Source organism: Malaya genurostris, chromosome 2, assembly GCF_030247185.1.
Source record: "Malaya genurostris strain Urasoe2022 chromosome 2, Malgen_1.1, whole genome shotgun sequence".
Taxonomy (NCBI): Eukaryota; Metazoa; Arthropoda; class Insecta; order Diptera; family Culicidae; genus Malaya; species Malaya genurostris.
The window spans coordinates 33,240,317-33,374,913 of NC_080571.1; the positions used below are offsets into that span (position 1 = coordinate 33,240,317).

At 38.1% G+C, this 134,597-nt stretch overlaps 11 protein-coding genes across 11 annotated transcripts; 5 read left to right on the plus strand and 6 right to left on the minus strand.

The window, feature by feature from the left end:
- Positions 1–4,463: 4,463 nt before the first annotated feature.
- On the plus strand, positions 4,464–18,701 carry LOC131430818 (cytosolic carboxypeptidase 6). The gene is made up of 6 exons (XM_058596030.1): positions 4,464–4,619; positions 4,703–4,768; positions 12,416–12,909; positions 12,972–13,340; positions 13,398–13,713; positions 18,112–18,701. Exons 1-6 carry the CDS (start codon positions 4,559–4,561, stop codon positions 18,699–18,701), a joined length of 1,896 nt encoding a protein of 631 aa, XP_058452013.1. The 5' UTR covers positions 4,464–4,558.
- LOC131430819 (NADH-cytochrome b5 reductase-like) lies at positions 18,689–19,797 on the minus strand. The gene has a single exon (XM_058596031.1). The coding sequence runs from the start codon at positions 19,742–19,744 to the stop codon at positions 18,725–18,727; it is 1,020 nt and encodes a 339-aa protein (XP_058452014.1). The 5' UTR covers positions 19,745–19,797; the 3' UTR covers positions 18,689–18,724.
- Positions 19,798–20,335: 538 nt separating this feature from the next.
- On the plus strand, positions 20,336–20,805 carry LOC131432298 (uncharacterized). The gene is made up of 2 exons (XM_058598494.1): positions 20,336–20,613; positions 20,677–20,805. Exons 1-2 carry the CDS (start codon positions 20,457–20,459, stop codon positions 20,751–20,753), a joined length of 234 nt encoding a protein of 77 aa, XP_058454477.1. The 5' UTR covers positions 20,336–20,456; the 3' UTR covers positions 20,754–20,805.
- Positions 20,762–21,793, minus strand: LOC131432297 (RNA transcription, translation and transport factor protein). The gene is made up of 3 exons (XM_058598492.1): positions 21,632–21,793; positions 21,246–21,578; positions 20,762–21,192 (listed from the first exon to the last, which is right to left on the minus strand). The coding sequence occupies exons 1-3, from the start codon at positions 21,690–21,692 to the stop codon at positions 20,834–20,836; spliced, it is 753 nt and encodes a 250-aa protein (XP_058454475.1). The 5' UTR covers positions 21,693–21,793; the 3' UTR covers positions 20,762–20,833.
- A 2,564-nt stretch (positions 21,794–24,357) lies between these two features.
- On the minus strand, positions 24,358–28,404 carry LOC131428577 (uncharacterized protein K02A2.6-like). The gene has a single exon (XM_058592623.1). It carries the CDS (start codon positions 28,402–28,404, stop codon positions 24,358–24,360), a length of 4,047 nt encoding a protein of 1,348 aa, XP_058448606.1.
- Positions 28,405–32,457: 4,053 nt separating this feature from the next.
- On the plus strand, positions 32,458–50,069 carry LOC131426884 (uncharacterized). Its single transcript, XM_058589635.1, has 2 exons — positions 32,458–33,093; positions 49,499–50,069. The coding sequence occupies exons 1-2, from the start codon at positions 32,547–32,549 to the stop codon at positions 49,720–49,722; spliced, it is 771 nt and encodes a 256-aa protein (XP_058445618.1). The 5' UTR covers positions 32,458–32,546; the 3' UTR covers positions 49,723–50,069.
- On the minus strand, positions 49,942–80,712 carry LOC131426883 (TATA-binding protein-associated factor 172). The gene is made up of 6 exons (XM_058589634.1): positions 80,108–80,712; positions 61,785–61,853; positions 56,876–61,711; positions 51,115–51,255; positions 50,797–51,040; positions 49,942–50,731 (listed from the first exon to the last, which is right to left on the minus strand). Exons 2-6 carry the CDS (start codon positions 61,793–61,795, stop codon positions 50,249–50,251), a joined length of 5,715 nt encoding a protein of 1,904 aa, XP_058445617.1. The 5' UTR covers positions 61,796–61,853; positions 80,108–80,712; the 3' UTR covers positions 49,942–50,248.
- A 2,959-nt stretch (positions 80,713–83,671) lies between these two features.
- On the minus strand, positions 83,672–85,741 carry LOC131431612 (arrestin domain-containing protein 3-like). The gene is made up of 2 exons (XM_058597430.1): positions 85,580–85,741; positions 83,672–84,887 (listed from the first exon to the last, which is right to left on the minus strand). Exons 1-2 carry the CDS (start codon positions 85,713–85,715, stop codon positions 83,869–83,871), a joined length of 1,155 nt encoding a protein of 384 aa, XP_058453413.1. The 5' UTR covers positions 85,716–85,741; the 3' UTR covers positions 83,672–83,868.
- Positions 85,742–86,207: 466 nt separating this feature from the next.
- LOC131431103 (arrestin domain-containing protein 17-like) lies at positions 86,208–92,755 on the plus strand. The gene is made up of 2 exons (XM_058596602.1): positions 86,208–86,399; positions 91,611–92,755. The coding sequence occupies exons 1-2, from the start codon at positions 86,255–86,257 to the stop codon at positions 92,666–92,668; spliced, it is 1,203 nt and encodes a 400-aa protein (XP_058452585.1). The 5' UTR covers positions 86,208–86,254; the 3' UTR covers positions 92,669–92,755.
- A 1,907-nt stretch (positions 92,756–94,662) lies between these two features.
- On the minus strand, positions 94,663–99,418 carry LOC131432313 (uncharacterized). Its single transcript, XM_058598519.1, has 2 exons — positions 98,145–99,418; positions 94,663–95,202 (listed from the first exon to the last, which is right to left on the minus strand). The coding sequence occupies exons 1-2, from the start codon at positions 99,112–99,114 to the stop codon at positions 95,135–95,137; spliced, it is 1,038 nt and encodes a 345-aa protein (XP_058454502.1). The 5' UTR covers positions 99,115–99,418; the 3' UTR covers positions 94,663–95,134.
- Positions 99,419–115,992: 16,574 nt separating this feature from the next.
- On the plus strand, positions 115,993–117,468 carry LOC131433036 (uncharacterized). The gene is made up of 8 exons (XM_058599764.1): positions 115,993–116,067; positions 116,131–116,282; positions 116,362–116,468; positions 116,527–116,637; positions 116,798–116,894; positions 116,949–117,074; positions 117,132–117,261; positions 117,319–117,468. Exons 1-8 carry the CDS (start codon positions 116,016–116,018, stop codon positions 117,423–117,425), a joined length of 882 nt encoding a protein of 293 aa, XP_058455747.1. The 5' UTR covers positions 115,993–116,015; the 3' UTR covers positions 117,426–117,468.
- Positions 117,469–134,597: the final 17,129 nt, after the last annotated feature.

Here is a 134,597-nt window from a genome sequence, read left to right on the forward strand (position 1 = left end):
CGGTAGTTCCTCAGTTCGAAGTCGAGGGATCTTTTTTATTGTTTGTTCAGCTCGCTCAACCTTTTTTCAAGAACGGTACTAATAAGAAAGTTTCGTTACGAAACCTCAGTTCTACTTCGAGGGACCTTTTTTCCAGGCTTATGCCCCGTTTACATTTCTGCTGGCTGCCAGCATGCTGGTGTCAGTGTACTGCCCTCTTAGGAAAAAAACGTTCAACGGTGGTCCTTCGTTGGTCTAATACTTTGGATCATTGGACCACAGTTGAACGTTTTTTCCTAAGAGGGCAGTACACTGACACCAGCATGCTGGCAGCCAGCAGAAGTGTAAACGGGGCATTAAGCTTACTAAAGTAAGTTCTCGTTTAGTCTTTGAACAAACAATGCAGAATCATTGCATGGCTAGTACTATGGATCCTACTGACACTGAGAATCCTTCCAGGTCGGGGTTCGAACATACCACAACTGGCTTGTCAGACCAGCGTCCTATGCATTGAACCGCCAACCCGGGACATTTGAACAAACAAACCAACTATGAATAGAACAAACGAACGGCTCTGAAGAACTAGTTCTTTCAACAGAACTCTGCATCGCTGAACGGTTCTTTGAAATGAACTGTTTTGCCCATCTCTAAACGTGGCATTGTAGCCCTAATGGCTTCAGCGTTGCCAGGTCATTTTTCTAAAAATCTGTATCTGGTGCGAAAATCTATCGGTACCATATCTGTATCAGAATCTCTGCTACATAAGTACCAGTAAAATGTCACCGGAGCTTAGTTAAGTGAACAAAACAAAAGGTCTTTTGTTTTGTTCACTTAACAATTATCGAAAGAGAAAATAAACAAAGAGAATCTCTCATTGTCACATTCGTCGTTTTGAACATATTATACAGAATTCACAGATTTCTACATAGTTTTATGAATATTTCATAAAAATGGCAGATTTTCAAAATGTTTTTCGCAGATTTTCACAGATTATGAAACTATGCAACACAGATGGTACACAGATTTTCCAAGTTGAAACATAGATTTTAAATGGCAACTCTGATTCAATGACGACAGTCAATGCGAAATTGACATAAAATATTCGCTCGTCATCTAATAACCCGCGTATTTTCACTGACTGTTTTAGCTGTACATGTTTGCGAGAGCTCGCAGCATTTTTTTAACGAAAACAGGTGAGTTGGTTGATAAAATAAATGCTGGGGTATTTGGTTGATGCCAATACAACAATTAAAAGTGTTTAGATGAATCGTAAATCTTTTTTATTTGCTATCCGACATTATTTCCTTGTGCAAAAACAAAAATATCTACAGAAACTAAGGAGAAGAACGCACATTCTCACATACGCACTCTTAGAAAAAATGAAATTTACGCTTGACGTAAATTCAAGTATGCCGTAATTTCTTCGGTGATGACCAGGGTTTGGATGAATGAAGCAGTGAAGATGAATATACATGCTTCACGGTGTATGATATTCATGAATATACCTGCTTTATGAATCATGTCGCTTTTGAGGAAGTGTGAGCCTTGTTGCTTTATTGAAAAGGCTGTCCATGCACGAGAATAGAAGAGAGCGAACAATATTCACCCCTACTACTGTTTCTCCTTCTCTCGGTAAGAGAGAAGCTCTAGCCCCATAATTCACTGCAAGCAAATTAGCTTCACGGTGCAAGATAGTGATGAAGATTAAGGCCCTTATTACCGGTGTCACTACACGGTAAAAACCAAGTGAAGTGACTGTGACCCTTATTATGGGTATCACTTCACGGTGGAAATCAAAAGAAGTGAATTTAGGTCCTTATCACTGAAGTCGCTTCAGAGACAAAAGTAATTACTTGGATGAACTTGATGTCATTATGAACATCACGCCACCAAAATTTTGTTGAAAAAATTAGTTTTTTCCACCACAGCGATCACTTCACTATGCGTGATACTGGTAATAGGTAAAATCAAGTGAAGTGACATGTAAGTGAAGTGAATGTGAAAGTGGAAGTGAGAACGGTAAAAAGGGCCTAAATATTCAGTTTTCGCTAGCAGACTGATGACTGGCTCTTAACTGTCGCATGTTTCTTCGAGGTCCGAACGCAATTCACATTTATTTATACAAAATTACACATACAGGTGTGCACTGCCACCGCTGTTTTGCTGTAATGGGGACATGTGTTTCTTACAGCTCTCGAAGCTCATAGCAATACACAATGAAAATTCAATGGAAAAATGTTCAACGCGGAATACTGATTAAAAGACTTATTTTTTATCCTATCATGCACTACTACGATTAAACCGAATTAAACACTATTCAGCAGGAATTTGATTTACACAAGTAACAAGAGTGCAGGAGCTAGTTTCTCTCTAACAGCCAGCAAACGAAGCGTTTGTTTGTTTGCAGTATTTGGGGAGATCACCAGATCGTCATTGCGAATTGCTTCGCTCCTGTTACTTCTGTTTATAATATTCAAGTATAACTAAGAATTCTTACGCTCTACTAACTTGACACGAGTTGAATAAGTGATATGCAACAGTTTTCGTGGCATAAAGTCATCATTAACAGCCGTTCGCGTCGGAGAGCCAGTCATCAGCCTGTTAGCGAAAACTGAATATATAATCTTCATCACTTACTAGCCCCGTGAAGATCGTTAGCATGCAATGAATTGTTTGTGAGAAGAACGACGTTCAGGACCACGAGAGAGCAAACTATATTCACGGCTTCTGTGCTTCATGAAGACTCTAATACCAGCACACTATACCATCTGTGCATATGTGGAATATATTTGCTTCCACTAGCGTTTTGTTTGTGTGGTTCTTTTTGGCTGGAAAGGTGTCCTCTTTGTGAGCGGTGGAATTGTTCGCTCACAATGCAATGGAAACTATATATTCATTCACCGGTGAATGAATATTCCAAACCCTGGTGATGACACAAAATTACATCTACTAACATGTGAACATAAAATTTGCGTCTGTATTGATGTGAGTTTCAGCTAAAACAACTGTGAAGTTAATGATATGACTTATCTTTAAATGCTTTGTATTGTGAATGTAAGTGAATCGCGACGCTCCTTTTATGTGCATCTATAAAGATGTAACATTTTTTAAGTGTGCGGTTATAGGTATACTTATACTCTAATGTATGATCGAATACGATTGCCCATGCCAGATCGTGAATTTGAGTAGGTAGCAACTCAAAACATGAGCTATATTCAGCGTGTGTTAATCAGTCCTCACGGACTACTATGCATAGACATTGCTAAAACAGTACGAAAACCTTCATTCCAAACAGGACCCTCCCACACTGTAAAGCAGTTTAATTACAACAGCACGAACTTTCAAACTGTACACAAGCGAATCAGGTATCGTTAGAATCCCGCAAAGTTTAAAATTAATTTACCACAACAAGTTCTTCGACACATTCTTTATGGAATGGGGCTGTGTGGTACATGTTTGCCGATCAGCTTCTAAACGTTCCGACGCTTGAATGTTAACAATACACTCTAAAGTAATTCTAGTATAAAAAGGATTATTTGAAATTTTTAGTAAAGCATCCGTAGTAAAATTTTCACCAATATTCAGGTTTGTGAAACAAAATAAAACTGCACAATTGAGTGTAGACTTCTCGGTTAATTTTTCAAAAGGGCGTATAAGCAAGTGACAGTTTCTCTTTGTTTACTTTCTCTTTTATTAATTACCAAGCGGTTTCCACGTTTATCACTCAACTCTTTGCATGAAATGATACCCGAAACTTCCGACTTCCAAACAGAATAGTGATATCAAGGAACATCTTTTTAATCACATCACAATAATCGAAAGAGAGAGTGATTAAAGAGAAACTGTCACTTGCTTATACGCCCTAATGAAAAATCAACCGAGACTTGTGTTTATTCAGAACTTTTAGTACATAATAGTATGCCACAATAAATTAATCCAAACAAACAGACCCTTCCCTGTTAGAAAAACATCATTTAAAAGCAATTTATGGGTACATAGGGATGTTCATTTTTCATTTTCGAAAAAAAACACGATTTGAGCAATATACTTTTTGTTTCGTAATTCATAATTATGAGACTGAAATATTGATTTTAGGTAGTCTTATCATAGAAGAAAACAACGAGCGGTTTCAATGCATCCTCCAGAAAGTTTGGCACCCCCGTTATCCCTATCCCTATCAAAACAGAAATAGTTTTGCGGAAGGCAATTGATGCAGGTGAAAAGTTCGCACTTCTGTACCTACTTATTGGAATTTCTCAGGAAGCTTTCCAATTTGCTATGTACACTGCCAGGTGTCTGCCCGTTGCCTTGCACCTCTAGTTAACTACTGTTCGGTGGCGGTAGCCACAATTGAAATCACTTTTCTCGACATCTAATCAACCAGTTCTACATTGGAAATTCTGTTCTTCGGTGGCTAGTGGTTGTTCAAAGGTTATTTGGTTGGGATGTTTACTACGCAGGATTACTCGTCGTTAGACAAAGCTTGAGATAGAACCCAGATCTATTCGAGGTGCGATTCATTAGAGTATACCACTTCAAAACGTTTAGATATTTGAAAGTAACATTAATACATTGCAAAATGTTCAAAGAAGCATGTGATCCATTGAAACATACTAGTATGTACCAGAGAGCTGAAGAAGGTTGTTTATCACACGGCAGATTTGTTCACGTGCGAGTTTATCTAATTGGATATTTATTCTGTTGGTTTCATGGATTTTTACAGATAGCGAGGACAGTGATGGCGAAGGAGGACTTGGAAACGTTAGTCGGGTTATCATCCGACCTCCAGGTAAGTTTTGTGAGATCGGTTGAATACTTCCACTTATTGTTTCCATATGAACAACAACAACAACAATATGGATGACTAAGAAGTGACAATGAATTCTGAGTTTTATATAAACTTGAAATTTGGAACAATAGATGTGTACATGTACTAAAAACTGTGTGGTAATAGAAAGTGACTGATACGCAATGGAAACCTGGGGTGGCATTATGTATCTTGATTCGATTAAAATTTTATCGAATCGACCATCTCTCGTATTATGGTTCTCGATCGTTGAACTTCGTTCGAGTTCACAACCAAAGAGGCAAACGTTTCATTTCAAGATAAGTGTAAAATACAGTTTGGACATCTCTGAGATATTGAAGATACCTACATTTCGGATCATTTGGACCGTTACATTAGATGGCATGATTTTTCAATCGGGCATTTTCAACAACCAATTACTCTTAAACCGGGACTCCGATAGGCTTTTTATTTAAATCGAAGCTTGGAAGAGCTACGTGAAAAGCAAGTGTCTAAAACATAATCACATACACTTTCAGAAGCCTAGCAATTCCTGCGAACGACATCCGCTAGTTCCCGAGAACCTTTCAGTCATTAGATTCCGATTAATATACTGATCGTCGTGCAGAGGTTGAAAAGTGTATAATGAACTGGGAATTCCCCAAGGCAAACAAATCCAAATGCAGATGGAAATCAAGATAGTGCTCAATAGAGTATTTCTTCCAATCTGATAAACTCTGCTGATCACTCTGCCCAAACGACTTGACTTTAATAAGGAACATTCTAATGTACCACTAGAACTGCGAAAAACAATTTTCTCGTCCGTTATGAGAGCCGTTCAACCAAAACTGGTTAAGTTTTTTATTACACGGATACGAATCCATTACCGGTACCATGATTATTAAATCATGAACATCATGAAACAAGTCTTCTCATATGATCATCCCTTTTACTGATGTTTTTGAGCAATTTTTTTCATATCATGAGCAATAACTCATCTCCCATGAGTATGATGATATGATCTCATAAGAAAACATGTTTCATGATTTCTCAATCAATTTTATCCGTCTATGTTTATTCAAATTCCCACTCGACAGATTTCCTCCAGACGGCCAGCTATTTTTGCCGGAAATCTGTCAGAATTCCGGCAAGAGTCCGACAACAATGCAACTACCGTTTCCGGCAGAGAATTTCGCTTAGGTAGCTGTTAACGGTTTTGTTTCGGCCAGATTCTTGACAGACAATATTGGCAAAAATGTTTTGAAACGGTTCTACATTTTTAGCACCTTGATTTTTTTTATCAATAAAAAGTACATATGAAGGGCAATAAGTTATTGCCCTTCATATATACTTATGGAAAACGCTATTGTCAATAACATTGATTTCTCACTACCAAACATACCCATATTTCAATCTTATTTACCTCGTCTCAAGAATTGTTTTTTGTATGTACATGCGGGATTGGCGAATATCAAATGAAATCGAGCAAAAAAATTTAAAAAGAGCGAATTAAACAAGACGAGAGCGAGAGAATGACGCAATTTCGCTGGGCAATTTTGACAACAACCGGAATGCAGCCCCTTTTCTGCCTGTTTGCCAGAATCCCTCACAAGCGGGTTTTACTTTCGACTTCAGAACTATGGGATGATATGAACAAAAGTATGAAACAAAACATAAATAAGCACTTGATTTTCACTCTGCATTTGACAGATGGCTTAACCGATGCTTACAAACTGAAATGAAAGGTTTCTTTAAAGTTTTTAAATTTATTCCGCTTCTGATATCCGGTCCCGGAATTACAAGTCTTTAACATCAATAGTTTTTTTTCCGGATTCACAGGGTAAAATAGAGTACTATGCACAGGGTAGATTAAAATCTCGGAAATTATAAAAATTCCCACTGAGGTCTTTTTTACGCGATTTTTTTATGCTGTTTTTCCGAAGTTATGCATTTTTTTTTTACACGGATTTCCGAAGTTACGCGGATTTTCGAAGTTAATTGTTTATGATATTACACCATATCTGGACGTCTCATGCATTTCTAATATATTTGATATAAAAAAAATTTTTAGTTTTGCGTTTTTCTTTACGCAGATTTTTGAAGTAACGCAGTTTTTTTACGCGATACGTAACCCCCGCTTAAAAAGAGACCTCAGTGTACAAATATTAGGTTTTGTAAATTACCAAAATTGCCAGTAATTGACCATTTCGCCGAAATCAGCAAACTAATTATGTTATTTCACTGTTATATCGGTAAACAGGGGGTTGGGGTTTAAAGTGGAAACTAAATTTTTAGTCGATGTAATTTCTGAACTGTTTTTTGTTAAAATTAAATAAATAATATTCTAACCATCAATTCTTGACAGTATATTGGCTGTATAATCTTTCATAGATATTTGTGAATATAAACGGCATTATCATAAGACTTTATAAAGTACCCCGCCTTGCCCCTTCACGAGGCATGATGGGAGAATTTTTTTTTTCAAATCGTGCTGAACTTAACTAAGATATATTTCTCTAAATATTGAATGTTTTATTGAACCATTAACTCTGCAATTGTTATTCAGCATTATACGTATCTTTTTTCAGGATCTGGAACTACCGGATGATGAGTGTTGAAAACTAGTATTTCAAGCAGGTGTTTTCATAGATGACGTTAAATTTAAGTCTTCAAACTAAGTACAATCTTCTGGTTGACAAGTTCAAAGTACCCGTGGATCTTTTGGCAGTACAGAACAAGTTCTGAGCAAGCTTCTCGTTGCCAAACAGCTGACCTAAGACGGGCTTCGAATGCTATTCATGAACTATGTGAGCTGCAGTATATTGAAAGATGGCTTTTTGGTCAAGTATTACTTCACAAAATATTTAACAAAACCAGTTAAAGGCCGGTGTTTCAAGGAAATATCTCTTAATCTTCGGAACTAAATGAGAACAACAAGCTGTTTAGGAAGAATCTTTCTCTTTTATCAGAACATTTGGTTATTTGGGCTGTTAGTTAATCAAAACTTTGGCAATGCTGGTATACGAATTTTGTTCCCAATAGTACCAGAAGTTGTGCTCGGAAGCTACAAACGGAGCTCGCATCGTTTTCTCACAGTAATGCATATGCTCATTGAAAAAAAATTTTTACCGTTATGTGGATTAAAATAGTTAAATATTTCTAAATTATAGGATGAAACCGAAGACATATTAACAAAACATCCAGTAAAGTCTTTTCAACTTGAGTACCGCGTTTAGTCACAGTCAAGCAAATACAACAACGCGTTGATGATTCAGAGCAGTGTTTGACTATGTTTACAAGTAATAAATCAAATTTTTTGCGTCGATATATGACAATGTATAAGACATGGATCCATCACTTCACTCCGGAATCTGAACAATCAGCTGAGAAGGTAACAATAATAATGGTTAAACCTATTTTGAGACAAAAGACAAATTCGAATTCCGTTAGTATGATTGCATTGCTCTTGAAAGAGATTGATGAATAAAATCAATTTTTGGCAAAAAATTAGTATTTCGGCACCATAAACCTAGGGCCGGAATAACCGAAGTGAAATTTTTAGACGATTGATGGCTCGTTCTATAAGTAAGAATACTTAGGGGTTTCTTAGTAACTGATTGTGGTGAAACTAACTATCAAACAGTTTTTAAAAATTTACAGTAAGTGTCTTTTTATTAACCAAACGAAAAAAATCTTGAAAAGTTCATCGAATGGATTGAGGTACATTAGAGCCACATTAGTCCACTTGCTGCCAACACATTTCGTTCGAAGATAATTTCTGGTGGACTCGACGGACTGTGCAGTGTTTTGGAAGGCGCATAGGCATAATTCCGATCAACAACAGGTTGGAATTTTCTTCATTCGTTTCTGTGAAAAAAATCGAATCCCAAAATCAAACAAACACAAAAAAATTTACGAACAATCCTTTAGATCCATTTTGTTTACAGTTTACGGTAATTGTTTAACAGTTCAGCAATTACCGAACGATCGGTAAACAATTTAATTACCGAACTGAACACCGAACGTTCGGCTGTTGACAATTCGGTAAAAAATTATCGAATTCTGCGAAATTTTCTAACAATAATTTTGTGAGATAATATTATTAATGACAATAAAACAATGATAATAATAAAAATAAAAATAATAAATATAATATAGCATAACATAGTATAATACAATGCAATATATAATAAATAATATAAATAATAAACAGAATGATGTGTTTCGACACACCATGTAGAACAGGCTTCAATTATTAGTCATTTTGCACCTTCTCATTCTGCTACTATTGCATAAAGCGATAGCACCAAGGAGAGAGTCGCTTAACACAAACTATATTGTGCCTCTAAAAATACGTGATACACTGTGAGTCTAAGTGTGCCACGTTGTTCCCCATGAAACAGCTACTTGTCAAAACTGAACCCTTTGTATGCCGCAACTGTGCAACTGTATGAAAACGAAAGTGCCAATATTGATAAATGCGCCAACGCATTGTGTTAATGTGTGATTGGCACATTGTTCTGAGCGTCCTCCTCTTGGATAGCACCCAGTCGACACCGTTCTATTGACCAAATGCCATCATACACTCAAAATAATAATCATATTATAGTTACGTGAAAAGTTATGTGAATATTTTCCACCCTACTTTTCACGTAGGTTTTAATGGACTGGCATTTAAAAGCTGTTTAATGCATAATCCAGTAAAAGTTACGCGTTTCATAGGTAAAATGTAATGTACTGTTCATATCACATTTATCTATCAGTTCATATCAAATTTAGATACCAGAAAATTACTATTTTATATATTGGTTGAAGTCAAAAGGGAGATTCCAGATTTTTATATAAATTTATGAAATGAAAAATGCCATGAAATATAAAACATTTATTTCAGAAAATTGTCATATAATTCTAATGGCTTAAAAAGCAACTAATAACGTCGTGGTATCTCAAATCGACAAGCCTTCAGAAATCGTTTATGTTTTCACTGCCATCCAACCGAAGCCGAAGTCGAGATCCAAGAACTCCCACAACACTACCGATGCAGGTTGAAGTCGCATTACATGGTTCCAGTGTCTCTAGCTTCATACCGACGGCCTGTTTGAAGCATTCGGCAGGAGCGGGTAAACTTCCGGACTCACGCAGGCACTCGGTCCAGTTGAACACATGGAAACTTTCATACCGGAATTGTCCGGTCGATGAAGTAATAATTGTAATTAAATAACTTTTCTCGCAAATATTTACACTACTTACACTTCGAGGGCCACTGCTCACCATGTTCAAAATCGAGTTTCTCACACTGGAAATTCACGTAGATTGTTTGACGTTTGGTCAATTCACGTAAACCTTATGTGATGACTCTATTCATTTTAGGGGATGTTCGTATAACATTCATTTTCGTCACGTAAAATATTCAATTTGACATTTGAAACCATTCTACGTGATTTTTCAAGTGAATCGAACGTGAATTTTTATTTGAGTGTAGATAGGGGAGGCATGAGATAGGAACTTGTATGAAGTTAAAGACTGTCCCAAGAAGTATAGACGCTCTTCGATTTCGCTGTAAATAATTCACAAGTGTTAGATATTCAAATTTTATTCGATATACTGAATGTTAGACTACAACAACAGAATATTAGTCTCAACATTTGCTACTTAGCCATAGTAGACTAGCTGGCGCACCTTCTTGCGAACGTTCCTCATTAAATTCCGTACAGACTTCTTGGCGACAAGTTTTGACACTTTTTTCCAATCTTTTTCGAACTGTTGAATGGTTTCGGCTGCCGCGACATGTTTCCTAAGATGTGCCTTCGTTAATGCCCAAAATTCCTCAATTGGTCGAATGTCTTTTGGGACGAAAGTGACATTTTTGGTAGTATACCATTCTACCGATGATTTCGAGTAGTGGCAAGAATCAAGATTTGGCTAGAAGACAACAGGATCCTTGTGGCTTCGAATCATGGGTAGAAGTCGTTTTTGTAAACATTCCTTGATGTATATTTCGCTGTTCATTGAAGCAGTGGTGATGAAGGGTTTCGAAATCTTACCGCAGCTACAAATTGCTTGCCAGCCCATAGCTTTCTTACCAAATTTTTCGACTTCAATCGATGCCTCGGACTGGTTTAACACTTGCCCTTCTCGCACCGTATATTTTTGTAGTCCCGGCAAGGATTTGTAATCGAGTGCTCGATTACAAATCCTTGCCGATTTAATTGATTATCAATTAAATCCTACTGGAGTATTATTTCAAATGTAATATATATACTATCTTAATCAAAAAGTGCGAAGATACAGTTCGAGCGATCGAGTTAAAAATTTTCATTGTTCTTATGGGACCCAAAAGGAATACGAAAAGTTGTGTGGAACTGAAATCTAAATTTTGTCCCACCCTACTTCACATGCAGAAATTTTTCACAGTTTTTACGACTTTCTCCAGAATCACCTGCTACGTCAAATGAAACAACTCTAAAACTACTTACTTGACTATGAACAAAATTTATCCAGTATAAGAATGGGTAGAACTTAATCGATAATATCTCCTGTTGTACTTCAAGGCAGCTACATAATTTAACATCAGCAGTTTATGATCAAGTTTTGAGCAATATGGGATAACCACAAATAACTCAAAATTGAAGTTTTCTTAAATGTTTGGTATGAACAAGCATCAAGGTAAAATGCGGTGCCAAAATAATGCGCGCAAAATTCCAAACACATGAATTGAACGAATCATCGCACAAAGCGTATCGTAAAAAAAAATCGACACAAAGAAATACGGATTATTTGCATTGGTTGAGTTCTGCGGGCCTAAGACAAATTTTGTTCGCTAGTAAACGGTAGTAGACGGTCAGCTTAGTCATTCAATTCACGATCAAAATGCTCTTATAATTGATTTTCTCGCATATAGCGAAATTATTCATTCTTTGTTACAAATAAAAATCTTTGGCATGAGCTGTGTACCGCTCATTCGGTTCATAAGCGAGAAATGTGGATGCTGAGTGTGATACTTGTTCTGATCGACTGATCACCTATTCATCTATGTAATTCCTTGGAAACTATTTAATACTCAGATACATTGTAGTTCCCATAGAAAAAAAACGAGTAGTCAACATTTGGCTGTTCATAACAATACACTACAACTTTATGAGTTGACGAATTCGGTCAGTTATTATGAATCTAATGAAATGCTTTTTTTAATATTCTCATGAACTTCGCCATTCCAAATTCAAAATAGCCAAAACCGAGCAAATAATTTTTTTTTATTTTTAATTCAAGACTTTTGCTGTGATATCGTAACTATATATCTCAGATACAACAATTAACCAAATATATTTTGACATTTCCCAAAAAGATACCCTTGAAAATACAAAAAAACGAATTCATTTATTTTTTTTTTTATTTTTTTATACGTCGGTCTTCGCCATCCTACCATTTCACCTACAGTATAATGAAAAATGTGGTTATTCCAATTTTTTCGATAGATTCGACATAAATGTATTTCTATTATGTTTGTTTACCTTTTCTATTTTAAATAGGTGTAGAATTCGCCCAAACTAAAAAAATCGAAGTGTGGAAAAGCATGTCAGTTTTATTGAATACAAATAAAAATCATCCAGTTATGTATCTGACATTACCAACCCATCTTTTCATCTACAGGTCACAGCGGGAAGGCGAAACGCGGTCATCTCTGCTTCGATGCAGCCTTCGAAACCGGTAACCTGGGACGGGTCGATTTGGTGGGTGAATTCGAGTATGATCTCTTCCTGCGGCCTGACACCTGCAATCCCCGGTACCGTTTCTGGTTCAATTTCACCGTAGACAATGTGAAACAGGACCAACGGGTAATATTCAATATCGTCAACATCAACAAAAGCCGAACGCTGTTCAAGGACGGTATGACACCACTGGTCAAATCCACCAGCCGACCCAAGTGGCAACGTCTTCCGCGGTGTGAGGTGTTTTACTACAAATCTGCCGTCCATCAGAACCACTATGTTCTGAGCTTTGCATTCGGATTTGATAAGGAGGATGAAGTGTACCAGTTCGCATTGACGTATCCGTATTCGTACTCTAAGCTGCAAGCGTACCTAAGCGTGTTGGAGAGTAAATACCCAAACTCGTTTGAGAGAACGACGCTTGGGATGACAATTGTAAGATACTTTTTTCCTTGAACTTGAACTGTTACTGTTGGTTTTAATCTGATCATTTGTAGCAAAACCGCAAGCTGGAACTGGTCACTTTCGATGATGTTAAAAAGCCGGATAAGGTCGATCATAAAAACTTGATTCACATGGTGGTGGTTTTGGCAAGGATACACCCGGGAGAATCACCTGCTTCGTACGTAGTGCAAGGGCTTATCGAATACTTGGCTGCAGCCAGTCAACCCGTTTCGAAAGCTCTGCGTGAGAATGTAGTGTTCAAAATCGTACCGATGCTGAATCCGGATGGTGTGTTTCTTGGAAACAATCGATGCAACGTAATCGGTCATGATTTGAATCGAACGTGGAACAAATTGTCTCACTATACCCATCCGACACTGACGGCAGTTATGAAAATGATTAAGGAGTATGACAACTCGAGTGTAAGTTTCCTCTCCAGGATCCGTTCGTAGATGTAATAAATTAATTCATATTTCCAGTGTTATCAGGTTGATTTCGTGATCGACATTCACGCCCATTCGACCTTAACGGGAACATTCATCTACGGAAGTACGTATGACAACGTGTATCGCTATGAGCGCCACTTGGTATTCCCTAAGCTGTTTGCGTCAAAGTGTGAAGACTTCTGCCAGGAACACATGATGTTCAATGCCGACGACAGGAAGTCGGGAACCGCCCGAAGACACTTTGTCGATGCGTTGAGTGATACCGTTAACACCTACACATTGGAGGTGTCGATGTGCGGGTACTTTCTAAATGATACCAACATAATGACGCAGTATACCGAGGATGGATGTAAGTATAAGATTTTTTTTCAATATTAGCTGCGACAAAAGAGTAATTTTTGTTTCTATATTCATAGGGAGTTTTCCTAAATTATTTTGATTTTCATTATTAGGGTAAACAAGAAGAGTCACTTTCTTTAAGGGGTGGGTAGGGTCTAATACTTTTGAAACATCATTTATAGTATTTTCTTATGGTAAAGCATTTCAAGAATATACTGTGAAATATTCGGAACAAAATTGAGCAAGTTATGGGCCTTCATCTTTACTGGTCTCATACTGCTTCTATTGACTTAAAAACTTGACAAAACATTCTTGAAATGTTCTATTATGAAAAAAAAAACAAAAGAAAACATATGATTTAAGGGCTCCCTAGAGCAATAAATTGTTTCTTTCGATTTTATAGACAAAAAACTTTAAACACGTTTTTCTCGATAGCAAGTTTTGAAAGTCCGTGTCCATCGTCCTTCAAAAACTACTGCACCATATTTTTTCAAATTTCGCACACACTTTCTACATGTAAAATACCAGACCCCAACGTTTCCCATTTCGTTGTTTGTTGTTACTTTGGCGAGGTTTTACGGTTACAAAATGGTGAAGCCACCAAAAATTCAAAAAACCAAATAGAAACGTTGGGGTCTAGTCACATGAGCTCCAGAACATACGTTCAAATTTTTTTTGATGATTCTTCGTATTGATTTTTAAGAAGTTTTTACTTCCTTAGTTAGGTTCCTGCTAGATGGATCGCTTTTACGGAGTGCGCCCGGGTCCATGGTCTTCTTTGGAGTACATTTTCATTCATTTGCAATGAAACATATCAAATGATCTAATGCAGCATTCGTAAATCAGAATAAATAATCACACTATCAGCAGAAATACCGAAGTCATTAGTACAACAAATTATCCCGATATTGAAATTCGCTTTTTTCCTGATGCATCCGGTAGTGTTTTGATGTAGGACTACGTCTTTCTTTACTATGCCTACTTGGGCGCATATTCAAAATTTCACAACACGAAAGTGTAACAAAATTACTCCTAATTTGAGCTCTTATTTTTTTTAAATAAATATTTATTGAAATATGAGTTAAAATTAAACTGCTAAGATTTAAATTGGGTGTTCAGCCACAAGTGGTGACTTTTCAGCCCTATTATAACATTCTTCTGAAGCGTTTTCTTCCTGGTGGAACAACAACTTGATCAAATTGGTACTGCATAAAGCATGGCTGATCGGAAATTGTTTATAAATTAATAATTTGTTCTTTAGACAGAGCTTACAATTTCTGTTTATAAGAGGATAAAAACATTTAATATATTTATTACACTTTGCCTGGATTCCTTCAATGTGATCCTTGAAAGTGAGTTAATTTGAACTCTTAATAATCCTTTTCCCCGTTTGAGTATTTTCTATAATTCTTTCACGAAACGAATGGAAGAAGATGTAAAATTGTTCTTAATATCATGTTTATTACGTAAACATTGTTTAATGTTAAATAGTGAAAAATAGGTCCAAACACGAAACATCAAAATCAACCGAACCTATAAATAGACCCTGTTGCACGTTTGCTAACTTCAGTCTATGAAAATCCATGAACGAAGACACATCGAGTGCGCCGGCCTCCATCCACGTCAAGACAATTGACTACTCCTGGTAATATTCAACTGGTGCTTCAGTCAATGGCGAATATGAGGTTCTGTTCCTGAAGCCTAAACGCGACTTCCGGTGAAACTCTCAACGGGTGAGCACGTTGCATCGTGTTAATCCGGAGAAAATTCGAGTATTTCGCAAGAAAGAAAGGATTTTCAGCCGTAACAGATCGGCTGAAAAGTTCGTATCGTTTCTATGAGAGGGCGCCACTAGAATTAAATCCATACCATTTTCAGTTAGTACCAACCTTCAAAAGATACGTGTATAAATTTGACAGCTGTCTGATTATTAGTTTGTGAGATATTGCATTTTGAGTGAAGCTACTTTTGTTATTGTGAAAAAAATTAAAAAAAAAGGAATTTCGTGTGTTGATGAAACACTACTTTTTGATGAAAAAAGTGCCGCCGATACCAAAAAATGGCTTGATGAGTGTTATCCAGACTCTGCACCGGGCGAAGCAACAATTCGTAAGTGGTTTGCAAAATTTCGTACTGGTCATATGAGCACCGAAGACGATGAACGCAGTTGACGTCCAAAAGAGGCTGTTACCGATGAAAACGTGAAAAAAATCCACAAAATGATTTTCAATGACCGTAAAGTGAAGTTGATCGAGATAGCTGACACCCTAAAGATATCAAAGGAACGTGTTGGACATATTATTCACGAATATTTGGATATGAGAAAGCTTTGTGCAAAATGGGTGTCGCGTGAGCTCACAATCGATCAAAAACAACAACGAATTGATGATTCTGAGCAGTGTTTGGAGCTGTTATATCGAAATAAAACCGATTTTTTTCGTCGATATATAACAATGGACGAAACATGGCTCCATCACTTCACTCCGGAGTCCAATCGACAGTCAGCTGAGTGGACTGCACGCGATGAACCGAACCCAAAGCGTGGAAAGACTCAACAATCGGCCGGTAAGGTTATGGCGTCTGTATTTTGGGATTCGCATGGTATAATTTTCATCGACTACCTTGAAAAGGGAAAAACCATCAACAGTGACTATTATAAAGCGTTATTAGAGCGTTTGAAGAACGAAATTTTAAAAAAAAACGGCCTCATTTGAAGAAGAAAAAAGTTTTGTTCCTTCAAGACAATGCACCAGTCGATGAAAACCATGCTGAAATTGAACGAATTGGGCTTCGAATTGCTCCCTCATCCACCGTATTCTCCAGATTTGGCCCCCAGTGACTTTTTCCTGTTCTCAGACCTCAAGAGAATGCTCGCTAGTAAAAAATTTAGAAGCAATGAAGAGGTAAATCGCTGAAACTGAGGCCTATTTTGAGGCAAAAGACAAATCGTACTACAAAAATGGTACCAAAAAGTTGGAAGATCGCTATAATCGCTGTATCGCCTCTGATGGCAATTATGTTGAATAATAAAAACGAATTTTGGCAAAAAAATGTGTGTTTCTATTAAACGATACGAACTTTCCAGCCGAACTGTTACTTTGACGATTCGACGCATGCAAAACAGCGAGATTTTCGCTTGTAGTCAAGTGAAAATAAAGTCCATTGGACTATAAACGAAAATTAACTGGCAATATAGCCTTAGTTGCTGTGCCATCAATTCGGCGTAATCTCAAGTGAGGCGACGCCAACCAGAAAAGAAGAAGAAGTCTAAACGCAGAAAAACAAGTTTTCCTGTCAACATATCTGCTGTTGGGCGTTCGCAGTGTGAGTTTCGTTTCAAGCAAGAGCAGTTGTGTCATCCAGCTGCTAGTCGTTTGCATTGGAAAAAAAGAAAACCGAAAAGTGGACAACCATAGGAAGAATAGTCTGATTAGCTTTGTGCACTTTTCGCAGTGCGAAATTCGCACCAAACAAGCGCAAATAAAACATGCATTTGGCTGCATCACGTTCGAGAAAAATGGTCCGATCAGTGTTTATTATCGTAGAGAATTCCAAAATTTGGCAACCCTGCACGCTATACAAAATTGAATGAAGCACACTGTGTGCTAGGCAGTGGCGTTTTCTTCTTCCGATCCAGCATGTAGTCGGATCCGAATGAAATTGCACAGTATCTTTTACGAAACTGAGAGCTTTAATTTGAATCATGATTTGTGAAAATCAGTTTAATTGTTGCAGAGAAATCGAAGCGAGTTCCGTTTTCGGAGCTTTTCTTCACTATTACCAGTGCGTTCGGAAGCGGAAACCGGGGACTAGTAGTCCCAAAGTAGTTTTATACATCCCCTTACTAACAAGGTCTGCCAACTAGATCAATTTACCAGTAACTTTTGTAATAATTTGCACATCGTTTTGGAAAAATTCTCATGAAATTGAAATTTGTTCACTTATCGCGCTGTAATTCCGGAACCAAAAGTCGGATTTCTAGAATACAAACGCAATCTTCCGAAACCAAATAGTCCTTTTAAGGACTACAAAATCTTAAACGGTCGAACGGTATCAAATCAGTTAATATCTATACACATCTCCAATGCAGTCCTACGTCAATCTCGCGGCTATGTCTCTAACTACAAGTTTTTTCATCATTTTTCTATAATCTATTACAAGTAAAACAATATCACACATATGTGTGAGAATTCCTTAGGAATTCTGATTCAAAGTGATGTTTGAAGATTTTTTTGAAGAACTCATTTCCAAAATATGAGAAAATTATCCAAACATCCAACTTTGATTCCATTTGATAATTCTCATTTAGTTTAAGAATGCTAATTGTACATTGTTGCAACACTAGTGCTTGCAAGTTTAAATTTGTCCATATGGTTAATAATCAAATTCCTATCTGTTGCTTCTTCAGATATGCGAATCGGTCGAAATCTGGCACGGACATTTCTGGAGTACTATCGCTTCACCAACATTCTACCGATTCCTCCGATGGACGAGCTTCGATCACGCAAAGGGCGCCCACGAACGCACCGACCGAGGACCCGTTCCAGAAACCGTAGTGAGGTACATTTACGGCCGAAAACAGTCCGTACCTATGCACCAATTAGCTACACCGACCTCTCGATCTGCTACGATAGTTCAAGCTCCCCGGAAGGATCACCCATTCGCTACATGTACTCGACCTACGGTGGCTTCCGAATGCGGGCTCTTGGAGTACCTGATCAGTATTCACTGTCCAACATCCAGGCGGCTCGGTTTAGTAATCTAGATTTCAGCAACGATTTCCGGTTTAAGGTTACGCCCAAAGCCAAGACAGGTCTGGACCACAAAATGCCCCCGATCGAGATATTAAACATTCCGCCAAAACCCTGCCTTACAATAATCGATTTCAATCAACTAACCCGTGGAGGTCTGGAGGAAGCCACCTCCGGACGTACATTCGAACGGGAAAAGGATAAAATTCGTCGCCATATAATGAAAAGCAGCTCAAGAAAGGCGTAGACTTAAATCTTTGTACTTTATTGTTAAAATTTGTAATAATTCTCTATATGTAATTCTGTTATACACGCTACTATTAACTCGGCGAAGGATTCGTTCCCACAGATCAGGACCTGAACGGAATCCGGCGCGACTTTTTCTAATAAATTTTGTATATCTTGCTTTTCCAATCTGTGATTGAATATCTGTTCGTTATATCTTTTCTTCGATGACAAACATAAGCAATTTCGACTAGTTCTACCTCCACATGAACATTTCTCTCGAGATAGGTAAATTACCGATTTGAAATTCCAATAGTGACTCATAGCTTGCAGATCTGATCTTAGCAGAATGCTATCCATGTCCTTACAGCAGTACCACAGATTTAACAGTGTTTCATCCTCTTCATCGTTCAAAATGTTCGCCATGATTGAGTAAACAGGGGCCAATCCAACTCCCTGTACGAAACCAAATAAATGTTTATGCATATTCCTCTTCCAAAAGAATCCAGTGTAGGCACCTTTCCATTCCGTAACATCATCGGTATGTAACGTAAGTAAATATTCCGACATTTCTCCGCCAGATTCCAGTTTAATCAGTACATCGAACGATTTTTCGTCACAATTCACTCTAATTGGAGTATACGGACGGCTTAGATACAAATCAAGTTCAGTCTTATCATGCTTTTCAACAACTCTTCGCCGATCACGTGTTTCCGTGTTCTTGAATTGCGCCATCGAGCTTCTCCATTTTGAAAATATGCTATTAAATGGTCTATTCGCGAACCGCCAATTTTTGAAGATGCGCAACATCAAATGGCTACCCGGTGCAACTATCAACTGCTTCTGCTGTTCTTCATCAGTAGGCACGAGCCTAAACCGAAACAGGAAAGTATTATCCATAATCTGCTCTATGAGAGTGCACTTGAATGCCCTGTAGTAACCAATGGGAAGTATACTTGATTCGTCAACATTCCGAATTAGATTTTGGGATCGAATTATCTGATCTAAAATACAATTGGTACATCCTGATCCGCAGCACTCTGAAGAGATTTCTTCACTTTCCATTTAAGCTTCAAAATAAAATAAACCATTAAATAATTAGAATATGAAGTAAAATATTAAACTACTTACGACTAGTAACGCTGCATAACGCCAGTGCATAATTCGGCGGCAAGCGGCTCGGAGCTCAAATTTTATAAGCGTTGCCAAGTTGACCGGTGTTTGAAATCAATGTTTTGCGAGTGATGCGTGGAATAGTTTTATTTATATATCTGAATACGTCTGCATGAATTTGCGACCAAAGAAATAGAAAACGTGATTCCAATGCCTTGAGCAAATCGTTATAGCAAGTGAGTGTGTTAAAATCATAAATATTGTGTGCCTTCATTTACTTTTCGACCTGGCATCACCACTCTTGAATGACTTTTCTACATATTTAAGCAGAGTTGCCACGTTCACAGTTAGGACAACAAATCGTCAGTTTCCTTTATGGCAAATATTTTGTAGACATTCTTCGAAATTTTAAAAACTGTTCGAACTCACTAAGCTATGTTATGGTCACTATACCGATACCGTTGAACTACTTCAAGTCCCCAGACATTTGAATCTTGTCTGCAAATATTAGAAAACTTTATTTGGCATCCCTGTCTTTAAGGACGACTTCGGCCGGACAATTGTTTATATTTATAGTGTTCAAGTTTTGCAGATTTCAGCCTATTCTATTCAGCCTTATTCTATTCCACTAATTTGAAAGGATTACAATCACCAATTTTAAAGTATGACCGAATCAGTAGTTTCCAGTCGACACAAGGATTGCCTTCCCTGTCGTATCATTAGTGGAACTGGTGTTATCGGAATGGGCATCTACGTTTGGGTGCAGGCCCAGAAACGGCCCCAAAAGGTCGGTCGGTTCGCGATGTGCGGAATTGCGGCTGGTTAGCATACTGATTACCATACTCATTTCAAAAACCATACATTAACCATTTTCTCTGTTACAGTCGCGGGTGGAATTGGACTAACTAGAATTATCGATATCTATCCATTTGGCAACCCGAAGGATCCCCCAAAGCAATAAGACAGAAATTATAGTTGTACATATTTAAATGTTTAATTATTACGTTGAATAACGCGTACACATATTTAAGAGAAACTTCCTTACTTCATGCCAACTTTACCCAGTGATGTATCGGTTCTAGGGTCTGCAGTAATATTCTGTACAGCCACAATTGTCTCGTTAATGGCAGTTTGCAATTTACGAAGGTTTTGAATTTGCAATAATCGCAAAATCCGAGCTGCTTTTTCAAGGTCTTGATGATTTTCAAAACCCATTCCAATTCCTTCATCAATCGGAAACGGTTTCCCAGTGATAATTGGCTCTTTTAAAACTTCCTTGTTAAGCGCCGTCGATATAACATAACTAGCAGCCCTCAGAGATACCAAATGGTCCGGATGATAGGCAATGCCTAACTTTTCAGCTAACTTCCGCGAACCTTCTTCAAAATCTGGGCTTGTAACTGAAAACAAAAAGATATATAACCTATGGAACAATGTTAACAGAGTTTCTTACAGTCTAATTTATCAAACGGATTAGTGGATTTGATTTCCGGTGCAGCAGAGGATTTCTTTTCTTGCTCGATTTTTTGAGCAGCCGTTATCGACCGGTATCGATCAGCATTGTCGGAATACTCAAGTTTAATCGCATACAAGAACAACCATGTCAACTCTTCAGTTTTAGATTTAAGATTTGCAGGAAACCCGAGATCTATCTTGTATTTTGCATATGCCGGGTCCCAATCAGTCGCAGAACCTGTTTTCCTTAGGTTCGCGCGATCCTCAATGGTATAGTGTCGAATTTTTTGATCTTCTAACCATAACACAATGTTGCGAAACTCCTTCGGATCTAAGTTAAGGTACGAATATGAAGTAGTGAAAAACCTTGTTTACGTTTCTTACCATCTATGTTTATTCCACCCTGAGAAGGATACTCTAACGCAGCCAAATAGCGCTCAAACATAATGATCAAATCAATTCAAAACTATTTTTCTGATGCAGAGTATGTATAAATTTGGAAATTGAAAGCGATCAAAGTATAAACAGCAAAAGGAGACGCTATTTTCATTGTCAAAATATATCAAAACGTCAAAACAGCGTAATGCACTTCAGTGTAACGTATGTAACATATTTAACACTCAAACGCATCCCGGTAAAACAAACGTTCAACGGAAGTTATTCGTTGCACAGCTGATCCGATGAATGACCTCATTTCTGGGTCGGGTTGGGATTCTCGATTTTTTTAAATTTATGATTATATAAATTTACCGATCTTGATGCATTAAGTGTCACAAAAACCGAGTATGCTTTAATTTTATTCTGTTTTTATCCATGTGGATATATTCCAAAGACACCGGAGTTATTCCAGATCGCATTGAGGTAAGTCGGCTATGTCATTTGATGTATTCGATTCAAAAAACTAAAAATATAAATGGGAACAGCTCTGGAATAATCAGAAATGTGCAAAATTCACTAAAACGCACCAAACACACAATATGAATAAACTAAACTCCAAATTTCTCCAAGAGTACTGGAACCAGTCAAAACACTCCCGAAAAGAATTTTATGAATTAATATAAAAATGTGTTAAAAACAACAAATTCTATGTAAGAATGAACAAAATACTGTGTATAACTGTATGGAGGCCACAGAACCACTTAAAATTCAGTTGTCCGGTTTGTGATATAGTGCACATGACTATTTTTAATTTTTACGTTTAGCATTCAGCTCATCAGTGCATCAGCAGTTTATGTTGAACTGCTAACGCCACCTAACGGTTCAACATAAACCGCTGAGCAGACGTAGAATCATTGCTATTTGCAACGCACGTGTTTTACACTAAAAGGGCAATGTATATTCTGACATGGCGAAAGTAACGAAATTAAATTAACGGCAGTACTGGTCTCAAATTAGTAAATAACCTATTCGTTTTAGAATTCTTGCATAAACTATTGAAATTCGCTGGAAATTAACAAAAAGGCCTACCTTAGTCAGCACCATCCATTCCTCTAGCTAGAGTGTAATCAAAGACATCATATTAACAAGATATCCAGCTTTCACATTTCCCGAACAAATCATTGGCAACATCCTTTTTTGCGAGCATGTCGCCCCCAGACGAGCCCGCATCGAATCTTATACATAGAAGTAGGGGAGAAAAATGTCAAATTCGTGCGCGCCAAAATAGCAGGGTTGCGCTACCATACAATTGACATGATATGTTGAATGTGATGCCGTGCGATGGCGTTGCTGAACTGAAGATTGACTTCGCTCCAAGCTGACAGGGTCTGGTGTAATCAAATGGCGTAAGTCGCCTAACTTTTACACTCACCAAAGACATCATATTAACAAGATATCCAGCTCTCACATTTCCCGAACAAATCATTGGCAACAACATTTTTTGTGAGCATGGCGCCCTTAGGGGAGTCCGCATCGAATCTCGTAAACAGAAGTAGGGGAGAGAAATGTCAAATTCGGGCGCGCCAAAATAGCAGCACTGCGCACCCATACAATTGATATGATATGTTGAATGTGACACCGTGCGATGGCGTTGCTGAACTGAATATTGATTTCGCTCCAAGCTGACAGGGTCTGCACTAACCCATTCTCAAAATGAGCGTAATACCAATGACATTTATAATGTCACTGTCAATCGGGTTGATCGAGCCAGAAACGGGCAGTCGATTTAGAATTTTTTGCTCATTCCGTCATTTCGATAACGTGGGGTGGGTCTAAGTATCGGTTCAGTTGATGTTGCAAACTATTAAACAATATTGAATCAATAACCGTCACAAGATCCCACATTATCGAGATGACGGAATGAGCAATGAATTCTTACTCGACTGCATGTTTTTTTGGTGCTCGATCGGTTCAGTGCTAGAATTTTCGCCTGAGTTGGCTGCTCGATCAACCTGATTGACAGTAACATTATAAATGTCATTGAATATTCGCTCATTTTATGAATGTTTTAGTGTAAAATTCAGGCGACTTAAGCCATTTCACTACACTTCAGCTAGAGGAATGGATGATGCTGACTAAGGTAGGCCGTTTTGTTAATTTCCAGCGAGTTTCAACAGTTTATGTTGGGATTCTAAGAAGAACTGGTTATTTACTAGTTCTGTATATCCGAAAAACATGAAGATTTAAATTTGAATATTCAGATATAATATGTTTTCGTTTAAAAAATAATCTGAAAATCAGCACGAAAACGTGCAAAATCGGGAAAGAAGAAGACGAATTGACAATTCATTCCGCATCTTCTCACTCAATTCCGAATGATTTCCGAATCAACCGGTTGTAGGCGAAATTCATTCGGAATCGGTTGTTGCCCTGGAGTTGGAATTGATTCGGAATAGGGGATGGTGTAACCGACGACGTGTAACTGTAATGTCTTTTTCGAATAGAACTAGAGATCTATTATAAAGCGTGTTGTCTACTCGAAGGGTGGGTAAAAACTGTTTATTTCGGGTTTCGTTTTCAGTGGATACAATGTGGAGGGGAAATATAAGTGAGAGTTACAATATGGTATAAAATAAAGGTAAAGGTAATCAATTGCAGTAGTATTGATACAAACGTGTGATAATTGTCTAACATCTTCTTCTTTTTCATTTAGATCTGTATGACCCTAGCTTCTAAAACAATTGATAATCAGCTAGCTTTTTCGGTATTTGGATAGCACGTTTGGTGCGTGTACGTTCACTATCTTCTGTACGCACGATCCCTGGTGATTTGCTGGATGTGACAGGCTGCAGCGTTCCTGAATCGCAACACGTCGGTTTGGCTTGTTCCGTTTGTGAGGGTCCGGCCGGAACTTGTTTCACCATTGTGTTGTCACGATGATATTCACGACCCCCTACGTCTACGATCGTGGAACGGTCATTCACCGGTGCTACTACCGATCCTGGTTGCCATTCTTTATCCGTTGGCTTCAGTTTTACAAAGACAGGCTGCCCTACCTCGAGCTCAGGAAGAGATCGCGCCTTACGATCATAATATAGCTTTGCTTGTTGTCGATTGTTTCTGATTTGCTCTGTCACCCCTTCCACAATTTTTGGCAAGAATTTTTTGTCGATCATTGGAATACCACAGCGAGTTCGCCGATTAAAGAGTCTTTGTGCAGGGGAGCTTTCAGTTTTATTTGGGGTATTTCGCCATTGAAGGAGTAATTCCCAGAAGTCTTGGTTCGAATCATTCGCTTTTTTTAACAGAAGTTTCGCAATTTTGACTGCCGACTCGGCCTTCCCGTTCGCCTGTTGATGGTACGGAGCTGATACACTGTGCTTGAATCCCCAAACTCTGGAAAAATGCCCAAACTCTTCACTCATGAACTGGGAACCTCCATCGCTACTCACTTCCTGCGGTTTCCCAAATCTAGCGAAATTACGCTTACATATACGAATAATTGCTGCTGAGCTTTGAGTGTTCAATTCATCAATGTCGAAGTAATCTGAGTAGTGGTCTACTGTGATGAGATACACATGCTTCTGACTACCAGTTTGATGCTCACAGATGTCCATTGAAACTTTCTGATACGGGTACAACGGAATCCGGTGAGACTGCATAGGCTGTGATTGTTGATTTTGGGAATATTTAGCGCAAGTATCGCACTGTTGAACGCGCTGCTTTATCTGATCATTTATTCCGGGCCAAAACACTGTGTCTCGCGCCAGTTTGGTGGTGGCTTCGATACCCGAATGAGATCGATGTAACTTTTCAAGAATTTCCTTTCGGAAATTTCGAGGAATCAAAATCCGATCGTTGCGCAAAACTAGTCCATTCACGGTGCTTAGTTCGTGTTTGTACTTCCAGTATACTTGGATGTTTGCTGGCACTTCGTCGTATCTTTTTGGCCAACCGTTGATAATGAAACCGGCTATCACTTGCATTTCCGGATCCTGTTGGGATTCGGATCGTATTTCATTCACTCGTTCGTCTGATATGGGTAGATGTTCCGTGATGTTTATATGCTCTACATCTAGTGCATAGATTTCGAAGTTCTCACAGTTGCCTACATCACTCGGTGTAATGGTTGCTCTTGATAACATATCTGCTATGATGACCTCTTTACCTGGAGTGAACCTCAAAGCTATCTGGTATCTCTGTAAACTCAACATCATTCTTTGGATTCTTAGTGGTGCTTCAGTCAACGGTTTCTGAAAAATCTTGATAAGCGGTTGGTGATCGGTTTGTACCGCAACAGGTTTGCCGAGAATGTATATTTCGAATCTGCGACAAGCAAACAGGATCGCCAAGGTTTCTTTCTCGATCTGTGCATAGCGACGCTCAGTAGCACTAAGGGTCCTTGACGCGTAGACGACTGGCTGCCCTTCTTGAAGGAGCACAGCACCGAGTCCTACGCTGCTACTGTCGCACTGAATAACACTGTCTTTATTGGGGTCAAAATATCGAAGGATGGGAGCAGATGTCACTTGTTGTTTTAGACTGCTGAAAGCTTTTTCTTGTTCACTAGACCAAACCCATGGTTCTTTCTGGTATGTCAGTCTTCGCAAAGGTTCGGCTACCGAGGAGAGGCTTGGAAGATACCGAGCAAGGTATGTTATCGTTCCAAGAAAACGTTGCATGGAAGGTACGTCTGTCGGTTTCGCCATTTTCAAAATACCGCTCACTTTGTCAGGATCTGGTTTAATACCAGACGACGTTAGAATATGACCAAAAAATCTCACGCTCTCTTTGCAGAGTTTGATTTTTTCTGGATTCAGCCTTAAATTTTTTTCCTCCATTCGTCTCAGAAAAGCTTGCAGGTTTTGATTATGATCCACCATTGCTTCCGCTACGGTATCACCACAACCGAAAATCATGAAATCATCCATTAGTGCTCGTACGTTTCGCAGTCCTTGCATTGCTTCGTGTGCTTTCAACTGAAAAATCTCGGGTGCTGGAGCTATTCCCATTGGCATACGAAGCCATTTAAAACGACCAAATGGTGTCCAACACGTAGTTAACCTCGCACTTTCTTCGTCGAGAGACACCTGCCAAAAACCCGATTTGGCATCGACAGTTGTAAAAACTTTTGCATTCGCCAATTCCGGAAGCAGCTCATCTAAAGTCGGCATTTGGTAGTGCGGTCTTTTGAGCGCCTTGTTTAGTAAAATTGGATCGATACATACCCGCAATTTGTTATTCCGTTTAACTAAAACCAAATTGCTCACCCAATCCGTATGCTGATTCTCTTCCGCTATAATGCCTTCTTGTTCCATCTCCGCCAACACTTGGCGAAGCTCCTCCCTAAGGTTCACAGCTATGCGTCGAGGATGCTGCACCACCGGTGCAACGTTTTGGTCTACCTCCAAGTGCACTTTACCATCCAGTTGTCCTAATCCTGAGAAAACGTTTGGATGTTGCTTTAGGATTCGTTTAGCTGTTAGTTTATGATCTTCCACTATCGATGAACACAATTGGATCAGCTTCAAGTGAAGACATGATTTCAACGATAGAATCGGTTCTAATTCGAAATTCACGACGTGGAAAACTGCTTTGTATCGAATACCATCGTGTTCACAATCAATAACTGTTCTACCTAGCGATTCGTATTTCCCTCCGCCGATCACTTTCAATGTGGCTTTATTATTGTCTAGCTGTAATTTTCTGGTTGCCAGCATTTCCATGGCGTTCCGTTTACCGATCACGTTACAGGACGCTCCAGTATCTAATAAACATCGTTTTGGCTTGCGTTGGTTATTGACATCGAAGAAAATAATGTTCGCCTTTAGTAGTGTTTCGTCACTTTGATTTACTCCGTTCAAATACTGGCACAGTGAAATGGATTCCTCGTCACTTTCCTGCTCGCGATGCTCACTTCGCTGTTCTTCGACGTTGTAGAGTTTTTTCTTTTGCTGCTTGGCTTGGGTGGTCATTCCAGATCCTGATGGTTTGCATTGTTCCTTTTTCTTCTTGCACGCAATCTCATAGTGATTTTTCAAACCACAAAAGTGACATGTTGCTCCTCGTGCTGGGCACTCCGACAGATCCCGATGGTATGCTTTACTACAGAAGGAACATCGCTTGTTACAATTTTTCCCTTCAGTGATTTTGTTTACCGTATGCTGCTGTGATTCAATCCATTGGTTCCGCGTCATTTCTGCTCTAGTTACTTCCTCTGTTCGGCACTGTTCAATCACTTGTTCTGCTGTGAGATCCTGCTGTTCGATAAATCGCTTTTTCAACGACAAATCGCGAATGCCAGTGATGATTTTGTCACGAAGCATCTCATTTTCCATTTCGCCAAAATTGCAATCTTTTATAAGCTCCCGTGTTCGATTGATAAATTTTGTCATGCTTTCTGGTTCTGAGTTATCGTCTCCGGGTTCTTGCCGACATTGATAAAACTCGTACCGAGCTAGCTTTATGTTTTTACGAGGAACCATATACATAGAAAGTGATTCCATACAAGCTAAAACGGTGTTCCGTTGCTGCTCCTGCAAGGGCCACAAGTTAAAAATTCTTCTTGCTTCTGATCCGAGGGCGGACTTAAAGGTGGCTACTTTGATACGTTCGTCCAGCTGCTCAACTCCTGATGCGATAAGGTACGTTTCGAACTCATCCTTCCATATATTGACATTTTCCCGGAGGTTTCCGTTTGTTTTCAACGGTTCCGGAAAAGGGATGCTGCTGTTGATAATCGGCCGAGCTACAGCTTGCTGCTGTTCACCTTGTTCCATTTCTCCGATTTGTGTACTAATTGTATCGATAGTTTCCAATTTCGCAAAAATGACTGTTTCGAGACTATTGCGCAGTTAAAAAATATCCCACTTCTGACACCATGTTATAAAGCGTGTTGTCTACTCGAAGGGTGGGTAAAAACTGTTTATTTCGGGTTTCGTTTTCAGTGGATACAATGTGGAGGGGAAATATAAGTGAGAGTTACAATATGGTATAAAATAAAGGTAAAGGTAATCAATTGCAGTAGTATTGATACAAACGTGTGATAATTGTCTAACAAGATCAATATTGATATATCTGCATAAAATTTTCAAAACGACGAATGTAACATTTCGGCTGAACCGAGATAAGCGATGTTGAAAAATAATCGCTCAATTTTAAATCCTATTTAAAAATGAGTAATTGAATCAACCTCATCTCTTCACTAAATAGTCCAATTTTTATGCGCGCAACGTATCATAGTGAGTAATTCACAGTTTTAAACGACATAAATAACTTTTAGGCAAAGACAACACTTACGTCTTTTTATAATTTGATCATGTACATTGGACAGTGGTTTTTTCCTGGTTGACTTGACACATAAGTTGTTTTGTTTCTGTTAGTTAGGTCATTTTGTGGAAGTCGCAGTGTTCAGTCGTCGTTTTGTTGCTCGTTACTTACTGTGTCAAAGCCAGTTTTGCTTGAAAAGTCAGTAAGAGCTAGTTTTGCATTTCAAGTGGCAAAAATTGACCGTTCACTCGTTTTTTAGTGTGTTTTGAGAACTTTCACTTTCGTTTGACGAAAAATTCACAACGGTTTTTACGATTGGAAATAAGTGAGTTTCTTTCCAAATTAATCTACGTTTTTTAACAAGCTTAATAGCAACTCGAACCCATTAAATATCCCCAACTCTACAGATAGTCTCACTTTCAAAATATCATACTAGATCTGCTTTTTCGTGAAAAACTATTTTGTCGTTAAAGTCCGCTCATACACTTTTTTTTTTTTTTTGTTTCAATTATAGAGGCTTTAACATTAATGTCATTCGCCTCTTCGGGCTAGAAAAACTTTCTGACCCTATGTGCGGGGTTGGGAATCGAACCCAGGCGGGCGGCGTGAAAGGCATCGACTTACCCATCACGCTATACCCGTCCCCCTCTCATACACTTTTGTTTATGCCTTTTGTTATTGCCAATTGACAAAAGTAGCATTGATGATTATTTTTCATTGATTTCGACATACGTCAAATGTGTTGACTTTTTTTTAGTGAATTGAGAAACGGTGTTCGGGTAGTGCGTGTATTACAACATTCCTAACAAAATGTAATAAAAAAAAACTCGGTTTGTTTACTTTTGTTACTTAGGTCGTAATGAACATTTCATACGGATATAATATAAAGATTGCTTCAGATAGAATTGGAACAAAGACAATTGCCTGTATTTCAGTTATTTATTATTGAATTAAAGATCTTTTTCATACAAATGTAGCGTTTTCTTCATACTTTTAAGAAAAAATACGGATAAAATTATTCGTCACGGTTTCGAAGAAATTCCCGAATTTTTCCTGTAACACGGCTCATTAGGCGGCGCACACCTTCTTCGTCCATCGTTTTAGCTATCTTATTCCACCAGGTCGTAATCTGATTGATGTCTTTGATAACCTTTCCCTTTACCTTGAATCTTCTCTTCATGATTGCCCAGTATTTCTCAATAGGGAGGAACTGGGGGCAGTTGGGTTTTTTAAGGTTTTTCGGAACAAATTGGACTCCTTTCTCTGCACACCATTCTTGAACGACTTTGCTGTAATGACAGCTTGCCAAATCTGGCCAAAATATTACGGGATGGTCGTGGGATTGAATGAACGGCAAAATTCGTTTTTGGAGACACTCTTTTAGGTATAGTTCCGATATCATTGTCTTATTTGTAACGAAAACTTTTGGTTTTAGCCACAGCTCCAAATGCCCTGCCAAATCATAAATTTTCTTGCAAATTTGTCGGCAAAAACAAATTTAAATTTGGCTTGAACATCTCTCCGAGTCGTTGCCCAGTAAAATTTTTGACCTAGGATTTGCCCGAAGTCAGCCTTGACATAGGTTTCATCGTCCATCAGAAGACGCCCGTCGAACTTGGTCAGCACCTGGTCATATAGTTTCCGAGCACGAATTTTGACCACACTATTCTGTTTTATGGTCCGATTTGGCTGTTTGCTAGCTCGATACGACTTGATTTCTTCCCGTAGTCGAGTTCTCCTTACGGTACTATGGGCAGCACCGAATTTTCTGGCCAAATCACGGTTCGACAGATTAGGATTCCTCTTAATCATCTTCAAAATCTTACCACGCAGTTTCCGGTCGACAGTTCCACTCCGACGATTGGCTTGAGGCTTCCGAATCGTCGTCAATGTTTCCTTATACCGTTTGATAACGCGCCATACGGTATTTCTGGGCAATTTCAGCTGTTTATCTACCCTAAACGCAGACCACATTGGATTTTCCAAGTAACTATGCACAATTTTTTCCCTTCTTTCGGCTTTCATGTTGATTGTTTACAAAGTATGTACAGTCGATTTGCAGAATGTCAAAAATCATACGTGAAGCTGACAAAATTCCCGACACGTGGGCGCCAAGAACTTCCAAATCCGTCCACCAGGAGTGCCACAATATGAGCAAAAGTTTGTTCCAATTCTAAATGAAGCAAGTTTTATTTGCTAGAAACCAAATCTTTGCAAATAATCTTACGTCCATTGAAACTATTATAACTTAAGTCTACAATCAGCAAATGATCGATTTGAATCTATAAGGGTAAGGTCCCAGCCAGAGGTAAGTAACAATGCTCCATCTAACATTTCGGGCCGCGATTTGGACCAGTGAAAGAGGTAGGTACGGTGGTTAGTATTACTTTTCGAAATTTTTAAAGGACACCAGAAAATTGGAGCGGAAAACAATAGTAATACTATTAATATCTATAATAATAAACATATTTTTTTTGTGACTGGGAATATTAAATAATATAGTTCAAAAACTATACTATGTCGTATTTGAAAAACATTAGAATTGAGAAATATTTAATAATAATGGGTTGCCCATTTCGGATGGGAAGACTGATCGCATGCGGCTTACTCACCAGACCTAGCCCCTTCGAATTATCAACTATTAGCGACGATGGAACACACAGTCGATGGGCAGCACTTCTTCAACTTCGAAAATGTAAAAAATAAGCTTGTTCATTGTTCGAATCAAAAGAGGCGGATATTTGTATAGCCCATTTTACTAAGCTATGTTCTCCAAACTCGCCCGGCAGGTAAGCGGAAGAGTGACTAGCGACCATCGACCGAGTTATTGGGAAACGTATAGTACACTTTATGCAGCAGATATATCGCTGAGCTAGTGACTCATAGTAAATAACGGTCGCAAATAGAATCGCAACGTAACCAGGATCATTTGTACTCTTGAAGACATATTTGATCATATGTTCCGAAATTGAGAAACCTCCAACAAACTGACATCAATCACATTGGTATGGTCTAATAGTTGCGACAGTTATGACCAAAACCCTAATACTACAGGAATCATATTCATTAGGGACTTTCAAGTTTCGGCAGTTTGAATCGTCCGTTTGATTATTCAAAACTAGTATTCAACTTTCCGCCATTGCCCCTAATAACATCACCTTCGCGTTGATAATGCGAGTGAAGTGAAATCCTTGTTATCATTTTATTTGAATGCCTAATCATTCATTAAAAAACACCCACTCAACTCGAGTACTTAGAACAGTTTGGTTACATAAAAATTATACACACACATTACCCCCAAAACATTATTTGACGACCGCTATTTACGCGGATTACATGCGACATTTTGCTATCACGTTGATATCGCAAAAAACACGATAAATTGTGAAGGTTCAAATTCGCCAAAATATGACTTTATAACTTCCTTTATCCCAGACATTGTAAAACGAAATGGTACGAAGGAACTGTGTCAAGAAGAAGCAGTTAGAATCGGACAACACGACTGTACGATGCCATTAAACATTTCAAGTGTCTATAAAATTGGCCTGTTATCACTGGTGAACCATTCAGTACTTACTTTGCGCTTCCCTTGGTAAAACCTGACCGTGACTAAATCACGCTGAATATATCGTTAGAACTCGAATGCCAAAAAATGCATCGATTCACGATAATATTGGTTGCTATAGTCGTTCCCAATCTAATTCCTGCGATTAGCGGTCATGGAATGGTTCTAGATCCGATTGCCCGTGGATCGCGGTGGCGATGTGATTCGAGCGCAGAAGTGAATTACGATGATAACGCTTTATACTGCGGAGGTTACGCTGAACAGTGGGACAAAAACAATGGCAAATGTGGTCTCTGTGGTGATAACTTTGCCGACTCCTTGCCCCGGTTACACGAACTCGGTGGACGTTTCGGCGAAGGTAACATTGTCCGAAACTACACCGTTGGGGCCGTAATTCAGGTGAACGTTAAGATTACAGCAAATCATCGAGGATATTTCCAGTTCAACTTGTGTGATTTGAGTAACGGCGGACAGGAAAATGAAGCCTGTTATGAAAAGTATCCGTTGCTGGACGCTGAAGGTCGACGAAAGTGGTATCTTAACTCAACGTTGACCGGGCAGTACAGTGTGGAACTGAAGCTACCGGACAATCTGGCCAGTGAACATTGTGTTTTACAGTGGACGTATGTGGCTGGTAAGTATTTGTGACGCCCAGATGTGTTTTAATGCAAACTCTACGACACGACGCGAAAGGAGTGCTCTATTTGAGCATTTGTGAATCAGTGGAACAATGTGTAATACTCATACTTCGCAAACAAAGCACTTGCAATAAAAACCCAAATCAGACTGTCTAGATAAAAATCAGTCAGGATTCAGTAAGCAAATAACAAATAAACTAAATTCTGGGTGGCAGAATAGTTCAACAGAGACAGAGAAGGCGGCCGATTCGAAACCTGCCTCTGGAGTATATTTTCATATTCTCTATCCCATTCATCTATCCGTTTTTCGTCATAAGCCGTGGGTCACGTCATAACGAAAAACCCAAAACAAATCATTGAATCATCGATCTGTTTAATCGATAACCGCCGTCAGAACGAGCCCTTGAAAATACTTGACGATTTCAACTTTTTTCCCAGTGTTTCCATGTCCCATCACTCGGAATCAGTTGTTACATCTGATTCGGAATATTTTCGGAAATCACATTGAATTCCGAATTCCAGGTTATTTAGCAGATGTTTAGTTGCCCATCAAACCAAAAAAATAGTTGTTTCAAACAAATATATCGTAGACTTAAACTTATTGAGCCTGTTTTAAACTGCATATTAAAGGAGCGTGCGCCCTTCAATTAATACCTAAACAGCTAAAGTGAAAAGTTTCAATGGTCCCACAAAAGACATTTTTAATTTCATCCGGAACCGACTTCCGGCTTCACCTGGTGGTGTGATGATGCCTTTCTCATGTGACTTGTATTCTCAGCAATATTACTGTGGTATTCTCGAAAAGCTCGCTCATTGAATAAAACCCGGGAAATTTGTTCGGATGTAAACTAGCATAGCCTAAAAATCGAAATAGTTTCGAGCTAAAATTAGAAGATCTAAAAGGTTTGAAATATTAAACAAACTTCTCCTCATGTAGAAAGGTTGTGCAATCACTGTGAAAACCGATTTTTTACCGAGGCCTGGAGGACCGAGTGTCATACCATTCGACTCAGTTCGTCGAGTACGCAAAATGTTTGTGTGTATGTGTGTATGCAAGGATGGCTTTTATCGTATCAAAGAACGCTCACTAGCAACTCTTCACCCGATTCAATCAGTGCCATCAAAGAGAGACGGATATCATCGCTGCAACAAAAAACCGGCATGGTTTATTTAACATAGAATAGACACCAGTGCGAGAGCGAATTTGTCTCGATGACCTGTCTGAGAATAAAAGTTCTGCTCGCTGTTGTGGGGATTCTCGCTGAAGCAACAAACGGTCGCTTATTCTCGTTTCGCGATCTGATTCTGTATGGGCAGTGGATAATTGCGATAGAATCATTTTACTATTGCCGCTTATTCTAACTAAGTGCATATAACCTTTGTATAAGTTGTGTCTATGAAAATGTATATGAATGCTGCTCCAAACAAGGGTTTTGAAATATTGCAACCTAGTATGAGAATCATCCAGTCGAATCATCGATTCGATTTTCTGCAATAATTGTCAACTTGCGATTCTCTCTTGGTAAATTCCACACAGCACCAATCATTGTCAGACTGTAATTTTTTTAAGGGCCGTGAAATACTCAGAGTATGAAGTGGAGCGAAGAAATGTAGGAAAATTCTCTCGCGGTTCATGCATTGAGAGACTGGAGTTAATGTAGCATCTTCTACCGGATTGAAAATGTTGTATGCAATATTGATAAATAACGAGCAGCTTCTGTCAAATATTCGGCAATCACCAACACTGTATGTATGTAACGTTTTTTACACTAACTTTTCTCGGAGAATTTACATCGATTAGATTCAGATGAAATCCCATACATTCCTACATACAATTCCTGAATATTATTTGGATTCGACTTCCGGTTCCGGAGTTAAGAGGTAGAATATGCAAAAAAAATGTGAAAATTAGTGCACCAACTTTTATCGGAGATGGCTGAACCGATTTTCACACACTAAATTTTAAATGAAAGTTCTTGCAGTCTTATACTAAATTCCTCAATTTTGTTTGAATCTGACTAAAATGTAATAAAATGAGAATATGTACATTTTATTCTCCGAGGTGACGTAACAAATTTTTACAAACTTAGATTCAAATGAATTCTCTTATGATCCTTCAGAAAACTTCTGAATTTCACCTAGATCCGACTTCTGGTTCCAGTATTAGTAATAGTGGTTCCGGCGATTAGTGTAAAAAAATCCAATTTCAAATTACTTTCTCGCTTTTCTCAGACAAGGCGTGACAGATTTTCACAAACTTAGAAAACTGTACAAAACTTCTAAATCTTATGTGTATCCGATTTCCGATTCCAGGATTATAGGGTAAAGTGTGTTAAAGTGTTCACTTAAGAGGAGGGGTAGGGTCTAAACCATGAAAAAAAAATCATCATTTTTTCGAATTTTCTCCAGAATTATCATTCAACAAAATAAATTCATATGTTTTGCATGATAATAAGCATCACTCCAACAACATTCTGAATTTTTTCGTGGAAAATATTGAAAAATAAGTCGGTGAAAAGATGTTTTTGAGGACGCTTCTTAAAAATCATGATTTGCGGTGTCCACTGTATTTCAGCCAGACTCATCAGAAGTGAACAAAGGAACGCAGCATAGTTAGATAAGAAGTTTTTCTAGACCCCAACGTTTCTGTTCGATTTTTTAATTTTTTTTAATTTTTCATCGTTGTTCAAAGTGAAAACTACGATTTTTTACGAGAAAATTCGCCATTTTGTAGCAGTTAAACCTTAATAAACAATAAACAACGAAAAGAAAACGTTGGAGTCTGGTTTTTTATATGTAGAAAGTGTGTGAAAAATTGGAAAAAAATGGTGCAGTAGTTATTGAATGACGATGGACACGGACTTTCAAAACCTGCTTTTGAGAAAAATGCGTTTAAAGTTTTTTATCTATAAAACTAATGGTAACAATTAATTACTCCAGTGAGCCAATAGGGTCTAAAATTTAAAAAAAAACATATTTTTTCTTTTACAATTTATTATAATGAAACATTTCAAGAATGTTTTGTAATTTTTGAAGTCAATAGAAATAGAAATCTTGGGCCTGTGCGCCGAGGTCTTGCTTCTTCGTAGAATGAGATAGCCATAGATAAAGGTCCATAACTTTCAGAGTTTCGTTCCAATAGGCTTGAAATTTTCACAGAAAATTCTTGAAATGTTTTACTATAAGAAAATATAAATAAAATAATAAATGATTTTTCAAAAGTGTTAGATCCTACCCGCCCCTTAAAGGGGGAAAACAAAACAAGTGAAATATTTTCGAAACTGGCCTCAAAACTACTCCATTCGATAGTTGTTATCAGTAGACGACCAAACAAACCGATTCCTGCTATCTTCGTTTCCGGTTTCCGATTCCGGGTGCACTGTAAATAGTGGTCATATTTCCCCAAATGGATCTCAATCACTTTTCATAGCGATGGTTTGACCGATTTTCACCAACTTAGGTTCAAATGAAAGGTCTTATGTGTCTTTCAATAAAGAATTCCTGAATTTCATCAGGATCCGACTTGCGGCTCCGGAATTGTAGGGCCCGTCTGTCACTATAGAAGTGTGTATATGGGACCGTGAAACCTTTTATTTGAGTCAGACCCTGTCAGCTTAGCCCGGGTTGGCGATTCAAAGCGTAGGGCGCTGATCTTACAAGCCAGTTGTCGTATGTTCGAGCCTCGACCTGTAAGGATTCTTAGTGTCAGTAGAATCGTAGTACTAATCATGCAATGATCCTGTACGCTATGAATCGGCTGCAAAGTCTGTTGAAACAGAAAATCCAAATTTCACAGAAGAAATGTAATGCCAAGACTTTGCTTTGCTTTGCCTGTCAGCTTATAGAGAAGTCAGTCTTCAGCTCAGCTACGCTATCGTGCGGCATCACCTTGCACATAGCTTGTCAATTGTATGGTTGCGCACGATATTCGATGCAGACTTCCCTGAGAGAGCTGGATATCATTGATCACTATTTCCGGAATTTCCGGAACCAGGAGCTAGTATAGCCAAAATCGGTTCGTTAAGTCATTTGACACCGGTATGTTAGCACCAGCCATGTGAAAGTACACCGATTATGTTGGGCCCCTCGCGTTTCAGGCCCCAAACACTGCGATGTTTTGATGCATATCGCGACTCTCAAATTGTGAAAATTACCTCCACTTGATGTCCCAAAACACTATCTGCTGTATTTTAGGCAATCCCACAAGTTATTGTGAGAGAATCGATCCAAAAATCTCTAATTTTTGTGTAATAAATAAGGTAAGCCGTAAAACGATTGCATTACTAATTGTTTATTTACAATACAATCAGCAGATTTTGAAGTTCCAATTTTGATCTCGTGACGTCATGACAGGAGGCCGGGGGTGGAATCATGTAAGGTGATAAGTGACTATCACCTCCTGGTGATAAAGAGGTGATCACCAGAATGTTTGGAATCACCGAAGGTGATCACTTTTACTATCACCATCACCGGTGATTGAGCTAACTTCACCCATTTATTTATTTATTTATTTATTTATTCGTCAATTTTTCAGGAGTAAAATATGAATGTGGCGTATACCGTTGATATTTAGAGGAGTAACATATGAAAGTGGCGTATACCCATATAATATTTTAAAATCTAAATTTTTATTCCTATAGTTTTCAATCCTTTTCATTAATTCGAGTCATGTTTATAAATGATGATTTGTATGGATCGAAGAGTAACGCTGAAAAAAACTACCTGCGCATAAACAAATAAAAAAATTCACTTGTTGGTTTAATTTAGTGCCGATTTTTATTTTTCAATGGAAATCAATGTCACAGTCAATTCTTTGGGATAAATTTGAAAGCTTTGACACGAATTGTTAGATCTTCTTGATGTTTCACAACGGATGGAATTCCTCTCGAATGAGAAAGATCCGTTAAATAATTTCTTGTATAGTTTTCATTCACTTTACGATTATGTCATTTCACAGAGCTTTCAAATGCTACCTCCATTTTGGAAATTTTACCCACCGGTACTACGAATATCCACTATGATTAGCAGCAACTAATTGTCCAAAAATATTGCCTTATTTAGTTCAATTCACAAGAAGAAAATTAAGAACGCAGTTTAATCTTTTTTACTCGTTCAGTTGAACGAGACTGATATGTCGCTCACTAAGTCACGGCCATCTAATTCTACTGAAAATGTTAGCATAGATTTTTTATGTTACGTTATGTGCAACATGTGATGTCTACATTCATAAACTTATCACTTTTCCAGAAAGCAATTTATCTTCGACTCTACGAATACCCCAATGATATTCCTTCAAATAATAATTACAACATAAATAAATTGGTTTAATTGATAAATACTAGCGTTCATTCTATGAACTCTTTAAACTATATAAACTAAGTTACTTTTCATTTTGGTATTTAATTTTGACACAATATCAGTACGAATTTCATTTAAAAAAATTATCCTCTCCGACCAATATTGGTAGGTTATTTTTATATCAGTGGCTTAAAATTCACCTAACGGACAATAATTTATAAAGCCACTTCTCAAAAAATCAAATCACTACTGAAAGTGATAACTAAATTGCTATCACCTCCATTTTGACATGAAGGTGATTAAATCGTGGTGACTATCACCTTACGTAATGCCAACGTTTGATAGTGATGTTAGCCTCTCAGCAGTGGTGACAGAACTTGGTGATTATCACCTTACATGATTCCAAATTTTCAAAAGTGATAATCACTTGGTGATAATCACCTTACATGATTCCACCCCGGGTTCGTATTGCCAGCAACTGACATCTAAGACAAGACCTGACAACTGGCTTCTTATTCTTCCTTCTGAATCATCCTTTTCCTCATTTTCGCCCTGCGGAATAAATAAAAAAGTATCGGCTACAGTGTAGCCATATTTACAGATTTTTTAATAACTTTATGCTAAGAAAAAAATATTTATTTAATTTAGATTTTCAGACTCGATTTTTAATTTAAAATAAACATGAAAAATGTTTTGGTGAGTACGTTTTTTATTCTTATATGTTAACGCTTAAAAACAATTAAATGAGCTTTTATGACAAAACACGGAATATCTCATGTTGAACGCAAAATCGAATCCATTGTTGACGTATTACCGGATCTTTTGGAAACCGGAAAAAATCAAGTTTGGATAGAAATGCTTAGTGCGACAGTTCATTCTTCTCGTAAAGCAGCCCTTACACGTGACAATATTATTGTCAATCCAAAGTATTGTCAATACCGTCAATCCAATTGACTTGGTAACTTGAGTCCGCATTTTTCGAAATAATTAAGCGTTTGAAGCTTCAAATATTGCAACTGAACATCGAAACATTGAGAGAAGAGTCCATTGTACATATTTGACAGTTTCCTCTCTGGAGAAAAAGTATTGTCGGATTAATGAGCAGTTTTGATTTTTTGACAATATTTTCGTCAATCCAATGAAGTTTCCATTACACGATCAAAAGTATTGTCAATACTCCTTGTATTGACAATAATATTGTCTCGTGTAAGGGCTGCTTAAAATTAAACACACTTTCGAGTTTAATAAATCTTTTTGGTTACACTTATATTCACTAAAAAGAAAAGCGGCCCTTACACGTGACAATATTATTGTCAATCCAACGTATTGTCAATACCGTCAATCCAATTGACTTGGTAACTTGAGTCCGCATTTTTCGAACAAATCAAGCGTTTGAAGCTTCAAATATTGCAACTGAACATTGAAACATTGAGAGAAGAGTTCATTGCACATAGTTAACAGTTTCTTCTCTGGAGAGAAAGTATTGTCGGATTGATGAGCAGTTTTGATTTTTTGACAATATTTTCGTCAATCCAATGAAGTTTCCATTACACGATCAAAAGTATTGTCAATACTCCTTGTATTGACAATAGCAGCCCTTAAGCTGCCCTTACACGTGACAATATTATTGTCAATCCAAAGTATTGTCAATACCATCAATCCAATTGGTTTGATAACTAGAGTCCGAGTTTTTCGAGAAATTCAAGTGTTTGGTGCTTTAAATATTGCAAATGAATATTTAAATATTGAGAAAAGAGGCCATTGCACATATTTAACAGTTTCTCTCTGGAGAGAAAGTATTGTCGGATTGATGGGCAGTTTTGATTTTTTGACAATATTTTCGTCAATCCAATGAAGTTTCCATTACACGATCAAAAGTATTGTCAATACTCCTTGTATTGACAATAATATTGTCTCGTGTAAGGGCCGCTTAACCTACAAATTGAAACTTTGAGCCAAATTAAGAAGTATTTTTCCGTCGCTCTGAATGGCGGTTTGATATTTTAAACACACTTCACCTTATAGTTCCGGAGCATATAATCCGGATCCGGAAAAAATTCAATAGCAAATTGTGGAACCATGATACCTTTAATTTGAATATAAATTTGTGAAAATCGATTCAGCCGTTTCTGAGAAATCGGTCTGAACTAAAACCTGCTATAGCCGAAATCAATGTATTTGATCTTCAACTAACCAAATACATTGAGCTTTTTATTTTAATCTAATTTCAAGAAAATTGGTTAGGCGGTCTTTCAAAAAATGGAGTGTATTGTTGCTCACAGTTTGCCCCGTTACTACCGAGCCGGAAGCTCGAACCGGATGACATTCAATAGCATGTTATAAAACCACGTGACCTTCCTGTTGCCTAACATACTAGGCTAACGCGCCCACCTTCAGTCCCACCATCTTGGCGACAACCGTAGAAATGGCAACCCTGTGCTGTGTGAGCATAGGCAGATGAGAAAAGCTAATCTGTCACATCGAGTGAGTTAAAGGTAAACAAGAAAAAGACAAAAGTAGAAAATAACAACGAACGTGCGCAGAGCAGCTATTACTAAAATCATTTATAAGATTAGGCATCAGCTTTATATCAGTATTTCGTTAACCTAAACTTCATAGTTTTTACATACTGGTAAGAATTGAATTCACAGATTATTATGAGTTAAATGCTAAACAAATTTAAATACTAGGTAACCTGAACAATTTAGTCGCAGCTTATTAAAAGTGCATTCTACGCTACCCGGCTTATGAACTATAAATTGAACTAAATTATATTAAGGGAACTAAACGTGAGTAATCCAGAAATCAATTCGTATTCTATTCACTATTACAAATATTCAGATCATATTCTATAACTTAATCTAAAACCTATGTACACTGAACTAAACAAACTCACTGAAATCAAATATTGAAATTGTTTATAGGAAAATTATATTCTCTCTGCATAACTGGATCAAGCGTCTTTCATTCGTTTCCGGGCGAGAATCATAATTTCGGAAATATCCCGTTGAATTAAATTCAACATCATATAATTTTCGTTTACACGAGTTCAATCGGTTCGCGAGCATGTCAAATCGTGGTTCAAAATCCGGTGGCAATGGCAAAGGAAAACGGCAGACTGCTGTCAAAACGGTACCTAGTGAGTGTGAATTTGAGAAGGATGGTGGTATTGGTAGTGATGATGTGGTAGTAGTAGATCAGATGGAAAAGACGGTTGATGGTCAAGCCTGCAAAAGTTGTGGAAAACCTGATACAGATGATATGGTGCAATGTGATCTGTGCGATGGATGGCATCATTACGAATGTGTTGGAGTTACGGATGAAGTCAATCAGAGCTGGAGTTGTACTAACTGCAAAACTGCAAAATGGACTCAGCGAACTACGACGGCTTCACACAAGGACTCAACATCCAAGAATGCTCGAACGGTGTACAGTTTCAACGGCCGATCTTCTGTCAACGATCTTTCGTACGTTAAAGATACATGTCCAGATAACGGCAGACCAAAGTCCATTCAGTCGGATCCAGTAGGATATCATAAATCAGATTCCACAAAGCTGATTCAATCATCCAAGCCAGTTCCGTTGCAAAAGACGAAAGATGTTTCTCAGGTGAAGTCTCAAACTGGTGCAAGAAAGGAAAAACTTTTCGTACCATTGGCCGATGGATTACCTGAGATCGTTTTGGAAAACGATTCTTCGATAATTTCTAGTTCGTCACAGAGATCAGCTCGTAATCGTGCTAAGTTGCAGCTACAGCGTTTACAGGAAGAGCAGGAGTACGAAAAACAAATGGCAGAGCGTCGACGTACCGCAGAAATAGAAGAAGCAAAAAAACATAAAGCCTTTCTAGACCAGAAGTATAAAATTCTAGAAGAACTAGCTAGCACCAAGGGATCCTGTCGGAGTTCGAGATCGAATGTCACTCAGAGTCGAGTGGATGAGTGGGTGGAGTCGATAAGACGAACGCAGTCAGAAGATAATCTGGAGTCTTCATCCGCAGACGAGTTGCAACAAGATGAAATGTCGCAGGTTCAGCAAAAGCAGTCGAACACCAAGCATCAGAACCGAATTTATTTCGACAAAAATTCGACCAGGAGACAAAAAATGCAATCAAATTTGGTATCACCGCACAATCCTGAAAAGAGCTCACCACGAAGGCATTCTGAGTTTTGTATACCTGGAACATTACCCCAATCAACGCAATGTGAGGGTATCCCGCGAAGATCAAATGCGAACAAAAATCAACGATCCTACGGCACCGTCGGGCAACCTCACATGCCATCGATCAATTCAACCATAGTGGAAGATGACTTCGATCAGTTCCAGCTCTCTAGGTCACAAATCGCAGCTCGACAAGCGGTATCAAAGGATCTGCCGACATTCTCTGGCAACCCGGAGGAGTGGCCTATCTTCCTATCTATGTTTAATAGCACTACAGCAATGTGTGGATTCACGGAAGACGAAAATCTCGTGCGACTGCAAAGAAGTTTGAAGGGAAAGGCTTACGAAGCTGTTAAGTGCAGACTAATGCATTCCAGTAACGTACAAGGTGTTATGGACACTCTTAGGATGCTCTATGGGCAACCGGAAGTGATAATACATTCTTTGATCGCAAAGATAAGCTCTCTGTCAGCGATTCGAGAAGATAGATTGGAGACCTTGGTAGACTTTGCTGTTAGTGTGCAGAACTTCTGTGCGACGGTAGAATCTTGTGGACTGGAGGAATACATGTATAACGTCACTCTGTTACATCAGTTGATCAGTAAACTACCACCGACGATGAAATTGAACTGGGCCCAACATCGGAGATCGGTTCCGGCGGCTAATTTAGAAACATTTAGTGCATGGATCTACTCCCTCGCTGAGGATGCAAGTTCCGTTATCTTTCCGTTAGTTTCGATGGATTCGAAGCCAGCAGTTGGTCGAAACAAAAAGAGTAACATATATCTCTACGCCCATTCTGAAACAAGTGATCAGTGCATCCCGAAATCAAATATGTTACGTCAGTCAGAAGCAACACCAGAGTCAAACAACGAAGCTTGTCCAGTATGTAAGAAAGACTGTAAATCGGTGGAAAAATGCGAGAGATTTCAAGAGCTGTCAAGAGATTCTAGATGGGCTGTGGTACGAGAATTTGCGCTTTGTAGAACTTGTCTTCAACAGCACAAGGGTATTTGTAGAGCCAAGCCATGCGGAAGAAATGGATGTGAGTATAGACATCACGAACTTCTACATAACGACCAGAAAGAGAAACTCAATACCGATAGCACACCTGGCGGTTCCGGACGTGACTGCAACACGCACCAGTCAACCTCAAGTTCTGTTTTGTTCCGATATCTCCCAGTGATACTTTCTGGCGCCGGAAAGGTAGTCCAAACATATGCGTTTTTGGATGAAGGTTCTGCGCTGACGCTTCTTGATCAAGATTTAGCTAACGAACTGGAGCTTAATGGCAAATCGAGTCCGCTTTGTTTACGATGGACTGGGGGAACAGAGAGATACGAAAAGGATTCTACAATCGTAAATCTTCATGTTGCACCAAGACATAACGAATCTTTAAGGTTTCACCTAGACGATGTGCGAACGGTCAACAAGCTGATGCTACCTTTCCAAAGTTTAGATTTTGACGAGCTTGTACACTCGTATCCCTACCTCGAGGGGCTACCAATTAAGTCGTACCACAACGCTCGTCCTCGTATTCTGATTGGGATGAAGCACGCGCAGCTAGGGTTAACGTTGAAGAGTCGCGAAGGAGAAGTAGGTCAACCGATCGCGATGAAAACACGACTTGGCTGGACGGTTTGTGGCGGAATGAGTTCAGGAGAGACACCGAATATGTTTCATTATACCTTCCACGTACGTTCTTGCGATGAACAATCCGACGAGGATCTGCATCAAGCATTGAAAGAGTACTTCACCCTAGACAGTCTCGGGGTGATCAGACCTAGTAAGTTGCTGTTATCTCCTGATGATGAACGAGCACAGTCACTATTAACGTCGCTTACACATTTCAACGGCGAACGATATGAAACTGGTCTACTCTGGCGCTATGATAACTTCCGCTTACCCGATAGCCGTGAAATGGCGTTGCGTCGTCATCAATGCTTGCGAAATCGCATGGAAAAAAATCAAGAGTTAGCAGAAGTATTGCAGCAGAAAATTACCGACTATATAGCCAAACGCTATGTCCGTAAACTTAAAGACGACGAGGTAAAGCAGCAATCCGGTCACGAATGGTTCCTACCAATATTTCCAGTGATAAATCCAAACAAACCCGGGAAAGTTAGGATAGTCTGGGATGCAGCAGCAAAAGCCCATGGCAGATCATTGAATTCTGCGTTGTTGAAAGGTCCAGATCTACTCTGTTCACTTCTAGCCATCTTGTTGAGATTCCGTTTATATCCCGTTGGAGTGACTGGAGATATACGTGAAATGTTTCACCAGATATTGATTCGCGACGAAGACCAACGATATCAGTGCTTTTTCTGGACGGATAAAAATAACAAGCTTGAAGTTTACACAATGAGAGTTATGACCTTTGGTGCTTGTTGCTCTCCGAGTACCGCTCAGTACGTGAAGAATGTCAACGCAGAACGGTTCAAAAATAATTATCCTGAAGCGTATGAAGCTATAACTAAATCGCACTATGTCGACGACATGTTGATCAGCGTTAAGTCCGAAGAAAAGGCGATTAAAATAGCGAGAGACGTGAAATACGTACATAAGCAAGGTGGATTCCAGATCAGAAACTGGATAAGCAATTCCAGGCTAGTCACGTCAACGTTGCAAGAAGCGAACATGGAGGAGAAGAACCTAGATATATCTTCAGAGTTGTCGACGGAGAAGGTGTTGGGTATGTGGTGGAATACAGCTTCCGATATATTTACGTTCAAGGTCGGATGGAAACGTTACGACGAAGCGTTACTAAAAGGCGGAAGATGTCCAACGAAACGAGAAGTTTTGAGAGTCCTGATGACTATCTACGATCCTCTTGGACTAATCGCTCATTTCCTCGCATATTTGAAAGTCTTACTGCAAGATGTCTGGCGCTCTGGTGTAACCTGGGATGAAGAAATAAACCACGATGCGTTTTCTAAATGGCTGCTGTGGTTAAAAGTTCTGCCACAAGTCGAGAATGTGAGAGTTGCTCGTTGTTACTGCTCCAGCTTTCCCATCGACGAAGCAGATGAAATTCAACTACACACATTCGTTGATGCTGGAAAAAACGGAATGGCAGCGGTGTCGTATTTTCGGATAGTCAATAATACTAAAATTAGTTGTTCTCTCGTTAGTGCAAAGGTCAAAGTATCACCGCTGAAGCTTACGTCAATTCCACGTTTAGAATTGCAAGCAGCAGTTATTGGGACGAGACTTGCACGCACAGTCATTGAAATTTTAAATGTGCACATAAAGAAAAAAATCTATTGGTCTGATTCTAAAGACGTACTGTACTGGATTCACACGCAACATCGTCGCGATCAGTTCGTTGGATTTCGTGTAGCTGAGATATTGGAAGCAACGGAAGTCAATGAATGGCGATATATACCCAGTAAGCTAAATGTGGCAGACGACGGTACAAAGTGGAATAAACTTCCAGATTTGTCTAACCAAGATAGATGGTTTATTGGACCTGATTTCTTATGGAAAACCGAGAATAACTGGCCCCAATTCTCTATCACAACTGAACCAGCCGACGAAGATCACTTCACGTTATCTCATCACGCTCCACAAGAGCCGATTGTTCGCGTCGGAGACTACTCCAACTGGGGACGATTAAGAAGGGTAGTATCATGGGTAAAGCGGTTCATTGCAAATTGTAAAGATAAACACCAGAAAAGCCCTGCCCAAACGGCTGTACTTACTTTGAACGAACTACGCTCAGCAGAAACATATCTAATCCATATAGCACAGCAGGAATGTTATCCCGTAGAACTGAGCATCTTACAGAACGCACAAGACGTTGAAAAACATATACCACTTCTTCCAAAATCCAGTCCATTATACAACCAAACGCCGCTGTTGGATGAATTCGGTATAATTCGCATGAGAACAAGAATAGCCGCATGTCACTACGCTACCGAAGATGCTAAAAAACCCATCATTTTACCTAGAAAGCACCAGATCACTACCTTAATAATACACCACTATCATAATAAATACCACCACCAGAACCACGAGACAGTCATAAACGAACTTCGACAAAGGTACCATATCAGCCGCCTGCGCTCGTGTTTCAACCAAGTGCGGCGAAATTGCCAAAAATGCAAGAATAACCATGCAGCTCCGATTATGCCAATCATGTCCGATCTACCGCTCGGTCGTCTAGCAGCTTTCGAACGCCCATTCACGCATACCGGAGTTGACTATTTTGGTCCAATCCAAGTAACTGTTGGCAGGCGAATCGAGAAACGCTGGGTCATGCTTGCCACTTGTCTTACGATTCGTGCGAAACACCTCGAAGTGGTTCACTCGTTAACCACCAATTCATGCATCATGGCTATCCGGAACTTTGTCGCTCGACGTGGTCAACCTCGTAAGTTCTACAGCGACCGAGGAACAAACTTTGTTGGAGCGGAACGAGAAATGGCATCCCTTAAGGAGTCGGTCGACCAGAACAAAATCATGGAGGAGTTTACAACTTCAGAGACCGAATGGAGATTCAACCCACCCCTAGCTCCTCATATGGGAGGCTGCTGGGAACGTTTAATACGAACAGTGAAGAGTAACCTGCTGTGTGTATGTTCGACCAAAAATCCGTCCGACGAAGTGCTTCGAAATCTACTCATAGAGATCGAAAACGTAGTTAATTCTCGTCCGCTGACGCATGTACCAGTAGATGATAACTCGGCTCCAGCGCTTACTCCGAATCATTTCATTCTTGGCTCATCAAATGGCATTAAACCATTAGTGACAGAGGACGACAGCAGTCGAGCCTTGAAGCAGAATTGGTGCACTTCACAAATCCTAGCTAACGCATTCTGGAAACGATGGGTGAGTGACTATCTACCAGAGATTACACGTCGATCAAAATGGTTCGTACCTGTTAAACCAATCGCTATCGGTGATGTTGTGCTCATCGTCGACCCTCAAATGCCCCGGAACTGTTGGCCGAAAGGAATTATTATCAGTACTACCACTAGTCAAGACGGACAAGTACGCGCTGCGGCGGTAAGAACTTCTGCAGGAGTCTACGATCGTCCAGTATCGAAGTTGGCGGTTCTGGATGTTCAGCACGACGAGCAGTAAGTCAACTTGTAGTTGCCGTACCCGGGGGGGAGTGTTGCCTAACATACTAGGCTAACGCGCCCACCTTCAGTCCCACCATCTTGGCGACAACCGTAGAAATGGCAACCCTGTGCTGTGTGAGCATAGGCAGATGAGAAAAGCTAATCTGTCACATCGGGTGAGTTAAAGCAGACCCTGTCAGCTTTGAGCGAAAGCAATCTTCAGTTCAGCAACGCCATCGCACGGCATCACATTCAACATATCATGTCAATTGTATGGGTGCGCAGTGCTGCTATTTTGGTGCGCACGAATTTGACATTTCTCTCCCCTACTTCTATGCACGAGATTCGATGCGGAAACGCCTAAGGGCGCCATGCTCGCAAAAAAGTGTGTTGCCAATGATTTGTTCGGGAAATGTGAGAGCTGGATATCTTGTTAATATGATGTCTTTGGTTAAAGGTAAACAAGAAAAAGACAAAAGTAGAAAATAACAACGAACGTGCGCAGAGCAGCTATTACCACTTCCGGTGAAACTCTCAACGGGTGAGCACGTTGCATCGTGTTAGTCCGGGGAAAATTCGAGTATTTCGCAAGAAAGAAAGGATTTTCAGCCGTACTTTGACGATTCGACGCAGCCACACAGCGAGATTTTCGCTTGTAGTCAAGTGAAAAGAAAGTCCACTGGACTATAAACGAAAATTAACTGGCAATATAGCCTTAGTTGCTCTGCCATCAATTCGGCGTCATCTCAAGTGAGGTGACGCCAACCAGAAAGGAAGAAGAAGAAGAAGAAGAGCAGCTATTACTAAAATCATTTATAAGATTAGGCATCAGCTTTATATCAGTATTTCGTTAACCTAAACTTCATAGTTTTTACATACTGGTAAGAATTGAATTCACAGATTATTATGAGTTAAATGCTAAACAAATTTAAATACTAGGTAACCTGAACAATTTAGTCGCAGCTTATTAAAAGTGCATTCTACGCTACCCGGCTTATGAACTATAAATTGAACTAAATTATATTAAGGGAACTAAACGTGAGTAATCCAGAAATCAATTCGTATTCTATTCACTATTACAAATATTCAGATCATATTCTATAACTTAATCTAAAACCTATGTACACTGAACTAAACAAACTCACTGAAATCAAATATTGAAATTGTTTATAGGAAAATTATATTCTCTCTGCATAACTGGATCAAGCGTCTTTCATTCGTTTCCGGGCGAGAATCATAATTTCGGAAATATCCCGTTGAATTAAATTCAACACTTCCTTTTGAATCTTAGCCCGGCCCAGCCATCTCCGAGAAAATCGAGTGCAGAGTTTTATTACATACACACACACAAACATTCTCTGATCTTGACCGACTGAGTCGAACGGTATGACACTTGGTATCCCGGGCCTCGGTTCAAAGGTTGGCTTTCACGGTAACTGCAAAACCTTTGTTTATGAGAAAGGCAATAACCCCGATTTTGTATTTCATTCGAATCGGAATATTCGATCGAATACGAAATTTTGCATTCCGTATCTCGATCGCGCTTGAGTTACCATACAGAAGCATCACTCGGTCGAACTACAGAATGAAATGTTTTACATCCGATTCGATCTAAAACAGAATAGGGGTAAGTAATGCGGCAGAGACTAGTTTGTTTTCTATGGAGTGACTGTTGTCACTCTAGTTTCATAGTGTTCGGTAAACAGCAACCGCAGGTGATCAAATAGTGACCAGTGGTATCTGCGTGTTGAGTATTATGGACATCTCATGATAATTGCAAAAATAAAATTGTTTCCTCCATAAAAGACGAATTGGAGAATAACTAGATACAAATTACCGGTGTTTTTTTACCATATTTTTTTAAATTTATCTACAGGTAACAATTGGGGTTTCTGCGAAGATGGAACTGGTAAGCTCGGCTGTGGAGCGCAGGAAAATTTCCGTACCTGTTCTGATATCGGCATCTACAGTAGCAGCGACCCCCGGTTGAACGAATCTTACTCATACTGTTCCTCAGCACCACGATCGTTGAATTGGATATTTGACAACATCCCCGTCGATGAGCCAATGCCGGAAGCCGACGAAGATATAGTTTTCTGACTCAAGTGGGACCTGGGAAGTGTGGCAAAAAGTACACATTACAGCTCAATTCCTCTACATAGAACTATCAGTTATCTCTCCGAACTTGAATATTAGTTGTTTTAATCACTGTATTTATTGAAGTGCAATACAGGAAAGCACTTAACCTTCTGACGCATTTACAACACCGAACAAATAGATGAAATACAGGGTGGTCATCCGAAATGGAAAGTGATGTAAAAGTCTTTCATCAAAATTATATTCTAATTAGCTTTAATCTATATAAAATTCATGTACTTCCAATATAACATGTAGTTATAACATATAACGGAAAAGATGGAAATAAAAGTATTCATGTAGTACTGATAGTACGTGGAAATGATTGAAAGAAATTTTTGAAAAAATATAACAAAAAGTTGAAATACGGCGTAGAGGAAGATTAATTACGGTATTATTTGTTTCTAGTGCTACTAAATCCTATAAAGCGGAGCTGTAACGCTCCAATTCCAGTTGCCTAACACTTAAAACACAAACACACGCACACGGACTAGGTTTTCTTCAGTCCTTCTAGGAATTGAGACAAATCGTACTCCTCGTGGTACTGGTTGTCGTCCCACAACTCCGGTAGATTCTCCAGTACATTTCTCATCGTGCTGGAGCCTCCATTTGCGCCATTAGATTCTTCTACAGCAGTGGCAGCGCTACTGGCGGATCCTCTTTCAACCTTCTGTTGCTTCTTGCCATCATCACTCAGAGCAAACAGATCCAACAGTTGATCAGTTCCCATCGTTTCCATCGATGCATTCTCGTCACTCACAACCGTGTTGGCAGTGAGCAGTTTGAATTTCTGTAGGCCCATAATTTTTTCTTCCAATGACTTACGCGTTATCAACCGATACACATTGACCACTTTCTTCTGGCCTATTCGATGAGCACGGTCCATAGCTTGCAGGTCCTTCATTGGATTCCAGTCATGCTCAACAAATATTACGGTATCCGCTCCAGTTAGATTTAGGCCGAGACCACCAACCTACAGGTGTTTATAAAAGCATACTTTATAAAAAGAAAAAAAATACCATTAGCATTCGTCATTACCTGCGTGGTCAATAGAAGCACATCAATACTGGGATCCCCATTGAATTTGGTAACAATTTGATGACGCGAACTAGGCGGAACGCCACCGTCCAGTCTCAAGTAGGAAACTGCCGGTAGATGCTTCTTCAGCAAATCATTCTCGATAATGTCCAACATGGCCTTCAACTGACAGAAAATAAGTGCCCGGTGCTGATTGACCAACATGTCCTCGTTCGTTCCAATTCCACAGTCCAGTAGCAGTTGTCTGTGGGTAGGCGATAAGTGTGACGATTAGTGATTAGAAAAATTGTGACTCTCACGAATATATACGGTGCTTACTTCAACGCCGGTAGTTTTGCCGAGTGCTCAATATCATCCAATGAACTTCCGTTTCGAGTGAACTCCGACACAATAGTCTGATACTCTGGGTGTGATGGCTGCAGTACTAGTTTTGGATGGTTGCAAACGTTTTGCAAATATCTGAGAGAAAAAAATTAAATTAGAATTGTTAAGCTAGTATCTTCCATTGTTATAAAACGTAGATAAAGGCTGACTAAAAGCATAAATCAAATAAACATAGATTTCCCAGTGTAATAGTAATGTAGTTGAGCAACCCATGACACCAAAAGCACCGTCTGGTGGAGAATGGGTGCATAAATGCTCCTAAAATGCATGCAAAAAGTTGCCTGCGCATTTAACACAACCACAGTAGCTAATGGAAAAAAGTACACCCGTTTGTCACTAGAGGTGCTGTTAGTGTCACCGTACAGTGAGAAATCTATGTTTATTTGATTTATGCTAAAAGCGAATTGGTCGCTACCACGCCTTTTTGACAGTGGTTTGTTTACACTTTTATAAAGCACAACTGAAATTTTAATTTGATCAAAGTAGTCGATCGTGTTCAGAAATAACGTCAAATGGAATTCGAAAGAAAAAATATGGTGCAACAAAAACTGATTAAAGTATTGAAGTCGCCCAAAACAACAGTTTGTCAAGTGCTCAAAATCTGCAAGAAAACCCTGAGTGTGAAAAGGAATCAGCAAATTCACGAATTAGGAAATGAAACCAGGGATCTTCTACAGCGCAGCAAGGTGTTGAGGTGGGTTAAAATTAACCCCGATTTTTCGATCTGAGATACGGCCAAAAGTAATGACACTAATTTTCAAACGGTGAGAAATATCTTTACTAGGGAAATAGACAAGTTGTACAAAGCCAATAAACATCCGAACCGATATATGAAGCAATATTCTGTAGCCAGAAAGTGAGCAAGGCTTTTGTACGACTGGGTTTTGACGAAACACAACGGCTGCACTTTGAACTATGATGAAACATACGTCAAACAGGATTTTAAGCTTTTTCCAGGTCAAAGTATTACTTGAGAACCTGACGTGGAGATGTGCCAGGGAGATTCTAGTTCGTGTTTGCCGACAAATTCGCGAAAAAGCCATTGATTTGACAAGCTATCTGGAATTGCGTTGGTTGAAAACGGAACCATTCGTTACACCCTTGACGATGACGCTCCAAGTTTACATCGAAGAATGCATGAAAAAGCAAGTATTGCCCTTCAGTCGCAAGAACAGAAGCAAAGTCATTCTTTGGTACGATTTTGCCAGCTGCCACTACTCCAAGGTGATTATGGAGTGATGGTATGCGGCCAACGAAATCGATTTTGTTCTGAAGCTAATTAATCCTCCGAATTGCCTGGAAATTCAATTGAAATCGAAAAAAACACTCGGCAGTTTTAAAGCAGCGCCTTAGACGAAGAATATACAGAAAATACGACAAAAAATAGAAGACATGCACTAATTTTTTGTTCTTTTTTATCTGTTCGAGTGCTGATGGGCTCCATCAAGAGATAGGTTCGAGATTTCGTTTGAACTGTAGAAATTTAACCATCTATTGCTGTAACTTGAAAGTTATAATAAAGGGAACCATTAATAGACTTTTTAAACAGGTCTTTTTGTGCGTGCTTATTTACTTTCAATCAGTTCTGATTTACTCTTTTGAATTTCAGTTCCAATTATTTATCGCCTCCTGAGAAGCTTTTGTTTTCTGAGACAGCGCCTTCTCCTGTTGTCGAATTACTTTTCCTCCTCATCTTTTATTATTTTATTCAGAGCAGGGAAAAGCCCACTGGAGTTTCTGTACACTTGCTCTCCAGATCTGTAAACTTGTTCCTCATCTTTTGAATCAACATTCAAAATAGTGCTAACAATGGGTTCGTTATATCCATAATTAATTCTAGCATGGGAATCCGAAGAAAACTAAATAGGATCGAAGATTACGACGTTGAATGTCTAATTGTATCAATTGCAATAACTCGAAGCAATCAATTCGCGACTGAAGTAGGTCTGCTACAAAACTAGCCTCACAAACATCGCGATGGACAGATAATAAATCGAGACCAATCAGTTTGCAACGGTCATGGTAGCTCGGTAGGTTTAAATGATATCTCCATGGAAGACGTCGGAGAGCGAATCGCACAAATTTGCGTTGAATCACTTCAATGCGTTGGATATCGTTTTGGTAATGTTACCAGATAACAGCAGCATATTCGAGAGTTGAACGAAGTAAAGCGCAATACAGAGCTTACAAGCAATGTACATCAGATTTTTTTTGCAACGCGGAAAATAAATTCTACTAGCTTAGAGGATTTGGAGATAATAAACTCTATATTCTCATTAAAATTTAACTTGGAATCCAGAAGAACACTCAGGTCCTTAACAGACTATGTGTGTTCGAGAACAGTTTGTAAAATGTTATAGTCAAACTTGAATACAAACTCTTTACGACTAAAAGAGATGACGGAGAATTTAGTGGCATTTAAAACGATTTTGTTGATGTAACACCAATTAGTTAAATTATCCAACTGTTCTTGTAGGAATTCTGAGTCAGCTACAGATTTGATTGTATGAAATATTTTAAAGTCATCAACGAACAATAATTTCATACACTTTGGATCGTTGAAATACAATAAAATTATAAACGGTCCAAGGTGACTTCCTTGAGGAACTCCAGAGGTAACAGCAAATGGTAGGGTAGTTCAGTCTCCTATTTTCACTATCATTTCATGACCAGTTAGATATGATCGAAGCCAATTCAAAAATAATCCGTTATATCCCAGTCTACTTAACTTAGAGATCGTTATGTGATGATTGATTTTGTTGAACGCAGCAGAGAAACCGATGTATACAGAATCTACTTGTAGTCGTGCTTGTAAAGGACCTATGATGAAGGAAGTGTTGTAGGTTACTAAATTTGTGAAAGTTGGAACGAAATGTAGTCAGAGCAACTATGTGTTATAAAATCCAGGACTATAATTTCAAACAACTTCGATACAGCGTACAAAGCAATAATTCCAAGGTAGTTGGATACTATACCCTTGTTCTCATTTTTGTAAACTTGAAACACATAGGATTTCTTCCATATTCCAGGAAAAAATCCAGAATACAAAAAGTAATTGAAAATATTGAATAGTGGAACCATCAAACCATTAGAACAGTTTTTAATCACTACGGATAGAATCCACTAAATGAACGTTTCAACTTAGTACATACTATCAGGTGTACAACTTTGTTTCCGCCGTTTTTTTCCAAAGTTAACATCTTCATTGCGAAAAAGTGCTTACAGATGTATTATTCAAAGTATTGTCCGTCGCTAGCGACAACTTTCTCCCATCTTTCCGGCAATTTTCGGATCCCGGCTCGAAAAAAGGAGTATTCTTTTGACACTATCCATGAATCAATCCATTTTTCCAACTCTTCGAAGGATTGAAAATGTTGATCTGCCAGGCCGTGTGCCATCGAACGGAATAGGTGGAAATCAGAAGGGGCGACATCTGGGGAATACGGCGGGTAGGGCAAGACTTCCCATTTCAGCCTTTCCAGGTACTTTTTGACCACTTTTGCGACGTGAGACCGAACATTGTCGTGTTGAAGGATGACTTTGTCATGTCACTCTTGATATTGTGGCCGCTTTTTTTTTAGTGCGCGACTAAGGCGCATCAGTTGCGTTCGGTAGCGACCTCCTGTGATGGTTTCATCCGGTTTTAAGAGCTCGTAGTAAATCACACCGAGCTGATCCCATCAAAATACAAATCAACACCTTAGCGCCGTGAATATTCGGTTTTGCCTTCGACAAAGTAGCATGCCTGGGCTTTCCCCATGATTTTCTGCGTTTAGGATTATCGTATCGAAACACCGGTTACACCCCTTACGATTTTGTCTTTGAAGCAGTTGCTCACATACAAATCGACGGCGCTAGATGTCCCTCGGTTTCAACTCGTACGGCACCCAGTTTCCTTCTTTCTGAATCATGTCCAGGGCCTTGAGACGTTTTGAAATGGCTTGCTGACTCACTCCCGACGATTCGGCAAGCTCTTCTTGGGTTTGGCACGAATCTTCATCAAGCAATGCTTCTAGTTGTTCATCTTTGAAGGTTTTTTCTCTTCCACCATCATGTTTGTCTTCGACATCGAAATCACCATTTTTAAAAAGTTGAAACCACTCCCGACATGTTCTATTACTCAGAGCAGCATCACCGAAAGTTTCTGAGAGCATTCGATGCGCTTCAGCTGCATTTTTTTCGAATTGTAACAGAAAAGTAAAACTTCCCGCAAATGGCGAGAATTGGGCACATAAACAGACATTTTCGAGCGTGAATAATACGAAAACAAGAACAACTATCACTGAAACGGCGATGACAATTCGTTAGGCACTGTACACACTCACTTTAAAGGCATTATCATCTATGCATTTTGAACAGCCTCAGCCGGTACAGCCACCTATCGGAAAACGGCGGAAACAAAGTTGTACACCTGATACACTCACAATAGTAGTCGAGCTTTTGTTTCTCTCTTGTTTTCTTTCGAGCATTTTCTTCTTCGTTTCTTTTCTTGTCCAACTTCGCTTCGTAAGCCTGTCGTGCAAAATTTGCTTAAGGAATGAGATTTTTATCACAAACAAAATTTGTGAGCATATCATTGAAGAATAGCATTCAATTCATTACGTTTTTGGAATTATTGAAAGTGTTTTTCACTGAGACGATCTTCCATCAGACATCGATATCTTTGAGTGCAAACATCTTTTTTAGATTTCCGCATTAGAATGGAATGTTAGAATGTTCGTATATCGAAAATTTTTGTAATACCTGGTAACAGTTCTTCTGAAATAGCAATTTGTACAACTCGAGATCAGAGAGCGAAACGAGGTTTTAACTACTGGAGAAAACATTTGTTAGAACCGCCTCCTATTAAATTTTGAAGCTTCAAAAAATTTACTAAGAACTTTTTTTTTCAAACAAATGATTCACATATGTGATAAATTGTTTCTTGAAATTCGTACCATCGCATAAAAATCTGAGCAAAAACCGTGCAAAATCCGCGCGATCGTAACCCTGCAAAAAGTGAGCAAGGCTTTTGTACGATCGTGTTGTGACGGAACACAAGGGCTACACATTGATCCATGATGAAACATACGTCAATCCGGATTTAAAGTAGCTTCCAGTTCAAAAGTTTTACAACACGATTTGATGTGGCAATGTGCCGGGGAGATTCAAGTTCGTTTTTGTCGACAAGTTCGTGAAGAAGGCGTTGATTTGACAAGCGATTTGGAGTTGTGGCCAGAAAACGAATCCATTCTTTACATCCTCGACTTTGACGTATCAAGTTTACATCGAAGAATACCTGAAGAAGTAAGTATTACAGTTCATCCGCAAGCACAGAAGCAAAGACATCTTTTGGTACGATTCGGCCAGCTGTCACTACTCCAAGGTAGTTATTCCGAATTGTCCGAAATTTTGAACAATCAACAAAAACTGCGTAATTTTAAAACAGTGATTTCGACAAAGAATAGCCAGCAAACACGATAAAAAATGGAAGAAATGCTTCAATTTTGTGTCCTTTTTTATCTGTGCGGGTACCGACGGACTCCATCGAGAGATAGGTTCGAGATTTTGTTAGAGCTATATAAATGTAACAATCTATTGCTGTAATTTTGAAGTTTTGGTAAAAGTAACCATGAATAGACTATTTGAACAGGTCATTTTGTACGTGCCAATATACTTTCAGTAAGCCTTTTTACTAAAAACATTCGAAACTTACCGTAAAGCTTGGAATACGTGTGTTTTTTTGCTGACCATCTGTCCATCGATGTTCTCCAAACACTCCCGGATATCCGAGTTCAAATGTGTTCGACTAAAGTCCTCGTAGAGGCGTTCCTGCAGGGGACTCAATTCACACAGCATATCCTGCGTAATCTTCGGCGGTAAATCCGTGAGCACATCCTCCTTGACTCGTCTCAGCAGAAACGGCAGTACTTGGCGATGCAGGGCTTCCATGGCTAGCGCACCTGCTTCTTGCTCTTTGGCAGAGCTCTTTGGATCACGACTAGCCAGAATCGGGCGGGAGAAACGTGTGCTGAACTGTTTTTCCGTTCCCAAAAAACCAGGCATCAGAAAATCAAACAATGACCATAACTCCAGCACATTGTTTTGAATGGGTGTTCCCGAAAGTATGAGTCGATGATTTGCAACCAACTGTTTTATGGCCTTAGAACTCTTTGTACGACCATTTTTAATGATGTGTCCTTCGTCCAGTACGCAATAGTTCCACTGCAAAGAGCTGAAGAATTCAATATCCTTACGAACAATTTCGTACGATGCCACGATCAGATTGTAGGTTCCTAATTTATGGCGAAGCCTTTCGCGATCTACCGGTAGCCCAACGTAGTGCAGTGGTCTGAGGAAACGTGTTGGAAGAAATTTTTCCACTTCATAAACCCAATGGCCAGTTAGGGTTGGAGGACAAATTACCAAACTTGGCAGTTTGGAACATTTGGGATCCAAGCCACGTTGGTAGTGGTCACCCGCCAGGATACAAATGGCTTGTAAGGTCTTACCGAGACCCATATCATCACAAAGAATACCGTGCAGTTTGTACTTGTTCAGGAACCATAACCAGTTGACACCGGACTGCTGATAGCTTCGTAGTTCAGCATTAATTTTCACCGGAATTTTAAAGTCAGGTATAGTCTTCGGCGTAAACAAATACTCGAGAAATTCCTTATCTTTGAGTTTACGGTTTTTCAGTTCTTCCGAGAGACCACGGACATCGGGCGTGATACCGTCGAGTGGCATCAACTGTATCAATGTTGCAAAACAGTGCGTCGATACGAGTCGAACTGCTTGATCCGGATCGCTCATCCTTCCTAGTAGTGGTACCACCAGCAGGACCACGTAAGGGACAATCTCCAGCTGCAACTGACTAACAATACAAGCGATGGCTTCAGCAGCACCCTGTCGCTTGATGACATTTTCGATGGAAGATAACATCGGTATAATATCTCCGATCACCATGGTCATAACGACCTGTGAATTGACCAGTGCCAGCGTAGCCAAACAGCGACCGACCATGTGTCGAATTGATTTCAGTGGATGTCTGAGTAACAGGCAAAGTTTGGGTAGCAATTGGAAGAATTGATCGTGCAGTGCTGGATCAATATGGCGTGCGGCTACCTCGATCAGTTGTAGCGACGTTACAAAGTCGTTGGTGTCCTCTTGACTTACGACGTCGCGTGTCATTCGGTCGATATATCCCTCATTGACCTGAGAGACAATTTTGTCCATCATCAACTGCCAGACGATAGGAAGCTTCTGCGGTAACGTGTCTTTGAAATACGAACAAATGGTAGTGATGGCATGAGTAGCACCGAGTCGCTGAGTTCTGGCATGTTTCCGACTAGTTTCATCGTTTTCGTTGAGTACTTCCTCTACAGTCAAGCTGTCCGTCGAAACGATGGAGGACGATGGCCTACCGGGACCGCGCGAAGTAGATGCGTTCCCATTATGCCCATCGCGAGCCTTCTGTTGGTTCATTAAAGTGATTATACCGTGGTATGGATTGGTATCACTGTTATTCGCCGGATCGTAATGACGCATATCGCGCTCCGGGATGACAATTTTAGGAGTATATTCCAAGTCGCTTTTCAACAGCATGCACAAGTTCGTTACAATTTTGTTGTTTGGACAGGGATTGCGAATGGTGACCTGATCGAGTAATTCAGCTAAATATTTAGCGGACAGCTTCTGGAGCAATTCGCATTCTTCACGTTTGATCGATTCCATCAATGGCTTGACAACTGGGTTCAACTTTTCCGGCAAACAGTGCAAACTGACGACTGCTCCGGCAAGGGACGATTGGGTGCTGATGTGCATATTATTCTGCTCCATAGCGGTATTCGCATGGGAATTGAACAACCCTCTCCGTCTTTCATCTAACATTTCGGCAACCTTCGACTTCAGTCCATATTTGGTCTTCAAATTCTCCGACATCACCGTACACAGTTGATATATTTGGTCTAAGTTGAGTACCTTCAAGTTTTCAAACTCCACCAACTGAATCTTGTGCTGCTTTAAGGTGGCCAAATAATCACGACACTCCTGCAGTAGTCGGGTGAAAAGCATCGCCACTTCGTCGTAATAAAAGTACTCGTTCAAACAGAGCTTCAGTCGATCCTGCAGCGTTTGTGGTCCCGGACGAATACTGCAATCATACGAGTACCAGAACGCTATCACAAGACTAGCGATCAGTCTTTGAAGTGCCGAACGCGACTGCAGATAGCCTAGCAGCACTTTGGTATAGCAATCGATCGGGCTTTCTATCTCCGGTGTGTACACCACACCCGGTGCGGGAAGAACCAAATAGCGGGACAGCAATCCGATCATTTTGGACGCCTTGATGCGAGCTCGTATCACGTTTCGTTCACGTATCTCAATGGGAATCGTTTCCGAACCGCCAAGGTATAACTTCTGTCGCGATGGCACACTACTGGCGGATTCGAACGAATCAAACTGACGACGTCGCTCCCGGACCTGTGACGGTTGATTTGGTTTGGCAAAGATTAACGAGGACGGATCGAACGATAGGCGAACCGGTTGCATTGCCAGGCAAAGCCAACTGGCAACGAACGGGCAGGAAGCGTGCAGCAGTGCCGAAAGCTCGGCATTCACGATCAAATTATTCCAAACGTTCTCCGCCAGTGACTGAATATCCTCGACATGTTCCACTAAAACTCGCTGGAATATGTGTCGCAAAGCTTCTTGCAGCAGAGCTGGCGGCCATTCTTGGACACCGAAATTTAATACTAAATGTTCCGAAGGATCAACCTGTAGAACGGCGTTTGTTTCGGTAGCAGCCTTCGCTAGTGCCTCAGCCGTACTGACTATGACGGATGTAGCCTTCCCGTTCATTCCATTACTACTGGATGGCGTCACTGATTCCGTCTTACTCGAATGGTAGTTACTGTTGGTCAATGTTTTCAACGTTTGCAAGGTGGATCTACGTACTGACGATGTGCAGTGACTTAGAAAGGGCCACAGTCTTGGTACTAAGATCGACATCGGTTCCATCTGGATCCAACTGGAAGCGTTTGGTAGACTTAGAATTGACGCTAGTAGTCCCATAAAACTGTTACAAGCAGAAGCGAGTTCATCCTGATCCAGCAGTAAATCCCACAGCAATTTCACAATATGAGAAACTTGTGCCTTGGACAGCAACTTTGGCAGCCACGACGCTATCGGTATGAGAGTAGCCGCTGCCACTGCCCCAACGTCGTCAACCGTATCGAAAAGTCCCGTCAGCACATCGTTGATGATCAATGGTAGAAACGTTTGTACTAGATCTTCACGAACCACCAGCATATATTTGATACCGAGCAAACCACCATGACGAACCTCCCAATCCTTCTGTTTGATGAATGTCAGCAGAATGCTGACCGTCTTGTGAACCTTATCTAATGGAAGCTGTTTCAGAACTGTTCCCAGCACCTGAGCACACGTCTCGCGTACGGGTGCTACAACTTGATCCGATACGAAATCACCGAATCGATCCAGCGCTAGGACGCAAAGTAATCTCAAAGTTGCATCTTCTAGCCAGAGCTGGTGCTGATGCTCCATTTGTTTGGTTGTCATATAGATACTCTTGCCTGCCCCTTCCGAATGACCCTTGAGTAGTTCTCGCAGTGCAGTTGCCGATCCGTGACGAGTTTCCCATCGCGGACTGAAGAGATCCAAGTATAATTTAGAGCAAAACAGCTCCAGAGGCCATTCTGTGGCATCTACCCAGGCTCCGGTTAAATCCGGAACGGGTTCATTGAACGCCAAACTATCTCCTTTGGCATCGACTTTCATTCGTTTCCGATCAGGTTCACCATCCACGATACCAGATCCATTGCTTCCGGATCCAGAGCTCCCCGATGTTACTGTGTTAATCGGATTCGGAAATGCCTTTTGTTGTTCCCGAGCTTTCCGCCGGGCTCGATTCTTCTCCCGGCAGCTCAACGTTTGACTAAATCCATCCACTGAGTTGTTGTCCAGTTTTAATATTTCCTGCACTGGCATCAGTTTCTCACTATCGCAGCGACCCTGAACCTGTCCGCTTCTATTTTGCATATCTTCGATCGATACAATATCGTCCAAATTAACGCCGGTACTGAGTCCGAGCTTTTCGTTCAATAACGCCCGTTGGCGAGCCCACTTCTCTCGGGGATCCCCCGCATCATTCTCATCAATGGCATCGAATTCCGTTCCCTCCGAACCCATCAGTCTGGCTCCTCGATGTAGCACCGCATTCAGATCGAACTTATCGAACGATAGCCGAGAGCCCTGAGTATTTGCATCAGCATCCTGTTCCACATCCGGCTTCAGCTCATCCAGTCCCTTCGGATTCCACTGGGGAACATTTTCCAGTATGGCCTGTACGGCTTGTGCAGCAGCGATCCGCGTTTCCCAGTTGTTGTTGTGCAGGTAGGTCTGCAATCGATTCAGCAGGTTGTGCAACTCGTGCGGGTGTAGTTTCTGCACTTCACCGATCTGCTTAGCTGCTGCCTTGCGCGTGACGGCCGCCGATCCCGACTCGAGCAGGATAAACAATCGATCCAAACTGCAGCAGGAAGTAAACAATTGTTAATAGATATGTGTAAATAGGGAAGCAAGGTTGAGGTTTCTGCACTTACCGCGAAGTCATGCTGACTCCAAAAGATAATGTTTAGCTAACCGGCACGACCAACTGTAATGTGACAAATCTAGAATCCAAGTAGACATGAATATGGAGAAGTCATTAGTAAAATCGAGCATCGTTCGTTCAATATATCTAAAAAAAACCGGTGGTTGAGTTTTGAGTTCGTGTGTAAGCAAGATTAGTCCAAAAGTTTGACAAAAGATAGGTCGAAATTCACTAGAATTTATAGTTGACAAGACAAAGAAAGTATCATCGATTCAGTCAATTTATTTCATAAATAATCTATCCAAATCGGGTCCTGTCCTGAGCTTTGCAGTACACTCTTGAGTACACTAGAATATGTTTAGCGCCTACGTGATTTTATGGGCATTAATCAGTTAACGTATTTAACTATCTCGAATTGATTCTGATGCCCACTTTTCTTATCTACCCATGCACGCAAAACTTCATATCGTAAAGTTAGTCATTTCCTTTCCAAACCCAATCGTCCAGGCGCAAAAACTACTTGAAAAAAAACTTCCATTACAGGGCAACGTTTTCGGTTTTCATGTGTCATTGTGAGATAATGTTACTCTATTCAATAAATAAAGTCAGAATCTCTGCAAACAATTGAATTTAATTATTTCTGGCCCTGAGCAGCGCTCATTGGATAGGTTGAACGAAGAGATAATTTAGTAAAATAGAGTTATCAGAAGTGAAACATTGAAAATATCTGATAACTGAAAGGAAAAAGAAACTTCTGCAATTGTCGCCTTTTACGACATGGAAGCAGTAACCCAGTGGGTCTATTCTTGGTTCATTTTTTTTCCGCCGGATTCCACACGGCATCTATGCTGGTACTGTCCCTACAGCCCCTGATTCTAGACATGTAGACTTTGTGTCAAAAAGTCACATTGAATATTTTGTTTTCCAAAATTTATCCAGACTGTCTTTTGAAAAGGTTTACAAATTTTTACCCAATTTTTTTCGAAGAGCTATTGTCGAAAATGATAAATCCTACAAAAAGGTGAAGAATTTTATCCATCCCTACAAGCTGCTCTAACATTGCAAGATGGACACATTCAAGGAAAAGTAAAAATTATTTCTTGTCCAAACTGAGCATTTTATCCAGCGTCTTTTTACTCAAATCTAAACTAAACTGAAAATCATAATCATCCAAGATACCAATGAAACTCAATTTGTGAGAAAATTTCACCACATACCCTGTTGCTAGTTGCCCGATATTTGCAGAAATTATCATTTAGAAACACTTTTTTCTTTCCAAAACGCCCATCTTACAATCGCCTTATTCTGAATAACGACGTATTAATTTTTCGATCGAATGTGGTTCGATCGAATCCTAGCTACCTTTGATTTTGCTAGCGTTATTAGGAATACAAATGAAATACGATCGTAAAATCGATACGACGTTATTCAGAATAAGGGCGAATATATGGAAGATTATATTTAAATAAAGAATGGTGTTTTTTTTTTGTAATTTCACTTCAAATTTTTATAATTGATTTATTTTCTCAGTGTAAAATTCGATTAGTCATTTTTTCTGTATTTTCACTCGAAAATTAGACTCATTTTGAGAACATCACCAGTATAACCATTTTTTTGAAGGATTTGTTATTTTTCTACTCTAATTGCAAAAAAAAAAAATATAAACGCCTATATCTTTTCAAAAGATAGTCTAGATCAATTTTGGAAAAATAAATTGATCAAGTGGCTTTTTGTGATAAAATCTATATACTGCCATTTTCGAATGCGATTTTGTGCGAAATTCGTCTATTCGAATCTTACACCGAAAAAAATCGGTTTTCAAAATTTAAAGTCAACTTATAAAAAGAATATTACTTTCGGATTCAATGAAACTTTATCCCAAGGTAGGTTATTAAGTTCCCTTCCAACCGACGACACGACCAGACACTCCGAAGAAAAATCGAAAATAAAAGTGTTCGTTGACGATTTACCACCAGTTACCACAATTATAGTTATCCTTCTCTTACCAGTAATATTAAACATATTTTTATAAACAGTTCTCCATCGCAAGATTAGTGCAATGTTAACTGAAAGTGAGAGATCTGTAATTCGAAAAAAAGGTCGCTGTAAGTAACATTTCAATTGAAATGTCGTCAGTAATTTTACCAAAGTGAGAAGAGAACAAGTGTCACGTCAACAGAATGCACAATGAACAACTTTGTACGCAATTTCTGGCACAACGAAACAATAGGAGGACAAAGTAATTTTCATAAATTTCATATGTTTTATTTTCATCCGATATACTCATGATTATAAGAATAATTTCGTTTTGCCAGCTATTATTACGCTTAACTGGAAATGTCATTGGCTAGTTTTACATTACATTCACCCGAAAATGTACTAGGACATGTTCGTGAAATATATTATTTACAAAATTAAATGCATAATATTCTTAAGTTTCATAAACTCTTATTAAAAAAGTTCTTCACTCCCCTTCATGGCCTGATCTATAGTTTTCGTATGTAAGCTGCAAACAGAACTTAGCTTGCGTGGGAATATCTCAGAAAAACTATAAAACTACAACATAAAAACATCGAAATAGTAAATAAGTTTTCAGTCTTTCGTTTTTCCTTCTCATGCATATTCAGATTAAGCACTAGCTTAAGATTTATTGGATATTTTCCATTTTGGCTCGTTTTGTTTTGTTGATATTTTTCAATTGTACTTTATACGTTACTAAGGTTATGGTGATTATTATTCGAAAAATAAAAATTTATCAGTCCAAGTTACCAGTTCCAGAAAAAATTCAGGTGGACTCGTTTTGACATTACGAGTTACTGAGGGGTACTTAAATTTACGATAGAGTTTTGATAGACGAGTGGCAGGTCGTGTCGTCGTTCCAATTGTCCATGTATTGTAAGGCGGACAGTTCTATGAAAAAAATGTTCCTAAATAAAACTTTTTCTTCTCTATTACTGATACTTTTTGCAAATATTCTGCAACCAGTATTTTGTAAAATCTTCTCCCATATTGATATTCATTAAATTTTTGGATGATGATGACTTTCAGTTTAGTTTATAGAATAAAGACACTGTAACTTTTTTTTATAAAAAAAATGTTTGTTTTTTGTAAATTGATTTCAAAGTTTCAAAGCAATTTTCTGCAGTGTGTGTCTCGATATGGAAGTTTTTCAGTATTTCAGTTGGAAAACTTGACTGACTTTGTGAAAATCAATAGTTTCATACTTTCAAATATAAATGGTTGAAACGTTTCACCCTTTTTAAAAGAGAGTCTAGATCAATTTTGGAAAAACAAAGTATACAATGTGACATTTTAAGACAAAGTCTACATGTCCAGAAAGTGTCATTCAGATCTGAGAAAATTTTACCAACTGCGAATATGATTTAGTGCGAAATTCGTCATATTTATGTCAATTATAAAATTAAAATTTTTCATCAAAATAATTCATCCAAAAAAATTTCAAGTAATTATATAACAGTTCGGCTGAAAAGTTCGTATCGTTTAATAGTAACACACATTTTTTTGCCAAAATTCGTTTTTATTATTCAACATAATTGCCATCAGAGGCGATACAGCGATTATAGCGATCTTCCAACTTTTCGATACCATTTTAGTAGTACGATTTGTCCTTTGCCTCAGAATAGGCCTCAGTTTCAGCGATTACCTCTTCATTGCTTCTAAATTTTTTACCAGCGAGCATTCTCTTGAGGTCGGAGAACAGGAAAAAGTCACTGGGGGCCAAATCTGGAGAATACGGTGGATGAGGGAGCAATTCGAAGCCCAATTCGTTCAATTTCAGCATAGTTTTTATCGACTTGTGACACGGTGCATTGTCTTGATGAAACAAAACTTGTTTCTTCTTCAAATGAGGCCGTTTTTTTGAAATTTCGTCCTTCAATCGCTCTACTAACGCTATATAATAGTCAATGTTGATGGTTTTTCCCTTTTCAAGGTAGTTGATGAAAATTATACCATGCGAATCCCAAAATACAGACGCCATAACCTTACCGGGCGATTGTTGAGTCTTTCCACACTTTGGGTTCGGTTCATCGCGTGCAGTCCACTCAGCTGACTGTCGATTGGACTTCGGAGTGAAGTGATGGAGCCATGTTTCGTCCATTGTTATATATCGACGAAAAAAATCGGTTTTATTTCGATATAACAGCTCCAAACACTGCTCAGAATCATCAATTCGTTGTTGTTTTTGATCGATTGTGAGCTCACGCGGCACCCATTTTGCACAAAGCTTTCTCATATCCAAATATTCGTGAATAATATGTCCAACACGTTCCTTTGATATCTTTAGGGTGTCAGCTATCTCGATCAACTTCACTTTACGGTCATTGAAAATCATTTTGTGGATTTTTTTCACGTTTTCAGCGGTAACAGCGTCTTTTGGACGTCCACTGCGTTCATCGTCTTCGGTGCTCATATGACCAGTACGAAATTTTGCAAACCACTTACGAATTGTTGCTTCGCCCGGTGCAGAGTCTGGATAACACTCATCAAGCCATTTTTTGGTATCGGCGGCACTTTTTTTCATCAAAAAGTAGTGTTTCATCAACACACGAAATTCCTTTTTTTCCATTTTTTTCACAATAACAAAAGTAGCTTCACTCAAAATGCAATATCTCACAAACTAATAATCAGACAGCTGTCAAATTTATACACGTATCTTTTGAAGGTTGGTACTAACTGAAAATGGTATGGATTTAATTCTAGTGGCGCCCTCTCATAGAAACGATACGAACTTTTCAGCCGATCTGTTACATATTTTTTCATGCGTAATCATCATGTTCTGAAATCCCCTCCCAAAAAAATTCTGGATACGCACCTGCTGATGGGTATATTTTCAGGCATATCTCTGCTACAATAGTAATCTTTGCAACATAAATTCAGGCGTCGTGTTTTAAAATATGGAGATTTCAAATATGAATTAAATGATATGGTAAATGATCGTATTTTTTACGCGATTCGTTCAATTTTTAATTTTTTGACATTAACTTATGTCTCAAATGCTAACATTGTGAAAAGCACATAGCGAATGTCATATGAAGATTAATTCAATTCATTTAATCTGAATACTTGATTTTACGTTTCGTCTTAGACTCGTCAGTGCAGAGCAGTTTATGTTGAACTGATACCTCCGACCTGACGGTTCAACATAAACCACTAGGCAGACGTAAAGTTAATGCTATTTGCAAAACACTTCTTTGATATTACACCTAAGTGTAATATCAAAACTGACGTCCCGAACGAAACAAGTTTCGGCTTACTAGCCGTACAGATTGTGATAAGTTTAAGGCTAGTAAGCCGAAACTTGTTTCGTTCGGGGCGTCAGTTTTGATACATACTACTATACATAAATTTTACCAACTGCGAATATGATATGAATGAATTGATACATACTACTATACATACTATAAGTATGTTTAGGTTAATTGCTTCAAGTTTGAATTCGTATTTGAGAAATTACTTAAACGAACTGTGCGAAAAAAATGTGTGAATGAAAACCAAACTTCATATGGAAATCTTGCACATTCTTTTGTTATAAATCGCGGAATGATTTTTTATATTTTAAACTGGTTTAATCAATAAAGCCTGTGTTGTTATATCTATGGAACATATTAAACAGGGGTTGAACAGGATAATTTTTAGAAGTTTTATTGCAAGGTGTTTAAAATTTCTAGCCGACTTTTTTTTAGATTTCGCTTGCTCTTAGAATGTTGTTCTAGATACAACAGTAAATTCAAATATATAAGAATACATTCAGATATATTCATACAAAATGTAACGCTGGTGTTTGCCAAATGGAAAGTGTTGCCGTGCATAGTGCGTTCATTATCTTTTAGGATGTCAATTCCCGGTGGATAAAAAACACAATCAATTTATAATAATTCATAATGAATAACTCTGAATATCTAGCAAACATTTCAAGTAGTTGTTGTTTTTCAACATCTGCATTTTTCCTCCCCATTTATCTATTAAGCAATCCATAACATCACTTGAGACAGAAGGTTCAAAGTGATATCCGGGTAGAAAATTGTAGTTACGAATATTGAATAAAATACATTCCTCAAGTAATGCATTTTCAGATCATGATTAATTTTCATGGGAGAAGACTTATTGTTAAAATAATTACAATCATTGTAAAAAGTTAGAATGATTACAGTCGTCAGCAATGAAAGCAGACTTTTTGCTTTGTACAAATCCCTAAACCCTCAGGTCGTGCTCTCATCAGTATTCAGCTGCAAAATACTGGATCAGGATTCGGGAACTGAATTTTGGATTGATTCAAGAGAAAAATTTGTAAATGAATTCTAAAACTGAATTCCGAATCTATTCTGGTCCACCTGAATCCTGTATTTGATTTCTGGTATAGAATTAGTTTCAAAATTCTATTTCAGAATTCAGTTCCAGAATTCAGAATTAATATATTCCCTAAGAACATTGTTTCCTATTATGTAAATCTATCATGCCGGTTGGTTCAGGTCCAGAGCTCAGTTCCAGCCTCAAGAATTCAGTTCCGTATTGAATCAATTGCGGGACGTTCGCAGAGTCAGTTTCCCTTCAAAGAAGATCGATTGCGTCATCCTGCTGTTGGTCGTTTGCATTGGAACAAAATACGAAGAAAAGTAGACAACGGTGGGGAGCATTCTGTAAAATCAGCCCTTCTAATGTCTCCAAATGTTACTATAAAGATTGTTTCTTTGTAAATCGGAGATGAAAACTATCAGTTTAATTCCAATCTATAAACATTTTATTAACTTTGTGCAATTTTGGCAGTGCAAAACTCGAACCAAACGAGAGCGAATAACGTCAGCCTTCGACTGCTTCGCGTTTGAAAAAAATAGTCCGAACAGTGTTTATTATCGTAGAAAAATGAAATAATCAATATCAAAATTCTGTATGTTGCTATTTATTCTACTTTCTTGTGTTCCGCGTTATTTAATTGTGCGGTAGAAAATATTTGTCGCCAATAAGTCAATTTTTGGTATAAATGCACCGTTACAATTCTGGAAGCAAAGCAGTAAATGCTGCGAAATTCACACAATCAACTAATACGAACGATTTTCATTTTTATACGTATTCACGTTATCCAGTTATGTCTGTGACATTACTCACCCGCCTTTTTTAGACACAACTGTCGTGCAATAATAGTTTACAACGAGTTGCAACGATTCAATCAAGTGTATCACTTGTGCATAAATAACACATGGATCAATAAGTCCCGAGACTAACAATGGAAACAACATTTTTTTTGCAAAATTTTTTTTATTCAACATAATCACCTTTTAGGGTGATACAATGGTTCCAATGTTTATCCAATTTTTCAATACCATGTTTATAAAAAAATTTATCTTTCGCTTCAAAATAAGCTTCAGTTTCAGCGATGACCTCCTCATTTGAGCCAAATCTTTTTGCCTGGAGCATTTTTTTAAGATCAGCAAAGAGCCAGTAGTCACTGGGGGCTAAATCTGGCGAGTATGGGGGGTGAAGAAGCAGCCCAATTCGTTCAATTTCGCCATTGTTTTCATCGACTTGTGGCAGGGTGACTCGTTGCTGTTTTTGTTCCATCGCAAGCAATCGCGGCACCCACTTGGAAAAAATCTTTTTCATGCTCAATTTTTCATGAAGAATAGTAAATACACTTCCATATGATATCTGTGTAATCTCAATATAATTTTTGTCACTTCACTCACATTTTCCGGTGTAACGGCTTCCACAGGTCTACCCGAGCGTTCCGCGTCATTTGTGTCGGTACGACCACGTTTAAACTCGGCGAACCACCGACAAATCGTTGCTTTTGATGGACAAGAGTCCGGATAACATTTTTCAATCCATTGTTTCGCTTGCACGGTGTTTTTACCCATTAAAAAACAATGTTTTATCAAAACACTAAACTCGGTTTTTTTCATTTTTTAAACAAACTACAAAACGACTTTACTCCAACCTCGATAACTCAGCTGTTTCTGGTAGGATCGACTTAAAATTTTGACCCGTTTCAAGCAAAGGTTAGTACGCTAGAAAGACGTGGTTACTGGTTTACTACGAGCGCCATCTCTGCTTTAGTCTCGGAACTTATTGATCCATGTGGTCATTGCTCCTAAGTTACAACGATCTGCATGCAAAAAAAATGCATTTGCCCTTTTTAAATTCAGTCTTGAGTTAATTTTTTTTCTCTCTATTTATGCAAACTTATGGAGCAAATCGATCCTGTTTTTGCCACTTTGCCTGTTGTTAATTTCTAGAATTGCTCTTAGGTTAAGTACATCAAAAATACTAGAAAATTAGCATCATAATAAAATAGAGAAAAATAGTCTTATTTTGGCAGAAGTACAAGTAAATAAGTTAAACAAAATCGGGACATAATTAAACGAAATTAATAAAACCAGTTTCACAAACCTACCTTCTTCATACTACAAGGACAGATGATAATTCAGTTTGGGACGTTAAAAACTCTTATTATGATGTTCTTATCTGCAATTGTTTTATTTAAATTGGGATTTGTAGATTTCCAAATTTTGGAAGTTGTATGAAAATACAAGTCGTTCTACAGGCCGAAGTCATTAACCGAAAGCACATTAAAGTATAACACAGAACACCGATTTTGGCTTCGATTCTATACAACACCGTTAAGGTGAACGGCATCCCCTTCAATATCAAATATCTATTCACTTGACATTCCATTTTCCAACATAAAACAACAACACCAACAGTTTATGTTATCAACAAGAATATATTTGTTGTTTTTCTAGGTACATTGTGTCGAGAAATGGTCGAACAACTAAAGCTTTCCAATTTGAAACCTTGCATGTTAAAGTTAGCGATCCTTGAAAACAGATTTTATGTCGGTAATGAACAATTGATTCCACTACAATAAATGTTCTAACGAGCAGAGAAGACTACAATCAATATCACCTTCTACGATGGCCGTCGATGTGCATATGAATGGGAATGGACAAATTATTATCGAGCACTGCAAACATACATCACCAAGTGGCAAACAGACACTAGCTTAAAAGGGTTAGTTAGTTAGTACACTGTGCAACTACGGCCACTACCGCGCCACATATTTTTTAGCACTCCACTCGGTCCGTCCCCGTGCGTGTGGGAAGGGCGAGGCATGCGTGCATTGTGCTTATGAAAACGGATACCTAGTAATTTCAAATTCCGCGCAGTGTGTTCCAACGATCGGCCCCTGCTAGGGCCAACTTAGCCTACCCGAGAGAGAGAGAACCGACACTGTGAGTTGTAAATGTGAGTTCGGATATACATTTTATGCAAAACCTCGACCACTTACTTAGCACATTCGGCATGTTCCATGTGTGTCTCATTTCCGAGGAAAATTCGGAAGCTAATAGTAAACAGTTTCACCCGGCTGCGCACCTCCCGACGTCACCTATCGTGTAACGAAATTTCTGTTTGATCAAATTTTACATTTCATATGACAATGAAACGGTATGTAGCAAACGTAGCGAGCACACATACCGAGTTATCAGAGTCTACATTAGACTGGTCAAATTTTTGAGAATTAGCTGCACCGGTCCTTAGTAAAGCTTGTTTCAGATAGAATTGGAACAAAGACAATTGCCTGTATTTCAGTTATTTATTATTGAATTCAAGATCTTTTTTTACACAAATGTAGCGTTTTTTCATACTTTTAAGAAAAAATACGGATAAAATTATTCGTCACGGTTTCGAAGGAATTCTTGATTTTTTTCTGTAACACGGTTCATTAGGCGGCGCACACCTTCTTCGTCCATCGTTTTAGATATCTTATTCCACCAGGTCGTCGAATGATTGATGTCTTTGACAACCTTTCCCTTTGCCTTGAGTCTCCTCTTCATGATTGCCCAGTATTTCTTAATAGGGCAGAACTGGGGGCAGTTGGGTGGGGTAAGGTTTTTCGGAATAAAACTGGACCCCTTTCTCTGCATACCATTCTTGAACGACTTTGCTGTAATGACAGCTTGCCAAATCTGGCCAAAACATTACGGGATGGTTTCTGGGATCGAATGAACGGCAAAACTCGTTTTTGGAGACACTCTTTTTGGTATAGTTCCGATATCATTGTCTGATTTATAACGAAAACTTTCGTTTTTGTGCCACAGCTGCAAATGCCCTGCCAAATCATAAATTTTCTTGCAAATTTGTCGGCAAAAACAAATTTAAATTTGGCTGGAACATCCCCCCGAGCCGTTGCCAAGTAAAATTTTTGACCTGGGATTTGCCCGAAGTCAGCCTTGACATAGGTTTCATCGTCCATCAGAAGACACCCGTCGAACTTGGTCAGCACCTGGTCATATAGTTTCCGAGCACGAATTTTGACCACACTATTCTGTTTTATGGTCCGATTTGGCTGTTTGTTAGCTCGATACGACTTGATTCCTTCCCGGAGTCGAGTCCTCCTCACGGTACTATGGGCAGCACCGAATTTTCTGGCCAAATCACGGTCCGACAGATTAGGATTCCACTCCGACGATTGGCTTGAGGCTTCCGAATCGTCGTCAACGTTTCCTTATACCGTTTGATAACGCGCCTTACGGCATTTCTGGGCAATTTCAGCTGTTTAGCTAGCCTAGATGCAGACCACAATGGATTTTCCAAATAACTGTGCACAATTTTTTCCCTTCTTTCGGCTTCCATGTTGATTGTTTACAAAGTACAGTCGATTTGCGGAATGTCAAAAATCATACGTGAAGCTGACTAAATTTCCGACACGTGGGCGCCAAGAACTTCCAAATCCGTCCACCAGGAGCGCCACAATATGAACAAAAGTTTGTTCCAATTTTAAATGAAGCAAGCTTTAATTGTACGAAATTCCTACAAATAAATCGTATCATCTTATTCAAGCCGTTCCATATTTTATTCATTTAATTCAATAATTAAGTTAAAAGCTGTAACATATATCATTATCAAATTGTAACACTAATTGATTGTATCTGATGATGTTTTCAGTACCGTCAATCTCACCAACCATGGGATGGTTCTTTCAATTTTACTAAAGTTGAACGTAAATACGGCATCCAAAATTGTGATCTTTGACATATATATTCTACATTGCATTCAGGCATATCCTTATTAGATTCGCATATCTTCATCTGGCATTGATAGTATTGTACAGTAATGAGTAACGCACGAAAATATTTTTGTTATATTTTTTGCACCCTCCAATTATTTTTATAATGCGTTTTCAAAATGTTACTCGTTAATATATGGATATTCCGGCGAATTTGAGCAAAACAAAGCCTTGTTAATTACATTCCTGTAGTGGAATTTGACCTTCTGTTTCAGCAGACTTCGCAGCTAATTCAGAGTGTACAGAACCATTGCATGACTGGTGCTACGATTCGGGCGAATTTGAACGACTTTTAAAATGTCATATGGTTTTAAAAAGGCACTGTCAGGCCTTCAAAATGATGTATTTGAGTTTATTGTTTCATCTATCTAGATATGAGTTAAAAAGTTTTTTTTTCAATTTGACCATTGTTTATTGGAAAATATAACCCAATTTTTTATTTAGTAATTCTCAGAAAGTGTATTTATTGATGAATAAATTGATTCATAATTTAAGCAAAAAAACTGTGGAAGTAGTGGTATTTTTTCGCAAATAGTAAACATTACCTAGCATTAGCAGGTGCTAATAAAATCGGGTAATCTCTAGATTCTGTCCGATTTAGCTCAAATTTTGCAATCTATTAAATCTTATTTAAATTTCAAAAAATCAAATGTTTACATGTATATGATAGTTTCCAATATTTTACTGCATGGAAGAAGCAATGTAAATTTGCCTTAATTTTATGTCATGTCAATGTATGTACAAAGATAAAAATATTTTGTGAATTTACATCTTTTCTTATGGCCATATTTGGAGAATTCACAGTTACTTGACTTCTTGGCGACAAGTATTGACACTTTTTTCCAATCTTTTTCGACTGTCCCAGAAAGTATGGACGCAACCAAAAACCGCTACCATTTCGCAATGGTTCAGAATCTGTCTGCTGCGTCCTGTTGTTTACACTCTTCTCTAACCACTTGTGCAGTTGTTTATCAGTTTTCATTAGTTTGTTTCGGAATGCGTGGACTTTCAGCAGGACAACGTCGAAAAATTGTGTACAAATGGTGCACAGAACGCGGACTGTCACTGAGAAAGATAGCAAAAATGGGAGGAGTAAGTGAAAAAGCCGTGCGAAATGCAATCAGGAAGTTCGGTGAGGATAACACTTTTGAGGATAAACTGAAAACGGGTCGAAAAAAAGGTCCTGCTAACCGTCAGTTGGATAAACGTATACTGAAGGCGTTCGAGCAAAAGAAGGAGGTTTCAGTTCGGGATGTGGCCAAAAAGTGGGCACTTCGAAGTCAAATGTTCCTCGTGCTAAAGAACGTTTGAATCTTCGAACCTATAAGAAGCAGAAACAACCAAAACGTAATCCGAAACAAGAAGCATCGATCAGGCCAAGGGTTCGAAAGCTGTACAATACGATTTTTTCTGGAAATTTGAACTGCATAATCATGGACGAGGAAACCTATGTGAAACTCGATTACAAATCCTTGCCGGGACCACAATGTTATACGGTGCGAGAAGGGTATATGTTAAACCAGTCCGAGACATCGATTGAAGTTGAAAAATTTGGTAAGAAAGCTATGGTCTGGCAAGCAATTTGTAGCTGCGGTAAGATTTCGAAACCCTTCATCACCACTGCTTCAATGAACAGCGAAATATACATCAAGGAATGTTTACAAAAACGACTTCTACCCATGATTCGAAGCCACAAGGATCCTGTTGTCTTCTGGCCAGATCTCACTTCTTGCCACTACTCGAAATCAACGGTACAATGGTATACTACCAAAAATGTCACTTTCGTCCCAAAAGACATGAATCCACCAAATTGCCCACAACTTCGACCAATTGAGGAATTTTGGGCATTAACGAAGGCACATCTTAGGAAACATGTCTCGGCAGCCGAAACCATTCAACAGTTCGAAAAAGATTGGAAAAAAAGTGTCAAAACTTGTCGCCAAGAAGTCTGTACGAAATTTAATGAGGAACGTTCGCAAGAAGGTGCGCCAGCTAGTCTACAATGGCTAAGTAGCAAATGTTGAGAATAATATTCTGTTGTTGTAGTCTAATATTATCAGTACATCGAATAAAATTTGAATAGCTAACACTTGTGAATTATTTACAGCGAAATCAAAGTGCCTCCATACATTCTGGGACAGTCTTTACTAATCTTTACAAAATGACATAGGTTTACTGAGATTTTTATGACGATTCATGCTGGAAGACTTGAAAATAAGCCTTATTCTGAATATTGTCAGCTCACTTATGCAATGCGCATCTCCCACGCATTGTTAAATTTCTAGTAATAAGATCTATAGTCAGTTATAATTAGAATTAGCATTCGGTTATGTCTCCAGGAACAGGTATTACAACGAAACAGGGTGGCAAGTGAATTAGCGAATTAAATTTTCCCGGTTTTTAGAACAGGCCCAAATAGCCCAAATGTTCAACATTTTTTTTAATATTTTTCTCATTCAAGCTTCAAGTAGAAATCCCATGCCCAAAAGAACATGGAGAGCTGAGAAATTAAGTGTTTTCGGGTATCTCCTTGGAACTACGTTTAAAAATCTCATCTAGAGTTTGTCTAAACGTTCATCTTCTGAACTGACAGTACCACCCAGCTCAATGTATTCCATCTTTATTTTGTATGTTACTTCGTCGGTAACTTCGATGTAACAATAGGATTGAAACAAGAAACATGTCTGGCCAACGGTGATGAAAGTGATTAGTCTTGCATTTCACGATGGAATGAGGCATAAAAATTCTTGCAGTTTTCTCGAAAAATCAACACATTTCATTCAGACTTTACGGCTTGTTCCAGCAATGCAATTAAGCGCAGTTTTCACATCAAATTCGATTATTGTTGGTGTTTTATAAGTTGACAGAAATATCATCAAGCGTTTTAAATAAAAAAAATTTTAAACCCTTATAATTAAGATTGAAATATTTATTTTCTAAACTCCTGAAAACCTAATAGTTGTACCGAAATAATTAGTTTTATTGAACCGCCCTTTCGTTTTACTGAAACTTTGTATGTTTCTTCGAAAATAATATGAGAGCTGCAAATTATATTCTGTAGTAAACAGATTCAATAGTAGTGAGTGCTTTTTGCATGTGTACTACCAATTCCAGTGTACTATAAGATTTCTCAAACCAGCAAACATTCCGAAAGACGCAGCTGATTTGTATACATACTCAAAGAATTCGATTACTTTCATTTCTATTGAGAAGAATAGAGAACTATCATTATTTTATAAAGAACTCCAGTTCACTCACTCTTCGAGAAGAATTAGATCTTTTGGACCGTTCACGAACTGACCATCTCTAGTGTATTCCAATACTATTTTAGCCTAGTATAGTCTAGAAAAATGTTGAAAATGAATGAACTAAGGAACAACTCTCCTCCCGTAAAACAGATGACTTCTAACAACATATACGATATTTATTCAAAGTTGGATTTTAGCGAGACAGAACAATATCCTTCTAGAATGCTTAAAATGTACGCAAGTCACTTTGGAAAAACGGCATTTATTTATTTATTTAACACAACAACAATCTATGCCTCTAGCGATTGAGATGATCTAAATTAAACATAGATTCACCGAACAAATCAAACCATCTTCTAAACCTTTCTACACACTAAGATTCGATGCCGTTGTTTGGTATTTTTTTTTTGGCGAAAACTTTCGGTAATCAATAGAAATTAGATTCATTTGGTTCACAGTCAGCAATTACCGAACGATCGGTAATCAATTAATTACCGAACGTTCAGCTGTTGAAAATTCGGTAAAAATTTACCGAATTCTGCGAAATTTTCTAAGTGTGTAAGGTTCTTACAAACTCTGAAAAAACAATTTCAGCTGTCAAAGAAGGAAATGAAATATTTCTTGCATTTCTTGCAGTGGATAAGGTGACGTAGACAGCTCTGCCCATTTTGTGAATCCTATTTAAATCAATACCAAGATTACTACACAAGTATTGACACTTTGATATTACTGAGACAAATTTTGATGAAATTAGGGGAATCATTGGTTGACACTTAAAAACATGAAGGATCCCAAGAATTCTGCTTAATTTATTAAACATGTTACCTGATGTTACTTTTACCATTATGCATACTTATTCTGAAATGTAACAGAAATCCAGCAGAAGCATCCAAATTATCCTCATTTTTCATTATTAGCATTCATTGTGCTGTTAATGATGACAACTAAGTAAGAAAGCTCTTATTGATTTAAAATTGCTGTCAAACCCATGCAAAAACCGTTGAATGAGACATGGGGTGTAGGCCTCATTTCCGATGGATTGTGCACTAGTGAACTTGTGTGCGACAATAAGATGTTTCAACTTCTCGTTCAGACACAACATTGAGTATTCCCTACAACGTTTCATTTGTTGTATTAGGAAAATCACGACGCTGAAAATCGTTACTAAGATTAGGCTGGTAAATTTTTTCTCGGATTTGCACTACAATTCCCGACTTTTTCCCGGTTTTCCCGGTGCAACCAAATTCCCGATTTATACCCGGGTTTCCCGATTTTCCCGGTCACTTGCCATCCTGGACAAAAATATTGCGTGATATGATAAGCCGGAGAGTTAAACGAATAACTTTCCAAATTCAAGATCGTTTTTTCGTAAATAAAATTGGTCCCGAGCGAGGGACGCATCAAAGGTGGTAACCCTAGACGTCTAGAATAAAAAAAACGATATCGGGAATTTTATATATTCCTTCCTTTGGTGCTTTTCAAGTTGAAAATCAAAAAAAAAGGAGCTAGCTAGAATTTCAAATTGATAATTTTAGTAGAACTATTAATTGTTACCGTTCGGAGCCAAAACGAGTGGAAAATATTGCCAAGTGTCCTAAATCACGCGTACACATCCAGTATCTTCTCATATGTAACGTTCATTGGCTAATTAAATCCGCAAATTTACATAGAAAATTTCCGGTTTCCGTTTGAATAATCTACGGATACGTAAAATTTTCCGAAATCCCCATATCTAAAAAGGTTTTCGTAGATCTGGCATCGGTGTTTTGATTGGTATATAATCAAAAAACGTTTCCTAATAAATTAGAAAATGTGAAAGCTTCAAGACAGTTTAATGGAAAATTGTTTTTGTGTGGATAATAATTTTAATGTTTACCGAAGATACTCTACTCAAGTTATACTATCAGGTCAAGTTCAATTGCTAGGCACTTGAGAGTGGAAAAAAGGGAAAAAAAGGTGAAATGAAGAATACGTTAACGTTGTTTAAGAAGGCTCATTTATAGATATGTTGTTTTGCTACTCAAAATGATACTCTCCAATGAGTGACGTTTTAGATTTTCGCATGTTCTTGAAACACAAAATATTCACGAAAAATCGTTAAACACCACCCTAATGTGTATATTTTCTATCGCATGTAAAACACAGATCATCTTTTGTGAGCGCCTATAGTTGCTAGCGCGCTTCAGTAAACACATTGCTGCGTGTATGTGTTTGTGTTTGTGAATTTAATGTAATCTGTCCACAACGCAATTGAGCTTCCCGGTCCTCATTGGAAACATCATTAGATGCAAGATTGGATTACGCCATGTCAGCTGCTGCTATGGAACTGCCGGCGGTTGGCACCAGGCAAACGTTTGGGTTTGTATTGCAAATGGGAATTGTAGTAATGATGTTTACCAAGTCATTCGATTACCGGGGATGGGAATTAAATTCACTCCGTTGGGCTATATAAGTCGAGTTAATCATTCCTTGTTCAAGTTCCGATGAACAATTTCTGCGTTAGTATCGCACTGCGACAAACTACAAGGCAGTACACATATTAAATTTTATTGACGAGCATCCATGACCTATGATACTTCTCTAGAAATAATGAAGAACAGACGCAGTATTCAATTTCCAGTAGAATGAGTTAGTGTCTTACTACATGACTTGCAAACGAGAAATATTCGCGCGGATGGATGTTTCAAATGAGCTCGCATTGCAACCAAAATGTGAACAATGAACCCATCTATCGAATGCAAAGAATGTGGTTCTAATTTTCGCATATATTCTGCTAATACGTGATAATACACATTTTTTCTCTCTCGCTCATTAAAATATAGACCTCCCAATGTCGGAATACAATGCTCATAGACTAAATACAAGCATCGTTTTTTTTTCAACACAAGACTTGCAATAAAAATCATCCTCACGTTAATTTACCAAGTAAACAGTGATATGGGCTCTCTTTCGTTTTTGCTCAGTAACATGAGTCAGATAATAATCTATCCTTCGCAGTGAGATGATGAAGCGCCGTCAATGCTAACTCGTACCAAACACACGCTGTATCACAGCTTCCACTTTTCTATAGTGGTCAACTCGAAGACGATAGGTTGGTATTTTATCAAATAACGCACCAGTGGAATGGGACAAAAACAATCATTTTTTTACACTTTATGCACTAACAAAAGCGCAAATGAGCGTGAATCGGATAGCTGTGCGGTTTTTATCGAAACTATTGACAAGGGTAATCATTTTTAGTTTGCAATTTGGAAAATGATCCTTGGTTAAAAGAGTAAGTTCCACTCTAATAATTTTTTAGAAGTTGGGAATTAAAAACATAATAAGAGCTAACATTGTTTAATACATCCAGCATCTCCACCGAATGAATGAGAATGACTGAAACATTCTTACTGATCCAATCAGTAGCTTGATTCAATTCTAAATTATGTCTCATCCATCCATTTCATACCTGATAGACTGAAATCAAGTAAACAATATACTCATATCCCGCCGCCGTTGGTTTGCCGGCACAAAACTCTAAACCCTGAGCTATGCGGTGGTGTTAGTGAGAAAACGCGCTCGTATAGACGGAACCGTAAAAACTGACGTTCACAATGCGATGTTGGAGGTTTTCCTCTTCCAAACCATTCTCCGTTGTGGGAAAAGCGTGAGTAGAATCGAGCGCCCTTTATTGATTTTTTCGTCGATACGGGGTTAAAATGGTATTCACGGGACCGACTAGTTAGAGCCAGCCTACCGACGGTCCGAAGAAGCCATCATCTGCAAACTGCGTATTTCCCTATGGTTGAGTTCTAAATTTAGCCCACTTGAGATTGTCGAAACAGAGAGGAGTGCTAAGGTAAATATCCCTCTCCAACACGTCGAAACGATCTTTTTTTTTCATCATACGCTATAAATGTCGAGGAAAGAGAAACGAAATGGAAAAAAAATCAAGACTGAAAAATGCACACGAACTCATAAACCTCGTCATCGGACGTTTACTCGGATCATAGGACGTACCTTTTTCTAGGTCCTTCTACAGCTGCGTTGGTTCTTTCTGCTTCCCAAATATACTTTTGCGCTGTTTCCCTTGCTACATTTTGCTTACAAAAATCCAAAATCCACCATTTTCTGTAGATTTCCAGGAATTAAATTCCGTATATCTGACTTCAAGCCCGGGATACTATTTAACCCGGGGTGACACTCCGCTTCCGATCTTTAACCTTACTCTCGGTTTCACACGGAATACTAAATAGATGCCATTCCTCGGCACGGCCAATGCACATGGAACTTTTGTGATAAGAGTGAGCAGATCCACACCAGAATTCACTATAGAATCACCAAACACAGACACTAGCACTTCACAACCTAAAGGGAAAATTGATTTTTCAGAGAAATCCTGCATCGTCGAAGTTCAAATTTATACTGTTCGCCATTCCACAACTGCAAGTTAATTTCTTTCATTTTGTGTCTCTGTAGTAGTTACCAATAAAGGTGGTATGTGTGAACTGTCAAGTGGGCGGCTGACAACTTAGCGGCTATCTGGTGATTTGTTTACAAAACTTTGAATCAATTTTTTTGTTGAAATAGAACAATCAAAGGAACTGAATTCGATTTTACCAACTTTTACAGACACTTTTTCACTTGTTTGTACTAACTTTTGTTCAATATAACTTTTTATTTCATACGAAATCTAGTAAATTCAGTTCGGAAAATATCAGCTGATCATAATTTGTTACACGTTCAACTTGACATCTAAATGCCGAAACGTCTGACAGTGTATGACAATTCGTGGTAACGTCTTGGTCCAAAAACCGTCGAGGGGTGTTTTGTTTGTCAGACACGGATAAAAAAATGTACTTCGTTTGAAGAATTATGTCGCTGAAACTGAATTCAACTGGAGATACTGATACAATCTCAGACACACAAGGAGAAAATCCGTCAAACTGGAGACCTGGCCACTGCACTGCATCATGTTACTCGCTTTGAAAACTTGGCTAATTTGATTAACTTCAACTGACATCGATTTCGAATTTAAGAATTTGAATTCGTGCCTAAATTCGGTTTGATTTCCTAGTAGATTTTAAAATAAAGACATTGCTGAAACATTTTCCAAACATCCGTTTTTATACAACGTTTACCGCTGTTCGTACTATTTATGATTCCTATAAAATACAAACAAGGAATAAATGGGTGAAATTTTGTAGATTTCATTCCGGCGAATTAACAGAAAATATTAGGTTGTGTAGCGCAAAGAAATAAAACTTATTATTTACTTAATTTTTAAGCCTCAAAATTAGAATACGTATTTTATGTGCACTTTAATTATGAATGTGATTTATATATTGCGTCCGAGGAAGGAAAAGTAAGGTTCGTTTCAGGAACTGTTCCAGTTCATGAGTCTGTATCGATGTATTTATGTTTGTGTTTATAAGATGTAGTTTAAAATTCATTAGGGTGAAGATTACATTTTGTTCGCTTGTAATGCACTGGCAATTGACCTTTATTAAATATAATCATTTCTTTAACATTTCAATAATTGAATTCCTTGGTTAATTTTTTAGCTTTGATAGCGGTACTTCATTTTTTTCTATTATTTGCTGTGTCACTAACGTGTCAGGCTTAGGCCAGTGATGGCCCATCTTACCCGTGTATTGTTAGATTATAATTTTAATTTGTATTTAATTATCGATTGTGTTCTTTGCACATGCAGCAAACGAAATTGAAATCTTACTTAAAGAACAAATGCATCTAGACGCTAATAATACAACTGAGATTCAATTCAACAAGGCGTCTAACTGTGTGTACATTATGTTTATACGTAAAAGAGATGCAATTGCATTCGCTTCAGTTAACAACGAGATGCACAGCGTTGAGAGTGACAACATTAAATACAAAATCCCTGTGCACATGGTGGACAAAGCCATAGAAGTACGCGTGCATGACCTTCCACCGCAGGCCAACGATAAGTTCGTTCGGGAAAATATGTCGCAGTACGGTGAAAACCTTTCCATCAAAAAGGAAGTATGGTGGAATTTTTCCCCGGTATCCGGAATGGCGTGCGAGTGCTACGTATGCAACTACGTAAGCAATTCTATCTTACATTATTTTTGGTCAAGGTGGGACACATCCGTGTAAAACGCTGATTACCTATGAAAATCAGCTGGTTACATGTCAGTTTTGTGAACAACCTGCACACTACGACGATAAACCTTGCACTGGAACAGCGAAAATGACATCTTCAATCAAAGACAAGGACAACTGTTTAGCAACGGGCAGAACCCAGTACTTCTGCTTCAAAAACGCTTCCAGCATCAAACCAGCAATCAATGTACAAGGCGCATTTACAGCAACTAGCAACGAGCATAAGACTACGAACAACAGCGAGATAAAAAAAACGGGAACTTTAACGAAACTTTCCTAAACATTCTACATCAATTATGTATAAAATTATGTATTATGACCCTAGAGAAAATTACAGATTCTCTTTGTTAATTACGTCTTCCGAATATTAAGGTACTTTTAGCAATTCTTCTCACGAGCTAATTGCAGATAATAATAGCTAAAACTATCATCTTTTCATCTGCACAGAAGAAATTATCGTAAAATACAGGAATACTCCGTAATAAATTAAAGAGAAGGTAAACAAAGAAATTCAGCCATTTGAACTTAGGTTCTATACAGAATCAATAAAATAAATAGAATTAGCATATGAAACTGTCCATCTACAAACTTCCGACCACTGAACAAAATTCACTTTACCACTGCAGCAGCAGTCTTAGGTCTCACTATGTGTTATCGCTGCAGTAGGGACCAGTTTGGGAATCTCTGAACTAGATCCAGTCAACTTAGAGAATGTTTATACACTTTAAACCGATTGTGACATTTTTTTCATACAATAATACAGAAAAATCCATTCTACATTCGATTACTGATGACTCGGTCATTCATCGCTTTGGCCGAACTATCAGCAAAATTTCTTCTGACAAAAACGGCTATAATTGACAGTTAATAAATTTAGAATTACCGACATTCTCAGAAATTCTACATTTCGCCGAGACGAATACCGAGCCCTCGACTGTGCAATTCTCGACATTTTTTGCCGAGATTCGACTATAAAATTTACGTTTAATTTAATATTAAAATTTAATTTGAGAGCAATTTCTTTAACCCGAACCCGATCCGTACCCGATCAAAAATAAGAAACATACCCGTACCCGACCTGAACCCGAGAATAATTTTTCTTCCAACCCTATCCCGATCCGTACCTGAGAAAAAATAAACGAACGCGAAAAAATTGGGGTAACCGAGTTCGAATACCCGAAACCTGATCAAATTTTTTAAACCCGAACCGTACCCAATAAAATGGAAACTCGACAGATTTGACAGCAAATGACATCTTCGATTGGTAGCAGAATAATCACAAATAAAAGGTAAATTATGGTGTCAAGGAAGCGGGAAGAAATTTTAACGAATGAAAGTTCAAATACACCATGGTAGCAAATTGAAATTCAAATGAACCATGGTTTTTTATTAAACCGAAGCAAATTGATCGACAAACTTTACAGGATTATGAAAGCTTAGGTTATGATAAACGGAGAATCAAATTTTACCAACTCATAAATATAGTTCATACAGGTCAACGTACGTTTTAATTCTAATTCAAATATTTTTTTTCAATTTTAGTTTGAAGGTACAATGTTTTCAGACAATGCTGTAGAAAGTAACACATGTTCAAAATAGTCAAAAACTGTTCAAAATCACCAATTTTAGCTCGATCTTTATCTACCATCGTTTTCATCGCCATCTAACTCGTAGGCTTGCTGCAATGAACTGATTGGATACAAATTACTCTGATCCTCGTGATAGGGAGGTGGTGGAGCTGTCGGAGGACCTCTATCCAATCCAGCAGTAAGTTTGTCAATACCAGTAGACCTAACAAACGATATCGCTTCTTCTGTTTTCATGCCTGCAGATCCTATGACAATCGGAATAACCATCTCCATTTTCTGTGTCGAGAGTTTTGGTTTCACTAAAATATTAAGTTCGTAACCAATTTTGATAATTTTACAAATTCGATCTTCTGTTGGCGTAACTGGTCCCACTAGGAATTTCTGCTCGAAAGTGTCATTGGACAGTTTAGCAACTGGTCTAGGCGTCTTTTGTATCTCCAACATTTCATATTTCACTAACTGATTTTCAGCGATAACTTGGGTTTGTTCTATAAGCTGAACCTGACTTATAAATTTCACGACTTTTTGAAACTTTATAACAATTTCAGAAACCTCCTCTTTACTAAGGTTATTTACTTCAATAACCAACGGAATAGTGTCTCCCGGGATGAAACCGGTTCTAGCTACTGTCGCTGTTACCATCAACGGATTCGAACGGCAAATCCAACAGTAGAACCGTAGTTGATCTTGAGCTTTGAAAGGATTCTTTAATGCCAAATTAGTGTTGTCCAGCTCAGCCTTGGCCAGAACAGTGAATGGCAACTGGAAATTATGATCGTACTTCCACGGGCGTTCCAAGGAAACTTTGACAGAATATCTCACATGACCGTGCTTTCCTTCCATTGAAGTTGGTGCCGTAGCTGGTATGTCGAACTGGAAATAGTGATACTGTGCTCCAGTCGGTAAATCTATCGAATTTCCCGTATCCGATCCCACGAAGTAAGATTTCTGTAGTATAAAATCTTCATGTCCTTTGAAGTGAGCTTTCGTCTTTTTATTCTTTGGGCCATGCGGTACTTTATCTATCCAAAACGTATCAGCAAAGCCGGTGACCAGAAAGCGTACGCCTACGAAAGAGCGTTTACGATTTGATTACAATGTTTATAAAAGACCAAATGTATAGCTATTTTTAACTATAAACACAGAGAACAGACAACCAAGTAGAGTTTTCAATGTGAGTAAGGAATTTAATGGTTGTTTGGCAAAGTGATCACCAAGTAGCAATTCGCCTATAGAGGCGCTTCGAACAGCCCAGCAATCGCTTACGAACTCTTGCGTTTGCAGTTTCATACAATGGTAATTCATGCGTGCAAAGTCGTATGCAACGGTGATTTTGTCAGATTTTCCTTGTATGCTTTACACAGCACACAGTAAATAAAAAATTACTAGTAGTATTATAATTGCAATGCAGAAAAAATAAGCAAAGCTTCAATAAAATCAAACTTCGAGTGATGTTATATGCTCACTTTTTGTTGAAGTATTCTCTCTGATGGCAGAGTATAAAAACAAATTACACAGTATTGAATTTATATAAAGTTCTGAAACTTGCTCTAATTGCAGTTTTTCTGCATCTAATAATATTTACCCAATTGTCAAAAACAATCATGTGCCCGAACAGGGTTTTTTCGACAATAGAGAAAATAACTACTGAATTACCAGGTCTTAACAAATGGTTGAAATAATTCAAAGTAATGAACAAAACAAAATTGAACATAACACGAGCATCGGCATATGAATTGTGCTATTATTAACTACGTACCTCTAACTTTTTTCAGCTGAGTTAATGTTAGTGTCACTGATCCAGATACTCGGTCTCCAGCTTTAAAGATTCCATTTGGATTGTTGTCGAAACGTATATCGCAATGGACATTCTTGGAAGTCTTCTCTTTCGGCATGGCTGATCTCAAACCATGTTGAATGAATCAATTTCGCAAAAATACTATTTTCTTGAAAGACATTGTTTTCATCGATGCATGATGTAGCAATCCTTATCGCCATAATGGCTGTCGGATTAGATAAAATATTTTTTATCTTCGATCGGGGATTTTGAAGGAAAAAGTACATATGGATATCGTTTGTACTAATTACTACAAATGTAGCATTTTTGGGAATTTCAGTATCAGCATAGAGTAACGTTGTGATCAATCATAAAATTTATAATTTCTATGATCTAAGCCTAAATAGTTTCTGTTTTATGCAAACGCTGTGAAGATTGCATTAATTCTAAAACATTCATGAATTATTGATTATTTTTAATCGAAATAAAAAACGAGTATCTTGCCAAAAATGCAATGGCAACTGATAGCGTTCTGTTATCACTAGATAAGCTCAACAAATCGTCCTCATGCGGCAAACACTCATCTGCTTAGTATCGTTTAGAAGCTTGAGTTGTAACATTCAACTAGTGGGCTCGTCGAAGCCAAACGACGTCGCGATGACTAAAAAGGATAAAACCAAATCGTCCAGGCATATCAATTGTGAGATTCGGTACGAAAACAATCCTCTGGCAGTATATCGACCTGGAGATACAGTCAACGGGATTGTTGAACTTACACTTGGAAAAATCAAAAAGTTTAGAGGTTTGTGTCTGAACGTCATCGATTTATTTTCTTTGATGTATTTTTTGTGGATGTTAAACATGTCTTCAATGCATGTTTCAGCTATAACTATTATCTAATCCATTTTTGCCTACTTGTGTGTTGTGATACGTTAGTGTGGTGTTACGAAACGTGATGGAAAAGAACAAAAATCTGATAAAAACCTAATGATGAAAATCGTCGTGTAGGAATGTATAAAACCGAAACTTTGAGGTATTTATTTTCAAGCCACTCGAAGAGACCAATGGCATCAAAATGACTTATAACCAACAATCTTCAAATTTATGCAACTAATGACTTTCGAGCATCTTAAAAAATGAATAGATTTTAACGCTTTTTTTGTGGTTTTGTTCCAGGTCTCATTCCAAAAGATAAATTCCAATAACTATTTTTTTTTTTTGGTTTGACAGAACACCAAGCAATGTAATCTGTGTACTATACAATTATGTTATTTGTAATGCTAATTTAGAATGAATCATTCTCAAATTATTCAATCATTCTTGTGTCACAGATAAAATCATGAGAAGCTTGAACTCAATCACAAAAAGCAAAAAGATTGACAAACTCTGGGACAAAGTAATTGACAGCCGTGCTTAACAATCTAGTTTACCTGGCTTACCAAACTCGAGAACAAAAGTAATTGTGCTCAGTCGGTGTTGAATAGACGTTCGTGCTATACTAACAGTATTTACAAAGATTTTCGCTGAAATGTTTAATTTGAATGTAATTATATCTGCCCTACCTAGCGATGATACAGTTGAAAAAAGCCAAATATTAGTTATTTGCCAACATTTGATATGAAAATTTGATTACAAATTTATACTATTAATTGATTTTCAACCGTTATTTTTATATTTAACATGCTGGAAGCTTAACAATGACATACACACCAATTTCGGTGACGAAGCGCTAGGTACTACCAAACACAAATAATACTACCCTTAAGCCGTTTTCAAACGGATCACTATTTTTTCATTCACAAAATTCACTAGTTGGCCTAGCCCAAATATATTATATATCAATAATGATTACTACAGGGAATCAAAAACAAATCGAAGGGTTTTTTCTATATCGATTTTTCTGATTAAATAAAATATCAACTATAAACAATACGACAATTTAAATAAAAAACCGTTCAAAGTTCTATGCAGGGTTAGAATTAAACCTTTCGTCTTCACATTCAAAAGTGATGAAGTGGTGTTAAACTTTTCTGAAAATAAAACGACCTGATATTATGTATTTACACTACGCAAGGTACAAAATCATTCTTTATCACGATAATGCAAACTCTCACACATCGGCTCAAACAACCGAATATTTTAGCACCCAAAACGTCGAATTGATGGGCCACCCGCCATATAGTCCTGACTTGGCACATAACGACTTCTATTTAATCCCATCCGTGAAGAATGCACGAGATCTTTTCTACACGGTTTCTTTATGCGATATTTTGCGCGGATTTTTTTTATGCGGATTTTCGAAGTTGCAAAGTCGATTTTTTTTTGGAAAATCTTTTTTTTTGAGATTATAACAGATCTGGACGTTCCATGCATTTCTAAGACATTTGGCATATTTTTTTTCAATTTTGCGATTTTTTTCTACGCGGATATCCGAAGTTACGCGACCCCAAGGCGGTTTTTTCAAAAACAATTTTTTTTCGGTTTACTCCAAGTCTAGACGTTTCATGCATTTCTAATTTACTTGGCATCAAAAAAAAATCTTTAGTTTTGCTGTTTTTTAAAAGCAGCTTTCCGAAATTACACGGTTTTTTACGCGAATTTCCGAAATAACGCGGTTTTTCATGCGGATTTCCGAAGCTATGCGTTTTTTTGTGCAGTTGTATTGATCATCTAGAGGAAAATCTAAAAAAAAAACAATAAAACCATTCCCGATCAAATATCAAAAAGTTTTCATTTTTAGGCTAAATACATAAGCAACAACTCTCGTACAAAGTAAACACTTACAAGACTTCGCAGAATTCGGTAATTTTTTACCGAATTTTCAATAGCTGAACGTTCGGTAATCAGTTTGGCAATTGAATTAATTACCAGATGTTCGGTTATTGCTGACAACTACCGTAAACTGTAAACCAAATGAATCTAACGAATGGTTCGGTAAATTTTTTGTGTCTATTTACTTTTGGTTCTGAACTTGAATGGATTTTCGGATATCATAGAACAACACACATTTCAAACATACGATTAGGTGTTTCAGACTTAGATATTTTTCTTAGAAATGAGTGAAGAAAATTCGAACCAGTCGTGATTACGAAAAAATATAAAAAATGTCTAGAAAAAATGAAACTTCATTTCCCGGTTGACCGGAATTATGAGCGCATTTCGGAGCATTGCACGATCCGTCAAGTCCACCAGAAATTACTCTCGAACGAAATGTATTGGCAGCAGGTGGACAGGGTGATGTGAAATTATATTTTGCCTTTAAGTGAATAAAAAACTTTAGGTAGTTCTCATATTTTGAAAACTTGTGCACTTGTACCTCATTCTATTCGGCGAACCCTTCAAGTTTTTTTTTTGTTTGTTCAATATAAAGACACTTACTGAAAATTTGAATAACTGTTCGACAGTTAGTTTTCATGACAATCAGCATTTGCAGAAGTTCGGTTATTGGGAGAGAATTTCATCATACGGATGGTATCAGGCCCGTACCCAGGATTTCGTTTCGGGAGGGGCCCAAAGATAAAAAATAATGTTACTGAAGATTGCTTATGTACCTAAATCTCGGTGTGCTTTTACGGGTTCTTTTAACAGACACTTTAAACTTTTCCACTGGAACTGTTATTGTATTACATTTCTTTACGTTTACTGTCTTGTTATTTCTGCAACACATGTCTTAGACCTTCTAAATAATTATATATCTGTTTTTGATTTCGGGAGGGGCCCGGGCCCCTCGGGCCCCCCCTCTGGGTACGTGACTGGATGGTATGATTTTTACCGTACTCGGCGAATATTCAGATTTACCGATTGAATTGTATATCTATTTACAGAATTCTTTAATGAAAACTTGCGTAAATCTGATCGTCTGGCAAAAATTTGCATAATTGTTGCAAAATGAAATTCATGTACCGAAAAATCGGCAATTTCTATTCATTACCGAAAGTTTTCGTCAAAAAAATTACCGAACAACGGAATCAAATCTTAGTGTGTAAATACACACTAAATTATTATTGCCGTGTTTCAGCGATATTTTTCTAAAGTTAGCCGAGCTGAAACTTTGGCAAATACAGTCTGCGAAAACTACTAGCCGACGTTACAGCAATTCACAACCATCAAAACTTTACTGAAATATCAGTAAAGAATTACTTTCTTTTCTGTGCATTTCATTGAACCAATGCAGCATTTTACTAAAAATGTCAGTAAGGACGATGTAATTAATGAACGCTTTGGTGTGTAGTTTTTCACAAGGATAAATTTTTTAATATTACCATTTAATTTTGTTATAAGTATATCACGTCACTATACAAATTCACTATGTATCTCACAACACTATAAATCATGTATAATGAATGTCAAATCACATATACGTATTCCGAAAACAATTTATATTCTTCTTCAGTGTGTTAGGTTTTAATAATTAAAAAAAAACTAACACACTGAAGAAGAATATAAATTGTATTCGAAATACGTATATGTGATGTGACGTTCATTATACATGATTTATAGTGTTGTGAGATACATAGTGAATTTGTATAGTGACGTGATATACTTATAACAGAATTAAATGGTAATATTAAAAAAATTATCCTTGTAAAATCATTCTGTTCAAACACTCAAACAAAAAGTTAATGAGTGTAGTTTTTGATTTCTCTGATCTTTCCACAAAATATCGAAATCGTTTACCTTAACTCAATTTGCATATTTTCCAGCACCATGAGAAATGACGACGTGGTGCAATGCAAAATCGACAGTTAACACAACAGACACTCATAGTAACAGACTGGCGAATACTTTTTAGGGATCAGAGTAGTCAGGTAAAAAATTCCATTATCTTTAGACAGGGTTGCAAACGTCAATAGATTCGAGAAAATGTCTGCAATCTTCAATTTCTTCAAAAAGTATGATACGCTAAACAGACTTGGTAAGCAAAAAAAAACGTAATGGCAGTTTCAAAAGTCTGTGGAAAACTCGATTTTTAAAAGACTGCAACAAACAATGTCTGCAACACTATATAGGAATTCTGTAGATTTGCAGACAAATCTGCGGACCTGGCATCTCTGTTAGGGAGCCGAAGGAACCAGCCGTCTGACATCGGTATGTGAGCACCAGCCATTTGAAAGTATACCGATTACGTTGAGCCCCTCGCGTTTCGAGCCCCAAACACTGCAATGTTTTGATACTCATCGCGACTCTCAAATTGTAGAAATTATCTGTTTATTTGTTTACGTTGCAATCACCTGATTTTGAAGTTCCGATTTTGATCTCATCAAGATGGCGTCGTGACAGGAGGCCGGAAGGAACCGTCAAATTCCCATGCCCTAACATAGGAATTTGACGGTTCACTTGGCTCCCTAAGGAAGTATTTGCCGGTCTGTTACTATGAGAGTCTATAGTGGACACTAGATGACAAGTGCCTCGCCGACAGAGATGCCATTTATACAAGTTTATCTGTATTATACAGATTTTTACATACGCATACAGAATACAGATTCGATACAGATTTCTTAAATTTAATACGAATCCCCCAAGAAGCAAATAAAAACTTTTTCGTATGAGCAATGTATTAGTATTTGATTGCAGTGACGAGAAGCAGTGTCTTGGTATCATTGAATCTACCATTCTACAGCAATAATGTGTTGAAATAACATCTTTTAACATCATTTTATTGTTGAAATTTAATTTTGTTAGTGAATACAGATAAATACAGATTTTTATATAGAGAGTAATACAGAGTTCTGGTCAAAGAAAAGAAAAGAACTTTCGTTTGAGACTATTTTCATCAGAATCGACCTCTTTGTTCTGTACATACATACAGGCGCACGTGTACACAGGCATTTTTTCAATTCGTTGAACTGAATCGGTTGGCATTCGAAGCTTGACTTTCCGAGCATTGGAAAATTAGAAGGAATTCTATTCTTCAACAAGAATAGAATGTGCAAGAACTTATTGTGAAGATTTCAAAAATTCGCTTCGAATCTCTATTCTATATAAACCACTCAACGAATTCTAATTCTTACAGGTGTCTGCCTCCGGATCAATGGATTTGCGTACACACATTGGAATGCCAAAGTGAAAAATGGCTCGACGAACAACAAAAAACGTAATACCAGTTTCAATGGACGCGAAGATTACTTCAACACCATCAATTACCTGGTCGGTTCGGACGTTGGAAACCCATTGGAAGTTGCTGAAGGTTCTTACAGCTATCCGTTTTCGTGTGTGATTCCGCCCAACGCGCCTGCATCCATGGAGGGTAAATGTGGCCACATTCGGTATCTGGTTAAGCTAACTCTTGAACGACCCTGGAAGCATGACATCGTTTATCAAGCACCATTCACGGTAAGAGGAGAATCTGATTTGAACTTATTGTCAGGAACGCTTTCGCTTCCTACCAAAGCGGAAACAGTAACCTCATTCTACTTCGGCCTAACCGAACCGTTGATAGTAACGGCCATGACTCCACGATCAGGCTACGCATCGGGAGAAGTTATAGAACTTGTTATACACGTCAACAATCAAAGTAGTGTCGATGTTAAAACCATTATGATTAAACTACAGCGAGTTGACACCTATGTTAGTCAGGTTCCGTGGACCGAACATTTCATCGAAAACACAATTCTGGAAGAACGAAACACCGGAAAAATTGGGCGGAGACGCGATGCCCGTTTCGAAGAAAACATTATAATTGGAGGAGGTGTCCCCACCAATGACAGTTTGTGCCGAATAATTTACACGAAATATGAAATCGAAATCGTAGTCCATCCCATTCGGTCACGAAAACGGCCAACACTGCGATTACCGATAGTTCTCGGATCGGTTGGACTGGAAAGCAGTAACGTCTATCCAGAATTGGTCATTGAAAAACAGCGAGAGGCTCTAGCAGAATACGTTCCATCAGCTACTCCGGAGCTAGCATCCGATCAAGGGACCAATTCTCCTCCTGCATACATCGAGATTACGCGAAATACGCCCGGTACATCACGGGCCTACTCAGTGACGTCTAATCTGACACTGGACGAGCCGACAGAACACGAAAGTGAGAAGGGGTCGGCACCATACACGCCAAGGGATTATTGATATTATGGTAGAAAGTAAAATGTATTTTTAGAATATAATAAATATAAATATTCAATATGTTTACGAGAAAAAGTAAATCAAAAGTTCATTAAAATATTATAATTTAGAGCAACGGTTATTATATATGTGTACGAACAACTCCTTACCTTTGAGTGTCATATTTCGAATCCGAATCAGAACTAATTGGCTTAAGTGGCACGTTTGATCCAAGAAGTAGCATTAGTAGTCCAACATAATCTGCTAATTCACTGATGAGTCTAAAGGTCTGTTCAAACCTTTCCAGTCCGGTTCAGTGCCGGCACAGTTACTTACACGGATACCAATATTCTTCCACACGTTTCAATGCTTGTATTTACACTTGTCCGGCACCGTTTCGTGACGGGACTAAGCCGAATATACGCAGATAATAAATGAAGAAATAATCAGATTTGTGGTTCACACAACGATTTATTCTATTGGAATAGTGACAAAAGAAAATCTAGTTCGATATTGAAAATGCAATAAATAACAAAACAAGATAAGTGATTTTTCTCAGTGCAGTAGACATTGACATTGTTCTTCTGCGTACGTTTTTGTCTGTTAAAACAGTTATTTTAGCAGATGAGATTTCGCTTATAAAACGTGTACAAACTATTCTGTTTATTCGCGGATGAAAAAAATGCTCTGCTTTAAAAGAAGTGTGTATCATTACACAAATAAGATCATAGAAAAAATTAATCAAATATTTCCTTGATATAAAGGCAAAGACATCATATTATCGAGATATTCAGCTCTCACATACCAAGAACAAATCGCAAACGACATACTTTTTTGCGAGTATGGCGCCCTCAGACGAGTCCGCATCGATATTTCGAATATACAAGTACACGCAGAGAAATTGAGCTTGTTTAAAATAACAAAACAGACAGTAGATTTTAAGATATGTTTTCTGTTGATTTCAAGCTAGAATAGATTGTTTTGAACTAATTTCTCCCTTCTATATTAACAACTATATCTATTTGATTTGAAGACAAATTCTCATCCTGGCTATCGAAAAACTGTTTTGTTTCGACAGATTTTACCGTTGAAATAAATCAGCCATTTATTACATGTCAACAAAAGTTGAGTTGAAGTTATTGGCCATGTATTTGTTGATTGAATCGAGTTTTACATTTATATCAAGAAAAAAATGGTTCATTTTATCTATGATCTTATTTGTGTAATGGCAACTAAGTTTATTGTTTGAATTAACCGTATCAGTTTTGTTTATTATAAGTCAGACAATTTTGCTCCCGTGGATGATCAAAAAAGTTTGCACGTGTTATAGAAGGAAAAGTTCAAGTGTTTCTTTCGTTTCCTTGGGGTCTTTCAACAGTCGAAGTGTATGTATGGATAATTCAAAATATTACTAAACCTGCATTACATTACATAACACGTTTTTTACAGAATATATTTGATGCAGGAATTCTATCTTGACCAGATTAATGGAGCACCGAATCATTGATTTTTACTTGTGAAAAATTTGATCGTCCCACGACAAAAGGGCCCAACAGCTATTGAAAGCAATTAACAATTTGAAAATTTATAAAAACCGAAATAAAATTAGTTTAAAAATTATCTTGAAAATTAGTTTCAAAGAAATCTCTATTTAAGAATAATGACAAACAAAAATGTATGATTTTAACAAACAAAAGCGATTTTGAAGCGAATATTTGATTTTGCTCAGTGCATTAGTTCGATTCAAGAAATATTTTGTTAAAAATAACAAATATTTTACTTGCGCATTCCTGTCAATTTATTGACAAACAATTTCATGTTAAATTTAACTATCAAAAGTTTAAAAGTTTAAAATGAACTAGCTTTAGATAAAGATAATATTGTTTTGTACTCGTTTACTCACCTATAGGGAATAACCAACGAAACGGCAAGAGAATAATTATCTCAAAGTGGAGGACACTCGCGGAAACAGTTCAACTTATAAAGAAATGTGATACGTTCTGATTTAAACACTTGGATAGTCTGTAAGCAACTGACTCGCTACTCTCGAGTGATCTTTATTTTAGTTTCACTGTTTTATACAGTGTTGCCAGTATCTCGGCTCTTTAAATATCTTTTCTTCGTTAAGTTATATAACAGTATATAACAACTCTTATCCTTTTAAAAAAGTTCATTAACAAATTTTGATTTACATTAGCTTAGTATGTAATTTAACTATTTTACAATATTATTTACTTAATTTATTCGAATTCAAATGTTTGAAAAATTCAATAATAAATGAAATCATTTCCAGCCTTTGCCGTTTTCTTCCGCTTCGAACGCCTAGGAAAATCGTTCGATTGACCCATTGAGGTCTCTTCTAATTTGCGCTTTCTCGATGATTTCCTAGACTGTGCTTCGCCGATTTCGGGAAATCCATAAAACTCTTCGTCTTCCTCTTCCATGTTTCTCGATTGCTTCTCAGATGGAGCCGTAACGAGAAGATTCGGTCTACATAACTTCGATTGGACCCTTATTTGGTCCCGATGGGCCTCTGCCCGGACGTTTCCAATGGTAATCTGAAATATGTGTTTTGAAACTCGTTTTAAAAAGGTTGCCTTTAACCATCTTGCTTTATTATTTTGGTTATGGTTTTTATACCATATTTCATCCCCTTCAATCAGTTCATTTAGTGGATCATTCTGTTCCTTGCGAAACGTAATCCTATCATTTTCTATATTTTCATCATCTTTTGTTTGCGAAAAAAGCAAATGTCTTTTATAACCCAATTTAGGGTTTACTAAATCTATTAAAGTCTTTGGTTTATATGAGAATATTTTCTCTGATGGAAAGTGTCCATCACTTGTTAAACAATTATTTCGATAATTAAACAGAAACAAATTTATCTGATCCTCCAAATTCAACTCAGACACTTCCGGTTCTAATAAAAATTTCTTTAATACCTCTTTGGTTGTTCTTACCAATCGCTCCGCTTGACCATTACTTGAAGGATTGTAAGGCGGGCTTTTGAGGACTTTAATTCCCTGTCTCTCTAAAAAACTTATAAAAGCATGAGAGTTAAATGGTGGACCGCCGTCAGAAACTAAGACGTCCGGTAGTCCGAATCGAGCAAAATAGCCCACTATGCATTTTAAAACGTTACTACAGTCTGTTCCTCTCTTCATCCAATTAATCTCTAACCATTTTGAATAACTGTCTACCAATAACAGAAAAGTATGATGGGAGAAATGAAAAAAATCCACGTGAATACGACTAAAAGGTTTTGTCGTTGGAATCCAGTTGGATTCAGTTTTAGGTTTCTTAGCCACTGCCATACTATTACAACTGAAGCATTTGCCAACAAATTTTTCTATATCATTATTAATGCCAAACCAGTAAACTGTCCGTCTAGCGAGCTGTTTCATCTTTACGATGCCTATATGATTGCCATGCAGAAGTTTCAAAATTGCGTTCTGCAATTTCAGTGGAATCACCACCCTATCTTGGTACATTAAACACCCTTCAACCGATTCAAGATCATGTTGATTCGCGTAAACATTCGTAAAACTTCTATCCATTTTCCTTGGCCATCCATTGCTCATAAATTTTAAAATATTTTGTATAAACCTATCTTCTTTAGTTTCATTGGCAATAAATTCGAAATTTAATGGCATATCTTTGCTAAAGTTTATGCTTCTAATAAATTCATCTCCATCATATCTTTCTGGCACTGGCGTTTCTAAAGGAAAACGAGAGCAGAAATCTGCATTACCCATTTTATGAGACGGTCTATATTGAATATCGAAATCGTATATTGACAGTTCTAAAATGTACCTTTGCAATCTCGTCACATAAATTGAATTTTTCCCAGTTTTGCCAAAAATACCAACTAGTGGTTTGTGATCTGTATAAATCTGAAATTTCTTCCCAAATAAATATTTGTGAAACTTTTTTATCGTTGTAACTAGGGCCAATGCCTCTAAATGCAAAATTGGGTATGATTTCTGTGCTGAATTCAGCGAACATGATGTAAAACAAACTGGCTTTTCAATTCCTTCTATTATATGAGCTAAAACTCCTCCCAGGCCATAGCCGGATGCGTCAGAAATTATCACAATGGGTTTTTCTGGGTCATAAAATTCCAAAAAATTAGTTGACAATAGTAAAGATTTGCTTTCTTCAAAGGTTTTGTTACAATTTTCGTCCCAAACATATTTGGTATTATTTTTCAATAAATTATAGAGACAATACAGTTTTTCTGATAAATGTGGTATAAAGCGATGATAATAATTTATTAGTCCTAGAAAAGATTTTAGTTCTGTAGTGTTTTTAGGCTCTTTCGCATTTTTAATCGTAGAAATTTTATCGGAACAAGGAAATAATCCTTTCTCATTTATAATAAGACCCAAATATTTCAACTCTTCAACGAAGAATTTACACTTGTCCCAATTTACTTTGATGTTGGCTTCCAGCAATCGCTGTAAAACTTTATTAAGTTTTTGAGCACAATCATCTAAATCTTTTCCTGAAATAAGCACATCATCTAAATAACACGAAACTCTCTCAATTCCCTCTAAAACTTGGTCCATGACCTGCTGGAATATTGACGCACTGGACGATGCACCTTGTGGAAGCCTGTTATATGTGTATAAACCTTTAATTGTATTAATTACCATAAATTGTTTTGATCTTTCCGATAGTTTTAACTGTGTATACGCCCCCTCTAAGTCTAGCAAACAAAATATTTTGCTGCCCGATAAATTTGCAAATAAATCTTGTGTTATTGGTAAAGGATATGTATTAGCAATTATATGTTTATTGATTGAAACTTTGCAATCGATAACCATTCTGATTTCATTATTCTTTTTCATAACTATAATCACCGGTGAAGCCCATTCACTGGTTTGAATTGGTGTAATGACTTTCTCTTTTTCCATTTTTTCTAAATATTTTAATACCTTATCTTTTAGACGGAAAGGTACGTCGTAAGCTTTTTTGAAAATTGGTATACTATTTTTCAACACCAAATTTGCTTCAAAACCTTTAATTGGTGAAGAAAAATCCTTTAAAAAAACACTTGAAAATTTCTGTTTAATTTCTTCCACAAGATTATTCGTACTCTGATCATTTACCCTATTAATTGTATGGTTTCCTGAAAATAAATCTCTCCATTTCGGGAAAAATACGTCCAACCACTGTCTACCCATTAGGGGAACAAAAACGTTATTGCAGTCTATCACAAATAATTTCAAAATACTTTTAAAACCATTTAGCTCAATCGAAACATTAGTTTCTCCCACTATTTTCAACTTTGACCCATTAACTACCATTAATTGTTTACTGCATTTACTCAAATTGTTCATAAAATTAGACTCATACTGTAATTTACTCATGACTGACACTGATGCCCCACAATCTATTTCCATATTTATCAATTTGTTTTCAATTTTACATTTAATTACACAAGGATTATTTACACCTGAAACAGAAGAAACATGCATGCAATTCAAAACATCTGTACCTTTGTCCTCCTCGCTGTCGGATGCATTCCTCAAATCCGTCGTCATTCTGTTCAGTAGGTCGCTTAAATGTCTGTCCGCACTAGGTCCAGGGCTAAATGTGTTTACAACATTTACTGTATCTTTTCTAAGATTCCTCAAGGCAAAACATTTACTTTTAATATGCCCTTTTTTCTTACAAAATGTGCAAATCATGTTTGAAAAATCAGGTCGGAATCGTTCAAATTTTTTAAAATTTTTATTCAAACCATTTTGGTTATAATTGTTGAAGTGCACTTTTCGGTCCATATACCCTAAACGGCTTTTTACCGGCCCCCTTGAGCTACCTTCCCTTGGATCTTGATTTTTTTGAAGTCTTGTTGCATTTGCAAATCGATGTAAGACATTTATAGCCGGACTGTTAGTGGGATTATCCACTATAGTTGCTCTGTTTAGCATATTTCCATTAGCAGCATCAAGAACTCTAGCGTTCGAGCCCGCGATCACCCACGTTGCTATGATTTTTTCCGCTGATTCGAGTGTGAGATTATCCTCATTAAGGAGTCTTTGCTGGAGAGCTTTGTCTTTCAAACCAGCAACTACCCTGTCTCGAATAGCAGTATGTTTGTGGTCTCCAAAAGTGCAGAATTCTGCTTGGAGTTTTATCGCCAATATAAAATCTTCCACCGTTTCATCTAGCTGTTGTACTCGCTGATGAAATTTGAAACGCTGAATCAAATCTGATTCTACTTTATCGAAACGCAATTTTAACTTGGCCACAATTTCATTATATGGTGCTTCCACCAATTTGCCATTTGGAAATAATAATTTGAGTTCTGAAAAAATTATGGGACCACCCAGTGTCACAAAATGGGCCTTTTTGGATTCGTCTGTAACATTATTCATGATAAAATAATAACCGAGCCTCTCCTCCCAATCGGAGAAGGATGTACCCTTACGGTACGGCTCAATTGTCGTAACCATATTAGCCATCTTTGAAATTGTTAAAAAGGAAAAAGAAAAGAAAATGGCACTATATTAACTGTTTTGTACTAATATGGTTAAACGATTTTCAATTTAAAAAAGAATAAAAACGACTCACCGATTGAAAATAACTGGGCTCACCCGCAAATATTTATTTCCGAAAATACAATTAGCCGGAACACCGTCTTGGCCGTCGTCAGATTGTCGGAGCTTATCCTCGACCTCTGTCGGAATTGTTTAATTTTTCTTCGACCTTAGTCGGAACTTCTCAGGATTCGCCGGATGTATCAGTTTTAACACTTTTATCACGTCTATAGGGTTAAAAAGAAAAGAATTAGTACTTTTGATAAAACATGTGTTTAATTGTTTTAATTAAACAAAGTATCTATTGTCTCACAAAATAGTTTATTGTTTTAAACAATACGCCATTCTTATCAAAAACACAATGCCAAAAAATATGCGCGTCAATTTTTTGTAAAAGAAAATAACGCCACTATAATGTACTTTTACCCTATCACCACTTACCACTCAACAAGAAAAAACTTTGCGTGTGTTAGTAGCGTCGGTTTCGACCAACGCTATTTGCCGATAGCTTGCCTAGAGAAACAAAAAAATCTATACAAACGCGCCAAAGCACGCCGCAAAAAAATGTCACTTTTTCTGCTAATTTTCCTCGTCGCCACTGTTTTGTACTCGTTTACTCACCTATAGGGAATAACCAACGAAACGGCAAGAGAATAATTATCTCAAAGTGGAGGACACTCGCGGAAACAGTTCAACTTATAAAGAAATGTGATACGTTCTGATTTAAACACTTGGATAGTCTGTAAGCAACTGACTCGCTACTCTCGAGTGATCTTTATTTTAGTTTCACTGTTTTATACAGTGTTGCCAGTATCTCGGCTCTTTAAATATCTTTTCTTCGTTAAGTTATATAACAGTATATAACAAATATTATTAGTTTTTTGAATTTATAAACTTGGCAGTTGAAATGAACGATAAGATTCAAACCTAAAACAATTAGTTTTTCAACAAACTAATTGTTTTAGGTTTGAATCTTATCGTTCATTTCAACTGCCAAGTTTATAAATTCAAAAACCTAATAATATTATCTTTATCTAAAGCTAGTTCATTTTAAACTTTTAAACTTTTGATAGTTAAATTTAACATGAAATTGTTTGTCAATAAATTGACAGGAATGCGCAAGTAAAATATTTGTTATTTTTAACAAAATATTTCTTGAATCGAACTAATGCACTGAGCAAAATCAAATATTTTATTTTGTAGCTTCAATCAACAATTTTTGCAATTTCAAACCAGATTTTCTTTTGTCACTATTTCAACAAAATAAATCGTTGCGTGGAACCAAAATTTAGTTATTTTTACAATATTTTTCTCTGCGTGTAGGGAAGATAAGAGTGCCTATAATCAGAGTGACGACAGCTGTTTGTTGGGAATGACAGCTTCCAGTTTCAAACGAGAAAACGACCTGTCAATTACAATGTAAAGCCAATATTGGCATTACATAATATATTACAATGTAATGCCAATATTTCGGATTAAATATTTTGAATTGTTGCCAACATTACGAATGAGAAGTCGTCACTCTGGTTATAGGCACTCTCGGGAAGATAAATGTCAAATTCGTGCGCGCCAAAATAGCAGTACTACTCACCCATATATTTGACATGATATGTTCAATGCAACGCCGTGCGATGGCGTAGCTGAACTGAAAATTGAGTTCTCTCTAGGCTGACGGGGTCTGTGTGAAGGTAAAGCAGAACTGAATCAACATATAGATATTTCCAATGAAATTTACTCAACTTTTGATGATATGTAATGAGTAGGTATCTTATTTCAGCAATGAAATCAACTGGAACAAATATTTATTTATTTATTTATTTATTTATTTGGCCTTTAACCACTAGGGTCATTCAGCCCTGATAGAACGGGAGGAAAACGATGTGTACATTTCAAGTTCTTAGAGAATAGACAAAAAAAAATTCACGTTCCGGGTGAGAGTTAATTCGGTCCATGGTAGCGGGTTACGATGAGTCATCTTGTTCTTCGTTGTTTGGTTCAGTTGTTTACTGATTTTCAATGTTCTAGAGGGCGTCAAGTATCTTGGCGTCTCGCAGGAAACTTAATAGCACCTCCTCTCGGCCGGGATCATTTGAGAGGATGTCCCGAATGGAAGACGGAAAGTCGTATTGGTGGCGAAGTGCTTCAAATTCCCGACAGTTGACTAAGAAGTGTTCTACATTGAGTCTGGTGTTGCAACTGGCACATGTTGGTGGGTCTACTTGAGTGATGGTATGAGCATGTGTAATTTTCGTATGTCCTACCCTGAGGCGAGATAGTGCTTTTTGTTCGGCTCTGCTTCCTCGGTCGTTCCATTTTTCCAGAGTTCCTTTAATCTTTTGAAGGTGACCTTGAGTTCCTAACCAGTAGGAGTTGAAGTGGTCACGTATATTGTTTTGGAAATCCTTACATATATCGGTTGAAGGGATCTCTCGGTTTCTCATAAGTCGGGAGCGTCGACCGAGTGATGCGAGCCGGTCAGCATCCTCGTTTCCAGGGATTCCGCAGTGGGCCGGGACCCAGCATAATGTTAATAGAGAGTCACATGATTCTTCGATTTTTTGAATGGTTGGGTGCATAGTGTTTCCGGCTATTAGTGCTGTTAAAACGGAGAGTGAATCGGAGAATATCACAGTTGGGATGTCCGGAGATTTTTTTGAGATGGCCAGGTCGATTGCAGCTGCTTCAGCTGAAAAAATTGAGCAAGCCGAGGGCAGACGCCGTGCCAAACCAGCTCCTATACCGCTTACACCTATTCCAACTTCACCATTTAGTTTCGAACCGTCTGTGTAGATTTTTACGTGGTTAGGGTATTTGTGATAGACCAGTTTATTGAAATGGGCTCTCGCTACGCTCTGGGGCGCGCCTGCTTTTATGGTAATAGAGAGGCTGATGTCTATATTTGGTCCATGTTCGCACCAGTCTCGACTGCTAACTTTGAGTAGTCTAGCTATTTCCGGGAGAGGCGTATTCGAAAATGTGAGGTGTAGATTTTTGGCTGTTTCAAGAAGGGCGCACTCGTTGCCGGTTGTTTTTTCGAGAAATCTAAGTGCACATTTCATGGTTTTTTCAGCTGCAGTCCATCGGAGTGGGAGGATACCAGCCTCAACGCAGGCTGCATTTGCGGGGGTACTGGGGAGTAGGTTGGCAGCTTGTCTGACTGTTCCATGGTAGAGAGGTGCGAGGGTATTCACTAAGCCTTCCCAGTTTCTACTTGTTATTTCTAATCCCTAAAATATTTTACTGTGAATTAGTGCCTGGCTTATGTTCAGCGCTGTCTTTCTGTTGAATTTCGGGTGGCGAGTGCTAATGGTTAGGACTAACCGCTTTCGGCTTTCGCAGTCTGCTTTAATTTTTCTAAAATGGGATAGGAATGTTAGCTTACGGTCTATTACAACACCAAGGACCTTCGGTTCCTTTTGGAATGGGATGATAGTGCCTGACAGTTTTACTGGTCGGCGTGACGCGTTGTGGAAGGAATTACAGCAGTGTGCAATTGAGCATTTTGTGGCTGATATGTTGAACCCGACAGACTCAGCCCAGCGGCCGACGGCATTAACCGCTCCCTGCAATTTGATTCTTGTACGTCCGGCCGTTTTACCTGTGGCTACCAAGACTATGTCGTCAGCGTAGACAAACACATATACTCCCTTCGGTAGGGAGGCAAAAAGTGAGTTCATACTGATCAGAAACAATGTCACTGACAAGACTGAGCCCTGCGGGACACCGTTATCTTCGGAAAAGGAGCGAGATTTGGTGCCTCCGATGCAGACATTGAAATGTCGTTTACTGATAAATTCCTGAATGAAGCGGCCAAGGTTGCCGCGGATGCCCCATCGATGTAGTTGGCGTAGCACGCCTTCCCGCCAGATAGTATTGTAGGCTTTTGCAATATCCAATATGGCAAGATCCGCATGCAAACCCTCTGACAGGGCTTCGTTGAGAGTCTCGCCTAGACAGCCCAGATAGATTCCGGAGCCAAGTCCTTTCCTGAATGCAAATTGTCGGTTATCTAGAAGGCTATCATTTTCCAGTATTGTTATTAGGCGACGGTTAACAAGCCGTTCCATCGTCTTTGCGATGCATGACATTAAGCTGATCGGGCGGAAGTTGCTTGGTTCACCAGTTCTTTGACTCGTCTTTGGAATGGGAATAACAAGTGCGCCACGCCAGGCGTCCGGGAAGGGGCCACCCTCCCAGACTATGTTGAAGCTGTCTAGAAGTGCTCTTTTGCCCACTGGCGGTAGGTGGTGAAGCATCGGGTATCCAACATCATCGGGACCGGCCGATTTTCCTCGTGAGGCTCCGAGGGCGGTAGCTAGTTCTATGGTTGAGAAAGGTCGGTTATATGGTTGACTGGAGTCCGGTAAGAATTTTGTTGGGTGTGCCTCCAATGATGGTTTTTTTAGGATGAAAGGCGCTGGCATGGATTCATTCGCCGATAGATGTTGAAAGTAGGATCCTATTTCGTTGGCAATTTCGAGGGGTGCCAGACTTGTGGTCCCATTGATACTGATGGAGTATCCGGTTTGTCGTCTTTTTCCACTGAGAGCATTGACTCTTCTCCAAATCTCCTGTGTCGACGAGTCCGGACTGATACCGTCAAGGAAGTTAGCCCAGCTTGCGGCTTTGGCGTTTAGAATGACTTTTCTTGCTTGGTTTCTTAGCTTGCGATACGTAAGCGATCGTTCCTCCCAGGCTGGGTGGTCAGTACTGGTGCGTCTCAATAGGCGAAGTGCAGTTCGGCGGGCCTTGATAATCGATTCCACTTCTGGGTTCCACCAGTGAACTGCCCGATGCGGTGGGGATCCACTAGTTCTTGGAATGTGAGATTCTGCGACCTGTACTACAATTTCAGATAAAGCTTCGGGTGAGTAGCTCAGGTTTCTGTCTAAAATGTCTTCCAGGTCATTTTCATAGGCGGTCCAATCGGCTCGATCATATATCCAACGTCTTCGTCGGGTCGTGGAGGGAGGGGCGCAGTTGTAGGATATTGAGATGGGAAAATGGTCACTATTTCCTTTGTCTTGGTGTGTTGACCATCCACAGGAACCAGCGATGGAGTGCGAACATATTGTCAGGTCTACGTGGACTGGGCTCGTGGACGTGGACTGGGCTCGGAGGAACGTGGGGCTCCCGTCATTCAGAATGATTGCATTGCTCTTTTCGATCACTTCAACAATTGCTTTTCCACGAGGGCAGCATCTTTTGGAGCCCCAAGAGAAATGGTGAGCGTTAAGATCTCCCATAATTAGAAATGGTTTTGGCAGTTGATCAATAAGGTTGGTCAGTTTGTCTCCAAAGTCACTGACATCCTGGGGTACATATATTGAAACTACTGTGCATTTTATCGGGTATGTAATTTGGGAGGCTATTGCTAACAAGTCGGTGTTGAGGTGGATTTGTCCTATTATCATATCGGCTCTGATTGCTAGTGCGACAGTTTGGTAGATGTTAGCTCCTCTGGTCATCTTCCAGAGGTAACGGTACCCGAACCAGGAGGAAGGATTCGTATTGTCTTTGATATGTGTCTCTTGGATAGCAAGGCAAATTGGAGCGAGGCAGGCAATTGTTTGTTGGAGGTCACCGATGTTTGTTCTGAGTCCGTTTGTATTCCATTGCAAAGCCAGTATGCAGTTTTTTTCCCGAGGGTTTGAGCTGTGGGTGGTTGATCTGTTGCTCCGAGGAGGGCTATTACTGTTACTCAACTCGCTGGGTCTAGCGGACAACCCTCCTAGAGCCTCTCGACCAAGCGTGGTTGGTTGAGGGGATAGCGAGGGGCCCGCTGTAGTAATATAGTCCGTTAAGGGTATCTGGCTCTCCGGTACGTCAGTTGCCATTAGGTGATTATAAGAGCGGTATTTATTAGTCGGATTTCGGTCCGGTGATGTCCAATTTGGCAAGCAGGGGGTACCCGGTTTTCCGGCACCAGCGTGATTGGTCAATTCATTGATAATTTCAGACGTTGTTGAATGCCAGGAGCAGCCTGGAACAGGGCTTAAAATGCGGTTGGACAGAGGTGCCAGAGCTTGATGTAGTATCGTGTTAGCTGTGCGATTTTCTCCCTCGAGCCCTCGCGTCAGAGGGTATCTAGGAGATGACCGATTAACGACGGGTGTTGTTTGGCGTTGGTGATCTGTCGCTTTGTCTATAGGATTCGAGGTCGAATTTCGGTGGCATATCGTAGTGATTTTTTGGTGATCCGGATGACGAGTGGCTATGTCTGCAGCTGTCTCGGCGGTCGACGAGGTAGCAGAGAAAATCTCACATTCCGACATCGGTAGGTTGATGTTTTTCCACTGGCCTGACGGAAAATTGATAGGGAAAGTGTGTGTTTGATCAAAGTTAGCTGTTGTGATACTCGCCTGGGTACAACCCAGGGACCCTACGCCGACAGCCGCCGGGGGTGCATCGGAAAACTCCGGAACTTCCCCGGTCGGGGCCGGCGAGGGTGTGGGGTTAGATGGTGTCTCGTGGTCGAATGTTGTGTGACTAAGCAGGGTTTTCATGTAGGTTTCGTTGTCATAAGCAATTCCGGGTGAGGGCTGGTTTGTTTTGCTTGTGGTCTTGTTAGGTTCCATTTAGTCTGAGACGTCTAGTGGAGTATATTCTTGTTCACCAGTTCGTTGCTCTAGTGTGCCTATGGGTCCTACTGAGATGGGTCGGGTCATCATAACAGATCTTGTTTTACTGCGCGATTGTCTGGACGGTCCGGTATCATTATCTTTTCTGATTGGGCTTCTGGATTTGTCGGTTCTGCTGCCAGGTTGCTTATTTTTTTTACTATTGCGAGTTTGGTGTTGCATGCTTTCGGTTGTTGCTTGGTTAGATGCTATCTGCGTGTTGTTTTTTGGGCTCACTTCAGTTGGTTGTTTGTTGGTTAGTGGTACTGAATCAATCTGTGTGTTTTTCTTGAGGGTGTCGGTATGTATGTTTTGTTTCGATAGGGAAGTGAAGGCTTTGCGTAGCGCTATCATTCCACTGAGTACTTCGAGGTGTTGTGATTTTGCTTCAGCAAGTTGCGTCTTCAGTTGTTGTATCAGGGTGTCCTTTTCTTTATCAGCTTTTTGGTATTCGCGGAGTTTGGTGATTTCTTCTCGTAGGAGGTTTATTGTGCGATCTTTTTCATCTCTATTCGAGTCGAGGCGATTTTTGACGGTATCAGCATAGCTAGGCTCGCTCGTGTTATTTTTGAAAAAGGCTCTTGCTTCCGAAAAAGATATATTCTTGGTGACTTTCAGTTTGATTATTTCTTCTTCTTTCATATAAGCTGGGCATTTGCGGTAACGTGTTGGGTGATTGCCACTACAATTCCCACATTTGCTGGGTGCATTGCAGGGGTTTTCTTTGTTTGATGTGTGAGTGCCGCTACAGTTTAGGCAGGCTGGTGGCTGGGAGCAGGAGCGACTACCGTGCCCAAATTTACCACAGTTGTAGCATAAGAGGGGGTATGGTTAATACTGTCGAACAGCAGTTCTTATCAAACCTATATAAATGTGTTCCGGCAAAAAGGAGCCTGAGAATGATAGAATAGCTAGAGGTGTGTTTCTTTGATTACCGTCCACCGTCTTGGTTATTCTCCGTACTGCAACAACATTTTGGCTGTTCAATTTTCTAACCAATTCTTCACTACTTAAATTTTTTGTGTCGATATCAAAAATAATTCCCTGTACTATATTAAGAGTCGGGTGAGGTATAACCTCAATGGCTTGTCCGTTGATGAGTGTTTTCATGGCAATCAACGCATTGTACACTTTTTTTGAGGTTGTACGTAGAACATACCGCGTGCCACCGGCTTCTTTAGATGCCGTAATAACCTTTGTCGGGTCGGTTCCAAGCACCGCTTCAACCGATTGGTGAATTATAAATGGGTTGCTAGGCAAGCACTGTTCTCCGATGTCGTTGGTTGCTTTCATTAGTAGCGTCTGCTTATCTATTGTGTCGCCGGTATTCAGGTACGGGGGAAGGGTGTGGCTGGAGGTTGGTAAAACGCTTCCATCTGGGGGATCGGGATGGCGCCCCATGGTCTCGAGTGAGACCGTTCTTGCGGGTGCTCTGACACTGAGCTTTACGCGATGTTTGTTCCGAGAAAGACGCACTATCCACAAAGGTTTACAGATCGAGTTGAAAATTATAGAGACAAATCAAGTTGTCGCTTTTCTACCTGCTTGAGACGCTATCACGCACACAAGGAAAGAGCGAAAGACTAAAAAAACGGACCGAACGCGCCGAGTGTTCGATACGAACTGGAACAAATATTGTTTTTGTTTGGTTATACAGTAATTTTGATTTAAATCAAACAGAGCTGATTGTTTAAGTTGAAGGAAGTAATTTCTTTGAAACGCTCATATTCTAGCTTGGAATCAGGCATAAATCAAATTTTAAAATCTACTAACTAATTTGTTATGATGGAATGAGCAGTTGGGTGCTCGATCAACCCGATTGACAGTGACATTATAAATGTCATTGAACATTCGCTCATTTTATGAATGTGTTGGTGTATATGTTAGGCGACTTACCATTTCACTACACTCCAGCTAGAGGAATGGATGATACTAAAGTAGGTCGTTTTGTTAATTCCAGCGAATTTCAACAGTTTATGCTGGAATTCTAAGAAAAACTGGTTATTTACTAGTTCTGTATATCCGAAAATCTTGAAGATTTGAATTTATATTTTCAATTATATAATGTTTTTATTTAAAAATAAACTGAAAATCAGCACGAAAACGTACAAAATCGGATAAGAATTGACAATTCAGTCCGCATCTTCTCGCTTAATTCCGACAGATTTCCGAATCAGCCGGTTGTAGGTGAAATTCATTCGGAATCGGATGTTGCACTGGAGTCGGAATTAATTCGGAATTTATTATGATTTCCACATGAAATTCCGAATTTCTCGCCGATTCGGAATTCATTCGGATCTGATAATGTGGGAGTCTGCGAACGGAACGTAATAGTAAATTCCCGTAATATTTAGAGATAAACACAATATTGAACAGTTATCATCCAATATGTCTCTATGTTCTCTCGATTCACACAGATTCGCCCAAAATACAGAAAACTCACAACCGATAGTCCATCTTGGAAGGGATCATCGATAAATTTGCTTACCCAACCAACCCAAATAACCCAAAAACCGTTTTATGTAGTGGATTGATCCTACACGTACGCTGTTATGTTGTACTTGATGTTTTCATACTCTACGTAGTGAATGTTGTTGTTGTCTTTAGTAAATTTAATTGTTTTACTCTCCTTCTGCAGCTGAATGTAGATTATGCTATTCGTTTTATTTAGTTGTAGCATTTGAACCCGTTTTAAACCCACATTAATTTGCTCCATAAGCAAAGTTTAGATTTCTACAGATAATCGAAAATGATCGTCTTATTGTTCACACCCAATATTGTACTTTATATCAGAATTCATTTCGTTCAGGCAATATAGAACAATAGATTTTAGTCCGAGGAAACAAAATCAGGTGAATGCGGTAAATGGGGAAGCAATAGGAGCCAAGGATGGCTTTTATCGTATCAAAGAATGCTCACTCGCAACTCTTCCACGATTAAATCAGTGCCATCAAAGAGAATCGGAAATCATCGCAACAACAAAAAACCGGCATGGTACATTTAACATAGAATAGACACTAGTGCGAGAGCGAATTTCTCTCGGTGAACCGTCTGAGAATCAACGGCTAGCATGCTGCTGTGGGGATTCTCTCTGAAGCAACAAACGGTCGCTTATTCTTGTTTCGCGATCCGATTCTGTATGGGCAGTGGATGATTGTGATAGAATCATTTTACTATTGCCGCTTATTCTAACTATGTGCTTATAACCTTTGTATATTTTGTGTCTATGAAAATGTATGTGAATGCTCCACACAAGGTGTAGAAGAGATACGAAATAATAACTAAAAATTACACAAATTATAAAATAAATGATAATTGTAAATATAATATTAATAAATCCTAATTTAAATCACAATACGCTATTTGATTAATTAATTCATTACGACATTTATGATTGCCGCTTGAAGTAGCAAACATCGCGTTCCCCATATTACGGCTCATCACTTGTGGCATTTCTAGCAGCAAAGAACAACCAATGGCAGAGCGAGCGTTCTGATAACCTTCCTATAAAACTAGAAGGGCAACCTCAACCAGCTCATTCGTCATCTAACACTCGATGTGGATAGACGAATAACCTACTACGACTAATTTCGATTTTGTTTTATTTTTTATTCGCAGTTGTCTACCTACCCAAGCTATGGGTAAAAACCGCCATAGATCCGAGAAGGATCCAAAGGATGCTAAGCGTCTGAAGCCAAGTGATGTACAGGTAAACGACCGTTTGCTGAGTAAAAACCAATATGCTGATCTGCCAGTAGATGTCGAAGAGGAACTGCAGAAGAAGGAAAAAATACCGCCTTTCTACCTGAAGGGCTTCCCACCAACTCTACGCTCGGATTTCAGCACACTGATCAGCAAAGGACTACAGGCAACAATCCGTTTATGTACTGAAGGCTACAAAATAACTGTTCCGGCTTTGAACCACTACAAAGGAGTGGAATGCTATCTGAAGCAGACAAAAGCGGAATACTTCACACACGATATTGCCGCCAACAAACCTATGAAGGTTGTACTTCGAGGACTACCCGACATGATGGAAGCCGAACTAAAGCAGGCACTGTCGGAGGCTGGACTAAAGCCTTTGATGGTGTTTAAAATGAAGCGACATAATACGGACAAAAAGTTTAGAGATCAACTGTACCTGATTCATCTGGAGAAGGGCTCCATCACCATGAGTCAACTGAAAACGATTAAATCATTGTTTCACATAATCATCGAATGGCAAAAGTATAAACCGGTACATCGGGATGTCACACAGTGCACGAACTGTTTGAACTACGGCCATGGAGCGAGGAATTGCCACATGAAAAGTCGGTGCGGGAAATGTGCCGAACCACACAATACCAACGATTGCTTACTAGATGACATCGCTGTAAAATGTGTGAACTGTGATGGCGACCATCCATCTACTAGCAAATCGTGTCCCAAACGTGCTGAGTTCACAAAAATTCGACAACAGGCGTCCCGCAAACAATCAACGCGCAAGAATGTTCCACAGAAGGATGAAGTTAATTTCCCACGGCTCCCACCGAAGAAGGATATTCCGAATTTGCCGCCACTTCCTCGCAGCAATCCAAAAGATTCAGCCGCTGGATCACAAAAAGAATCTTCCTCAAAAATCCCTCCTGGATGGGGCAATAATCAACCACAAGCAAAGGATGACTCTGGTGATTTATTTTCTGCAGAACAACTGATCGTCATTTTTGAAACAATGACAACAAAACTACGAAACTGCAGAACGCGGTTAGATCAAATCAACGCCTTAGGCAAATTCATCATCGAATATGCAAAATAATGTGTTGGTTATAGTAAATTGGAATGCTTGCTCACTCAGGAGCAAAACTGCTGAATTGTCCGACTTTCTTCAAGAGAAGAATGCCGATATTGCTATTTTAACTGAAACTTATCTTAAACCTGAAATTTCTATTTTTATTTCCAATTACAGGATTCACAGGCTCGACAGGACAACTTCCAGAGGAGGGGGAGTTGCCATTGCCGTTAAACGATCCATTCAGCACAGGCTTCTGTCAGCCTTTAAATTGCAACTCATAGAAGCCATCGGAATTGAGATTACAACGACGATGGGACCCATCATCATCATTGCAGCGTACTGCCCCAAACAAACCAATCTTCGAGATGGTACGTGTGCATCATTGAAGCGAGATCTGGCTATGCTCACTCGACGACAGAACAAATTCATCATTGCTGGGGACCTGAACGCACGGCATGAGCTGTGGGGAAACAGAAGACAGAATCGAAACGGATTCGTACTTGCCGAAGATTACGAAGCTGGACAATACAACATCTTCGCTCCGGATCAACCAACGCGACTTTCCAGATCGGGAGTTCATTCCATTTTGGATATATTCATCAGCAACATCGCCATAGACAGCTCTCCGGTTGTCTTCTACGAGCTCTCTTCTGACCACTTTCCAGTAATATTGACGTTGGGATCTTCACCAGAAACAGTGCCTATTCAACCACGGAGGAACTATTGTCGCACCGATTGGGTCCAATTTCAACAAATCGCCGACCAACTTATTAATATCAATGTTCCACTAGATTCCCCGATGGAAATCGATGCGGCCCTATCTTCCTTCCAGCATTCAATCACAGTCGCTCGTGATAGGACGGTTCCAGTACAACATATGCCGAGTTCCTCTCTTCAAATCGACAGTGTCACCAAGAAACTCATCCGACTTCGGAATATCTACCGGAGGCAGTATCAACGAACTGGCATCCTAGATAGGAAGACTACTTATAACAACTTAACTAGGATAATCCAGGAAAGGATATCTGAGCTTCGCAACATGAACTTCCAGCAAAAGCTTCGAGAAATTCTCCCACATTCAAAGCCCTTCTGGTCCTTAACGAAGGTGCTTAAGAAAAAACCGAAGCCTATTCCTCATCTGATGTCACCCCAGGACGCAGCTGAAGGAATACCTTTAATCACACCAGTAGAGAAGGCAAATGCGCTAGGCCAGCAGTTTGTGTGTTCTCACAATTTAGGACTCAACATTGTTAGTCCATATGAAAGAGCCGTTGCTGATAGCGTAGCTGAGGTTGACCAATCAGACAGCTTGGTTCCTGAGGAAAGTAGAGTCACTGCGAATGAGCTGATGGCTTTTGTGAAAAAATCCAAAAATATGAAGGCCCCCGGTTTCGACAACACATTCAACATTGAGCTGAAACATTTGAGTATTCGCTCATTTGTCTTCTTAGCTAAAATTTTTAACAGGTGCTGGGAACTTGGTTACTTCCCTTCAATGTGGAAGTTAGCTAAAGTTATCCCAGTTTTGAAACCGGGGAAAGATCCTTCCCTTTCCAAGAGCTATCGGCCCATCAGCTTACTCTCTGCCCTATCCAAGCTGTTTGAAAAGTCAATACAAAGGCGAATTCTTGCTTTCGCAGATGAACAGGATATATTTCTGGAAGAACAGTTTGGGTTCCGAAAAGGAAGATCCACCATCCACCAACTCACAAGGGTTAACAACGTTATCCAGCAAAACAAATCAGTGTCCAAAACGACTGCCATGGCAATATTGGATATTGAAAAGGCATTCGATAATGTGTGGCTCGATGGTCTGGTGTTTAAACTGCATCGGTATAATTTTCCCATGTATCTTATTAAAATTATCAAAAATTATCTTGCAGATAGAGCATTCCAGGTCTCTCTGAATAATGCACTTTCAGAAAGATTTACTATTCCTGCTGGTGTACCCCAGGGAAGTATCCTAGGTCCCATTCTATACAACATTTTTACATCAGACATCCCACCTCTTCCGGGTGGTGGTGTTCTGTCAAAATTTGCTGATGATACTGCCATTGTTTACAAAGGTCGTGTCATTAATGCTCTGAAGAATAAACTACAGACAGGTCTGGACGCTTTAACGGAATATTTTACAAGCTGGAAAATTGTGATCAATGCAGCAAAAACTCAGGTCATCTTGTTTCCACATTCAAGATCTCCAAAACTTGTTCCATCAAACGAATGCAGAATACGATTCGGTGATGAGGTCATTCAATGGTCCGATGAAGTTATCTATCTAGGACTCACCTTTGACAGACATCTGATATTCAGGTCACATGTTGACAAAATCGTTCAAAAATGCAGCATACTCATTAGGTCTCTGTATCCGCTGATTTGTAGAACATCTAAACTGTGCCTGAAGAGTCAGATTGCTGTCTATAAACAAATCATCTACCCCGCAATTGAATACGCAGTCCCTGTTTGGCGGGGCTGTGCACGAACACACAAACTTAGGCTTCAACGCATTCAAAGTAAGATCTTAAAGATGATTCTAAATCTACCCCCTTGGACAAGGACTAGTGAAGTACATGAGATTGAAATTTGAAGAGAGGTGCTCAATCTCTGAAATACAAATAATTCAAAATTTGTACGTATTAGGTTAGGGATAGTTATAAGTAGGTAGACATTTTATAAATAATTAAAATAAATATTATGATTAAACATTAGTATGTAAAACAAGAGTTGATGTTGATGTAATACACAAAAATAAGATTAATAAACAGATATTTATGCAAAAAAAAATTATGCTCAACCAGCTCATTCGATATTCGGACGCCGTGACGATCAGAAGCAGGTAGCAGCCACAAAAAAAAACGAAGCGAGTTCTGGAAGAGAGAGCCCTCTTATTAAAGCAGCGCAATCTCAACCAGCTCATTCGTATTTCGGTCACCGTGACGACAGGTAGCAGCAAAACCAGCACTAACTTCTGAGGACGCCGTGACGATTAGCACCAACCAAGGACACCCACCGAGGGCCAAACGACGCACAGACACAACATGGCCAATCACGACACAAGGGTTTTGAAATATTGCTACCTAGTATGAGAATCATCAAGTCGAATCATCGATTCAATTTTCTGCGATAATTGTCAACTTGCGATTCTCTCTTGGTAAATTCCACACAGCGGCGATCATTATCAGACTGAAATTTTTTTTAAGGGCCATGAAATACTCAGAGTATGAAGTGGAGCGAAGAAATGTAGAAAAATTCTCTCAAGGTTCATGCATTGAGAGACTCGAATTCTTGTAGCATCTTCTACCGGATTGAAAATGTTGTATACAATGTAGATAAAAATCGAGCAGCTTCTGTCAAATTTTCAGCAATCACCAACACTGAGGTCATCACATCATAACAGCATAATGTCTGAGCTGTTTCTCTTTTAGCTACACATTCGAAAAATTTTATCTGATTTTATTATTAGACAAAATTTAGATCAGCTTTTGTAACAAAAATTGCTTTCATGCATTGTTTTTCACTATTTCATTGAGCCTCCCTAGACCGGTACAGAGCACTCGTGTAGGTTTCAATCCGTTTCCGGGCACTCATTATGTTCTAAACTGGCTAAATACGTTTCCTAAGTGCACTCGCGTTCGTATTTTTTCGGAGTTAGTGAGCGGTATCCAACAAAATAACTTTCGTCAACTACAGATTCTCGCACAAAATTTATCATGTGAATCTCGCTGTGATTGTCATATTTCTTCCTCGAGACTTGAATACAAGAGTAATGACAAATTAAATTAGATTTAATGTTCTATCATATATCTTTATCGGGTGAACGATTAGAACGAAAATATATCAAATAACGCACATAGTTTATAAAGATATACTACACTCTTAGAAAAAATGAAATTTACGCTTGACGTAATATCAAGTATGCCGTAATTTTTTCGGTGATGACACAATATTACATCTACTAACATGTAAATAAAAATTTTGCGTCTGTGTCGATGTAAACTTCAGTTAAATTAACTGTGAAGTTAATGATATGACTTATCTTTACAGGCTATGTATTGTGAATGTAAGTGAATCGCGACGCTCCTTTTATGTGCATCTAAGAAGATGCAACATTTTTTAAGTGTGTAGTAAGATTAAACACAATTCAATCCCATCCTATCATCTAGCGAATCTCAATTCATCTTTCGTTGGGTATTTATTATAAGTTAAGCCTAGTTAATAATTACTTTACGTTATAACGACTTAAATCATATGAATCTTCAGATGTAATCGGTAGCACTGCTGCCGGTAGAATTTTTCTAAGTCCGGCAGCCCGACAGCATCCTTTTGGCCCGTACAAGTGGCAACCCTAGATGGAGGAACTTGTATTTGGTACTTGTTGTTATTTGTATCGCTTAATCGAACACTATTGTCAGTAATTGAAAGCAAATTTTCACCACTTCTAACAAAGTCTATGTTTCGGATAAGGTTTACGTTGCAAACTCATTTTGGGCTTCAATTCAAGATGGTTTGGTACATCGGATTTTTTTGTATATCTAGGACCTTTTTATCTTCTGTCATTAAGGTCCAAAACATAAATTTTTATTATATGCATTTCACTCATATAAAGGGCGAATTCTTTGAAAGGTAAATGATTTGATTTAAAAAAAAACAAAAAAATTGAAAAACTTGATATAACATAATTTCTATTGGAACAGAACGATCAAAATAATTTAATTTTTGAAGATGATTTCATGCAAATGTTGGTCGCGGCTCTGCTTTAGATGGCCCATGCGCAAGGTCCAATTTTGGCACACTCTCTCCAACATATCGGCCGGTATTTCACGAATAATGTCACCGGCCCATAATCCACACCAAACAGTGACTTTTTTGAGGTGCATTGGCAGCTCTTGCAATGCTTATGGCTGGTCTTCACTCCAGATGCGGCAATTTTGCTTGTTGACGTATCCTTTCAACCAGAATTGAGCTTCGTCGCTGAAAACATTTTTTTCTATAAAAAAGAGGATCTTCCTCCAACTTTGCCAGTGCCCATTAATGATTAAATTATAGACCAAACTGAACAAGTTTGACAATGACACAAGACACTAGCTTCACGCAGGATCTGTCAAAAACAGTGTTGCCAAAAAGATACCAGTAACAAAATCATTTTACAGAATTGTTTCAAAATCTTCACTACTCTACTGCTTTGATCGTTGTCATTTTAGGTTAACTTAACACCGAAATCTATCTTCACTTTCAACGTCGTTCCAACGCATGCAGAAAATCGATTGTTGTGTCTGTTAGTATGAATTCTTATCACTGATTTTGATCACTGATAGTTGATTAAAGAGGCACCAAACAATACACTTGCTATTGATGGCCGTTTCCTTTCCGACAATGAGTTGAATCATTGCTAATCAGTTTAGTACATCAACTGGGCGAAGTCACATCACTTCCTGAGAATGTCACAAAATTGTTTCTCCTATCTTCCTTCCGTAGAGGAATACTTCGCGGGTAAGACATTGTACTGCAAGAGGTTTATCGAAATGATTCGTAATTAATTACTCTTTATTTCAGCATACCCAACGGTATTGATAGTGCTCCTAGTACTGTTTACTATTATCTGGTTCCTCGTGGGATCTTTTTACACGCTAATTGTGAAAGATATCGTCTCCCGGTATGAGAAGAACTGCCAGTCACAGCTAATATTCGCTAATGTTATCTATGTGGTAAAGTTGTTTGAATTTTCGATCCGATCACGCCGGTAGCATATAGCTGTTTGATTAAAACAAATGCTTTTTTGAATAGGTAGTAGTAACATCTTGTATAGTATCACTAACGGTTCCAATTGTATCAGAAAAGTTGGATTTGGTGTCATACATCATATTCTCGTGGTGTATATTTGCTTTCTACAGGTACGCTGTTTGTTCGAAACTAAATTTCATAATTTATATAATCCTTGAATTCCAACAGATATATACGACTCATTGGAGGTGGTCACAAAACGATACAGGCCATTTATGAAACCAATAATCATCGACTTTCATTGGGCAACCGTTTCCAACGCTTAGTTCATCGGATAGTGTGAGTTTCGTATGAAAATGATTTTTTGAATATTGATGTTTGTATGATTTGTTTATATAGTTAAGATAAACAATTGTTCTTTACACTTGTTCTGTTTTCGAGCATTGATTTGCTTTTCAGATTAATTGATGAAATACTTCCATTTTTTTTTCGATTTCAGTGGAAAATATAAAGTTGCAAGATGTTTCATCGTTCAGTTTCCTATTCTAACTACATTAATATCTACGGTTCAAATCGTACTGCTTATAATCGATGAGGTGAGTAACTTTTATAGTCGATTATCTAGTCAATAACACTAAAATACATTCCAGGATCTATACTACGGAACCAGTTTGATTTTCTTACCCTTCTCACTCATTTCGATTATCCTATATCTGATAGCTTTTTCGCTGCTCATTATTTTTATCGAATCGACTATCCCAGATCTTCAAATCAAAGTAAGTTTGATTCTGTGTTTGCGTCTATTACTATTCAATGGTTGCTTGTAATTACAGAAAAAGTTTCAGTTCCTGCGTTTGGTCGTGTTGGTGCTCAAAATTCAAGTATCCGTCCTAGAAATAATTTTTAGACAAGTGCATTTTGAATGTGATAATTTTGCGGGTGAAGCTAGATCTCTATTCAACTGTAAGTACTCTGCGGCAGTTGATACCGACTTCAAGATTCAATATAATCTATTTACAGTCGTGAAACAATCGCTTATTGTAGTAGAAATTACACTGTTAGCATTTGCAACCTGGAACATATATCGGAAAGAGAAAAGGAAAACCGTATCTGAGAATTCTTCCTGAATAGTAAATTAGCAATTGGAGTTGTTATAGTGGAATACTTCAACATCTACTTATAGTCAATAAAATATCATTTTTATATTAATTACAAATAATATATTAAAACGATGTAAATACATGAAATTTGAAAGAAACTCTGAATTTTCCCCAGAGTACGTATAATCTTCAAGATATTGGATATACTGTCCAGGAAATTAATTTCCAAACAACTGTTAACATCATGTGTTGAACTTAAGAATATCTATTATACAAGACCAAAAGTTCGAATAAATGGGCCTAGGAAAAATGAAACGAATTTTTGTAGCTTTCCAGCAAAACTAATTGAGCTGATTCGAGCATGTTAGCATTTGCAACCTGGAACATACACCGGAGAGACACACGGTAATTCACACGGTATGTTCCTAAGCACCTTTCCCAGTACAGTGGTGTTTTAGTGTCCAGATGCAAATTGTGGACTTTGTTATAAAAAGCGTTTGAAATAGCGAAACATTTTAGTCCGGGGAAGGTTCTGTGACGAGAATAATATCTCGCCAATCAGTACCGATAGTGACGTTTGCTAGTCATAAAACGGGCGGAAGCGTTAATGAACAACACCGAAGAAGTAGCAGAAGAATTTACCAAATATTACACCACCTGAAGGTACCTCCCATCTATTCAAGTGCTGTATCTCGTCGAATTGTAAAGATCGCTTCCAAAGTAAAACGATCACTGTCTCATCGCTTCCTTGGATTCATCTAAAGATTGCGATACCTCATCAAAGATAAACTCGAATAAGAGTGGTCTGGCTTTTTGCATGTAACATTTGAATAGGACCCCTCGATCAGGTCGATTCATCGTTTATTTTAGATCAATTATTATTTGAAGCAAACAAACAAGCGTCTGTTTACTACATGCGTCGTAACTATGACGATGCTAAAGGTTCATTTTTGGTACGGGCAAATTTTGTTGTGAATTATCCAAAATCTATACTCAATTGATCGTCCCGGCAAAGATAAACTCAAGAAAGAGTAGTCTGCGATTTCTTATGTATTATTTGAATAGAGCCCCTCGATAAGCTCGGTTCACTGTCAGTTTCCGTATTTTGAAGCAAAACAACAAGCGGCTGATCGCTATGACAATGATTGTTTATGTTTGAAAAAATATCAAGTTACAGTATGAACGATGATAAGCAATTTTGTTTCATATCCTGTGATTCTTACAATAAGAAAGTAAAAACTACTTAGAGCCATTACCTAGAATTTATTTAGTTTGTTATTTCCTCATCCCACGAAGCATTAAAGTCAGTTGAGACAAGAAATCATTATGTGCCGAATGTAAACATATGTTTGCTTCCTTCCTAACATGTATTGTATTCCATGGCATTTTTTCAATAGTATTCCATGGCATTTTTTCGGAACTACACTGATGAAAATTTGCACGATCGATTCATATGTAAACACCACTTCAATTTAATATGCTTTTTCTTATCAATACATAACCAATGCGATTTGTTTCAACATTTCATGTGCAAACTCACTAAGATGCGAGATTAAATTATTTTTCACTTATATTTGATGTGTTTTTCCTTTGAGTGTGATGTGTTTTAATATTGAATCGAGCTACATTTGTTAAACACTTTATTTTCTAGTGGGAACGAATACAGCACAAATGTATGTGCAAAACACTTGAATCGATCAACTCTGTTTCAATTGAAAGCTATGTGGAAAACTATGTGACATTCTCATGAAATACATACAGAATCTAGAGATAACGATATATCTGATCGTTTTTAAGTGCATTTCATATAAACGTAGCATGATTCCCACTAAATATCAACAGTTTTTACACTAATTTTATGAGTGAAGTGTATATTTTCATGAATTCCATGTGCTCTACACTGAAAGAATTTACCGGCCACAAGCTGAATGGTTTTTGCTTCATCCGATCCCCATAACGATTTTCAGATGGTTTTAATAAGTCGGCCATTCAATTTCCCCTCTGTCAAAAACAAATTGATTTGTATGAATATCATTGAAAATTTGTGTGAAGCACATACACTTATAAATTGAATGAATCCAAAATGTAGATGATTTTCGTTTCAAAATTAATCATCACAGCAGCCATATAGAAAATACTATTCATTTTTTTAGTGCGTATGATGTTCGTACATATAATCGCATACCAATAATATCATATGATGTTCGTACATATAATCGCATACGCATAATATCATCGTCGGATGATATTAAGGAGATTTTTATGTAGTTTTATGTATTACGGAGTCCTTATAATGTGGATGATATTAAGAAGAAATAATATTGAAATTATACAGCTGGAAATGAAAATAAATTAAAATGCAAATGACCTGCAATTAAAAAGTTTTAATTATTCTCCACTTCCATTTTAAAACATTTCTATGACAGTTGAAATTTTTTACAATTGCATTGGAGTTCAATGAGTATGAATAAGAACTGGTCAAAGTGTCAAAAAGGTATCACAGTATATGGATATTTTTCAAAATCGAGGAACTGATATGTAAGTGCTCCTAACAAAGGTGGAAATGATCAGATTTGATACGCAAAATATAACGAAGAATGTCCCACACACTTTCGTCAACTAAGATGTTGGAACGGATTTTGGCGTATACTATAGTTTACAAAAATTGATAAGATTATTCGCAAGAGTGTTTTAGGCTGGAACCGCAGGATGCCTAATAAAACTATGAAATATTGTACGAATAATTAAGTTTGGGCAATTTCAATTTATTTTATTGAAATAGTAACAAAGTCATAAAAAAAGTTAATTTAATGAATAGAATTGGTTGAAGCTGCATTTTTTTCCTTTAATGGATTTAGATTTTTTTTAAAACATTTTCACTGAATTAATAAAAACAATAACATTGAAAGAAGAAGATATAAAAAACACTGAAGATAAAAAATCATTTATTTAACAAAAATAAAAATATATTTGTTCAAATTTAATTTTGGTTTTTTCTCGCGTACGTGGTATTATAATTATAATTAATATATTTCAAACCGATCAGCACTATCACCCGATTCATCTGGAAGGTTTTGCTTCTAACCATTACGACGGCACTTTTTTCATGTTTTGATCTGCTTTTTGAAGTTGGTCGTATTTTTGTTGTTGATAAAACGGTTCATAATAATCGAATGATTTGTTGCCGAATTTATGTAAATCCACTTACACTGATTACACCAGAAATTACCGAGCGTGCTATTTTTCTTTGAAATAAATTCCGAACTGCAAAACATGTCGCAACATTGGTCGTATGTATGCGGATCAAAGATAGTTTCTTCTGGCTTCTTGCCCTTGAATAAAATAACTGAAAGGCAATTGGTTGAATAGTTGATAATGTCTCAAGAAACTTACCTTCCCACTCCATGGTAGTAAAAATAATATATTTAGTGAGGCACTCTGCTTTAGTTTTAAGGTGCCGAGAGCAAGGTTTTCACATATACCACTTAGACACCAGAGACAATGTTGCAGAGAAACCATAAGATTTATTGTTACATATTCATTGAAATTTTTCCATTTAACATAAGTAGACATTTCAATATTCTGTATAAACTATGCTGGAGTCGGTTGAGTTATCGTACTAATTTTCGTCAGGGTATTCAATGGATTGTACACAAACTTTTTACAATGAAGTGTGTAGGTTGTTAAGTATCGTAACAATTGAAGGCTTAATTTTTCCCCTCAACAATTTTTCGGAAAAGAATTTAGTGTAAAGTTTGAATATATTCACCATTTAGCAGCAGAAACCAACATAAGAAAAACATATTGCACTGTGAAAAATATATTTTGTCATCAACATACAATAAATTGTATTTAACCGAATAGTTCCGATCGAGAATCACTTATTTCCGCTGGTTTATTAATATAAGAAAATGTAAGAAAACTTTAAAGTTGAAAGTATCAATTTCATATAAAATATCGTTTGTTGTAAGATACACGACTTTTCCGTTTCCATTCAAATGCAAATTATATTACTGTTGAAAACCGTTATAACCTTTCCAAACGATTTCACACTAAATTCAAAAATTCCCAGATTATTTTAAAAATTAAAAAAATTTCCCAGATTATTTAAAATAATATTTTTATTTACAATAAAATTGATTGATAGTAAGAACATGATTGACTTGTACACTAAAAATCTGCAGCAAAGTATGCAGATGATCAAGTTCTGCATTGCAATATAGTTATAGAGATTTGTTGGTTTCCATCTCTGGAAAAAGACGCTTGTAAAAAGAAAAAAACTCAGATCTGATCCATACCAAGAGTATGCAGTAGATCCATGGTAGAATGAAAACTTTCTTGTTAAATTTTGAGCATGTTTAATTCTACTGATTAAATCAGAGTTTTTTTTTTAAAAAAAAGCTTCGTCATTCATTTCGATTCAGTTGTTTGGCTCGATTTTCTATTAAACATAAGGGTCGGAGGTCGGAGCAGGTCTACTCTTATCTAACTGATTGTTTAAGATAGTATATACAATTAAATATAATTGATCCGATATACGGATTCAAAAAGGTTTTGAATTAATTAATTAATGATCCTATGAATATTTCTTCATAATATGCATACAGATTTTTCGGTAACGTCGAAGAGCTTCAATAAAAAGATCTTCGGCGACGACTCTTCGGTGTTTGCAGAGGAATAGTTGAAACCACTGAAATGGCATCACATCACTTGAGAGGATTCACGTTCACATTAGCATCGCTTTTGCCATCGGGGAAATGGATCTGGTCGGATATATTTTTGTTATTCTAAAATCACGCCTGTCTGTATTTGTTTGATCAACAGAAGAATAATAGAAATTCACACAATATATCCTTTCAAGGAACCTACAGCACCTACTCTTTGTAACTTTGCATACAGAATCGAATCCATTTTAATCGAATTACGAAATTTTTCGGAAATCTGTAGAACTTCTGGTCTTGAAACTTGGATTTTTTTTTCAGTCGCAAAATAATGCTTCGCACTTCATATTCATTTTATCAAGTATTGAAACAAACAACTATCAACTTTGAAAACACTTATCTCTTCTTCTTCTTCTTCTTCTTCTTCTTCTTCTTCTTCTTCTTCCGGTTGATGGCACTACAAGCGAAAATCCCGCTGTGTGGCTACGTCGAAATACTCGAATTTTCACTGCACTAACACGATACAACGTGCTCACCGTTTGAGAGATTCGCCGGAAGTGCACACTAATTTCAATTTGTCACACATTAAAAAAACTGATAACGGACAACACTTACATTCTACACAGATAGAATATTTTGCAGAATTCGGTAATTTTTTTACCGAATTTTCAACAACTGAACGATCGGTAATCTGTTCGGTGAAAGAACTGATCACTGAGTAATATGAACAAAATGTTTTATCTTATACAATCCGAAAAACCTTTTAATTTGCGAATTTCAATCAAATCAAAAAACATTACCAGCCCATTCATTAGACGATACTTCTGAATTTACTGAACTGTTCGGTATTTGTTTGACAATTCACTCATTTTGTTGGACTGTCAAACAACTACCGAATTATAAAAGGTTTTTCGGATTGTATGAAATATAACATTTTTTTGCCTTTCTCATATAGAAAGGTTATGCAATCACTGTGAAAACCGATTTTTTAACCGAAGCCCGGAGGGCCGAATGTCATATACCATTCGATTCAGCGCGACGAACTGAGCAAATGTCTGTGTGTGTATGTTTATAACAAAAATGTGCACTCGGTTTCTCGAAGATGGCTGGACCGATTTTCACAAACTTATACCGTTTTCGTTTATTGATCAGAGCAGCCCGAGAACTGACCCAGAGTCGCATCCATGCGAGGTTGTTTATTTTTTTTCTTTTTTTCTTGAGTTGTTGTTTAGGGCGTGTACCACGTGTTCGTTTTACTCGGAGTCAGAGTCGCCCGCATGTAGGTTCAAAAACGAAAACGGTATTGGATTCAAATGAAAGGTTTCTCAGTCCCATAGGGTGCTATTGAATTTTACCCGGATCGGACTTCCGGTTCAGGAGTAACGGCGTAAAATGTGCAAAAAATGCAATTTAAGTTGAAGGCCTTGTAGTTTTATATATTGCTGTTGAATTTTGTTGAATTTCATCTGGATCCGACTTCCGGTTCGGGAGTAATGGGGTAAAATATGCAAAATGAACTAAAAACGTGTAATCGATTTTCTCAGAGAGCGCTCATCCAAGTTTTATAAACTTAGATTCAAATGAAGGGTCCCACAGTTCCATACGAAGTTCCTGAGTTTCATCCGGATGCGACTTCATGTTCCGGAGTTATAGGGTAAAGTGTGTTCAATATCAGAGCTTAAAATTGTCACGCATTCTCAATGAAAGAAACCATTCCAGCAGTCTCATTTTCAATGTTTTACTGTCTTATTCCTAAATGACCGACACCAGAACAAACCAAGAGAGACGAAGCATTTTCGTTTCTCATCGAAAAAATGAGAGAGCATAATTACCAATGTCACTCTTTCCTCTGTGACAAGACGAAACCAAACTAACGTCTTCAGGTAGCAACAGCAGAATTTCAATTCTCATTCTTTCATCAATGTATTGAAAATATGTGACACTTGGCTATGAAAAGTGACTAAAATATGGCAAATCGAAGTAATTACATCCCAGAACTTCTTTGGAAACCAAAACTACTACAAATTCGAGCACCAACAGTTAAAATTTATTGTGAAACCTTTTTCTGTCGTTTTCAATTCTCACAGCTTTGGTTAAATATCGACACTGAATACTACGGAATTTTCACAGAAAACTGCAAATGACCGAAAGGACAAATGAAAGAAAAAACACAATTTTGAAACTACTGTCCTGCTTATGTCATTGACTGGACATGGATTTCGTTCTCATAGTTTGCAAGCGAAGCTGAGAGTGACAGTAATTTCTTGTCATTTTCGTCTATTCTTCAGTCAATGAAAATGACTTTTTTAGCTCTGTTCAATATGGTACACCGTCACTTAAACCGGCGAAACAAAAACCGCAAAAAATTTTCTAAATAGGACTCAAAATTCCACATATCAATAGTCATTATCGGTAGGCAGCTAAACAAACCAATTCTGGCTAACCTGGTTCCCGGTTTTCGATTAACGACGGGAAAAAATAGTCATATACTCAAAAGTGGATCTCACTCACTTTTCTCAGAGTTTGCAGAACCGATATTTCCAATCTTAAGGTCAAATGAAAGGTTAGGTCTTATGGTCCTACCAAAAATTACTGCATATCTTCGGATTCAACAAAAATTGAAACCGTCGTTCAGACTACGATGCAAAAACGTATAAAAACTTCAAAATTTGAACTAGTAGAGTTTGTACGTCGTTGGTGGCCGTACGAACCGACTTAGATTATACCAATTCTCGGGTTCCTGTGTTACAATTACATATAATAGTGAATCCACTTCGTTTTTTAAAGGTCATTTTACTGTTGTGATTTTGTCGTGAATACGACTTACTTTACTATGGGGTGCCTTTTCAAAATTTACCCTCTGAGAGAGTGATAAGTTTTTGATCGTGAATATCTATTGTTGTATCTAACGAATCAATATAATTTTTGCTACATGCAATAGGAAATATGATCACAATTTTATGATAAAATTTTCAGTTTTGTGACATAATCTCAAATAATTCAAAATTAAACTTTTCTGAAATGTTTGGTATAAACGAGTATCAAAGAGGATAATTCATAAGGCGCGTTTGCCTTTCTCGTATTTTGAAAGCTCATATCTCAGTGATCTGTGGAAGGATTTATATAATCCAATTACCATTAGAATCGAATTTTTTCAACTTAAACGTGTATAGCAAAAGCATTGAAGTATTTTAATAGTAAACTATTGAAAAACCTGTCTCATTTGACCCATGTCAACACCAGGAAGAGAGGAACTGAGGACACGCTGAGGAAGAGAACAAAATATCTGCTGTTGTACAACAAATCGTTCGAGGAAAACGTTCCGAACAGTGTTTAATACTGTAGTGAGTTCCACAATTTGGCCCTTCTGAAAGGCAGGATTGAATCCCGTACAGCACCCTGATAGTTTCTTTCAATGGAATGCAAATCCGAAATGAAATAATCGACATTAAAATTCTGTATGCGGCTATTTTTATAGCCGTTAGGACCGCCCATTAGTGAAAAAGCTACAAACGAAATCACGTAAAAAGAAAGCTCCTAACAAAAATTGGATCAGTTTGTATTCTATCGCCACTGCGAGCAGATGTACTTTGTGTCGTTTGCAAAGCTTGCGATTACGTCACAGCTGCCAGTCATTATCATTGGTGAAAAAACAACGGTGGAGAGCATTACACAAAATCAGCCGTTCTAATGGCTCTAAAAGTTTTCTAAAAAGTTTCCTCAGTTTAGTGCAAATCTAGAACAGTTTGGTTTGATTTTTGCACTTTTCGCTGTGTGAAATTCACAGTAATCGAGATCAAGTGAAGCCTTCTTTGTTTTTGCGAAAAATGTGAAAAAGGGGAATGCTTGCATAATTCATACAATTGATCAACTAATTGATATTCGGAAGTGTTAAGGAACATGCCAGTTGTTTTCGTATTCACGACATCCAGTTATGTCTCTGACATTACCCACCCGCCTTTTTTGATTCTGGATATGTTTATTTTTACATATTTTTATTCACAGAATCGAATGAAGAAAATAAGAACGAATCGGTTTGGTTTCCTAATATAGATCCGAAACAAAGAAATTTTTTTTCATACTTCCTATTTGTTAATAAGAGAAAGTTCATTGTTTTTTCATGTATGAACTTTTCTTGAAGAAATATTTCTATTATTCGCCGCCTCTAAAAATGCATTTCCAAAATTGCAATCAAAAAATATATTGGACACTAAAAAGTGCCCTTTTTGCCTCATATAGAAAGGCTATTCGTCGAGATCACAAAATGTCTGTGCGTGTGTATGTATGTATGTGGCAAATAATGTTATTTGATTTTCACAGAGATGGCCGAGCCGATTTTCACAAACTCAGATTCAAATTGAGGGTCTTACGGTCCCATAGACCGCTATTGAATTTTATCCCGATCCGACTTCCTGTTCCAGAATTACAGGATGATATGCACCGAAAAAAGGAAAAAAAATGTCACTCACTTTTCTCAGTGAAGGCGTGACCGATTTTCACAAACGAAAGGTCTTATGGTCCCATAGCTCGCTATCCACTTTTGTCATTCTTCGATTCCGGAATTACAAGGCAATAAGTTCATCACTTTGAGAAAATGCGCACTCAATTTTCTTGGAAATTTCTTAACCGGTTTTCAAAAAACAAAATGCAAATAAAAGGTTTTGAAATTATTTAAAAAGTCCCCGAAAAGTTCCTTTAGATCCAACTTTCGGTTCCGGTATTACAGCGCGATAAGTGAAAATATTTCAATTTCATGGGTATTTTTTCAAAAGTGATGGCGAAACGAGGTGCAAATTTTAATAAAACTATAATAAGTAAATTCATCTAGTTGGCAGACCTTGTTGGTTAGTGGATATATAAATCTACTTTGGGACTACTAGTCCTCGGTTTACGCTACCAAACGCACCGGTTATAGTGAAGAAAAGTTCCAAAAACGAAAGTGACTTCGATTTCTCAGGAACGGTTAAACCAATTTCAACAAAACATGATTCAAATTAAAGCTCTCATTTTCTTAGAAGATAATGTCCAATTCCATCCAGATCCGACTTCCGGTTCCGAAATTATAGGAGGGCGATGAGTATCAAAACTATCAAACTTTCATAGAAAATGACAATGCAAAACCGGTACGCATCGGTTCGTGCTGGTACGGAAGAAGAAAACACCACCGCCTAGAATACAGCGTACTTTGTTCAGTTTTGTTTAGAGTGCAGGGTTGCCACATTTAAATCTATATTAACTTGCATAACTGTTTACAAATTGAAAAGGTTATGGTAGTTTACACCCAAGGAAAATTTTTGATTAAATTCAAGTTTAAAAAAAATTTAAAAGAATTTTCTTGTGATGTTTTTTTTTTCGAAAATAAAATTTATATGAGAAAGGCATCATTGCACCACTAGGTGGATTAAAAACAAAAAGGTTCTTTATGCGGTTATTTATATGGCGATGTAATCCGGAATATGTAGTATAAATATATTGGCTGTAAAAATATATTATAAGCCTAAAAAAATTAATAGTGGTTAATTGAATAATCTAATTGAACTAAAGTATTCAATCATGCCCCCATGTCCCTTCTAAAAACGTTTGATTCACAAAAGGATTTCCATTTGACAGTTAGTATCCATTGAATGTCGTATTTATTTAAAGTCGGTATTGTTTTTTACCGTACCTGGCGACGGTTCAGATTTACCGTATGAATTGGATTTGAATTTACAGAATTCTGAAAAAAAAATTTTTTTGTAAGCGATTGTCTGCAAAAATTTCTGTGACTGTTGTAAAATAAAATGCAAGTGTCTAAAAACTGATTATTTCTGATCTGTACCGTAAATTTTCGTAAAAAAAATTACCTAATACCGGAGTCAAAACTTAGTGGGTATCTTATCATTTATTTTAAGGAGCAAGACTCTTTGCAAGTGTGTAGGTGAAGTAAAAAGTGTGTGCGTAAATACAAGTTTTAGTATATTTTTATCAGTTTTATTCGATAAAACCACCACAGAACGAGATAAGCAGCGAATCGGTTGTTCCTGTTTTGATTTGTGATTTGAAAAAAAACAAAGAGGTAGGTTCTACATCTTTTAGTTTTTATGAAAACTGCAGTCGAAAAATAAAACCGATTTCTTCTTCTTCACACTAAGACACTTGATCAGCTACCAACACATTTCCGTGTGCATTTTCACTTGCTGATTTTGTGGAAAAATAAAGATTCCCTTACCTTTTCTTAGCTTTCCAACAAAATAGAATCAATTGTTTTAGTATGACGAAGGCACAAGTTGAAAAAAACTGACACAAAATCCTCTAGGTTCTCATAAAAGTGCATTTTAAACGAAAATATTAAACTGTTGTTTGTTTACAATTTAGTCAACTCATACAATTATGCTGATACAATGTTGCTAGAAAAGTTTTATTTTAATTTATATCAAAGTTCGAAATTTGTGATATTTTCCAACAAATAATGATATAAAAATGTAAAACTCAAATTATAAACCTAGAATTAGTACTCCAAAATTATTTTAGGAGACATGTTTGGAAAATAAAATGTATTTTTTTCTTCTTCTTTATATATTACTTTGATTAACTGGCAGCGCTGAAAATATAAATTCTGCACACCAAGTAGATGCTGCACAAAATTTGTTACATTAGTAGTAGTATACCGTGCCTCAATGGGAAATCATGTATCACACCATCAAAGTTATCAGCTGGTAGCTACGCCTTTATAACGAAATCACATTGAATGCTCTTCTCGAGGCGTAAGACTATACATGAACTTCATGAATGGACATTTATTTCTAGATAGAAGCTTTTTTAATGCGAATACCTTGGAAGCATACAGTGTTGTAAAAGTACATTTTACGAAGCATATTTCGATATATAATTATTTTACGAAGTAAATACACTGTAATGTTTTTTCTCCGAGTTTATTTCGTCAAAAACTATTTTCGCGCATAATAAAAATATGGTTATGAAAATATATAACTTTGGAACATACCTAAATAATTGCATATCACAAACTGAATATTCCTGATTATTAAATACTTTCCAACATCAATCACCATATAGTTTGAAAGGATGAAAAAATCTGGTAAAATTGTTATGCATTTATAGAAATATTTTCATATTATTAACGAGGGAAAAAATTCAAATTTATGCGTAAAACAGACGAAAACTTACAAACGTTATACAAATAATTAAAAATAAATAAATGAAATTTCACAAAATATCAAGTAGCCTAAATATACAATTCAAGATAAAACTTCGCGTGAAAAATAATCGAATATCGATCTTCATCGATATCAATACTACTCATTGAAATATCAAGTGTATTTTGTATGTGTATTGGAAATAAGTCAAATGCACATCTGCAACATAAACAGTCGTAATACACTAAAATCTAACACTAGCAAACCTGGAAAGAGTCTTGCTCCTTAACTGCCAAGTTTATAAATTCAAAGGAATATAAATATTATCTTTATCGAAAGTTACCTTATGATCAAAAAAGAACCGTAATTTTCATTTTAAAATTCCCGCGCTTGTCCAATCGGTAAACTTTTATTCTCTCAACGTTGGCAACACTTTTATACAGTTAGTTTTTGTTTGGCGTTTATACAAAGAAGTTGAAAAATTTTCGTGTGGATGAAAATTTGGAACAACGTGCGTGCATCAAATTTTGTGTTGCAAATGGATTTAAGTGTTCCGAAACGTTGAAAATGTTAGAAAAGGCCTTTGGTGAATCGTGTCTAGGAAAAACACAGGCATACGAGTGGTATAAACGCTTCAAAGGTGGTCGTACAAGCTTGGATCATGATGAGATCCCTGGCCGCCCAACAACATTTGTTACTGAAGAAAACATTGAATCGGCGAAGCAAATTGTGTTGCAAAATCGTTCTGTACCGATTAGAGAGATCGCTGTGTTGTTGGGCATCTCTTATGGATCAGCCGAACACATTTTAACTGATGTTTTGGGTTTGAAACGCGTCGCTTCTCGGGTGGTGCCAAAAAAGCTGAATTTCATTCAAAAACAGCGTCGTGTTGATGTGGCCAAAAAGATGATTTCCAACGCAGATAGTGAACCCACATTCATCGAATGCATCATAACTGGTGATGAGGTGTGGATCTATATGACGTCGAAACCGCACAACAATCGACCGAATGGCGCTTCGAAGGCGAGCCGTTGTTCTAAATTTTCATCCATTATAAAAATCGCCACACGAAAATTTTTCAACCTCTTTGTATAGCCGCCAAACAAAAACTAATCGTACGATATGCGTCAAAATTTGACAGAATGTGTATAAAAGTGTTGCCAACGTTGAGAGAATAAAAGTTTACCGATTGGACAAGCGCGGGAATTTTGAAATGAAAATTACGGTTCTTTTTTGATCATAAGGTAGTTCATCATTTTGTCCGCGTTTGCAAGTTATTTTTTTATGAAATTAATTGTAGAGAAATTGACAGGAACGTACAAATAAAATATTTGTTATTTTTTATCAAAACATATGTTGAAACAAACTAATCCACTGAAAAAACGCAGGGCACTATTCAAATTAAAAAAAGTCAAATATTTTTTTTTTTCCATAAATACGTTTATTTCTTAAGGCAGTTTACATAAGTTTTTCTTCGCCGTAGCATCACTTTTACATAATATTCTTATCCTAATTTAATTCTAACATAGTCACAACGTTTTGAATTTATTAAAACATATTCTCTTATAGCTTAAATATCATCTTAGGTAACTCGTCATTAATTATGAGATCTACTCGGAAATATTATTTGAACCAAACGATTAACTTCTATAAATTATAAAATAAGCTGTTATTTTCAGACATTTTGTTGATAATTTCATAAACTGTTTCGAGTTTGTTTGTATCATTACATAATTTTTATTCTAATTTAGCTATTGGTTGAACTCATGGACGCAGCTGGGATCAGAACTAAGTCTTAAAAGGGGCCTTTATTAAATTGAAACTCCAATTTTCTTTATGAAATGATAAATAAGTTTCATGTATGAAAGGTCACGACAAGCAAGAATGTCTCGAACTGGGATATTGGATAGTCTACCTTGGGTACGCAAAGAATTTATTAGTTGAGATCTGACATCACGATACTCCACGCATGTCCAAACGACATGATCAATATCCCGATAACCTTCGCCACAAGCACAATGATTAGTCTCGGAGAGCCCAATTCGAAGGAGATGTGCATCTAACGTGTAGTGATTGGACATGAGTCTGGACATCACACGAATGAAATCCCTACTCACATCCAGTCCCCTGAACCATGCCTTTGTCGACATTTTCGGAATAATTGAGTGCATCCACCGACCCAGATCATCTCTATCCCAAGATGCTTGCCAGCTGGCAAGTGTTCTTTGGCGAGACGAACTATAGAATTCGTTGAAAGCAATCGGTCGCTCATAAATTTCACCCTCAATAGCACCACGTTTGGCTAAATTATCGGCTCTTTCATTGCCTGGAATGGAGCAATGAGCCGGGACCCAGACTATAGTGATTAGATAATTATTATTCAATATGTCGTTCAGACACTGTTTTATTTTACCCAAGAAAAACGGTTCATTTTTGCCAGCAGCGATTGAGCGAATGGCTTCAATTGCACTCAGACTATCTGTGAAGAGGAAATAATGGTTTGGAGATAATGTGACGATTACACTCAAACTATAATGAACTGCTGCTAGCTCTGCTATATAAACAGATGCAGGTTCTTGAAGCCTAAATGAGGCCGAAACATTATTGTTGAACATACCAAACCCTGTCGCTTCTTCAATTCGCGATCCGTCCGTGTAAAACATTTTCTCAGAGTCGATATGGCTGAACTTACTTGAAAATATTTTTGGGATTTCCGTCGAGCGTAGATGATCCGGGATTCCACGCACTTCACGCTGCATGGATGTATCGAAAAATAAAGTTGAGTCATTGGCACTTAGGATGCTGACACGGATAGGAATATATCTTGAAGGGTTGATTTCCTGTGACATATGGTTAAAATATACTGTCATAAATTTTGTTTGAGATCGAAGCTCGACTAGTCGTTCGAAATTATTAATTACCATGGGATTCAGCACCTCACATCTTATTAGCAGGCGTGATGAAAGCTCCCAAAATCGATCTTTTAATGGAAGAACTCCCGCCAGAACTTCAAGACTCATTGTATGTGTCGAGTGCATGCAGCCTAAGGCAATTCGCAAACAACGGTACTGAATTCGCTCAAGTTTGATAAAATGAGAGTTTGCAGCGGAACGAAAACAAACGCATCCATATTCCATCACTGAAAGTATCGTTGTTTGATACAATTTTATTAGATCTTGCGGATGAGAACCCCACCAAGATCCTGTTATTGTTCGAAGAAAATTTACTCTTTGTTGGCATTTCGTTATCAGATACCTAATGTGTCCTCCCCACGTGCATTTGGAATCGAACCACACCCCGAGGTATTTAAAAGTTAAAACCTGTTGGATCATTCTTCCCATCATATGGAGCTGAAGCTGCGCGGGATCATGCTTTCTTGAAAAGACGACTAACTCTGTTTTCTCCGCAGAGAATTCGATACCAAGATGAACAGCCCAAACGGACAAGTTATCTAAGGTATCTTGCAATGGTTTATGCAGATCAATAGCTTTGGGCCCAGTAACTGAAACCACGCCATCATCTGCCAATTGCCTTAGTGTACATGGGGTTACTAGACAGCTGTCAATGTCATTCACGTAAAAATTATAGAGGAGCGGACTGAGGCATGAGCCTTGCGGGAGACCCATGTAGCTAATTCTGAATGTTGCCAAATCGCCATGTGAAAAATACATGCACTTCTCTGACAAAAGGTTGTGCAAATAATTATTTATAACCGCTGGAAGTCCATGTTGGTGGAGCTTGTCTGAAAAAACATCAATGGAAACTGAATCAAATGCTCCTTTAATGTCTAAAAATACAGATGCCATTTGTTGCTTTTGAGCGAAGGCAATTTGGATGTCAGACGAAAGTAATGCAAGGCAATCATTCGTCCCTTTATTTCTACGGAAGCCAAACTGAGTATCTGACAACAAACCGTTCGTCTCGACCCAAGTGTCGAGACGTCGTAGAATAATTTTTTCGAACAATTTTCTGATGCAGGACAACATCGCAATGGGTCTATATGAGTTGTGATTGGAAGCTGGTTTCCCCGGCTTTTGAATGGCGATAACTTTCACTTGTCTCCAGTCAGGCGGAACAATATTTTGCTCAAGAAACTTGTTGAACAATTCCAACAAACGTCTTTTTGCGAGGTCGGGCAGATTCTTCACCAAGTTGAATTTAATTCTGTCCAACCCAGGGGCGTTATTGTTACAAGACAAGAGTGCTATAGAAAATTCCATCATTGAAAATGGGTTATTAATAAAACCATTATTTGGAGGAGATTCCCGTATAATGCTTTGCGTAGGAACAGAATCTGGGCAAACTTTCCTAGCAAAGTCAAATATCCATCGGTTCGAGTATTCATCACTCTCATTGCCCACGTTACGATTCCTCATTCGTCTGGCCGTATTCCAAAGAGTGCTCATTGAGGTTTCTCTTGACAAATCTTCGACAAAATGTCTCCAATAGCTACATTTTTTGGCTCGAAGTATGCTCTTGTACTTGGTTTCTAAAACCATAAGTTTTTCAAAATTCTGAGGAGTTCCTCCTCCCCGTTTTAGAAACGTCTTGCAAGCATTTTGTTTTGCGAGTTTAGCCTCTGAGCACTCTTTGTCCCACCAGGGGTTGGGAGGCCTTCTGTTAGTCGTTGGCCCAGGAAAGCGTTTAGTTTGGGATTGTTCATGTCAAATATTTAGTTGTTTAGTTTCAAATAACAATATTTGCTATATTAAACCAAATTTTCTTTTGTCACAATTTCAAAAAAATAATTCGTTCCGTGAAACCAAAATTTAGTTACTCTTACAAGCAAGTGAACAGTCAATCCAGATATTCAACGAACCGAGTTTCAGACAAAGCAGCACATAGCAGGTTCGTCAAATCGAATTTTGTGGAACGACCATTGCCGCCCGTCCCATACAATTACAGTGCCAAAAAAGGTAAAATTGCCAAATGGAACCAAATAACTTCTCTTTCTTATCCCATTTCTTTCCAAAATTTGAATAATTACCCGAATTCACCACTCCAGGTGAAAAGCGTTAATAAACAAATAACCAATCAATCAATGTTTATTTATTGATCCGCCCAATTATTGTTACCCTTCAATGACTTATCAATAAACAAGATCTATTGTAAGCCAATCCCTATGCTTCGATCGATACAAAAATTCACTATCAAAATTTCTTGTCAGTATCAAAACTATCCTCTACGGCACACAAAAACTTTATTGCCAAGAAAATAATTATCATTTGCTCAGCCAGTGAAAATTCAAACATCATCAGGGAGAAACGGTTCACAATGTCACCAAATATTAAACCCTTAGAAATTCGATCCGTTTCGAATGTGGATATTTACTGAGAGCGTTCGTTAGACGAAAGAGCCGTACGGAACATAACCCGTCATTCTGTTGTGGTTGCATTATCCGTTGG

Excerpts from the sequence above, each read along its gene's own strand:
- LOC131426884 (XM_058589635.1), top strand. The coding sequence starts at position 32,547 with ATGCATCGATTCACGATAATATTGGTTGCTATAGTCGTTCCCAATCTA. Across the intron at positions 33,094-49,498 it reads ACAGTGGACGTATGTGGCTG|GTAACAATTGGGGTTTCTGC; the intron begins GTAAGTATTTGT and ends ATTTATCTACAG.
- LOC131432297 (XM_058598492.1), bottom strand. The coding sequence starts at position 21,692 with ATGTTTGAGCGCTATTTGGCTGCGTTAGAGTATCCTTCTCAGGGTGGA. Across the intron at positions 21,579-21,631 it reads GGGTGGAATAAACATAGATG|ATCCGAAGGAGTTTCGCAAC; the intron begins GTAAGAAACGTA and ends ACCTTAACTTAG. Across the intron at positions 21,193-21,245 it reads TCCGTTTGATAAATTAGACT|TTACAAGCCCAGATTTTGAA; the intron begins GTAAGAAACTCT and ends TTTTGTTTTCAG.
- LOC131431612 (XM_058597430.1), bottom strand. The coding sequence starts at position 85,715 with ATGCCGAAAGAGAAGACTTCCAAGAATGTCCATTGCGATATACGTTTC. Across the intron at positions 84,888-85,579 it reads TCAGCTGAAAAAAGTTAGAG|GCGTACGCTTTCTGGTCACC; the intron begins GTACGTAGTTAA and ends GCTCTTTCGTAG.
- LOC131428577 (XM_058592623.1), bottom strand. The coding sequence starts at position 28,404 with ATGGAACAAGGTGAACAGCAGCAAGCTGTAGCTCGGCCGATTATCAAC.
- LOC131431103 (XM_058596602.1), top strand. The coding sequence starts at position 86,255 with ATGACTAAAAAGGATAAAACCAAATCGTCCAGGCATATCAATTGTGAG. Across the intron at positions 86,400-91,610 it reads AAAAATCAAAAAGTTTAGAG|GTGTCTGCCTCCGGATCAAT; the intron begins GTTTGTGTCTGA and ends TAATTCTTACAG.
- LOC131432313 (XM_058598519.1), bottom strand. The coding sequence starts at position 99,114 with ATGGCTAATATGGTTACGACAATTGAGCCGTACCGTAAGGGTACATCC. Across the intron at positions 95,203-98,144 it reads CGACAGCGAGGAGGACAAAG|ATTACCATTGGAAACGTCCG; the intron begins GTACAGATGTTT and ends CACATATTTCAG.
- LOC131430818 (XM_058596030.1), top strand. The coding sequence starts at position 4,559 with ATGTTCAAAGAAGCATGTGATCCATTGAAACATACTAGTATGTACCAG. Across the intron at positions 4,620-4,702 it reads GTACCAGAGAGCTGAAGAAG|ATAGCGAGGACAGTGATGGC; the intron begins GTTGTTTATCAC and ends GGATTTTTACAG. Across the intron at positions 12,910-12,971 it reads CGACGCTTGGGATGACAATT|CAAAACCGCAAGCTGGAACT; the intron begins GTAAGATACTTT and ends GATCATTTGTAG.
- LOC131433036 (XM_058599764.1), top strand. The coding sequence starts at position 116,016 with ATGTCACAAAATTGTTTCTCCTATCTTCCTTCCGTAGAGGAATACTTC. Across the intron at positions 116,895-116,948 it reads TACTGCTTATAATCGATGAG|GATCTATACTACGGAACCAG; the intron begins GTGAGTAACTTT and ends AATACATTCCAG. Across the intron at positions 117,262-117,318 it reads AGCTAGATCTCTATTCAACT|TCGTGAAACAATCGCTTATT; the intron begins GTAAGTACTCTG and ends ATCTATTTACAG.
- LOC131432298 (XM_058598494.1), top strand. The coding sequence starts at position 20,457 with ATGACCGAATCAGTAGTTTCCAGTCGACACAAGGATTGCCTTCCCTGT. Across the intron at positions 20,614-20,676 it reads GATGTGCGGAATTGCGGCTG|TCGCGGGTGGAATTGGACTA; the intron begins GTTAGCATACTG and ends TCTCTGTTACAG.
- LOC131426883 (XM_058589634.1), bottom strand. Across the intron at positions 51,256-56,875 it reads CACGTATTCCAAGCTTTACG|ATATTTGCAAAACGTTTGCA; the intron begins GTAAGTTTCGAA and ends TTTTTCTCTCAG. Across the intron at positions 51,041-51,114 it reads GCAAAACTACCGGCGTTGAA|ACAACTGCTACTGGACTGTG; the intron begins GTAAGCACCGTA and ends GCCTACCCACAG.
- LOC131430819 (XM_058596031.1), bottom strand. The coding sequence starts at position 19,744 with ATGGAAAGTGAAGAAATCTCTTCAGAGTGCTGCGGATCAGGATGTACC.